Source organism: Delphinapterus leucas, chromosome 2 (genome assembly GCF_059928025.1).
Source record: "Delphinapterus leucas isolate spDelLeu-1000000601 "Yukka" chromosome 2, BTC_Dleu_Yukka2, whole genome shotgun sequence".
NCBI lineage: Eukaryota > Metazoa > Chordata > Mammalia > Artiodactyla > Monodontidae > Delphinapterus > Delphinapterus leucas.
Window position 1 is genome coordinate 170,368,823 of NC_143130.1, and position 144,179 is coordinate 170,513,001.

Here is a 144,179-nt window from a genome sequence, read left to right on the forward strand (position 1 = left end):
TGCCCAGCCTCCGGCTCCCCTCCCCTCCACGACCTCTTCATTATGGATGGAGAGACACTGCCGTGTGGCTAATATTCAGATCATCACTTCATAACAACACTTAGCCCTGTTAGTGATGACATATTCGTGAGTTTATTTGCTTAGTATCTGTCCTCCCCACTAAACGGTTAATTCCACGAGGTCAGGGACTGTCCTTCCAGCTCATGGTTAAAGGGCTGGAACCTGGGGGCCGCCTGCCCCGCTGTCAGGTGACTGCACAGCTGCGGGCTGCACGCGTTTGTGCGCCTGATCTCATTCACCCACCCACAGCAGCCTGAAGAGTATGACTGTCCGTCCCCATTTTACAGATGTGAAAACTGAGGCTCTGAGAAACCCGGGATCCATAGCTTGCCAGGGTGACTCCCAGCTCATTTCATTCAACAGTCTGGCCTCATGCAAGTGGGGCACCAGGAACAGTTAAGAATCTTGGAGCAGGGACTATCCTGGCAGTCCAGTGGTTAAGGCTCCACACTCTCACTGCAGGGCGCACAGGTTCGATCCCTGGTCGGGGAACAAAGACCCTGCATGCTGTGTGGCGCGGCCAAAAACATTCTTGGAGCAGAAATGATGGAAGATGCCAATAGTTTTTGCATAAATCACAGGATGTCGTATATTGCCCTGGGATAGGAGGGACATTGACTCTCTTCTGGGTTTTGTTTTGGTAAATTCACTTATACTTACATGACAGAATTGGACTGTCTTCCAGCATCTAAACCACTACAGGGAGGGTTTCCTAAGCCTTCCAAGAAACACGACCCCAGCGCGGCGTCCCCAGGCTAGAGGCTGGGAACGGATGGCGACCCCAGAGGAGAGTGTGGTGCCTTCGCCCACAAGGAGTATCACAGAAGAGAGGACGAGGGAAACGGCGGCAGCCTATTTTGCCCACGAGGTCCAGGAGTGAGGAGCGAGCTGGAGGGTGGCCCCCACGAGAGGAGGTGAGGGTGGAAAGTGGCCGGGAGCTGGGTGAGGGCCGACTCAGCTGGCCTGGGCACTGAGGCCGGGAGCCTGGGCGCCGTGGGGACCATGGGGACTGTGGCTGTACAACTGTCTTCAGTTGTCCCCCAGAGCTGGGTCCAGACCCCGGAGATGGACATGTCCATTGTTCATGGGTTGAGTTTGGCCAGAAAATTGGTGGGAAGGTGAGCAAACTGAGGAGGCCAACACCTAGGGACATGGGGCTGTCCTTGAGAGGGGAGCAAGGAGGCCAGAGGTCAGAGGTTCCAGAGGAAGACAGGAGGGGCATCTGGGACATGGTGGCCTGACAGCAGGAAGTGAGCTAAGGTTTCAAAGGTGGAGTCCTTCTGGGGACAAGGGGAAAGGTCACAGAATAGCGGGGAGGGGAATAGAAGAGCAGGTAGCTGGAGATGGTCCCCGGCGCTACCCAGGTTGATGGCCGGGCCTGGAACAAGAGGACAACAGGGAGGCTGCGACAAGGCCTCGGGGTATGAAACGAGTGACAGCGTAACGGTCACGAGCTGAGAGTGGGACAGCCAGACGGCAGGGGCTGCAGAGGTGCTAGGGGTGTTACAGGGGGGCCGCCACACGCTGCCTATCCTGACCCTCAAGTGTGGAAAGTGCGAGACGCCAGTTCTCGGGAGAGGCCTGCAGGGCGGGAGGAGGGCTGGACCTCAGCTAAGGCAAGAGGCAGGAGAGGAGAGAGTGGGAAGGTGGGGGAAGCACGCAGGAAAGGTGGGCAACGCGGATGGGGTTGGGGGACGGCCTGGGAATCCAGGGGGCTGTGCAAGCGACCTGGGAGAGCGGGAACAGCAGGTCCAGGGGGACGACGGACCCCATCGCTGCAAAGGGCACAGTCCTGGAAGCCGCGGGGGGATGCTGGGAAGTCGGGGCACTCGGGCCTCTCAGGGCCATCCACACCTGGACTAACCAGAGTTTGGGTGGATCTGTTCAGAATGTGGAGAAATGGGAAGAACAAATGTTTTTAGTTTGGTCACAGAGGGTGGTGAGGTATCTGGTTCCTCTGATGGAAGGTTCCAGAAATGGAGGATGTTTACGTGGGTTTAAGGTGAGGGATTTCAGGAGGAGAGTGCGAAAGGCAACAGCTGCCCACAGACCCTCACAGCAGGCCTGCCAGGGGTGTTGAGGGGCTTCTTCACCTGAGAATGGGGAGAAGACTCAGAGTGACTCGAGGATTATGTGGCAAAATAGTTAAAGTCCACAGTCAAAGCTCACTCCGTGAACTCTGTGAACTACTGTCACCCCATTTAAGGATGAGGACCCGTAGGCTCCTCGTGGTGCCCGGTGACGGTCCCCGCTAGGCAAGTCTCCCTCCGGAACACGAGCCCTTCCTCCCTCGGGGTTTCTGGTCTCGGCTTCCTCACTCTCTCCCAAGCTCGGCCACCATCCAGCAGTGGTCGCAAACATGCTTAGACACCAGACTTTGTGGATGCAGATCCCTCGAAATTTACAGACAAGTGACGCTGGCCCCAAATCCAAGGCTCTGCAAGATGTGAAGCTCACCCACTGGGAAGACATCAGAGGAGGACGTCTTAACTCTGATGCTGACGCAAAGGCTCATGGCCGGCATCTGAGGCTATTCAGAATGGTGAGCTCTGGGGGTTTGGAGACCAAATAAAAAGAAGCCCATGGGCAAAAGGTGTGCAGACAAGGGATATGTCAGTGGGTCCTTGAGGTGAAGTCAAGACGGAGGTGAGGCCCACGGCCCAGTGTCGTTATCACTGTCAAGTGTAAAGCTGCGTTTGGAGCTGGGACAATTAATGTAGGCCTAGTGCATGATGGTGAGCAGACCCACGATTCACTTCCATACTTTCTGTGAAGGGAGCATCCCTCAAACTCGGACAAATAAGCAAACGTGGAGGCAAAGGTCTGGGGGGGTCTGGGGAGCGTGAGGGTCCCCTTCCGGGGAGCTGTCATGTTACTGTCAGTCGGACAGATGACCAATACTAGAAATGACCAATGTCTCAGTTCATCTGCTTTGGTCCTGTTACAAGGGGGATGGGATGGCAGGTTCTGGCAACTAAGGACAGGGACCTTCACTGGGGTTCTCTAGAAGTTTTTTTAAAAAACATTTATTTATTTATTTTGGCTGCCCCAGGTATTAGCTGCAGTGTGTGGGATCTTAGTTGCTGCATCTGAGATCTTTACTTGACGCATGCAGGATCTAGTTCCCTGACCAGGGATCAAACCCGGGCCCCCTGCATTGGGAGCTCGGAGTCTTAGCCACTGGACCACCAGGGAAGCCCCTCCCTAGAGGATTCTAAAATGAACTCCTGCTACTGCTGAATGATTTCTTTTTTTTTTTTTAAAGACATAGATAATGATTTTTTAAAATAAATTTATTTATTTATCTTTTGCTGCATTGGCTCTTTGTTGCTGTGCGCGGGCTTTCTCTAGTTGCGGCGAGCGGGGGCTACTCTTCTTTGCGATGCACGGGCTTCTCATTGTGGTGGCTTCTCTTGTTTCAGAGCACAAGCTCTAGGCACATGGGCTCAGTAGTTGTGGCACGCAGGCTCAGTTGTTGTGGCACGCGGGCTCAGTAGTTGTGGCGCACGGGCTTAGCTGCTCTGCGGCATGTGGCATCTTCCCGGACCAGGGCTCGAACCCGTGTCCCCTGCATTGGCAGGCGGATTCTTAACCACTGGGCCACCAGGGAAGTCCCTGAATGACTTCTGATACTTGGAGAAAGTAGTTGTGATTAGGAACTAACAGTCTTTTTTATTTTTGGTCGTGCCGCAAATCTTGTGGGATCCTAGTTCCCCAACCAGGGATTGAACCTGGGCCCTCGGCAGCGAGAGCATGGAGTCCTAACCACTGGACCACCAGGGAAGTCCCGGAACTAAGAGTCTTTTAAGAGCAAATTATGCTGAGCTGGCCTCCTCCTCTTCCATGGGGGATAGACCCCAGCTGGGCTGCACATGGGAGTGTGACAGTCTCTCATGAGGGATACGTGGAGATGAAGAAGGGGGGCTGGCCATGACTCCCAACACCTCACCACTACCCCAGCCTCCGTGCTCTCCGTGCGCCTCTCCACCCTGAGCTCCTCACCCAGGCCATCGCCTCATCTCCCACGTAGACTCCCGCACCAACCCGACCCCACCTGGCTTCTCTCCCTATCCCGCCACCAAACCGCTCTTGCCAACCCCACTCACCTTCTCCATGGTGCCGACCCAAAGCATCTTTTGAGCCTGATTTTCCAAAATCTCCGAGCAGCAGCCACTGAGTTAACTTTTGGGGAGGGGTGGAATTGATCCTTCATCTCTTAACCTTTAACTTGAAAAAGTAATACATGCAGGTAATTTAAAAATTCAACCAGTACAAAAAGTATTCAGCTAAGTTCCCCCCACCCGATTACAATGCCCTTCTCTCTCCAGAGGCAGTCCTGCTTATAGGTCTTTGCAGACGTTTTTATGAATATACAAATTTATTATGTAGCTCCTTTTGCTTGTCTGCTCCACAAGTGGGAGCGTCCATATGCCCTGTTTTGTATTTTACTCCTTTCACTTTATAAATTCTGAAGATCATATTCCGTCCTTTTTGAACAGCCTCTGCCTGGCCTTCTGAGTACCACACTAGTTCTCTGTCTACCTGGTAGCCCGCCCTTGGTCAGCAGCTCCCTCAAGCTGACCTAGAAAGGTCGGAGTTCCTCCAAAGTTCATTCCTAGGCTCTATTTTCATCTTTAAACCTTCCCCACTAAGTCACCTTATCTACTCCCGAGGCTTTCAATGCCACCCACGTATGTGGACAATTCCCACCTGGCACCTCCAGCTTGGCCCCTTGCTTCTGAGTTCCCAGCTTACATGGAATCACCAAGTGAACACAAGCAACGTTAAACTCACGGTCTTTCCCCTAGATCTGACGCCTCCCGCTCTCTCCCCACGTCCAAGCAATGCCCAAGTCCTGTAGACATCACCTCCTGACCATATTCCTCTGTTCTCTGCAGCCTCCTGCCTGGTTTCCTGACGCATCCCTGCTCTGCCTCAATCCAGTGATGTGCGGCATGCAAATCTCATTACAGTTATGCCCCTGCTTAAAACCCTACAGCAGTTTCCCGCTGATCCTGTTAGGATCAACTTCAAAATCCTTGGCCTGCCCTGCAAGGGCTGGCAAGATGGGCTCAACCCTCTGTCCCAGCCCACACTGGTTTCCCCAGTGCTCAGGACCTCCTGCCTCAGGTTCTGCCTCGTCCCCGAAAACTCCCAGGAAACCCGCCCCTCCTAGCCCCGTGACTCCACCTTCCCCTGCACTTTGAAGGTCACTTCCCCATGGAAGCCTTCCCAATCCCAGGACCAGTAAGACCCCCAGCCTTACCTCTGTAATGGTACGATGTCTTTTCTTCCTTGAGACCCTAACGTTCTTATGGGTGGGGCTGTGACCGTCTTGTTCATTCCTGTCACCTCAGGGCCTAGCAGGGTCTGGCAGGTAGCAGTTGCTTACTTATTGGATAAATGTTTGAACAAGTAAATGCCACGCTTGTAACTACCTCCACTCTCTGCACACTGTGGCCCCTGCCTGGGCCACCAATGCTTTCTGGTGTTCAGTGCGACACCGTGGTTGAGAACTTGGGCTCTGTAGCCACAATGCCTGGGTTTGAACTCAGGCTCTGCCAACTTACTAGCTGTGTGACCTTGGACAAGTCACTTGATATCTCTGTGCTTTGGTTTTCTCATTTGTAAAATGCACTAATAATAGTAGGTGATTCACAGAGGATTAAAGAAAACAATACTTAACTCATTGATTACAGGGAAAAAAAATAAAGTGCTTTGCAGTGAATCCAGCGTGTTTCTCCTCCCATTCATTCCTGGGCCATGTCAAGCCAGCCTTCCCCTCAGCCACAGTAACCTCCTATTGCTATGTACTGTTCCAATTGTCTCTCTAGCTAGTTTTTGTTTTTTGTTTTTTTTGGTTTTTTTTGGCTGCGTCGGGTCTTAGTTGCCCTGGGAGGGCTTAGTTGCTCCGCGGCATGTGGTATCTTAGTTCCCCGACCGGGGATCAGACCCGCGTCCCCTGCATTAGGAAGGCGGATTCTTAACCGCTGGACCACCAGGGAAGTCTCTTCCTACTTTAAAGCTTCTGAGAATAGGTATCCTGTCTGCTTTATCTGCTGCTCCACATTCCCAAACTCTGGGAAGAGTGGACTCAAGAGATATCCCTTAATGCACTGAGGAGAGGTAAGGCCTCAAGTAGCTAGGGAAGCTGGCCTGAACTCACTCTTCCAGGGGAAAATTCACAAGAACAGAAGTGAAAGTTGACTTACCCAATTTCCTGTTTTAGATTTTGAGGAAGCTCACCTTCAGAAACCTTAGGTTTTATTTTATCTTGATATTCCAGTTAAACTAAACCTAAGATGGTTACGAAATATAAAAAGAGAACTGCCACAGTGAGGCACAGAGGGTGAAATGCTAGGATGGCACTTATCAGTGAAATGCTTAAAGTAAAAATTTTAAATAGTGATTTTAAAAAACGGAAATTGGAAAACTTTCTATTTTGCATGTTTTTTTTGGAAAACTAGACTCTAGCTCATGACTCCATTTCCCTTTCAAATGGAAAAATATTAACGCTCCTGAGTTTGAATCTAAGCCAGGTGTCTGACACTTGGAGGCCTGTGAATCTTGGGGTGCATTTGGGTCTCTCACCGACTGACCACAGCCCTTCCAGTGACTGATTCATTCCAGTTGCTGGGTCCCTGTGTTTGGAATGCTGAACTTCCTCTGGAGACCCCTGTGCAAGTTACTTTTTTGCTCAAATTGTAAAATGAAATCTCTCAGAAAAATCCCAGTGAAATCACAGAAAATTCTGAACTTGAATCAAATGAAACATGGTATTTCCAAGAAATCCATAATACTTTTAAAAAGCCTCTGAATAACTGAAAGCATAGAGACAGAGGAGAAGCCCACCTAGAAAGCCTTCCACTTCTACCTAGTGGTGGGGACAACATTGCTTCTAAAACTGAGGGCTGTGTGCTACCTGCTAAAACAGACTGTATCCAACTCAGCGGGTTCTATCCAAGCCATTTATTTGAAACGCCAACTATATGTAGGATAAAGTCAGTGTTACATGCTTGTCAGTAACAGTAGAAAAATAGAACCAGTGAAAACCTTTGTACAACTGTAATGATACTCAAAAGAGAAATGTATCATTTTACAATGCTTCACACAGACGAATTCAAGTTTGGAGGTACCTAAATAAAAATACTATATATTTCTTTAAAAAACACTATGTACATTTGAAGCGTAAACAAGTTTTACAAAGTACTGGTTATGCAGGTTGTAGAAAACACTTGCATAGGACATGAAATCAGTTTAAGAAAAATTTCTGAGCCTTTAGCATTGAAGGCACTTGACTTTATACCAGTAACAGCACAACCACAAGAAATGCAGTGTTGTAGAAGATACCACCTCTCTGACACACAGACGTGGTACACAAACAGCAAGTGGAGTTCAGGAATCTTTATCGTTCAGCCACCCCACCTAAGAGCAGGATTCCGTCCCACGTGCCCATGGAACCCAGATACACAGTCATGTGCAGGTACACGATGAAGCTTCCAGAGCTCATTTCAGCTCTTAGACAGAACCCACGTAAACACACAGACACAAGAAGTTATTTTCAAGACACACACTTGCAAGTAATCTTTCTATAGAAAGGGCCACAGCATTATAATATTCAGAATATGGAAGATTGACTCATGGTCTGAGGCTTCTCTAGAGGAAAAGAAAAATCAAAAAACTTGCCAATACAACAATTACATAACACCTATTGCAATCGACAGGACAAAAAGACAACATTTCATAAAACACTGTTCGTACAACAGTGTTAATGGAAAATAATACAATACACTTTAGTGTGTGACGGTAATTCTTTTAGTAAGGTTATCTGTAATGAGGTTTTAAAGTAAACTCCTTAGTAGACAAAGTAAACCACTGCAGAACGGGGAATAGCACCCATCACTGCTGCTTTAATAGTAACTTTCAACAGTAAGTTGAAGGTCAACCAAATAATTAAAAAAAAAAGGCAAACATTTCCCTTTGAGTTCAGTCCTAAGATAAAAACGTAAATGCCTTAGAATTGCAAAACCAGTATCTTACAAGTGTTTCAGGAAACACATTTTCCCCTAAAAGGCAGATTTCAACATGAAAATTCATATTCTGATGAGTAGTTACTGAGAAGTGTTCATCTTTCACCTCTAGAGACCAACACGCGGGGGTCATCTTTGCGTCCCGCTGCTGCCAGCACGTGGGGGTCATCTTTGCACCCCGCTGTCGATGCTGCATACGCTGTTTCCCCTCCATCATCACCTAAATCCAAAGGGACAAGTATGGTCCACTGCTACTAGAGCTTGAACAACAAATCCAAAGAAAACTCAATAAAGAACAGTTTTTTAAGGAAGCATAAACAAGAATTAAGCAAAGTTTCACAGAGTTCAACCAAAAAAAACCCCAGAAGACTCAAATAAAAAGAACTCATTTAAAATCTACCTGGTTACCAAAATGTCAGGAGAGATGAGGTCTAGGGACATGCCTAGAAAAAGCTACAGGGGCGTGTGAAAAAGAGTATGAATAGCCCATGGTAAATTCAAACAACGATTTTTTTCAGGAATAATTTTTGCCTTTCATGCTGCTATCTTCTTCCCTTAGGAGTCACAGGTGACTCTGAACTGAAATTACTAATCAAAATCACAAAACTAAAACAGAAATATAAGAAACAGACTAAAAGCATCTTGAAGAAACGCAGATCTTCTCCTTCCGCTCCAGGATCTAACTGGTATTCGCTAACCTCGACACGGCGGACACCAAAGGTGGCGATTGTCTAATGGCCTGATTGTCCATGGCCTCGAGAGGAGATCTGGTATGTTGAGATTTGGTTCTCATGAAATTTCTACACCGAGTAAAATGCTAGGTCCCGTGGCCTAAATTTTATATTATACATGTTTATTTCTGAGAGCAATCTTACTCAGGCTTCACATTTATCTTCGTACAGCACTGAAAGATTTTAATGCTTAGTAAGCATTAAAGAAAACTGAATAGATGGGTTCAAAAGCCAGAGGCACATAGCTATTCAACCTACCCTACTGACCATACTTCACAAGATACATTAAAAGTCCACTAACACCTACCCTAACACTAAACCCACATCTGTTTCCGTTCTGGAAGTCACAGCAGTCCACGATCCACAGCACGTTTCTCTCTATACATAGAGTTTAGCCAGGTATGCTACTAAATTATTAAAAGCAAACTTCATAAATTAAATAAAACTATGAACAGTGGCCACTTCTTTTATAATTATATTTTAGGGACGTGAAAGAATATTTAATAAATTTTCAGAAAAATGCCATGTGTGGCACCAATAGCTCTTGTCTAACATTTTTAAAAAAACACAGGTTGGAGATGAGAAAGATTTCCCCCACCAACTATGTCTACTCACTCTTCTTTGCAGTACCAGCACAGCACAGTCTGAATTCAGAATAGAAATTTAAAACTGTATCAAAATAATTCATGTCAACACATGTATATAAATACACATTAAGGAATATGATGGAATTAACACTTTGTGTTTCTGAGGAGAGACAGACTGAGATTGGCTTCAAAAGACACCGTCATCTATCATAAAGTCAAAAACCTACTAAAAATGAGAACAGAGTCCTAACGTTTTTCATCTTTAAAAAAAAGGAGCCTCAAAGGCGACGATGTGTAGCCGACCTCACAGCAGCCTGGCGTTGACTCTGGGAGATCTGGGGCTCGGTGTGCAGCTTGGCCGACATCGAGGGACGTACGGGCAGCAGCTAACTAGCCAGGCAGCAGAGCGAGTGGTAGCGGTTTGCCGGTGTAGACAGACAAACGGATGTGTTCCCATCTTTAAGACTACCTACTGTTAGGATTTTTTAAAATGTCAGATTATTCCTGAGTGTATATCCACAGGGTAAAAGTAGGAAAAGATTGTAAGAGAAACTACAGTTTCGGGAGAAATCAGAGTTCTTGACACCCAATAGAAACCTATTTACTTAAAAGTGCATGTCATTCATTTATATGGTAGCTTGTAAAGGCTCCCTAGCCCTGCATAGTTTTGGATTGAGTGTGAGTGATTCAGAGTTTTATATATATATACATACACAGAGAAGAGGCTCCCAAACATCCTTCGCGGGAGGGAGTGTTCAGAAAGTCTCTTTTCTTCTAAGTGCTACGGCTGCGTGTGTATGTGTAAAAATAGAAAGTGAATGCTCAAATAATGTCGAAGTGATTTAAAAACTCAAATACTAATGTATTTACATTGGAGAGTAAGAAAAAAACAGTCCTTAGCTCACACATTGCCCTTCTAAGGGAGAGGATCTTAAAAGATCCCATGTGCTCAGTGGTTCAGTAAAATCCCAAACCAGCGTCCCCAGTGGAGTTCAAGTAGGACATGTAGTATTTCACCGAAGGAAAAAAAAAAAGGTTTCTTTTTCTTTTTTGGTGACAAAGCATTATGCATTACACAACAACTTCTTTAAAGGACACCAAAATTCAGACACACTTTGAAAAACACTTAAAAGAAAATATATGCTTACAAACACCAAATGACATCCGTAAGGCTGAAGCCCTTTTGTTTTTTTTCCCACAGAGAGCAAGACAACTGAAGGCAGCAAGCAGTCACTCCCCCGACTCATCTGGAGAGTCGCAGCTCAGAACCGGCAATCCCGTAGGGCAGGCTTAAGTTACTTCGCTAATTCCACTTCTTTAGGATTCCAGGAAAGCCGATCGCTTTAGAACCTCATCTAGTGAAGCTCTAATCCACACTACCAGAATCTGCAGTGATTCTAACAGCACTTGCACTGTGAGTAAAGCAATAGCTTGAGTCTGGACACAAAAGGCTTTTCTCCTTCTTGTTCTTTACTGAACCAGGACTTCAGGATCCTGACTGGATTCCTGCTGGAGGAATGAAGACCAGCTCCCAAGACTCATTTAAAAAGTATGACGTTAGATTTATGAAGACTGAGAGGGAAGATTTCTGAACTAAAACAATTACTGAAAAGAGAGGAGCATTTTGATGTGCTGTTCTTTGGAATTTCCATAATTAAAAAATAAACACAGAACTATTTCATAAGAAAATACATCTTAGTGTGCAATCCAATGCACGTGGAAATTGCTAGATGAAAGGTAAAATGCAAAAAAGTATGAAAATACAGTCCTTTAAATGTGGCCATAAAGTTTAACATACTGATATAAAAACAATACAGATAAAAGTACAAGTGCAAAAAAATTCCATCATTTGTAAAGAGAAAAAAAAAAAGTGCCAGCTTGCTTGCTCTTAAAAATGCTTCCCCCACACAGTTGTTCCAACACAAAATAGACAGACGCAGCATTCAGAATAACCCTCTTAGCATGCCATGTCTAATAGACGTGTATATACAAAAACCAGAATAAAATAACGTGAAACTGAGTTATCAGCTGGCATCAATACTCTAAGTTGTTGGGTTACATCATAAAATGGGATGTTTCACATCTCAGGCACAGACGACTTGGAGGTTGCTCTCAAAGGGCAGACTTTTTGTAGAGGAAGTCTGGCTTGCTTGGTGACCTCCTTCCTCTGCTGATTGAATCTTCCCTTTCCAAATCTGTATTTCGCTGAGCTCCATGGCCCAAGGACTCGCTGTCTGCCAGTCTTCTACCAGATCTCTCTTCTGGAGCTTCAGAGCTACATGCAGAATGTGACGGTCTGTTAGGAGTCAGCCCAAAAGTCAAGTCAGTTTCCACTGCTGTCCGCCCCCTGACATGGGCTGGACCGTTGCCGGCATTTTCTGGGGCTGCCAAAGGAAAGTCCGACCGCTGGGGAGGCTGCTCAACAACATCGAGGTGTACCGGCTCATTCTTTTGTCTGTGCAGATGCCCATCAGGGGAAAGTGGATATTCTCTCCTAGCTTCTTCCTGCTTTTTAGGAGAGGTCTGGCCAGGTAGGTAGGCTGACTTTAAGCCGCTTGGTGATACCTTATTGTGGCTATACAAATCGGGACCAAAATATCCACCTTGCGAAGGGGAAGGGCTGCGTCTGCCAGGAGCCGGAGTAGATGGTCTACAAGCAGCGTTCGAGAAGTCATAGAAATCTGGATATTCCTGCTGATTTTCTCGAGTGTCTGGTTTTTGCTCTAGTGTGTGTTTCTTTCGAGACGTGTGTGTATGCCTCTGTGGAATACATGACAGGTGCTGGGGAGGCCCTGGTCCTACTTCAGAAACTGACTGGCTTAATTCTGTGTCTACAGCAAGTTCGGGAAGCCTCCTGTCCTTGAGTGACAGTGCGGACACTCCCATGGCGATATCTGGCATTAGATCATTTAGCACAGGTTGTGTATACTGCAAACAGAAACAAAACGGGGGGAGGGTTAAAAGAAAAAGGCCCAAGACTCCTTCTTTTTCAAATGATGTTCACTGATTTTTGTTTCCTCATTAGAAAAATGATACATGCTTTTTTTTTTTTTTTTTTTTTTTGGCTGTGCCATGCAGCTTGTGGGATCTTAGTTCCCCGACCAGGGATCGAACCCAGGCCCCCAGCAGTGGAAGCATGGAGTCCTAACCTGGATTCCATGGACCATCAGGGAATTCCCCTGCTTATTTTTAAAATGATAAAAATATAGAAAGCTATAAGGCAAAACCCCCACAAAAACCCTAAACTTCCCTACTTGAGATAACCATTGTTATTAGCATTTTGAAGCAGTTCTCTCACCTTTTATATTTTGCACACATATTTTCATAAAATTTAGTGCATATATAACACTGCCATTAATACTATTTAAATTACTGCATACTGTTCTCCACTGTATTGATGAGGCATGACTTCTTAACCATTCTTCCACTGTTGGACCTTAAGGCTGTTTCCAATTTTTCATTATTATAATCAAGGCTGTAATGAACATACAGATAAAACACCTTTGACGGGAGTTTTATTTAAAATATAAAGTAGGACTTCCCTGGTGGCGCAGCGGCTAAGAATCCGCCTGCCAATACAGGGGACACGGGTTCGATCCCTGTTCCAGGAAGATCCCACATGCTGCGGAGCAACTAAGCCCGCGCACCACAACTACTGAGCCTGCACTCTAGAACCCGCGAGCCACAACTACTGAAGCCCACGCGCCTAGAGCCCGTGCTCCGCAACAAGAGAAGCCACTGCGATGAGAAGGCTGTGCACCGCAACGAAAATTAGCCCCTGCTCCCCGCCACTAGAGAAAGCCCACGTGCAGCAACGAAGACCCAACGCAGCCAAGAATAAATAAATAAATTTATAATAAATAAATAAATAAATAAAATATACAGTAGTAGAACTTTTGTAACTGTAGAACTGAGGGCCAGGCCGATAAGATAGGAATTTGGTTTATTCAACACTATCAATCTTTGCTGTTTCTTCTTTTTGGAGGGGTTCGGGGGGACAGCAGGGAAAGCGGATAGAAGGGTATAAGGTGAGGAAGGACCATAATTTGACCCAAGGCGTACACTAGTCCACAGCTTCCAAAAGGCCATCTTTTAATGAAGATTCCCTTAACTAATATATGTATCTTTTGTTCTTCTCTATATTGAACACTATTAACAGTATGTGACTAAGCAGGCAGACTTAAAAATCACCAGTTTTTTTTTCCAAATGTATTATATAAAACAGAAATTCAACCTCTAATGCAGTGCAAGATCAAGCAAAGAATTCTTGCTTAATTTACTAGCTACCAGCGCTGGCGACTGTGATCGCCAGTCAAATGAGTGTTCTGGTGGAAGAGCTTGCTAGAGGCAGAGACATGCATGCGGGTTAATTTTCTGCCCATTTTATGAATGAGGAGTCTTCTGCCACATTGTTCCCGATGGTATACTCAGCTCCAAGCAGCTTCCCCTTCCTGCCCCAACAAAGCCTTTGGTAGAATAGTAGACTCTACAGAATAGAGGTCGGGGCCAGACTCTTGACACGTGCTTGAACAGCACACCATGAAACCGGTAACGTCACCTGCACTGTCCAGTAACCCCACCCTTCTGGATACCTGCACGCGAACATAAGGGAAGGCCCTGGCCTACTCCCACCGCAAACACCTCGTCTCTCTTCTCCGTCCTTTTTCATCCCCCTACACTCTCTTTTTCTCTCCCTTTTCCATACTCCCTTAAGTCTATGCTTTCAGCTTGTCAGTAACTCTTCTGGGCACCGCTGAGTCCCAGGGGCCAAGGAAATTGCTTCTGACATTCCAGCAGCTCGTAATTTTAGGTGGGTTACTGAGGTGCACACTCACCACTTGTCTCTCAGACACTACTGCTGCTGAGGCGGCGGCGGCTCCCGTCTGTCTCCCCAGCCCTGTGGGGCCGGGACAGTCAGGTCCTGCTGCTTGAACACCTGGCAAACAGACTGGAGGGGGCACTGCTTTAGGAGCTGCTCTGGAGTGAAACAGTGAATGATTACAGGGATAAGAGAACGAACGTGAAGGGTGTTGGCTGGGAGGTCTTTGTCTCCAGCCCGCTTTGAGGTGGTGATGGACTGGGGTAGCTGGGGGGTGGTACGGCGGTGGTGGAGGTGGCAAGGGTGGATGGAAGGCCACAAAAGAGTCCGGATCTGTAAACACGGTTTCTGCAGCGGGGTTACTGCTAACTCGACATCTCCCAGACTGCCTCATTGTCAAGAGTGGACTTTCATCTCCAAAACGTTCATCAGGAAAGAACTTGTGAGGATTCTAAGAAAGAATGGGGGGGTAAACAAGGTAGGATATTTGTTAGCAGATTTCCTGGACAGAAATTTACAGGCTGAGTTAAGCCAGTACCTAGAAAAACCACATTCAGCAACAGTAAAAGGCGCAACAGACTTTTCTAGGCCAGAAGCCCAAGGAAAAATTACCTCAAAAACAGTATAAAAGGGTAGAGCGCAGCAGCTATCAAGGAGAGCGGTGTAACTGAATACTCCAGAAAGCAGGTCAGTAATCTCTTGCAAGATTATGTGATAATCAAAAACAGGAAATAAAACCTAATGCAAATATGTCTTTGCTAAGAAAATAAAATTAACATTAAAAACAAAAGGAGGGGGCTTCCCTGGTGGCGCAGTGGTTGAGAGTCCGCCTGCCGATGCAGGGGACACGGGTTCATGCCCCGGTCCGGGAAGGTCCCACGTGCCGTGGAGCAGCTGGGCCCGTGAGCCATGGCCACTGAGCCTGCGTGTCCGGAGCCTGTGCTCCTCAACGGGAGAGGCCACAATAGTGAGAGGCCCGCGTACCGCCAAAAAAAAAAATAAATAAATAAATAAATAAAGACAAAAGGAGGAACTAACACACCATTGTAAAGCAATTATACTCCAACAAAGATGTTTAAAAAATTAAAAAAATAAAAAAATTTTTAAAAAGGAGGAAAAGGCATATAAGTGAGGATTCTAGAACTTTCTGACAAAACATCTGTACACTTTCAGTCTGAAATAAAAACTACAAAATACTATTCCTTACCTATTATATAGAAATAAGTTTGATTAATATTTTGATAAACACTACATGGAAAATCTTAAATTGTAAAACTCACACAATTTAAGAGATCAAATTAAGATACAATTTAGAATGGCAAAGAGAATAGAAATGAACAGAAAACAAGCCTGTTTTAGAGACGGAAACCCCAGTAAAAACTGAAAATCAAGAACCTAAAAATGGTGCAAAAAAAAAAGAACCTAAAAATGCCCTGCTCCTTGCCTAAGGCCACCATACCATGTTCCCCTTTGAAAACTCAGGCTAAAGTGGTTTGCAGTTAGTGGCAAGAAAACAATTCAATCACTTGACCAGATGAAATTAAATTTTATTTTAGGTTCTACTTTAGTTGCTGTGAAGACTACTTTACACATTTTATACAAAAATGCTACTGCTTTTTGTACCAAATAATTACTAGAAATGGGTTTCTTTGTGCTAGTTAAAAAAAAATAAAAAGCACTCATTCCTTGATTCTCATGCTTATAGGGTTTGAACCATCATGCAAAAAAAAAATTCTTATAATAAAGGGGAGGAGAGAGGGAAAAAGAGGGGCATATGGAAGGTCTGTTAAGTATGTAGTAGGCTAAAACCTGATACCTAGTGACCAAACCAGGGACAGAAAGCAGCGGAAGGTCAGAATTTTCTACTTTCTCTTCCGCTTCTGTTGGGCGTACACACCATGAACTTTTAGCAGTTAGCATTTATGCGCTTAATATATACAAGAGGCATAGTTGCTTTACATACAGCAGCTCTTATCTTCACAACAATTCACTTTACAGGTAAGGAAACGGACGCACAGAGTGGTGAAGTAACTTGCTCCAAGTCAACTAACTGGTAAGCAGCAGAGCCAGGATATAAACCCAGTTCTCACTCCAGAGACTGCGCCCTGTCCACTCTACCACACTGCCTCTCACTGGGGGCTTTCAGGTCATCCAAGACACCAGGGACAGTCAAAGAGCACGTACAAAGAAAAAGACATGCTACGAGGGCTCCTTGGGATATGTAAAATACTGCCTGAGTGACAGTCAAGGCTCCATATATTTTAATCTTTTTTCAAGTATAAAAAATTGAATATTTATTTAGAATTAGAAATCACAAATCGCAAATTTTAAAATATGACATATAACACAACATCACAGAATCCAAAAGAATACCATAATATTTTCATTATTAATAATAACTGACAATCTAACACAAGGCTCCCTATTTTAAATGGTTTAGTGCCGTTTCCCACCTGCAAGAGCTCTGCAGCAGCATCTGCAAGCCCGAACTCTCTCAATACTCGAATCTGAATTTCATAGCTCACTGTGGCGCCTTCCCCACAGTTAAGTGCGTAGGCTCTCTGCACCTGCTCAGTGTGTCGCAGCTCCTGCAGACGCCTGACCATGTCTTTCATAATGAGGAGACGAGGAACTGGAAGAAGAGAAATAGTTTGTAGGCACAATACCTGAGCTACACAAAAGACCACCTGTTGAATGCAAGAAAAAAGCATGTGTTTTGCATCAGAATCTTCTCATAAATTTTTGATAGTATTTTAATTTCCTGGAAAGATAGTAATTTATATACTTCTAATTATTTTTTAAGGTTTTAAAATTTCACTGTGTCCAAAAGGCTCTTGGTAATACCAAACAGCTCCTGAACTGCATTATTAGTTCACAGCCCAAATAAAATTTTATTTGCATATATTCTCTTCTGAATCTCAGGATATTTCAAAAGTCTTTTAAATATATTCATTCTTTTATTCAAATAATTTTTTGAGTCCTGACTATCCAAAATATGATCATTCATTTAAATATAATGCCTGAAACAAGGTTACTGCCTTACCTGGGATTTCATTTGCTACAACCGAAGGAGGGCTTGACTGGTTACTGCTGATCTGCTGGTGGCTGATCATGTGACAGCACTGTGGCACGGCATTATTGACCATGTAAAGTGTGTCTGGCACATTGGACATTCTAACCATTCTCAAACGCACAAGATCTGTTTGTTCCACCATCATCTCGTCTAGCACTGACTGAAAACAATTCAGTATTAACAGAATTAGTCAACCTTACACCTCTGCTAAATCACATTTAGAGAAAGATTACCGCCATCATCATATAAAAAGGGAATTAATTTATTGTTTCCAGTGTATGAAGCTTAAAATTAGTGGTGAAAGGAAAAAGTACCCTAATCTCTTTAATTTTTTTTTGTTTTTTGTTTTGTTTTGTTTTGTTTTGTTGCGGTACGCGGGCCTCTCACTGCTGTGGCCTCTCCCGTTGCGGAGCACAGGCTCTGGACGCGCAGGCTCATGGGTCCAGCCGTTCCGCAGCATGTGGGATCTTCCCGGACCGGGGCACAAACCCGCATCCCCTGCATTGGCAGGCGGACTCTCAACCACTGCACCACCAGGAAAGCCCTACCTCTTTAATTTTTAAAGGATCTTTTTGGAGCATCTTTGAAAAGAAAGAATCATTTTCTGAAAAATCTGCTTTTTTTTTTTTTTAAATTTACTTTTATTTATTTTTTTCTACATTGGGTCTTCGTTGCTATGCACGGGCTTTCTCTAGTTGCGGTGAGCGGGGGCTACTCTTTGTTGTGGTGCATGGGCTTCTCATTGCGGTGTCTTCTCTTGTTGTGGAGCACGGGCTCTAGGCATGCGGCCTCAGTAGTTGTGGCCCACGGGCTCTAGAGCACAGGCTCAGTAGTTGTGGTGCACGGGCTTAGTTGCTCCGAGGCACGTGGGATCTTCCCAGACCAGGGCTCGAACTTGTGTCCCCTACATTGGCAGGCAGATTCTTAACCACTGCGCCACCAGGGAAGCCTGAAAAATCTGCTTTTTTATTTATTTTTTTGAAAAATCTGCTTTTAATTGAAGTATTTGAAATTTGAAGAAGGGATATAAAATTAATCAGAAATAACTTATACATAAAGTTACTATAAAGAAAACAATGTATATATGTATATAAATATACATATATATGTATATATGTATGTATATACAACAATGTATATAAATATCAGAGCCAACAAGAAATGCTCAAAATATAAAATATTAAAGACTGATATTAAATTCAACAGACCTATACATAAACCTAATTGTTAAGTAAGTTTCAGATGAATCTATCTCAACAAACTGCAGAACGGTCAAAATGGCATCATGTAAAAACATTTTCCACATTTACTGGGGGCATTTTTCTGCTTATGCATGGGTACAGGAGGACTGTCTGATCAGCTTACTGCTACTCCATTTTGAGACAGAGCAGAAGGGAGGGTAGATCTAGATTATTACGGGCCTTTTATCACCAGACTCAACCTTCCAAGAGGCCTCAGCTGCTTGAGTGACTTTAATCATTGAACTTACTTCAGAAAGACCAGACCCAACCATTCTGCTTTTTTCCTCTGTTTTACAACTATTTAAAGTGTCAACTACTCGGGGTGCGGGGGAGGGATAAATTGGGAGATTGGGACTGGCATATACACACTACTATATATAAAATAGACAACTAATAAGAACCTACTGTATGGTACCAGGAACTCTATTCAATACTCTGCAGTGACATATGGGAAAAGAACCTAAACAAGAGTGGATAGGGACTTCTCTGGCAGTCCAGTGGTTAAGACTTTGTGCTTCCAATGCAGGGGGCTCGGGTTCAATTCCTGGTCGGGGAACTAAGATCCTGTGTGCCGTGCGGTGTAGCAAAAAAATAAAAATAAAAAATAAATAAAAAGAGTGGACATACGTATAACTGATTCACTTTGCTGTACAGGAGGAACTACCACAGCATTGTAAATCAACTATACTCCAATACAAATTAGTTAAAAATAAAATAAAATTGGTAAACTGGAAAAAAAAAAGTGTCAACTACTCAATAAGGGATAGATTATCATCCTATTCAATAAAATAAACCTCTCACAAATCCTTTCATAGACATATCTTAAACTAGGGACTCCAACAATAAAAATGAGAAAAATTTTAAGATAACTATGTTTCTATACCCAAACACATTGTTTTGCCTGTTAATTCATTTCATTAAGCTTACTGGTGATTTCTGACTTTCAAAGACTGTCAGTTCCTCAAAAGGTCACCCCAAAGATCTTACGGCTGAACATTTCTAATAAAAATTGCAGTATTTCATTTTCCATTACCATATTTACGTGGCGAGTTCTTTATGTTATAATATACATAATGCCAACTTTTTACTTAATAGGCCTAAAATTTTGTCTTAGTTTGTATACTTATTCCAAAACTAAACACAATTTCCAGCAGCCACTACAAAAATGTTACAAGAAGTCATGGCATTTCTTTAGTTTACAAAAGGAAGAAAATATGTATGCAATCTTCTCTCAAACATTTCTCCCACCCTGAAGATCACAAAATACTGACGACCATTTCATTAAAATGAAAATTTTTTTCCAAGCTAACAGTTTGCAAGAAAAACTGATGAGAAAAATGTAAAATGCAATTTAATATGACCTAAGTTATAAAAATAAAAACATGCTTGATAACTCAACATTTGGAAAACTACTCTGGTGAGTAGTCAAACTAGAATTTACTTTCACTTTCCCTATTATTGGACATTTAGACTATTTCCAAATATTTAAGTAATATCACAATAAATGTCTTTGTGTTTATAGTGTGTAACAAAGTAGTCTAACATCTTAAAATGGTTTTTATTACCTTTGCTTCTTCTACATAGGGAGAGAAGAGTCGAGGACGAACATATATTCCAGCATTTTTTTGCCGTAACCAGGCATTTGACTTTCCACCTTCTGTTGTAGGAAGCATATCTGACGGAGGAGTACTAATCAAGCCTCTTTTCATCTTGAAAAAAAAAATTTTTTTTACAGAAACAGAGATTTGTGTAGCACCGCAATATTACAAAGATAAAAATAATTATACCTATAAATCAACATGTTTGAACTTTAGCATTTAAATACAAATTTAGGAATATAAGTGAAATTTAAAAATACTTCAAATGTTCAATAATATTTAAAGGATTCAGCAAGCCATAAAAAGGTACTACAATTTTCCATTTTTCTCTACATAGAGGAATGATGTTTTAAAAACAAGAGCTGTACTAATTAAAAATATAATGAGTCAGACTAACTTTCAGAACTCTTAATGAGAACCAATTTGTTTTTTTCCTTACTCATCTGGGAACGGATTCCTCCCCACCTTACCCTCCTCAAGGCAAAAAAGCACATTCCTGGGCCTGTATCTACAGTACAAAGATGGACAGTCTGCACGGTGATTAGGGGCAGGGGCTCTAACGGAAGGAGAACTTGGCTCAAACCCTAACTCTCCATTTAACAGCCACGTGACCATGGACATCTCCTTTTACCTGGGCCTCACCTTAAGGGCCCCTAGGTAGCCCTGGAGATGGGACACTGCACGACTAAATAAATGTGCTGGCCCTGTTGTTCCCACATCTATGCTAGGAGACTATAAATCAAATCCTTATAGCCCATGAGGTGACTGTGAAGAGTAAATGAAGGTAAGGAAGATAAGCAGCGCCTGGCAGAGTGCTTAGCATACACTGAAAGAGCGTTATGGTTCACAGCCATTATTAGTGAACTTTTACTGGGGACTTGCTATGTGTTAGGCAGGGGATTAAGAGCAGAGATATATATTTTCTAAGTCTATTAAACAAAAGTTCTAAAATTTTTTTCTAAACCAAATTCAGGGATCAATTTGGTTTGAGTCCCAGGTTTTAAACAAAACCAAACACTGTTTCTTTAATATTATTCTTGTTAAATATAATAAACGTCTAATTGCTGCATTAAAATCATGTTGAGTTAAAATATAGCAATAGACATATTTTGAAAATAGGAAAAAAACCCCACAACTCTAATCTGTTACAACTGTAATAATGTTGATATATTTCCTTCCAGTCTTTTTCAAATGAATTTTTACCTAACTAAATTTTAGAATACATAAAAATACACATTTTTCGTATGCTAACACATATATATGGAATATAAAAAAGAAAAAAAACATGGTCATGAAGAACCTAGGGGCAGGACGGGAATAAAGACACAGACCTACTAGAGAATGGACTTGAGGACACGGGGAGGGCGAAGGGTAAGCAGGGACGAAGTGAGAGAGTGGCATGGACATATAGGCACTACCAAACGTAAACTAGATAGCTAGTGGGAAGCAGCTGCATAGCACAGGGAGATCAGCATGGTGCTTTGGGACCACCTAGAGGGGTGGGATAGGGAGGGTGGGAGGGAGATGCAAGAGGGAGGAGATATGGGGATACATGTATATGTGTAGCTGATTCACTTTGTTATAAAGCAGAAACTAACACACCACTGTAAAGCAATTATACTCCAATAAAGATGTTTAAAAAAAAAAGTTAAAAAAACCCCACATTTTTTTATCCTTCTTTCTAAAATGATATTCCATTATTATGTTGCTATATTAGTCTTTACAACCATTGGTCAGGGCAGGCAGCAAAAGATTCTGTCAAGGAGTCATGCTGTAATTTATTTTCCCTGTTATTAGATACATAGGCAATTTCCCAAAATTTAATGATGATGCTACCAATGTACCAGCTATATCTCCCCTATGGAACAGTAATATTATTTCAAAAATCAGTGACCTAATAGGTAAAAAAATGATAACTTACTGTTTTATTTTGCTTTCTTTGGTGTGTGTGTGATGACTAGTGAGACTGAACATTTTTCTGATCAGAGAGTCCATAAATATTCAATTATTTTCTTCTAGTTTTTCCATATTTCAACTTAATATTTAATTCTTCAATCTAACAGGGATTAATTTTGTGTGCAAGTGAAATGAGGGTTTAACTTTAAGCACACTTCTTCCCTCTCCCACTGATGGGTTAGTATAGCACTGCAGTGATTTGTGACAGCTCGCTTATTATATGTTTAATTCTTATATTAATTAGGATCTTTTTCTGGGCTATTTTGTCTTCTCTATTATGCTAGCGCCACAGATTAACAGAGTTTTAAAATATACTTTACATTATGGAAGAGTTATCCCTCCTTAATTATGTTCTTTTTAGAGAACTTAAAAGAATTCTTATCAGTTTTTTTCCAGATGACTTTTATAATGTTTCTGTGCAGTTGAATAATAAACTATTATGATGTTTACAACATCATATTAAAGTTATAAACCAATATGTGAAGAATATTTATTTTTCCCATCCATTAATTACAGCAATTCTTACAGTCTAAAAAATTCACTTAAAAATTATGAAAGTAACAATCAGTCAGCTCCATTAATTTTTACCTGAAATACAATTATCAGATTCATCCCTTTTACAATGAACTAATCTCCTCCTCTCCTGCTCTCTGATTTACTGCTATTCTTAAAGAGTCTCCAAAGGTAATTTCTACCCTTTCCTTTTTTAATAAGGACTACTTGATCTACACTGATAAATGGCTGGATCAACTCCACTGGAAACTATCCTCTTGCAAAAGTAAGACTGACATATCCACTCAACTCTCATCCACCAAACATTTATTTGTGCCATGTGCCAGACACTGGGGACACGATACAGTACAAAACAGACATCTGTCTCTGTCCTCATGGAATTTAGTTTCATGATACTCCATTAGTAGAAATTATTTACAATGATTTTAAAAAAAGACACTTTCTTTTCATGAAAGGGATAAATGAAAAAAGACACTTACTGCATCACTTAGGACTTCACTGTTTATAGGTAAAATATGTTCAATTCGCACAAAAGGTAAGAGAGAAGAAAGGATCTCTCTAAGCTCTTCGATGTCCAGGTCTCGTCTTTTTACACCTCTCTTGTTCACACTATGAGCAGTGCCACTCAGTAAGTTTGGCTCTATGACAGAGACAGAAAATGAGGAGTCTCCAACCAAATCCAGATTTTCAGAGAAAGGCTTGCTTTCTTCTCTGGTACACTTTCAGTAACACTCTTTACATTAAGTATATCTGCTTTAAAAAGCGTTATAAGTAAATTATTTTTATGTCTTAAGTTTTCATAATAGCGATACTCTCAGACAAAGAAAAAAGCATGGTGTCAACAGTACAATAACATTCTTTATGATTGTTCTGCATTAAAGAATACAGAATTCTTTTCCATATACTAACTCAAAGGAGAAAAAATGACAATCTATTAAAATCTAGTTTGACCAAGGGCTTTTTCTTAAGGTTTCTCACTTTGGTGACCAGTTTTTTAAAAAGTACAATAAGGGCAATGCAGACCAAATGTTATTTCTGATCACTGTAGGTTATCAGTATGCTCATTAGGTTACTATGTATGTTTAACAGCAATTTAACGATATTCTAAAATTATATCACCTGGTATCTTAAAGCAGCAAAACCTAATGTACACTCTATTTGACTTTAAGAATTTTATGAGCCTCCTAAATTTTCGTAATATGGGAATGTTAATGCATAAAAGTGAACCTTTTAACATCTGATGTGTAATACCACTGTCCAGAGCAGAGAATAAAATGTTTTCTTCATTTAGTATTAGTGAAAGGGGAAAATCTGAAATGTATATATATGCTTTTGATATTGAGGTGAAGGAAATTTCATATTTGGGGAATTTTTAATCATATCTTTAAACCAGGGGGCTGTATATTTTTCTTCCTTAAAAAAATAAGATCTTAAAAAAAAAATAAGATCTTTATCATTCACAAATATAAATGCTGGATTTTTTGCAAACACTACAGGCAAACTGGTATTTCCCTTAAATCACGTGCTAGATAAAGAGATATTGTTTTTTGAGGGGGTAAGGTATTTTTGGAGTCATTCAAAGTAAAATTATTGCACGTGTGTGAAACAGGGTTTTTTTTTTCTCTTGTCTTGCTATGCTTTGGCTTCAGTACTTGTAAAAGACACTGCTTTTCAAAAGAAATTTTTTCTCAAAGTAGTGGTGTCCTGGTTTCAAATGAAATATTACAAGAAATTCCCAAATATGTAACACGTAAGGGCAGAAACCTTATGTATGAAGGGGACTGAAACAAAGGGCACCCTGGTTGGTGCAGCGTCCTCCTCATCCCTGTGAAAGAGCCTTCTAAGCACAGGCTCCGGACGCGCAGGCTCCGGACGCGCAGGCTCAGTGGCCATGGCTCACGGGCCCAGCCGCTCCGCGGCATGTGGGATCTTCCTGGACTGGGGCACGAACCCGTATCCCCTGCATCGGCAGGCGGACTCTCAACCACTGCGCCACCAGGGAGGCCCAAAACCACTGTTTTTTTAAGGGAAATTTTATCAAGGATGTTCATTATGTGCTCAAAATAAATATGGCATTTCATCATTACCAGCCTTACATCAACGAACAAGCCTATGATGATTATGTAGCATTATATACAATCAACTCTTGTTACCTGGGGTGGTTTTGTTCTCTAAAGCCACTACAGTTAGTGAACACTGAACCACTGCTCCTTAGGGAAACACAGGGTTAGGTCCCTGTGAGCGTCTGGTCACATTAGTTTTGTTAACCAATCAAGACATAACCTTGTTTTATGTGTGTTTCTGTTTAAAGACACCTTATTAGTGCATATTGTTGATTCATTAACAATGAACTCACAGCCAACAGCACTGTAACTCATGCCTGAACTGTGCTTATCAACACGCATATTCTCTCCATAAGGCACACCACAGCACTCTTGGACTTAGGGACACTAAACAGTACTAAGCATTACACGAGGAGGCCATTTTAGACCGTGGGATCACCAGAAAAACCCATAAAGGTGTGAAAAACACGGCACTAAAAAGACTGTGAAAAGGACACTGCTTTGAGAGCTGAAATAAGATGGCAGAGTGTCACTCCGTTCTACCTTAAGCTGGAAACGTATGACTCGAATTTTGTGTCACACTGCACATCTCTGCAAGGGAACATGCTAGTGTCATGAGTACTGATTTGGGGATCACAAATAAATTTTAGCAAGTAGGTGAATGTGAAAATATAGAATCTGCAAATAAGGATAGACTGTATAATGGCATTTCAAAAATGTCCCCAATTAATAGTAGTGGTTTTTGTATTTAAAAAATTTCAAATCTGAAATTGCTAAAGGCTTTTAGCAAAAGATAAATTAGGAGAAATAAGATAGGAGGGCTGCTTTTGTTCCCTAGTGCTTAGGTTGTAGTATATTAAAGGGACACTATAAAAAGATCTGAAGGCAGGTTTAGCTTGATTTTTTTTTTTTGCGGTACGTGGGCCTCTCACTGTTGTGGCCTCTCCCGTTGCGGAGCACAGGCTCCGGACGCGCAGGCCCAGCGGCCATGACTCACGGGCCCAGCTGCTCCGCAGCATGTGGGATCTTCCCGGACCGGGGCACGAACCCGTGTCCCCTGCATCGGCAGGCGGACTCTCAACCACTGCGCCACCAGGGAAGCCCTAGCTTGATTTATTAAAATATATTTTAAAATGTGGGCAGAACAACTCTGTAAGTGTACTAAAAAACACTGACTTGAACACTTTAAAAAGGTGAACTTTATGGTATGTAAATTATATTTATGTAAAGCTGTTGAAAATGACAGGAAAGGGAAACCTGCATTTAATTTTTCTAATATTTTGATTTGAGTTCACTACCTAGAGGAACACAATATTCTATGAAAGAAGGAGCACAGGTGGGTGGGCTAACCCTAGCTATAAATGTAAGACTGCTATAGAATCATAAGCTTCCAAAGTTTAGTTAAAATCATAAGCTACATATGATGCTTCTATCTCTTCTGCAGTATCCCCAGCTGGAGGCCATTCAAAAGGATTATTTCTCCTTTACCTTCCACAAAAATTTAAAATAAACAACAAATATACTCTCTTTGGGTAGTCATATATATTTTTTTTCCTTGAGGTAAAATTCACATAACATAAAACTCACCATTTTAACTATCTTAAAGTGTACAACTTAGTGGGACTTTTAGTACATTTAGAATGTTGTGCACCTATCACCACTATCTAATTCTAGAACATTTTCATCAACGACATGCTTTTGTAACACTTTAATTAAATGAAAAATTTCACTCTAATACTTTCATAAATCAGTCAACATATATTATTAAACACATAGAAAGATAACATTAAGAGTATCGCTTTAAAGTTGCAAAATTAAATTTTCTGGTATATTTATTTCTAATAAAAGTATACCCTTTCCACTAAAGGATTCTACTGATTGTAAAAATTTGTTTTCACCAGGCAACAGTGGCAACTGTCAAAAGACTGATGTGCGGCACGCACTTCAGTAACTTCCAGGAAAAGCTTACAGTTGCAAGCTAGTTTTCTGAGCTTACCTCTGTCCGCTATTCTCTTCATTAACTGATGCTCACCCCATTTAATCAGATATTTAAGGATATCTTGTTCACTTGCCTATAATAAAAAACGGTTTACATTTATTTTAGTGCAATCAGATAGATGGTTAATCTCATTAATGACTCTTCCTAGGTCATAAAGTAAATACAACGTGCAACTTGTCACGCTTCACTCTTTACACTGGCTGTTTCCAATGTCTGAGCTAAACCTGTGGTGTATCAGCAGCAAATACACAAGACCGAATGACATGTGTTTTGTCCAGTAACCTCACTCTTGGCTCTAATTAAATTTTTATTCTTATTTCCATCGTTATTTTTTCTTTATCCTGTTTTCTTCCCCTGTTTTAAATTTACCTTACTATATGGCTTCGATACAGCTGGCTTAAATTCTTTTTGGGACAATATGGAGATAAACAGATGAAAGTAAAAGTGTAAGGATACAGTGTGACCGCTATCTCCTGCAGGTGCAGAATAAAACAAGTATGGCAACTTGTTTTGGCAGAAGACACTACAATCTCCACAAAGTATGCTACTGAATGGCGAAGGACCCTTCAAGCACTGTCTGTGAAACGGCAATGTGCCCCTCATTCTTTTGTACTTTTTTTTTTTTTTTTGGCTGTGTTGGGCCTTCGCTGCTGTGTGCGGGCTTTCTCTAGTTGCAGCGAGTGGGGGTTACTCTTCATTTCAGTGCGCGGGCTTCTCATTGCAGTGGTTTCTCTTGTTGCGGAGCACGGGCTCTAGGCGCGCAGGCTCCATAGTTGTGGCGCGTGGGCTCAGTAGTTGTGGCTCGTGGGCTCTAGAGCACAGGCTCAGTAGTTGTGGCTTGAGGGCTCTAGAGTGCAGGCTCAGGAGCTGTGGCGCACAGGCTCAGTTGTTCCGCAGCATGTGGGATGTTCCCAGACTGGGGCTTGAACCTGTGTCCCCTGCATTGGCAGGCAGATTCTTATGCACTGTGCCACGAGGGAAGCCCCTCTTTTGTACTTTATTTAAAATCTGAGGGCAAAATCTAGGCTGCTGTCCAAGGTTTTTACTTTCTAAGAAGAAATGCAAAGCTTCTAAAAACAATAATTGAGAGAACTGACAAATCCTAACTCCCATAATGTCTGCATCAGGACAGTGAAATAAGGTTAATGAACACAGATACTAAATAAATCAAAAGCAATTATGACATTTGTACTGTAATCAAAGCAATATATGAAGGAAAAACACAGATGCTAAATGGATTTTTTAAATCTTCATTTCTGACTGAGATGGAAGCATTTCATAATTTTTCTGGTACAAATACAAAGAAACAGGAAATGGCTCAATGAGTTTATGACTTCATAACATTAAAACTGTTGTACAGTTTCTAGCATAAAATTCATACAGCCAATGCAAAAGGAGAAAAAAAGAAAAAAAAAAGCTTGAACATATTCTACCTGAAAGTATTTTTTTACAATATTTTAAATCTATTGTTAGTTTAAATTACCTAATTATGAAGGACATATAAGTCAAGGGCACAAGAATTTGCTTAAAAGTACGTCTGACTAAAAATAAGTAGTTGAAAACATTATTATACTTCAGCAGGACACACACATTGAGTTTTTATAAGCATTTGAGTAGGTCAGAAATGGAATATTATTCTTACTTTGTGCTGCTTAAACTAACTATCTTCTGATACTTCACCAAATAAACGGAACCGTTACAGTGAATCTATTACTAACAGAAGCCGAGAGAATCACCATTGGGATATGCTTCTGACCTTGCCTTTTGCCTACTGTCACAGCCCCTTTGGCGTGGTTGGTTAGGACCTGGGCCGGTTCACAATGCTGAATCATGGCGGCAGACTGCACAAAGGGCCAGAGAGCTAGAAGGTTGTGGCTGCACAAATATGAAGAGGGTATTCCTGGGTGGGCTGATCTCCCTAGATGGGAGAGTAACAGAGTACAGATGGGTTTCTTGGTGCACCTATGAATGACAATGAATTTGAGAGGTGTATAAATGATTACCTGTAGGTAGTCAGACTGGATAGCAGTAAGCAGATGGTCTTTGCTGAGTTCATAAAAAACATCCGAAGTCATGACCTGGGAAAATTCCTCACAGAGGAAATGTAAAGCTTGTCGGTGTACCCATTTAGAGCCATATGGATGAGAGCTCCACTTGAGGATGGCAATTAAGGTATCTAATGAGATGCTTTCAGCAATGATATCCTCACAGCCTAAAAGAGAAGGCAAATACTTCTTGAGATTAATCATAAATATTACTTATTGAACATCAGTGTGTTAGACACCAACCTTAAAAGTATCAATGGTAAAAAAGAACAAGGAGATAAATAAAATCTCATAGTAATCACCAAGACTTGGTGGGATGGGGTAACAATTGGTAACTATAATAGATTATGACATCTATAGGAAATCTGCTGTTCCATAAAGACAGATCCATAGAAAAAGGCAAGGAGCCCTCATAATTGTTTAAGAAAATAAACATCTATGTGCAACTCAACAATTTGTATAAGACATTATAGTGGAGGGCACTGGACCAAAGGGGAAAGAAAGAAGAATAGGTAGAAATGGTACAGTTTTGGGAACTGGCAAGAGGAAGGCTTGGATGACACCTGACTGATAAGAGAATCCACCCTTGGGGGTAAGACAGGTGGGCTATCTTCTAGGAACTATGAGGACACCTGTTTTTTGTATTATTCTAATAAAAAACCAACACTTCGCATCGCCGATAGTTTGATCCCTCAGAATACAGATAAAATACTGCAGTTTTTTGTTCATCTGGTGAACTAAAAAGAAATATGTGGTTTAAGTGAAAAGGACCAGGATCCTGGAGAAAGTGACTATGGCACCTTAAAAGCTCAAAGAAGAGAAGAAGAAAATCTGAGGATAGTCATCTATTTTCCTTAGGAAAGATAATTTCAAAATACAAAGATAAAATGTAAGTAAAATTACAGTGACAAAGACTGTGTAAGGGAAAATGGCTAAAGTTGGACAGAAATTCTTCACAACTAAGTTTACTATAAAATAAAAAAAGAACCCCAATAATGGGGGGGTTATTTAAACACCACCACCACCAACAAAAATGTGGCTAAACAGGCTGCTCTCTAATGAGCTCAGAGGTTTAAAAGATAGAGTAGTAAAAGACAGAAAGGGCAGCAGTGAACTCTGGAGACTTCCAAAGCTCAAAGTTCTTGTGAACCTATGAAAAGTGAAAAGAGAAAGATAACAACTCCCATTTTCAGGTGATATAAGATCATTAGGAACCAATAGCGAGTCTGTAAAAAGTAATGCTTCCTCCCCTTTTCTGATATGGTACCAGATAAGCAGAATATCATAGAGAACTGTATAACCTGATTTCTGCAAAGCATTTAACAAAACACTTCATGATGTCTCTAGACTGTTAGCTACAGAAGACGGGGACCGCTGTCTTCACTGTATCTCTAGCACCTTCTACCACATGGTAGGCATTAAATAAAAATTTGCTGAATGTACAAATGAGATCTTTGAAGATAAGACAGAAAGATGTGGAGGGATGACAGAACAGTGGCTAACAGAACCATTTGCAAGTAGCACTGATTAACTCCCGGGATGGAGTGGAGAGTCTCTGTCTTTCCGATGTTAATCAAGAATTTGACTTTCTCTTTCTGACACATATATATGGAATCTAAGAAAAAAAAAAATGTCATGAAGAACCTAGGGGTAAGACGGGAATAAAGACACAGACCTACTAGAGAATGGACTTGAGGATATGGGGAGGGGGAAGGGTAAGCTGTGACAAAGTGAGAGAGTGGCATGGACATATATACACTACCAAACGTAAACTAGATAGCTAGTGGGAAGCAGCCGCATAGCACAGGGAGATCAGCTCGGTGCTTTGGGACCACCTAGAGGGGTGGGATAGGGAGGGTGGGAGGGAGGGAGACGCAAGAGGGAAGAGATATGGGAACATATGTATATGTATAACTGATTCACTTTGTTATAGAGCAGAAACTAACACACCATTGTAAAGCAATTATACTCCAATAAAGATGTAAAAAAAAAAAAAAGGAATTTGAATTAAGTTGTGGAAAGTATGCTTCAAAGTCTTGAGATGACCTAAAGCTGGGAAACGCAGTTAAAAATACACTGGATAAAATGATCATAATTAGCTAAAAAGATGGATCGAAATGAAGATGAAATCTAACTAAAAGAATCAGAAAGTTCTATATTTAGATTAAAGAAAAGCAACGGCACAATAAAAGATAGGGGCGAGCTAGCTTAACTATAACCGCTTATTTAAAGATAATATCTGGGTATGTTAACTGAACAAATGCAAAATGTGACATGGCTGCTATAAAACTAAAGCAATCTCAGGCTTTTAAGATACAAGCATAGAGTCATAATCCAAGGAATAATGTTGCACTGCTCTCCTGTGGGGTGCTGTGCTCTGTTCTGAGCCCTGTGTTTAGACGGGCAATGACAAAACTCCAGAATTCTCAGAGGAGGGTGTAAGTACAGTGGAGAGTTTGAGACCTGTTACTGAAGAAAAGCTCTGAACAAACAAGATTATTATTGATTTATGTAAGAGAAACCTGAGGAGAGACATAAGAGCTATCTTTCAATGTTTGATGGAACCTCATGAGGCAGAAAAGAAATGACCCATTCTCTGTGGTTGCAAGGGCAAGTCCTGGGAAACACTTGATGGTAAAAGAAGAGAGATTTTGACTCATTATTAAGAAATTTCTAACAATTAGAACTGCTCTCCTTACCTCCCCTCAACAAAAGGATCCCTCTAGAAAAAGGCAGGAGCAGAGGCTAGCTTGTCGCATTAGGAGTAGAGTACCAAGAACCCTTACACTGGGCATGGAACTAAGGTAGGAAGACATCCAAGCTTTTTCTGCCACAAAGATAAAATCGTTTTTAGAAATAACAGAGTAAGCATAAGAGTAATTAAATCTAAAGATTAAAGATAAATTTATTTAATCTAAACATTAAAATGAGATCCTTATAAACGAAATCTGCATGTAAACAACACCAAAGGCATGAATATGTGCTGATGAGAAGTGGGAAATATGGAAGAGTTCTGAACAGTTCTCAAGATTTTACTGTAAGCCTTGAATGCCAAGCTGAGGACAGGCCTCGCGCAGCAGCCAGTGGAGGACTCCTGTCAGTCTGCTGTTTCAAGGCGGGCATTGAAGTGGAGTCAAGTAGTATGAGTCAACATGACAGGAAAGGCAATCCGGTGGACATGTTTGGGGACAAAGCCAGGCAAATTAGAGAAAATGTGGTTTTTAAAAGAATGTGTCACAATCCTACTAAAACCAGGATATTGGCAGAGGGGAAGAAAGGGAATTAAAGATAACATCATATATTTAAACTTCTGAGGTTTACAAAGAAGCTAGACATGACAGGAAAAATGGACTTTGAAATTAAATTGACTTGAAATCCCAGCTTGACCATTTAGCAGAAAAGTCACTTTGGGCAAATCACTTACCCTCCCTGAGCCTGAAATGTTTTCATCTGTAAAACTGGGATTATATTCCTAACTCAGGGTTATGATATGAGATTTAAATGAGACCGTATCCTTGATGATATTCTTCCTTCATTCGAACATTCTGGAGTACCTACTTGCCAAGTGCTGTAATTACAAAGCTCTTTCTACTGCACAATTTCCTGGGTAATGTCACCTGTCCTCATGGCCTTAACTCCCATTGTATCCTTATGTCTTTCAAGGTCCAACCTAGAGCTCTCTCCTGACATCCAGAATGATTTCTTAAACTTCCCAGACTCATTCCTTAACTTCCCAGAGTTCACATGGATATTCTGCAGACATCTTTAATCCAAAAGTCACTTCGTTTCCTCTGGGAAATCTAGCCCTTCCTCCTCCCTCCTCTAGCACTTCCCTCCCCATATATATATACACCCACATATATATACACACACATATACACACACACACACAACTTTGTTATATATGTAACAAATTATTCAGTAGCCTGACTTCAAGATAAAATCCAAACTGCAGTTTTTTGGGTGATCTGGCCTCTGCCAACTTCTCCAGCCCCTACTCGGCTCATATCCTGTACTCTAGTCATACTGCATTACTTACAATTTCCTAGAATTCCACCGAACTCTCTCACCTCTAGGCCTTTACATATGTTGCTCCATTTTTCTGAAATGCTCTTAATTTTCCTTCGTAACTCCTCCACATCTTTTAGACTCAGCTTAGATATTGCCTCTTTCAAAAGCCTATCTTGAACCTGCTCCCCAAAGCCTAAGTCAAAAGTCAGGTGTTCCTCTTACCTAAAAGTTTCCATGGTGCCCTGTGTTTCTCTCTGTAATAGCATTAAACTCTCATACTAGTTTATCTTTCTGATATATTTGTCTGAATCCTCTATCAGACTGAGCGCTCCTTTGGGATAGTGACCCCATCTTTTTTTTTTTTTTTTTTTAATAAATTTATTTATTTATTTATTTTTGGCTGCGTTGGGTCTTCATTGCTGTGTGCGGGCTTTCTCTAGTTGCAGTGAGAGGGGGCTACTCTTCATTGAGGTGCGTGGGTTTCTCATTGTGGTGGCTTCTCTTGCTGCAGAGCACGGGCTCTAGGTGTGCAGCCTTCGGTAACTGTGGCACGCAGGCTCAGTAGTTGTGGCGCATGGGGCTTAGTTGCTCCGTGGCATGTGGGATCTTCCCGGACCAGGGCTCAAACCCGTGCCCCCTGCATTGGCAGGCGGATTCTTAACCACTGCACCACCAGGGAAGTTCCAGTAGTGGCCCCATCTTATCTCTGATTCTATCTATCTACCTGACACCTGGTAAATAATTAAAAACAAACATAAGAGAGGGCACGTGCTCTCTTTTTTCCCTATAGAGCTTACTGACTCCATTTCCTAACTACAGACTAAACAGTACATATATTCCTTTAAAGACAACTAAATGACACAGTCAGAATGACTACTTTATCTTTTTAAACTAGAACTTTAGAGCTTATTAGACTATTATCCACATGTGCTAGATTACTGTTTAGACATATTCACTACTACCAGCCTTCTGATCCCCCTACCCCACCACCTCCACGGGCAGAGTGTATTTCGCTGCCCCAAGGCTTTGGAATTGGCCATGAGATCTGCTTTGGCCAATTAAATGTTAGTGAATGTGATGTGACAAAAGGCTTCAAAAGTACTTTTGGGAACTAGACTTGCCCTCTCAGCTTCTGCCACTGCCATGGGAAGCACATACTGCGGCTAGTTTGTTGGTCCCAGGAGGAAAATGAGCAGCAGTGGGAACACAGCCACCGGCCCTACTCAACCATGGTGGCAATCAGAGTGACTCCAGTGCTGCAAATTTAAATTTGGGATTTCAACTGACCTGGAAATCTGTGAGAAATACATGTTTTTTATTAAATGCCACTGAGATTCTCTGGTGGTTGTTACACAGCAATGACTAATAAACCATACACCTTTTTGGATGAATCAAAGCTTTTAATGATTTCCTTGTAACAGAAAAACTCATCTGTAGCCTAGCCATGTAATGGCTCAAAGATGCCCATGTATTTTGCTCAGGTAGCAGATTTCCAACAATGCTGTTGTGAGGCTGGCAGACAGTATGAAGTCTGTCTTTTTGCAATTTACAATTCTTTTTTGCTTGTGTGATAACCCCATTTTACAGATCCATCTCCAACTTTTTATATCCTTTCTTCTATTCTCTTTCACCAGAATATCTTCTTTCTTATCTTTAACTTAAGGTGGCAAAAATGCCTCTCTCCAAAAATTTGAGCTATATAACATGAATGATCAAGGCAGAAATACAAAGTGAAACAAACTAATTTGACATTTAATAATACAAATGATTGTTACTGCTGCATGTTAAATAGGACCACTTTCTGTTTTTATTATGAACATTTTTGTTTTTCTCCTCTTCGTGCTCCTCTGATAACTAAAATGCACTTCAACGTTGACAGATTTCCTGAATAATACACTGTCAGCATATGTCTTTACTGCCACTCTCATAGTCTTCGTTATTCCTAGGTATACACCCTCATACATGTTTCACCAGTATCAGTGGGAAACCTTTTCATTGTCTCATATCCAACAGGAAATGTATAAGCTGCTTCCAAACTTAGAGTTTCATATTGGGTTTGAGGTGGTAAGCGGAAGAAAGAAATAGACAAGGGGGAAGAAAGAAAAGGAATTACGGAGATTACGGCTTGTCATGCAACATAAAACAACATAATAAGGTTAGAGGAAGGCTGGCCTTAGAGCATGCATAGTGACTCTTCAGTGGCACCAGAGTTAGAATGAAGACTTCAAGTGCAAATAGGCTTGAGAGAAAAGTTGTTTCAGTTCTTCCCTACTAACCCCGACATGACTGATGCCAAATCCTAAGGAAAGGAATTATGAAACAAGAGGGAAATGAGGGCAGCATGAAGTAGCAGGAAGAGCATATAAGGCTTTGAATTCAGGTAATTATAGCACTAACTCTTGGCTCTCACCTATCAGCCTGTACTAGATCAAAGCACACCACCCTCTGTTAGTCTCATTTCCTCACATCCAGGATGAAATAATTCCATCAGAGTTCTGAGGATTATGTTAAATAATATTGAGGAGCCAGTGTGTCCATGAACACTATCCTTTTTCTAGGCAAGAAATCTTAAATCAGCTGTGCCAACTCTCTTTCTCTCTCTCTTTCACACACACACACACAAAACAAACTAGTTAATGTTTCTTACTGATTCTTCCTTCAAAATGCTCTTTGATTAGCTTTATTTTCCATTCCCATTAACACCACCTTGGTTCAAATCCTCAGTACCTCACACATTAATTATAGAAAAGCTTCCCACTATCTCTGTCCCTTCAGTATTCTAATCTATAATGATCACGCAGCCGAAAGGTTTGCTTTCTAAAACACCACCATCAACATATGATCCCTGCACATCTATTTTAAAAAGGCAACCAGAATTCCAGATCCAAGGCAGAGAATAAGCATGAGACATGGGAGTTAGAAGACAAGTCAATCTATGCCTTAGTGTTTTTCATTGCTAGTCCTTGGACTCTGCAACATCTGGGAGCTGGCTGGATAAACGTTCCTCTCTGCTATCCTTCAGGAGGACCATTCTGAAGAAGATTCTACAAAACTCAAGGATCCTGGCTTGAAGCAGGCTTGAAGCCCAGTAGCCTCCAGTGGTAACCAATACAATGGCCCACTCTTACACTGCTTTCCTTCCTCCCCTGTTTCAATCCCTCTAATTCTCATTCTTGTTCATGGGATGCCTTACCAAATAAACTACCTGCAAGCAAGCCTTTGTTATAGGCTGTTTCAGCACAGGTTATGGGGGAATGAGAGGAGACACCCACACTATGATAGTAAGATAAGTGGCCCTAGGAAATAAGATTCTTGAGTGAGATTCTGGAACTAAATCACTCACTGGTAAGATGGCGAAGAGGACCCCATTCCTAATGACAAGTGGGGTGGTGATAACCCCTGCCTGTAGCAGCATGACAATGCTAAGATCCTTCACTAAGTGAAGTCTTAGTTCGGTAGTAGTGAACTTGAATGGAAACATTAGTAATTCGAAGGACCTGATGTGGCTGGATGAAAAGTCATGAAAAAAAGAAAATGACAGTCACCCCTCAAGTCTAAGAATTTTGTCAAAATCAGGAAACTTCTAGATCAGTGTTCAAAGAGACCCTTATTTCCTGCAGCTGCAGAAAAGACTGCCAAAACTCAGGCTCAAGATTTAATTTTAAGGATATCAGAACTACAAAGAAGACTTGAGCAAAGTCTTGGCAAACCTCTGACAAAATCTGGGTCTTGATAGGAACAGGTGGACACAGAAACCTGGAAGGGGGATATTTGGGTGGGTGAGCTAGGAATGCTAAACCCCAAGATTCACTTGAACTTTCCGCGCTGGGAGGAGCAGCGCCTCCCAACTCCTTGCTAGAGGACAGTAGCGTTCTCTTGCCAAAAGACCCTGGAGGTGCCTGAAAAGACAGGGTTTGTCTTCTTCAACATCTGCCCCTGCCTCCTCTCACTAGCTCCAAACCAATAATCAGGATCTGTTCAAGCATAATCACGTTCTGAGAGAGAAGGTACAGTTCCTGTTCTGGGAAGAAAGCACACCCACCCAAGGAATTACAAGACCTGGATATAAATACTGTGAGAGTGGATACTGAGAGTGCTGTGCCAGGGGGCTAGGTCTGGGGCAGTGCAAAAGGAGCAGGAAGGTGTTCGTCCAGAATCCGAGGGACTCAACTGCAGTACCTTTTGGTGCTTCCTGGCTCAGTGATAATGGGGGCTGGGCAACTGCAGATACTCCTGGGATGAAGGTCTGGGTCATCTCACCTGGCAGGCTATCTAGACCTGATGAAATGCTGGCAAAGCATGAAGAAAATCTAGGTTGGGTGATGGAAGAGGGAGACTGTGCTGACCTGTACTGTTTAAACTTGCTTAAGCTAAAACTCTTTTCCACGATCTCCATCCCTGTCTGTTTCTAAGCTAAAGTTGGCCAAAACAGAAATGTGTGATTTGAAAGGAAGCAGCAGCAGCAGCCATTACTCTCTAGAAGTCACTGTAGGGACTTCCCTGGTGGCGCAGTGGTTAAGAATCCGCCTGCCAATGCAGGGGACATGGGTTCAGTCCCTGGTCTGGGAAGATCCCACATGCCATGGAGCAACTAAGCCCGTGTGTGACAACTACTGAGCCCACGCGCCGCAACTACTGAAGCCCGTGTGCCTACAGTCCGTGCTCTGCAACGAGAAGCCACTGCAATGAGAAGCCCGTGCACCGCAACGAAGAGTAGCCCCTGCTTGCTGCAACTAGAGAAAGCCCGCGCGCAGCAACGAAGACCCAATGCAGCCAAAAAAAAAAAAAAAAAAAAAAACCAGAAAAAAACCACCAAAAATCCCGAAAACAAACAACAAAAAAAGTCACTGTAGCTAGATGTGGTGACAGGCAGACACAGAGGTGCCCGTGGATTCTAGCTTGTCCTTGCTCTCTGCAGCTCTGCATCCAGCTCGCCCTCCCAACTGCAGCCCTGGTGACAACACCAGCCCCAGGCAACCACCAGATGATTGGCCGCAGATCCACGGAGCCACTATCGGGCGTGCTTCCCCCTTTGCAGCTCCACCTTAGTGGCTCGATGTCCTTGGCTTCCCAGGTTGACTGGTTGTTAACTCCTTTGGGTCTAACTCCTCTCCCTTTCAGACCCTCACTTCCCCAGCTTCTCCCACAATTGTGTAAGGCCCAATTCCTATAATAATTCCCCTACCCCGAAAGTCAGAGTTGCTCAGCTTCCCTGACTGAACTCTGAGTGATATAGTTACAATGAGAATATCAATTATAGCCTCCAGCCAATTGTAGCAGCTGGGACTGTGGCTAATAGCACCATCTTTCCTGAACTGAGTCTTTTATAGAGGCGTGGCTGGTTATCACCTTGAAGGCTCTGTGATAAATTAGATTTAAATTACTGATTTCCCCTAATTAAGTTAAATCACATGGAATTGTTGATATTAAACCATTCTAACCTATGAAAATCAGAAGATTAAATAATGTATTTGTTTTCCATTGCTATGCAACAAATTATCACAAACTTAGTGGGTTAAAACAACAAACATATCATCCCATATTTTCTGTGGGTCAGGAGTCTGGGCACGGGTCACCTGGGTCCTTAGTCAGGGTTTCTTAAGGCTGCAGTCAAGGTGCCAACTGGGTTTACATTCTCATCTGAAGGCTCAACTGGGGAAGAATTTGCTTCCAAGCTCATTTGGGTTGCTGGCAGAAATCATTTCCCTGCAGCCGTATAACTAAAGGCCCAGCTTCTTGCTGGCTATTAGCTGCGGGGTTCACACTCAGCTCCAAGAGGCTGCTTGCAGTACTTGCCATGCAGTCCACTCAACAGGCCATCTCACCACATAGTAGCTTACTTCTTCACAGCTGGCAAGGTAAAAAGTCTCTAGTGTAAGTCTATTATGAAGGTGGAGTCTTACATAATATAATGAAACCATGGGAGTGATATCCCATCATCTTTACCATACTGTATTAGTTAGAAACAAGTCTTACGTCGCACTCACACTTAAGGGGAGGGGGTTGCATAATGGTATGAATACCTGAAGGTGAGGATCATTAGGGGTCACAGTAAGTTTATAAGCATCTTAGCAATATCCTTTCTGACGTACTAGACAATCCTAATCATTTTAGTCTGCCATAGTACTCATTTCTTTGATCTGCTTTAGCTGCCTTTTCTCAGAACATGTCTAACGTAACTACATTTCTGAAGAGCAGTAAGAACTGCAATCAATATTTTAGGTAAAGGTGTATCATAGTTTGGCCAAAAAAAAAAAAAAAGGACTGATAAGAAAGCCAAGAATACTCAGTGAGGGAAAGGATAGTCTCTTCAATAAACGGTAAAGGGAAAACTAGATACCTACATGCAAAAGAATGAAACTGGACCCCCGATCTAATACCACTCAAAAAATTAACTCAAAATGGATTAAGGACTTAAAGACTTTAAACTGTAAAACTCCTAGAAGAAAACACTGGGAAAAAGCTACTTGACATCAGTCTCGGCAAGTATTTTTGGATATGGCACCAAAAGCACAAGCAACAAAAACAAAAATCAACAACTGGGACTATAACAAACTAAAAAGTGTCTGCATAGCAAAAGAAACAATTGACAAAATGAAAAGGTAACATACGGCATGCGAGAAAATATTTGCAAGCCATAAATAACAAGGGGTTAATATCCAAAATATATAAGGAACTCATACAACAGCAAGCAATCTGAGTAAAAAACTGGGCAAAGGACTTAATAGGCACTTTTCCAAAGACATACAAATGGCCAACAAGTACATGAAAAGGTGCTGAACATCATTAACCACCAGGGAAATGCAAATCAAAACCACAATGAGACATCATTTCACACCTGTTAGAATGACTATTATCAAAAAGACAAGAGACAACAAATGCTGGCAAGGTTGGAGAGAAAGGGAACCCTTATGCACTGTTGGTGGGAATGTGCATTGGTACAGCCACAGAGAACAGTAGAGAGGTTCCGCACAAAATTATAAATAAAACTATCATATGATCCAGCAATCCCACTTCTGGGTATATATATGTGAAGACATGAAATCACTATCTTGAAGAGATATCTGCACTCCCATGTTCATCACATCAATATTCACAATAGCCAATCCAAGACATAGAAACAACCTAAGCGTCTATCAACAGATGAATGGATAGAGAAAATGTGAGATATCTATATCTATAATCTAGATCTAGTATTCAGCCATAAAATGAAAGAAATCCTGCCATTTGCAACAACGTGGATGGACCCTGAGAGGACTATGCTAAGTGAAATAAGTCAGAGAAAGAAAAATATGGTATCACTGATACATGGAATCTAAAAACATCAAACTCATTAAACAGAGAATAGAATGGTGGTTTCTAGAGGCTGAGAGGCAGGGAAAATAAGACGTTGGTCAAAGGGTACAAGCTTTCAGTTATAAGATGAATAAGGTCCAGAGATCTAATGTAAAGCATGGAGACTAGTTAACAATATTGTACTGTATACTTGAAAGTTGCTGTGAGAGCACAGCTTTAATGTTCTCATATAACAACAATAAAATGTTAATTATGTGAGGTAAAGGATATGCTAACTAATCTTATTGTGGTCAACATTTTGCAATGTATACATATATCAAATCATTGCATTGTATACCTTAAATTTACACAATGCTATATGTCAATTGTAGCTCAATAAAGCTGGGGGAAAAATAACTCTGGATTAAAATCTATTTTCATTATAAAAAAAAAGTAGACTGAGTTTTTCTGGGTTTTATTTCTTATACTCTTTTGGCTAATGTTCAGAACCTGGCTGTCCCTGTTGGGTAGAAGGGCATTAACATACAGGCAGAGACTTAAGTGTAACATATTTATCTATGTGGAAGTATGTCTTTCAAACTTCTGCCCCTTTTAACAGCCTTGTAAGATTTTCTTGTAATAGCTAAATGCCAGAAAGCATTACTAGTATTATAGATCCATTCCAAATATCTTTTAAAATTCCCTTTCAGTATATTTTAAAAGTTATGTTCTAATACAATCTCTGGATTGTCTATCTGGATGGATATACAAGAAACTGATAATACTGGTTGCCTCTGTGAAGGGGAACAGAGGGGCTGGGGGACAAAAAGTTGAGAGGGCAAGAGACTTTTCACTGAGTACCCTTTTGTACCTTTTGAATTCTGTTCCAGTTGAATGATTATCTATTCAAAAAATCAAATAATAAAAAAAATAACAAAAAACACCAGGCTATAGAAGGTGCCAGGAGTTCCTTCCCTCAATGCTCAATATAAAATCAATCAATGACCACAAAATCCAAGCAAATATTGGGAAGGAAAGGAGAAGGTTCGCTGCTTTGAGAACATTACTCCCTTCTGATGGGAAAGACACAATCACTGAGATTCATGTAACTTGTGTGTGAAAATGTACAAAGAGTGCTTGTATTCTTTACTCTTACAGCTCTGCCAAGCTGTGTGAAAGGGAAAAACAAAGATGGGAAAGAAGCTGAAAATGTCTAAAGAACAACTTTAGTAACTAAAGGAGGAGGCTAAAGCACACAGACAACTGACAAAAGACTGAAGATTTCTCTTTATACCATGAAAGGAAAAAAAAAAAAAAAGACTAAGAATCCCTAAGATACTTAGTTGAATATAGATTTATATTTCTTTAATGTCTGTTATAAATTAACGTTTCTAATATGACATTTTTAGTATTTGTGCTTAAGTGTTTTTTGGGGTGAGAACAGCATAATGAAAGGGAGAAGCATTCACGGGGATGTCCGTTCTCTGCACACCAACACTATATATAAGCCTCTGCTAAACTAAAATGCGAGGGGATCTAATTCTGGGACCTACAGGATGCCTGAACTCCTTGAAATTGAACACACGTTCTCACGTGCGGGCATCTTACTGGAAGAGAGATGCCAAGATACACCACTAGAGTCGGACTGATCCGAGACCCAATCCCAACTCCCTTTAGCTGTGTCATGTATGAAATTTTGCCTGTTTCCTCATCTGAAAAATGTTTCCTAATCCTAAAAATCTCCCTCATCAGGTTATTTTGAGGATTAAATAAGAAAATATACACACAGCATCTAGCACATTAACATACGATAAACATTAAATAAATGGCAGCTATTACTATAATTAAGTTCCCTTGAAGAGGGCACGCACCGTTCTGGTGCATTCTAATTCAAAAGCAAGTATGGGGATTTGCGGGGGTAGGAGAGGGTAGGAAGGGAGCATAATCTTAAGGCAGCAGAGCAAGTCAAAGATCATAAAGGGAACAGAAAGGGTCAGTGACAACCTAAATGTGCACTTTTCTCTCACAGATCATTTATTAAAACGCTACATAAAAATAATCCTAGTACTTATTACGTGAAAAACTCAGAAGTGTATGCCTCTTTATCTAAAAACAAAAAATACCCATTTATACCCATACCATGTTTATTATTCTTAAACCATTTTCCCACTAGTAACAAAACAGTAAGCTAGTATCCTTAATTCCATTATCATAATAAAGGAAAAGTCCAAAGCTCTTGGGGTAGAGCCATGTAATTATGACTTTCAGAAAACTTTTTGATATCTACTGGTTTTTATCTCTTCAATATAATCGTGTTCTCCCTTTGAAACAGTGTACCTCACAGATGATTTCTTCTTACAGAGATCATATTCCCTCTCCCCCTCAAATGGGAAAGAGTAGCTCTAGAGTTGGAAAAACCAGGATTCAAATTTAGGCCTTAACACTTTCTAGTTGTAAACCCAGGTGACAATATTGCCAAGCCTCAGTTTATCTGTAAGATGGAGATAATACCTACCACAGAGGATAATGTGAGCTAAGAGCTTACACAGTGCCTGGCAAAAAAAATAGGTGCTCAAAAAATTCTACCAAATAAATGAATAGAGTAAGGAACTTTTAAAAAAGAATTAGTACTTTTTGATGCATAATTAATAGATTTTACCTGCTTAAAGAACGTATGCATTTAAAATAAAAACACTATTTCTGGAACATTTCTTGTGGTCTCTGCATGCTGCAACCAAAGAGAGCCTTCAGAAATGGAAATTTAATCAGGCCACAGGCTCAGGATAAGGCCAAATGTCTCAGCATGGTATACCAAGTTCTTCATTACACAGCCCTGCCGGCTGCTACAGCCTCATTTCTCCATACCATACCTCTCTTATCTCTGCAACCCCTCCCCTTCCCACCAGCCAAAAGTGCCTTGCTCTCATTTATCTCTAGGCCTTGCTACCTGCAGTTCCTTCTGCCTGATATGTGCTTTATCTCCAACCTTTATTTACTTAACTCCTTTCATTCTCCAGGTCACTTCCCTGTAAAGTTCTTGTATAGTTCTTCTTGATACTGTCCCTCCTTCCCTGTCTCTCCTTCCCTAACTCCCTATATTGAGGTTTGAGGCTCCTCTTTTTCCTATGTGCTCCCTACCATTCAACGCTTTACTCTATTAGGGCACTGACACTGGAATTGCCTATTGGCACTCACCACTGGACTATCCTATTCATTTCTCTACTCTCAGGGTCTGGCATACAGTAAGAGGTCAATAAGTGTTTGCTAAATGAATAAAGTATAGGAGTCACAGTGCTAATTCTATACCAAGGATCCATTTGAATCAACAGGTTACATTCCTCCCTCCCCCCATAATGTCCCATTGTTACCTTTATTTGCTTGAAAACTCAGGCAGCTGCTGTTCTCTCAGGTTTATAGACCTATCATGATGAACAGATTTACGACACTGTATCTATCTACTATTTAACTTAGTACTTGCTACCTTCCATTTAACTAGGTTAGGAGGGGGAGTTCACACCACTGAAGACTTTAAATACTTAATATTTTTCTTTACACTTATAAGCAAAAAACTATCAATCTAGAATTTACAATGAGGCATAAAAATAACAAAGAAATTATTTAATCATACATTTCTGAACCTCTCATAATTAGATACAAGCTCAGACAGATATCAAGGTTTAGAAAACCAAGGTGATGCCCACGTATTTTCTAGAAATAGTTTAGTGAATCAGGTTCCAAAATTCACCACTGGTTTTTTTTTTCTTTTTTTGGCCGTGCCACACGGCATGTGGGATCTTAGTTCCCCGACCAGGGATTGAACCCTCACCCCCTGCAGTGGAAGCCCAGAGTCTTAACCACGGGACCACCAGGGAAGTTCCAGCATTGTTCTTTAATGTAAACTTCATTAGGAAGGAACACTGACAGTGAAAACTTAGTATTAAAACAAACCCACTTCAGGGGTCTATTATGGTTGAAGAGGAACATGGTTAAAAACAAAGCCATGTAACTGTGCAAATAGTGTTTTCAGTTTTCTGGCATGACTTTCAGATGTGTGGATATTTCACCTTCAAGTACTTTGACATGTAAAAACATTTACTCAAAGTCTTATGGACACATCAGTGCTAAGTATGAGGCATGTTTCAGTGGAGAGAACAAAACCAGAGCTCAAAGTCTTTTAATATATCAAAGCTACCCGCTTCGTGGAGACATATTTAGTGAGGCTAGCTCATGTTAATTTATAATAGGAATTGATACTCCTTTTCATCTACATATATGAAAAAACAGCTGGATGGAAGAACTTTCTAGTCAGTTTATATTCACTGAATGTTTTAGCAGGCTCATAAATTAACACTCCAAACTCAGATTCAGTCTTCAGGAGATATTTATAAAAAGGTACTATTTGTTAAGTGTTTTTCACTGAGTAGTGATTCTGAAGGCTCTTCAACACCTTTTGTATTATTTTTATTACCTGAATATCCAACCAGGGCATCCTTACATTTTTAGAAACGAACAAGAATACAGTTATTAAAATAAAGTAACTATTATGTAACGACATAATTTTCCCAAAGTTTATTAAGTATGTAAAAAGCGAGACACAGGATAACATGTATAGTACGTTACTATTATATTACAACAGAATAAGATATGCATGTGAAATACACACACACACTCATACACATGCAAAGGTTTGCAAGGAAACTCAAACTGTTCAAATCATGTCATCAATAAGGATTTGGGGAAAGGAGTGGTAATAGGTGAAAATACACTTTAGGCTATGTTTCTGTACGATTCCCTTTTTCAACAATGAGCATACACTGCTTTTGAAATAAATTCATTCAAATTTAAAGTTGTTACAAGGAATGGTTTACTTATGAATGTTACCAAACACACTGTCTATAAACTTTTTAAAAGTACGAAGTATAGGGAATTCCCTGGCCGTCCAGTGGTTAGGATTCTGCCCTTCTACTGCAGGGGGCACGGATCTGATCCCTTGTTGGGGAACTAAGATCTGGCATGCTGCTTGGGGCGGCCAAAAAACCAAAGTATATAGGAAGCTTAGCTACTGCATATAGAGTTGGTGGTCGGTAAATTCTTGTTTTGAAGTCCATCTTTTGATCAATAGAAGTGGCCTTGGGGAAGTAACAATGTAAGTTACTCATCTCATCTCTAAAACAGGCAGGATGATAGCAGCTACCATATGAGCTATTGTAAAGATTAAGAGAGGTCTTACACATAAAGGGCTTAGCTCAATGTTTTGCACACTGTAATAGCTAAAACATTTAATCTATCTTAACTCCTGGAATAGTTTCCTGCAGCCACTTTTAAAACCAGAAGTAGACAGAATACTTGTATCTGGGCAGAGTCCTTCTACTCTGGATATTTTAGGAGTTAAGTGCAATATTTGGTTTTAAGGCAGAAACGTCAACTATGTATCTCAACACTGAGTTTGAAAAGCCAGGATATTTGTATAATACAGAGGTTCTTCCTCCTGTCATTTCCCCTCCTAACTCACGAATAATGCCCTCTCCCAATCCCATTTTCCTTGTACTGGTATAACCTGCATCTTAGACTGCATTAGTTTCTGCACTCCTTGGCAATAGAAGGTATAAGAGGAAGGTCAAAATCTGACGATGGCAGAGTCAGAAAAATAAAAATAAGTTGGGGCTTTAGGAAAAGGCCACAATTTAGGCCGTTTTTCTTAGTGTTTCTAAGAGAAAAGGGAACTATAACTGAATCAAAGCAAAATGGGAGTATACACCAGATAGCCCACCACCATAGGGAAAGTTCTATGGACCATTTTTTGGAATGGCTCTGTTTTGCCATCTAGCATTGGATGTTTCTTGCAACTGCATCATTGCTTTTAAAAAAAGTCTGAATCTGGTAATTTTTTTAGACCTCGGAGACTTGGAACTGTACTGTCAAATTATGTGTAAGGAAAATAACTCAATTCTTATCTTTAGAAATTGTCTACTTAAGAGTTAATGTATTCCAGTTTTAAAACCATTTGTTGAAGCCCAACTGTGAGCCAGGCACTGTGCTTGGTGCCTGTACTTCTAAGAAGAGGAATAAACGAGCTCAAGCTGAGGAACCCAGACAGAATTTATATGGTTAGTATGTGGCAGAGGCAGGATTAGAACACAGATCTAACCTCATCTAATGTTGTTTATAAAATACCATTAAATTTGGGCACTGCTATTTATCTCTGAACCTCTCTGAGCAAATGGGAGATGACATGAATCAGCATATTTGAAGTGCCTGCTAGGTACACAGTGGCATTTGAAAACTGTAATTCTCTTCTCCCTGGCACTGCATCTTGTATAGCAACAGTGTTCAAAAAATGTTAACCTGGGTTTCCCTGGTGGCGCAGTGGTTGAGAGTCCGCCTGCCGGTGCAGGGGACACGGGTTCGTGCCCCGATCCGGGAAGATCCCACATGCCGCGGAGCGGCTGGGCCCGTGAGCCACGGCTGCTGAGCCTGCGCGTCCGGAGCCTGTGCTCCGCAACAGGAGAGGCCACAACAGTGAGAGGCCCGCGTACCGCCAAAAAAAAAAAAAAAAGTTAACCTGAAATCAAGTATCTCTGTTTCAGAATACACTGCAGATGCTATCTGCTACCTCCAGGTGGCCAGAATTCAACATACTCTTTAAATAATATAAATGCTCAGCTCTTTCTTATCTCAGAGAAGTAGTACTGTTGTTCAAAGTTTTGTGTTCATATCCATACTGACCTGAGTATAGCATTTCATCTTCTATCTGATTAATATCTATAAAGTTCAAATTAAATCCAATTGCTTAGACACTGACTATAATAAACACACAATTTGGGTTGGGGGAAATAAACCAAACCAATCTTCCTCTATTTCATTTCCCTTCACTGTGGCATCCTTGGAATTTCAGTATTACAGAAAAAAGGTTGTGCTTAGTGTTGAGAAAAGGCTTCTAATTAAACTCCACATAGTTTTAAATAAAGAGGAACAGACATTTGATAGACTTTACTTCAAATAAACTGTATATATTTTAAAATAACACTTGCTATGACTGCAAAGTGCCTGGTGTATATTACATTTACATTCAAAAAGTCATATAACAAGCCATAATATTTACACTCACTGTCTTCTAAGTATATAAAATAAGGGTGAATAAACACTCTACTTTCAATAGACAAGAAAATGGCAACCCCTTTACAATTTTATTTTCCTTTAATAAAACAGGATAGGGCTTCCCTGGTGGCGCAGTGGTTGAGAGTCCGCCTGCTGATGCAGGGGACACGGGTTCGTGCCCCGGTCCGGGAGGAACCCACATGCCGTGGAGCGGCTGGGCCCGTGAGCCACGGCCGCTGAGGCTGCACGTCCGGAGCCTGTGCTCCGCAACGGGAGAGGCCACAACAGTGAGAGGCCTGCATACCACAGGGAAAGTTCTACGGGCCATTTTTCGCGTACCGCAAAAATAAAACAAAAAAAAACCCAGGATAAATAAGAAGTAAAAAGATGTCTAATTTAGAATAAGAATTTCCAAGTTACTTTAACATTTTGAATTATATTTGCATTATTACTGTAAATATGTTTTTATTAGTGAGATTTTAGATACATAATTAGTTCTTTGATCTAAATTATAATTAGCACAAAAGGTAAGATTATACTTGGATTAAACTTTTTTGGCTTCAAAAGATTAATAGCCTTGACTGGCTTCCAAGAATATTCTAAATTCAATTGGTATTCTATTTCATATCAATGGACCAACAAAGTAAAGAGCTGATGAGACAATTTTACTTGAAATTTAACTTAAAACTGCATTTAACAGTACAGAGTTATACATCATTTGGACCACATCTAAATTTACTTTTATAAATAATACTTCATATTTATCTCGATTGAGGCTCCCTGCTTTCATTTTATTTGCAACTTCTAGGGTTAAACATTTATTATACCCCTCCCCCTTTTTAAAAGAAAACGTTACTCAGTTTTCATAGGTTCTAAACATAATTCAAAATATATAACTGAGAGTCTACCAGGGGCAAAGCCCTGTGCTAGGTTTTTTGGGTGATTCAAAGATGACTCAGATTTTGATCTTATCTTTAGAGAATATAGTTGATACTAGTTGGTAGAGGAAATGAAACAGTTATATAGGTTAATTTCAAAATAAGTCAGAAGATGTAAAAACCTAAAAGAATAATCAAAGTGTTTTAGAAGTTTGCAAGAAGTAGAAAATACTTTTAATTTGTAATGCCTAAGACCAAACAAGGGAAGTAGCATGTGAGTTTGGTCTTAAAGACAAGGGTGGGATTTGAACATTTAGTGAACAAAGTGAAAGATATTACAAAACCAAAGAAAAGTGTGAGTAGAGGGTCAGAGGTGAAGAGTTTATAGTTTATATGAAAAACGGTTTAAGTTCTAAAATAAAATGTGCAATTAAATATTTTAAATATTACATGTTACAATTTTGAGTAAGTTTTGTAAGCTAAATTTTATTGTGATTAGAGATGTGTAACTTGAGTCTCTTGAACTGCCATTCCTGAAACTGAGATTAATTCTTCATCTATGTCACGTATTTAACTGAAACCTATATTTACTACTCTGATCTGCTGATAATGGTCTTTAACTTAGTTCCATTGTTCTCTAGGAAGTATATCCAGACTCATCTGCTGAAGAGGAAATAACTACAGACAGAAGCAAAATGAACTGTCAGCTCAACCAAACCGAGACAGAAGGAAGAGTGTCAACATGGGGACAATGGAGGGGGTGGGAGGAGGGAGGAATGGATTAGAGTGGGGACAGTTAGTCTTTGCTATTTTGCATTCGTTTCAAGTCACACACTCTTGGAATCTGGCCAAGTTGCTAAGAGAAAAAATTAGGTCATTGCTTTCAGTTGTTTCTCTGTTAGATTTTTAATCCAATAAAATATAATCACATGTATTATGCCTAAAAATATGGACAGTGAATTTCAGAGGCTATTTTGGAACTAAAGTTATAAATTTCATATTCCAAAGACTGAAAAATACAGTTTTGATCAATATGAAAAAATAAATCTGTTTAAATTATATTACTGTAAAATGTCCTGGACTGGAATATGCATGTAGATGTTGGTGTTAATTCTGCACTATTTTGTTCTGAGGTCAATGGTATTTATGACATGGAAACAGAAGTTCTTACTGTAGGCCTGTGGGTTGTTAAAGTTCATGAGAAAACCTGTAGTTCTCCTAAAGAGTGGATTTTTACTAAAAAGAAATTATGAATCAATAGTATATTCTCACTGTTCTCACATTTTCAGAGCTGCTTACACAGCGTATGCTAAGGTCATTGTGCAAAGTCAGTGATCAAACACTTGGTCCTTCTTTTGAGGCTCTTCCAACCTAGTCTTCTATTTTGGAATTTTATACACTAGTCTTTTTAATATAGGTACTGTTATGAACTAGGCTTCTAGGCTGCAACCACAGAAAACAACTCTAGTTGGCTTAAGCAGAAGCGGAATTTATTTGAAAGGATACTGCCAGTACAGAGCTGCTGGGAAAGTTGGAGAGCAGACTCAGAAAACAAACAACAAAGGAAGGCTGCAAGTGAGGACTACACCACAGAAACAGTCCGGTGAGTACCTTGTGCAGCCCTGGGACCCTGGCCAAAACCACTCCCGGACGGTGAATGCCATCACTGGTACCACTGTCACTGACTTCTCTCCTTTTCCACTAGGTGTTGGTGTTGCTGCTCCTACCCTGCTTCCAGAAAGAATTCTCTACAGTCCCCGATTCTCTGTGCCATCAGCTCTAGACTGAAAAAGCCTAGGTCATGTGCTGAAGCCCTAAACACAGAGAAGGCTGAGAAAGCAAGTATCCAACCTTTTAGGTTTTTACACTGGGAGGTGGGCTCTGCCTTCTGTGAAGACCTACACAGTGAGGAATTTCCCAACGTTAGGAAGGAGTTCCTTACTCTGGGCAGCTGAAAAAGTCAAATAACTGATATTGGAATACTTGCCTATTCAGGAAAGAATGGCCCCGCTCAGTACAAAGCCCTCTGTTCTCTGGCGAAGTGCTCTGAAGCAGTCTGAGTGGTGACGTACCCAGGTATTTAAATCTCCAGCTGGCCCACAATTCCCCCACATATGTGTTTAGCCCCATCCGCAAGCGCTTCAGTCCCACCAGGCTTACAGCTGAGGCTCCTCTGAGTTGATGCTTCAATCACTAGTCTGCTGATTTGTTCCTGCCACTAGGCCACAGTGGCCTCCCACCATCATCCTCAAAAAGTGGTTCTCATACTGCTCCCGTGCCTCACCATGCCCAAATTCCTGGGCTTGGGGTTGGAAGAGCTGGTATGAGTCACAACTTCATCACTTACAAGCTTAGGAGAAGGCTAGTTATTAATCTCTGAGCCCTACTATACTCATAGGTTGTCAAGATAACCAAATGAGAGGAAAGTAAAAGCCCTGTGTAGACCAAAATTATAAGCATGATCTCATTAGTTAACAGTCCTGATAGGTACGATAAATCCCCCAGTTCTTCAGGATTGTGGCCAATCTAGATCTCTCTGGTTCTTCTGGGTACTGATGTCATATCTTTATTTTATTATAAAAAAATCAATTTTATAATCAAAGCAGTGTATGCTCATAATTTAGAAAGTCTTGTACTTAGCAGTAAAAAGCTTACTCTAAAAATAAAACCTCCTGCCCTATCTCTCTTCCACACCAGTCCTGCTTCCCAGAGGCAACTACTCTCAGTTTTTTAGTACTTTAGTATCTTCTGGTATTTATCTTTATTATAATTTTTATAAAATTTTATGAAAATAAAATTTTAGAAATTTTATTAAACCAACATTCAATGTTCAAATTATGATGACTATTTTTTTTTCTTGATGTGGACCATTTTTAAAGTCTTTATTGAATTTGTTACAATATTGCTTCTGTTTTATGTTTTGGTTTTTTGGCCACAAGGCATGTGGGATCTTAGCTCCCCCACCAGGGATTGAACCCAAACCCCCTGCAGTGGAAGCACTTAACCACTGGCCCACCAGGGAAGTCCCTATGATGACTATTTAAATACTACTTACTGCTGAGCCAGGCTGGATACTAGAATTACATTTTCCTCCATATGTAACTTTAAATTTTTCTGGCAAATATTAATTTCCTCTTTTCTCACTTGCTTCATTTTTTATAAATTAACAATAGCTAATTCTTCATAAATGTACCAAAAGATCTGTAACACCTTTTTCAATGTCACTTGTCACTTAATGTTCAAACATTCAGGTAATTGATTTCTTCCCAGATATTTACTTCTTGGAGCCTTTCCTCCTCCTCCTAGTCCAGTCTAGACTAGACGCCCACTACACCTAACATACAGCTCGTGCCTAGGATTTTCTTTTCTTCTTTCTGGTGTTAGGCCCCATTTACTGGATCCCACACTTCCTTGTTCTTGGTTTACTTCATCATTTAGTGGAACACATCCTTGGTAACTTCCTGAGTAGGGGTAGACGGGAGGTAAGTTTTTCGAGGCAGGACTGAAAAATGCATTTATTTAGCCTGACACTTGATTGACAGTGTGGCTAAGCATAGAATTTTGTGTTTAAAACAATTTTCCATCAGCTCTTTAAAGGCAATATGTAATTCAGTTGTTGCTACTGAAGAGTTCAATACCATTCTGATTCCTATTTCTTGTATGGAAACTAATTCTTTCCTCTCTAAATCATTTCAGAATCTTCTCTTTTTCCCTGGTGTTTTCTAGTGAAAGGGATGAAACTTTTAATATAGAAATCCCTTTCGCTTTGGCAATATTGATTGTATTACTCCTTAGATACTGTCTTCTCTTCCATTTTCTCTAGTATATATTTCTAAAGCCATTATTTAAGATGTTACACTTTCTGGATGAATACTCTAGTTTTCTTATTTGTCTCCACTGTTGTCCCTCTCTTTGTTATTTTACTTTCTAGATTTCTTAACTTTCCCTTTCAATCCTTCTATTACAGTTTTCATTTCCAGAAGCTCCTGTTTTTACTTTTATAGCATTCTATTTATGTCTCATTGTTCAATAAAATGCTCTTTTCTGTAAGGATATCTTGATTCTACTGACGTTTTTCTTCTGCTCCCTTCATTGTCTGTTTCTTCTACGTTCTTATTTCTGTCTCAATTTGGAAGCTTTCCTCAAATGTCCAGGGTTTTTGTATTTAAGACTGAGGCAGTAAATACCTTCTTGGAAGCTCTTACAGAAGGAGGCTTGCTGACTGTAGTCTTCTCTGTAGAACCACTGGAAGGTATACTGGCTTTCTCACTGTGTAATTTCATCATGAAACCCTGAAACAGGTCTATATGCTCTTGGGCTGTTCACCGCTTCTGGAGCCAAATTTACTGTCTTGGACAGTAAATGTCCAAGATGTCCGGGCTTGGACCAGAGCAGGTGAAGGTCAGGGAATGACTTCACCATTTAGTTTGTAGGCTTTCACATAATTCTAGGTTTCAACCTTGAGCCTTACCCCCACCCTTCTTTATCGTTATCTCCAGATGTGGAATCTCTCTAGTTCACTTTGTTTGAAAATAAACCTCAGGTCTCTTGTGTTTAGAAGGGAATTGAGGGGGCAGAGGTCAGGATTTGCCACCTGGTTGCAACTGATATTAATGCAAGGACAGATGGACCACTGAAACAAAATGAAAAAGTACTAACTCATGTATTCATGGGAGCTTAATAAAGGGTGGCACACAGTAAGTTGAGGCCTCATTACCTGTTAATTCACCTCCTTAACAGTGATTGCCTACTTATCTGAATAAAACACATTCTCAATGTAGGCCAGGAATCCTCCCTTTTATCTACTTGCCAAACCACTCCGGCTGTCTGCCTATATTGCCTCTTTTTATGATGTTATTTTATTTTTTTTTAATTTTTAAAATAATTTTTTTTATTTATTTAATTTTTGGCTGTGTTGGGTCTTCGTTGCCATGTGTGGGTTTTCTCCAGTTGTGGCGAGCGGGGGCTACTCTTCATTACAGTGCGCGGGCTTCTCATTGTGGTGGCACCTCTTGTTGCGGAGCATGGGCTCTAGGTGTGTGGGCTTCAGTAGTTGTGGCACGTGGGCTCAGTAGTTGTGGCTCACGGACTCTAGAGCATAGGCTCAGTAGTTGTGGCGCATGGGCTTGGCTGCTCCGCGGCACGTGGGATCTTCCCGGACCGGGGCTCGAACCCGTGACCCCTGCACTGGCAGGTGGATTCTTAACCACTGCGCCACCAGGGAAGCCCTATAATGTTCTTAAAACTATTAAATCACCTCTCCACCTTGAAGGGCATATGTTGTCTCAAGGTCTTGCCTCCTTCGATAGAATTTGTCTCCTTTTGAAACTGGGCTTTAACTTTTAAAGTTAAATCTAATTTGGAATAAAAGGTAACAGTCATTAATTCATAAACATTTACTGAGTGCCTACTATGCCCCAGGCACTGGGGACACAAAGATGAAAACAATATGGTCCTATCCTCAAGGTGCCAGTCTAGTCTCACAGCCTTTCTTAACTGGGAGTCCTCGTCTGAATCATAGAACACAGAAAATTAGTTCGGTGACTGTTTTCTTAATTCTCTCCAAAATGGTATGTAACTAGTATCATGCTGGATGCATGGAAGAGATGCTAATTCATTACACATAATAGATGCCTCAGAGGACTACAGGTTTAATCTGCCTGCAGAACTCTGGCTGAGAGCTGAGTGACAAACAGCCAGATACAATAGTTTGATAAGTGGTACGCACCAGCTCACTAGTGATAAAATTATAAGAAAATCTTAAAAACAGTAATTACTTAAAAAAAAATCTGTAAACTATTCTCAATATGCGGTTTAGTCAATATAATTATAAAATTATTTTTTAAAACTTAAAAAGTTAGTTTTAGAAAAGACTGTGGTAGTGAACAATGTATGTTGTGATGATTAGCATTTAGCAGCTAACATTTATTGAATGCTTACTATGTACTGGGCACTATTCAGATCACTTAACATATATTATTTCCTTTAATCCTCATAAATCTACCTTATAGCATTACAATTCTTATTTTACAAATGAGAAAACAGGGGCTTAGAGAGATGACTTATAAGGTCAAACGAGTTAAAACACGATAGTAAATGATTCAAATCCAGCCTGTCTGGTACCAGAGCCTGAGGTCTTAGGCTTTATGATATAAAATCCCTCTCCAAGTGACTAAATATTCTCCTTCCCATGGGAATAGGTAAAAATTACCTTGAAGTTATGGTCTGTTATAAACCCTAGTATGAACAGTATAATGGGTATGGAAGAAAGATAAGGCCTACATGGGGTGCGAAAAACAAAACACCAAATAACCCAAACTCTATATTTTGAATAATTAAAGGAAACAGAGAGTCATGTACACCCAAATTTTTTTTTTTTTCTTTTCTCAGTACGCGGGCCTCTCACTGTTGTGGCCTCTCCCATTGCGGAGCACAGGCTCTGGACACGCAGGCTCAGCGGCCATGGCTCACGTGCCCAGCCGCTCCGCGGCATGTGGGATCTTCCCAGACCGGGGCATGAACCCGTGTCCCCTGCATCGGCAGGCGGACTCTCAACCACTGCGCCACCAGGGAAGCCCATGTACACCCAAATTTAAGGGAATATTTGTTTGCTTGTTTTAAGTAACCAAAATTAAGGTTCTGCAAGGAGTGTTGTTTTATAGCTTTAAATGTGCTCCAAAAAATACAATTTCTAGCTAAATTATACATATAAAAAATTTAACTCACTTAACATAAAAGAACTCTAGATCAAGTATTATCCAAGATCCCAGAACTGGCTCACCGTTTTACTTTCCATTAAAAACTTAACAGCAACAAAACAAAAAAACATTAAGGGGTGCTTTCCCATTTTTAAAAACAGTAAAGTATACACAGTACATTTTGGTTTCTTATTATTTAAACTTGTCAAAAAAATAAAGCCATTTTGAGAAAATAGAGACTGTTATCTCTTTTTGGTAATGTTGCAACCTTTAAATTTTTCTGTAGAGGCATTTTCTGACAAATTTGGTTTTACAGAATGAAAGAATGGTAGGTCAAGCTGCTAGGTTATTTTTGTGACATATTTTCCTATATTCTGATGTCTAATAGTCTACTATTACTAATAATTTTTGTTTTAAACTAGTAAGAAAATATTTTGATGACATTTTGATTATGGTAATAAAACAAAATTAGTACTATTACTACACAGGTAATGGTAAAATAAGATTTTAAAAGATTCTTTACGTAATAGAAATCTTAACTTTTTCACTCATGTTTATAATGTCTTCTGATAATCTCTCTCATTCATTTTGTCACTGACATTGTTATTTAACTGGGGCTTTTATTTTTATTTCTCAAAGTCTTATTAATTTGTTGATTTAGCCATACATTTTTTTCAAGTTAGAAAAATGTGCTTAGCTTTCCTTATTTAATGTCTTTTACCCAAACCATTAACATTCTCTTCTAATTGGCAACTTCTAGTGTTCTTTTAGCAAACCCTCACCAGCTAAATTTCTCAAGTAGTTTCATGTCATATAGCTTGTTTTCTTTTAATATACAGCCATAGAAAGCTAAGAGTGCATTCTGTCAAGCCAGCAAATTCCCTTTGCTCTCCCATGGAAGATCTCTTTCCAGCTGTGAAATGTTAAGATTCTAACGTTTACCAACAGATATACAATTCTTTTAATGTAACTTTCATGTATTTATTTGCTTGTAACACACAAAATGTGCCATTCTAACTTAGTTTCAGTTTAAATTAAATGAAGGCACGAGTCTAAGCACTAACTCTGCCTTATGCCCTGTAAACTGTTGCTTGAGGTACAAGTTGAACTTGAAAAGATATAGAATATTTTAAAATTTAAGTCAGAAACCTTGCCCAATTCTTTGATTCAATTAATTCGTATCCAAATGGGACTATCTTCATTTCTGTAATGAACTTTCATTCTTATTCTAAATATTTAAGAATCAATAAGGCACTGGTGTAAATATGAGAATCTAAGTCACCCAAGGAGTCTTAGGTCAAGAATAACCTTGAAATCTGGGAAACAGGGCTAGCTCAAAGCTCAAGAGCAGACAGGGTGTAGGTGGATGGTAGCTGGGTAATTATATATTCCCACACCTATCATCTTACATTAGGGAAGAAAGAGCCTCAAGTCTCATCTATTGCTTAGTCATTAGTTTTGAATGCTTGGTTTTAATACCAAATGAAGAGCCACATTAAAACTAACCCTCATTCTGTCTCAGATGTCGTAACTACAGATTTGAAAAACTGACCCTGTTACATCCCAGACACTGAAATCATGGAACATATTGGTTGTGTTTTCAATTTGGAAGACAAATATGTCATTTTAGAAATCAAGATTAAAAATCAGAATTTCATACCTTGTGCAAGCATGTTAAATTCCAAGAACAGTGCTATGTGGTAAAGTTCCATGGCTTCTTCTGCCCTAGTCATGTTTGGCTTCCCTGCGACGAGAGCCTGAACTTCACTGAGACTCCCCACAGAGGGGCTACAGTGCAAAACGGAGAGGTCCACCACGTCAGTATACATACAGTGTAATATAACTTTCGCATATTTTTTTGGTATAATGGACTCATCTAATATAATTCTTGTGGGAGTCCTTAAAGTTCGGTCTGTGATTTCTTCACCCGTCCGTATCCTCCTTTGTAATAAATTTCGAAAAAATGGGGACCGTGCTGAAATAATAGCCTTATGAGCTTTGAGCTCTTCATCTAAACAGTTCTGATTTCCACCAAAAGCTTCAACCAGTTCAGAGTCTGAAGAAAAACTAAGGACGACATCATAATAACACATGTAATCAAAGAGTCCACGCATATCTACATCAAGGGAATTTGGTGTTCCAAATTCTTCACTAAGCTGAACGAGGATATCAACATTTTGAAACCTTGAGTCCTCCATTCCAAACTCTCCTGTATAAAGGTAGTGTAACAACGCAGAAAACATGGGCATATCTATACCAGCTGTACTGATGTCCATTATGATCTCTGCCCCATACTCGGGTGAGGAAGAAAGTAGTGTTTTAAAAAACGGACATCTTGCCGCCAAAATGGCACGATGAACAGGAAAACAGGTTTCTTGAAATATTAAGTCTACATCAGTACAATACTTGTACTCATAAAGATCGGCCATATCTTTCTGCAATGTCCGGGCTTCTGGTCTAGCCAAACTGGCTTGTAGAGAAAGCTCCTTTAAGGCTGAAGTTCCCTCATATTCCTCCACTAATGCATTGACATCTCGAACATCCCACCCAGAGAGGAGTTCTCGCATCTGCTTGGCGTGATCAGCAGACCTGTTAGATTTTCGACGCTTGATAAACTTCTTCTTGAGGGTGGCAAGGCCAGAGGTTCTCTTTTTTTTGTCTTGTGGTTTCTCATGGCCATGGTCAAGGCTATATAATTTTGATTCACAACCGTAGCCTTGCTGAGAATAGGATGATGTCCCTAAGAAGGAAATTAAACAAATGAAAACTTGTCTCTTTTTTCGTGACAGTCATTTTCAGCATTCAATTTAATACGCATTTTGTGCTAAAAATATTTACAGACAGACATTTCTGAACCATTCAAATAAAACTGATTTCTGTTTTCATAAAGGAAGACTAAAGAGTTCAGATAACTCATTTTTATATTAAAGAAAGAATAGGGACAAACAGAGCACATTATTAATTGTAAAAAATGCTGCATTTGTATGGGCAAAACAAATGGACCAAGACATAAGAAACATATTTTGCTATTTCCACACCAATGGAGATTCCTAGTTTTCCTAGGGTAACTGGCAATTATGGTTAAGACAACCAAAGAAAAGCTCAACTGTGCTATAGCAGCTTGCTTAGGATAAAAATCATGTAAGCCAGATTTACATTTGATGGGAAAAAATCTGGATGCTACAGAATTATTACCTGTAATAACTTTTTCCATAGCTTAATCCTTTTTTTAATACAAAAAGACCACCGAAAACCCGATTCTATTTATACTCACAAAAGAAAATGAAGTTAGAAAAACTGAAACAGTTACCTATAAAAGTCTGTTGGGCTTGAGAATTTCCCCCTACCCTCGGGGAACATGAATGAGGATAGTTAGATGCATTAGCACCCATTTTCTTCAGTCACTCAGGCATTCCATCTGCTGGTTCTTCAGAGTATAATCCCAGAGGCCTTTACGAACTTTCAACCCTGGATCCAGTAGCCTCTTTTCATCCATTTCTTGATATGAAACAAAAATAATTTAATTCATTTTTTCAAATGTATCTCAAATTGTACAGTTAAAAAAAAAGCAAGCTACTGAAAACTGCTTTTATTTGCAAATAATGACATGCTGTAAAATTCACACGTAAAAATTTCAGAAAACGTAAACAGCTGAACTATGAATCAGTACTATCTGTAATCTTGAGCCATAAAAGGTACCAATTATATACTTTCTAAGAAAGTAAAAAGTAACATATCAGACTTATTTAAATATAGTTACAGAAAGAATATTTCAAATCACAGGGAAAAGTATTTAGACTAAAAAGAAACTTTTCAAAACAATTTTTTTCCTTAGAGGCAACCACCAGTCAATATAATCTAACATTCTAAGCCATTTACAAACACTTAAGAGGTGTCTGATACCAGTAGTGCAAATGCATGTATGTTGATGCAGACATACAGAGAACAGATAGTTGAATGGTTTGTTGTTTTTCTACCTTAGATAAAATTGTTTAAATTGATCCTTAATCTGTGTAACTAGGCATTTTACTGAAAGAGGGGGAAGGAAAGGTGGACAGTTCAAACTAAATTATCTTTAGGCTACTTGTCCTACAGCAATTTTGAGAGAAGTTATAAGTACAGTGAGGAGACACAAGGAAAAACAAAAACTTTTATCATTCCTCTCCATAAAGCCCTGAAATAAAAACACTACTTTCTTTTACCTGATATTATGACTTAACAGGGACAGGGCAGTACCAGTTTAAGAGATAATTTTAACAATTATAGATTAAATTCTACATCACGGAACCTTAACTCTCAGAGCTGCAAGCAGAAAATATAAGCACAAAGAGAAGAAATTCTCTGAGTGTTAACAGGAATGCTTCAAAATATTTATACCATCCAGATATATAAAATTTATTTGACCAAAAGCAATAATGGCTTAAGAGAAAACACAACTTAAAATCTATTATTGGAACTGTTAGGAAACCAACCAGTAGGCAGTCAATCTGGCCTCATAATTAAGGATAAAACGTTTTAACAAATAAGAGTTAAACACACACACATACATATCACAAAAAACCTGCTGGAAAACAGAACTATGTCAAGATTCTTGGAATTTATTTTCATCTCTGTTACACAGTGTAACCTTAGGAATTCAAGCTTAAGAAAATCACTCTACATTTGTCCTTTCCTTCAACCTTTTCCTACTATAAATATGTGGAAATTTGTTTATCTAAGCATAGAATTATCTACCTATAGTGTTCAAGAGAAAACTGGGAAACTTTCTACTAATTACATGTTATGCAAAGTAGCAGTAACTTCAATCAAATCGTATGCTCACATGAGCAAATTTAATTTCCTATTTGAAATTTACCTACCTACCCTAGGAGAACACAGCACATTATAGACTTTTTACTTCAGTGCACGTTACTGATGCACGGCAGCAAGAGATGTGACAGTACGTTCTGTTTTTTTTTTTTAGATTTTTAAAAAATATTTATTTTATTTATTATTATTATTTTTGGCTGCGTTGGGTCTTCATTGCTGCACGCGGGCCTTCTCTAGTTGCAGTGAGCAGGGGCTACTCTTCACTGTGCTGCGCAGGCTTCTCATTGTGGTGTCTTCTCTTGTTGCAGAGCACGGGTTCTAGGTGCGTGGGCTTCAGTAGTTGTGGCACGAGGGCTCAGTAGTTGTGGCTCGGGGCTCTAGAGGGCAGGCTCAGTAGTTGTGGCACACAGGTTTAGTTGCTCCACAGCATGTGGGATCTTCCCGGACCAGGGCTTGAACCCGTGTCCCCTGCATTGGCAGGCGGATTCTTAACCACTGTGCCACCAGGGAAGCCCGACAGTACATTCTGTTAAGAACTACCCAGCAAGGAATCCAGAGGGTTTAATCAAGAAAATTACTTCTTCCAGAAAAGTCAGTTTTCTTAAAGGTTGATGCTCAGTGTACGTAAATTCACAGTTTTCTATTCTTAAATATTAAAAAGGTAGAAAAAGCAATTTTTTGGTAATTCACTTCGAATGTTGTCAACTTTTATAAAATGGTAACTAAATGTGCCTGTGTTAATTTCAGTTCAAACTTTAAAAAACAGTAAGTCTAAGTAATAAATCTTAGGTTTCAAATTGAGCTCCTTAAAAAGTTTCAAGGTTCTATCAAGGCATTTTTACTGGTTCTTTAAAAGAAAATAGGGTCTCTAGAAAACAATACAAATCAACTTATTTACAAACCAGAAACAGACGCACAGACACAGAAAACAAACTTATGGTTACCAAAGGGGAAAAGGGAAGGGGAGGGATAAGGGATTAACAGATACACAGCACTATATATAAAATAAACAACAAGGATTTACTATATATCACAGGGAACTATATTCAATATCTTGTAATAACCTATAATGGAAAAGAATCTGAAGATGTACACCTGAAACTAACACAATATTGTAAATCAACCATAGTTAAATATTAAAAAAAAAAAAAAGAAAGGAAAAGAAAATAGGATCCTGGAAAGCCAAGTCTGTGGCCTCATTTACAGGTCAAATCCTATTCTCAGTCACTAAAGATTTGTATTTAAAACATAAAAACAGCATAGGCAATCCTTTCTCAAAAAAAGTTTGAACTATATTAAGAAAAATCCAGAATAAAAACATGCAAAATAAAAGCCTTTACCAAAATGAGAAAAAAAAAGATTAAAAAGATGAGCTTTAAATCAGGAAGTAATGGTAGATGGTGGAAAGTGCTGATAAAGTGTTTCTAAAGTGTCACTCTACGAAGTGAGAGAGCGGCATGGACATATATACACTACCAAATGTAAAATAGATAGCCAGTGGGAAGCAGCCGCATAGCACAGGGAGATCAGCTCGGTGCTTTGGGACCACCTAGAGGGGTGGGATAGGGAGGGTGGGAGGGAGGAAGACGTAAGAGGGAAGAGATATGGGGACATATGTATATGTATAACTGATTCACTTTGTTATAAAGCAGAAACTAACACACCATTATAAAGCAATTATACTACAATAAAGAAAGATGTTAAAAAAATAAATAATAAAGTGTCACTCTAATGGTAGTCCTCGTCTCACTTCCTTCTTTAAGGAAGGAAGTTCCATTCTTCCAACTTCAATTCTTGAAGTTCCATGTTGCTTCATTTTTTGTTGTTGTTCTGTTTTGCTTTTTGATTTCTAATGACTGCAGAGTAAACCCACTAACATAGCACAAAGTATGCTGTCGAAACAAACCAAGGAAGAATGGAGGCTTGCTTCCAGATGAAGAAAAGTCAGAGCATCTATAGAAGTGGACAGAGTTAACTGCTCTCACTTTGTCACATAAATGCGTGCACACACATATACGAGAATTATCTTCATCTGAGAATTTTGTACAGTTTGCAGGGACACCAAACATTATTACACTGGTTTGTTTGAGATTTAAACCATGCCAAAAATGCCTTAAAAAAATCTCAGTTTTATGATGAGCACAATTAGATATTCTAAAGCAACCACAGAAGGGTTAGAAGACATCACCAGACCCACTGAAGACACAAGAACACCTAGCAAGCACTAGAGAAGTCACAGCTGAGATATAGATGCTTGGCCATTTGCCACTATAATTAGCACCACCAGGACAGCTGGGGTCTCACTCTGGTGATGTGGCTTGAAATAAAAATGTCTTTGGGACTTAGGGACAGAGTCTCTTCCTGGTAGCTCCTAGTCAATGGAAATCCCCTTCAAGATTAACTGATTTGGGTGACATTAATATCTTCTACTAGAGCTCTAATACTAAAATAAACACAGGCCTTGGAAAGACTTGGTGGGAGAATCTTTTCTGGATCAGATATAACCCTTAAGTCCACCCTGTGTCCCCAATTCCAAATCCTGGGGGCAACCCTGACTAAGTTACTAAAGCTGTATCTCTCAAAATTCTCAGAGAAAATTCTCTTTGGTTCTTAGGTAACCAAAACCTCATGCCAAGTGGAACACAGTATGATGTTATTTCTTAATCGAATCCACTGCCTTTAAATGCTGGAAGTGAGAGTCAGTCACAGTCTTACCTCTCCAGGGATGTTTTCATTCCAGGCAAGCTTTGTCTGTATCCTACACAGAACAAGATGAAATCTAATCTTTGTATGATATGACAGGAAAGGAAAGGGAAAGAGAGGGCCTATGGGACTGGGAGAGGCCCAGAGGATGCAAATAGCCCTAGAGAACTCATAAACCCTTTTCCTAGAATCACCTTTCTGGGGGAGCTCCTTCTGTTAATAGTTGACATGACCAATCTCAATCAGAGGATCCAACTGGCTTAAAATAAGCTTCAGTGATTGTAGTAGACCCAACTAAGGGAGAAAAATCATGCTGAATGCAACAGAGAGAATTAACAACCCTATGAAAAAAATTTCAAAACCAAAAATCAACCTCTCTCTCCTCCCAAAATCCCTAGGCTAGCATTTCCAAACAGTTTTCGCAATGTTTGGAAAATGCAGTATTAAACAAAGCTTTACTTTACTTCAGAACTTTTTGGCATCTTTAAAGTGGTAAGGTGCATTGTGAACCTCCAAGAGGAAGTATTCAGCATAATCTAAAGGAGGCCCTTTGCCCCACAGAGCATTGAAAGAATGGACTTGCAGAACACTTGCAGAGTTTAGAAAACTCTGACCTTTGCATAAAAATACTAGTTACACTTTAGGGAGCAGAGAGAACAATGAGTGTCAGGTATCTGGGACAGAGTTCTTCCTCTTGTCACTAATTTACCACTTACACAGGATAAGCTACATTTAACTTCTATGAGTCTCAGTTTTTGTAAACCTAAACTGAAATGTATGGGTTGCAACATCTATAAATTACGTCAAAACAGGGTTCCTAAAATCCGCTGAAGCTGTAATACTTATTGATTTGGAAAATGAGGATGGGGAGGGGGGTTACTTCTATATTAAATGTTAGTGTACAGAGAAAAAAAAAGGCAATTGGACTTTGGAATTTAAACATGCTTTCCACTTAGTCCGATTTTTACGGATAATTATAGAAGAACAGGAATGTGGGGCATATGTGAATATGAAAAACAATTATAATTAAAAAGAAATGCAAAACTATAGTAATATTTCACTTCTGTCAAATCTAAGGTGACCACATCATTCAAATCATATCATTCAAATCAGGATGCTTGAGAGTGAAAAGGGGTACAGCCGAGGCCTAATGAGGCAAAGTGAGATGAATGATTACTTCTATAGCCAAATCTCACATTTTCAGAGCAGCTAGAAATACAGCTTAAAAAGAAAAAAAACTAAGTTAAAAGAATATAACTTCGTATGCCCATTCTCATTACCCAAACGTGTTTTACTTAACATAACAACTAACATTTATTGAGGGTTTACTATATGCCAGACTCTGTTCTTAGAGCCTTTATATGTATTAAACCCATTTAATTCTCCAAATACTGCTCCCCACTTTTTTAAACTGATGAGTCTGAGAGGTTAGTAACTTGCCTCAAGTCACAGATATTGTAACCTTCAGTTCTATCCTTGGACACCTAATAAGAACAACAAAACAAAAAGAGACTGTGAACAGTAAATCAGAAGCAGTCAGCAAGAGACCTCTGCCTTTTGAAGGCATCTTCAAATAGATGAGATCAGAGTGAGAGTTTAGAAAGCCACCAACTAGGCTCATATGTCTCTCTAGGGCCACCTAACACAGAGGCAGATGACCTCCACCCAGTACCACAAACCCTATTCATTCCAGTGACACAGAACAAGAATGTTTATGATAGCAGCAACTCATTGAGGTGAAATTACGTTCCATTAAACATACTTATTAAGGCAGAGAAGTCAGACTCATGGAGCTAAAAGGGACTTCAATTTTATTTTGGTCAACCTCATTTTTGAAAGTGAATTAATTATAAACCCACAGAATGGGAGAAAATATTTGCAAATCATATATCTGATAAGGGATTGATATCCAGAATATAAATTTCCTACACCTCAACAACAACAAAAAAATCTGATTAGAAAATGGGAAAAGGACTTGAATAGACATTTTTCCAAAGAAGATATATGAATAGCCAAATAAGCACACGAAAAGACAACATCACTAATCGTTAGGGAAATGCAAATCAAAACCGCAATGAGATACCACCTCAAACCTATTAGGATGGCTATTATCAATGAAACAGAAAGTAACAAATGTTGGGCAAGGATGTGGAGAGCTGGAAACTTCATGCACTGTTGTGCACTGTGGAAATGGCTACTGTGGCAAACAGTACAGAAGTTCCTCAAAATATTAAAAATAGATTTACCATATGATCCAGCAATTTAACTTCTGGCTATATACCCAAAAGAACTAAAAGCAGGGTCTCAAAGACATATTTGTACACCCATGTTCATAGTAGCATTATTCACAGTAGCTAAAACGTGGCAGCAACCCAAGTGTCCATCAACTGATGAAAAGCAAAATGTGGTATGTACATACAATGGAATATTACTCAGGCTTAAAAAGGAAGGAAATTCTGATACATGCTACAACATGGATGAACTTTAAAGACATTATGCTGTGAAACGTCAGTTTCAAAAAGACAAATACTGTATGATTCCACTTACATGAGGCAATTAGAGTAGTTAAAATTATAGAGACAGAAAACAGAATGGTAGTGCCCATGGGCTGGAGGTGGGAGCAAGGGAATGGGGAGTTAGTGTTTAATGGGTAGAGAGTTTCAGTTTTGAAAGATGAAGAGTTCTGGAGATGGGTGGTGGTGACAGATGCACAACAGTATGTAATACCATTGAATTGTACACTTACAAATGGTTAATTAAGATGGTCAATTTTGTGTTATATTTTACCACAATTTAAAGTTTGAAAAAATTTACAAACATTGCCATCAAAAAACTATTGTCATCAGAAAATATACATTTGTGAAGCTTTATGGCTAAGGTTAAAAATTCACTTATCTAAGGAAATCTCTTCCAAGTAAAGTAAAATAGAATAGTTATTACTATGTTTCTCTTCAAGCATCACAGAGCTCATTTGAAAAAATATTTAGACAGGCAAAATCCTTCCATTTCAGGAATGTTTCATTTTATCACCCATTAATAATATATATATAAATATTTCAACATCAAATGAAATAAACAGCATTTTATAAAATTATAACATTTGCCAGAAATAATGTAGTACATTTTAATTTTTACATTTAGAAAAAATGTTATTTGCTCTTTCATATTTACATATTTCTGATTTTAAACTGTAGCATGAAAAATTTCAAAAATATACATAAGGGAATAGTATACGAGCCCTTAAGCCTCTATCACCCACCGTGATTCCAGAATTATCAAAGTTGTATGTATGTATGTATGTATGCATGTATCTATCTATCTATTTATTTTGGCTGTGCCGGATCTTCGTTGTGGCACGCGGGATCTATCTCCCCGACCAGGGATGGAACGCGGGGGGTGCGGAGTCTTACCCACTGGACCATCAGGGAAGTCCCCAAAGTTCGAAAATCATTAACAGAATATACAAATCAATTTCCCTAACATTTTTTCCATCTTTATTTTTCTCTTTTCTTTCCAATGAGATATCTTAAACCAATCCATTTCCTCATATGCGTACTGGGTACTGGTTGAGATAGATCTTCATTTAACTTCTGAGTTGTCTCCTTTAAAAGCTCACACCTTGGGACCTGCTATTCCCTTCATCAGTAACACTTTTCCACAAAGTCTTCACACGGTTCACTCTCTCACTTTATTCAGGCCTTTGCTCAAATGCCATCTCCTCAAAGACGCCTTCCCTAATCATCCTCTAAAAACAACATCCTGTCCCATCCCATCATTCTCTATCCCCTTTCTTCACTTTATTTTTCTTTGTAGCACTTTTCAGCACTTGAAATTATTGAATATGTACTTGTTTGCTTGTTAACTGTCTCATGCTACAATGTAAGCTCCACTTACACTGAGCCAGAACTTTATTTATTTGACACTAAATCCTCAGCACATAGAACAGTGCCTGGCATATACGAAGTATTGAGCTGAAAACAGCTGAATGAAATCAATTTTTAAAAAATAACCGTTTAATAAGGAAATACTTGTTTGTAAACATTCTTTGAGCTCTTCAGTCCAAAAATTGTTTCTTAGGATCCATATTCCACATATACAGCCTAAGCCTCTTACAAGAGTGTGATTTAATTAAAACTGCACTAGTTCTTGGGAGTAAAAAAACATTTCTTAGGGAAAAAAAAAGTACAGATCACAGTGTGCATACAGCCTCAAATATGACTCTTTTGAGATATTTCAAAATATATAAACAGTACTGTTTAAAAAAAAAGCACCATGATCCATCCAAAAATTAAATTTAAAAATAAAAATTAAATGTAGAATTACCATATGATCCAGCAATTCCACCTCTGGCTATATAACACACCCCCCAACTAAGAAAACAGGGACTCAAACAGGGTGGTACAGCCAAAAGGTGGAAGCAAACTAAATGTCCATCGACAGACAAACGGATGAACAAAGTGTGGTATATATGTACAGTGGGATATCATTCAGCCTTAAAAATGAAGGAAATTCTAATACATGCTACAACATGGATAAACCTTGAGGATATTATGTTAAGTGAAATGAGCCAGGCACAGAAGGACTAATGTTATATGACGCTACTTATATGAGGCATCTACAGTAGTTAAAATCACAGGGACAGAAAGAATAATGGAGGTTGCCAGGGACTGGGCAGTTAGTGTTTGATGGTACAGAGTTTCCATTGGAGAAAATGAAAAGTTCTGGAGGTGGATGGTGGTGATGGTTGCACAACAATGTGAATGTACACTTAAAACTGGTTAAAATGTTAAATTTAATGTTATACGTATCTTTAATCATAATTTTTAAAAAGTAAATGGAAAAAAAGGCCCCACTAAAAAAGCAATGACATGTGCTCCCCTTTTTTACATTCTTTTAATGACTGTAGCAGGAGTATCTTCTAACAGGGATATATAGTTCACAAAATGCTTTTCTACACATTAAGTCATTTTATCCTCATATTAAGTCTTCAATGTAGATAGGACAGGCTTCATTCTCTAATCTCTGAATTAGGTAATTAAGGTAAAAAGATGAAGTGACTTATCCAAAGTAAAATATTAATATACAGTAAAATGGCAAAGACAAAACTAGACACCAGTCATTCTGATCCCTAATTCAGTGTTTTTCCCCCTAAAGAAGGAAGTACCTTAAAAGTCCTCAGTTCTGGGCTTCCCTGGTGGCGCAGTGGTTGAGAGTCCGCCTGCCGATGCAGGGGACATGGGTTCGTGTCCTGGTCCGGGCGGATCCCGCACGTCGCGGAACGGCTGGGCCCGTGGGCCATGGCCGCTGAGCCTGAGCGTCCGGAGCCTGTGCTCCGCAGCGGGAGAGGCCACGGCAGTGAGAGGCCCGCGTACCGCAAAAAAACAAAAAACCAAAAAAAACAAGGGGCTTCCCTGGTGGCACAGTGGTTGAGAGTCCCCCTGCCGATGCAGGGGACATGGGTTCGCGCCCCGATCCGGGAAGATCCCACATACCGCGGAGTGGCTGGGCCCGTGAGCCATGGCCAATGAGCCTGCGCGTCCGGAGCCTGTGCTCCGCAACGGGAGAGACCACGACAGTGAGAGGCCCGCGCACCACAAAACAAACAAACAAAAAGTTCTCAGTTCTATACCAACCTTTCTGATGGGAACAGCCATGTCTTCCTTATGCGTCTATATGTCTAACTACACTGTTGTTTTTGTCACAAGTCTTTTTTTTAAATAAATAACTTTATTTTATTTATTTACTTTTGGCTGCGTTGGGTCCTCATTGTTGGTGAACAATAAAAAGTTTCTGGATTGTGGATTATACTCCATAAATATCAAATCCCTCAGCATTCAAACACCAAAGGCAAATATGACTATGCTTCTCTATTTTCACTCCTTCCTATCTATCACTTATTTTTTCCTCCTGTGCAGGAGATACTTTTGCAGCTTCTGTAATAAAGGAGAGAAAAATATAACAAAAGTAGAGAGAATAGTAAGACAAAGCTCAACAATTACCAAGTTTCAGTAGTTACCAATTTGTGGCAGTCCTGTATCACTACATCCCAACCCACTCTCTACCCAATCTCTCTGGATTATTTTGAAGCAAATCCCAGATAGCATATTATTTCATCTGTAAATACTTCCTTATGAATCTCTAAAAAAAAGGATAGAAAAGAGCAACTACAGTACCATTATCACATCTAAAATTATGAACAATTCCTTAATATGAACTTCCCAGGCAGTGCTGTCATTTCCACCAGTTTTATTCTTTCTTAGTTTGTTTGAATCAGGATCCAGATAAGGCCCATGCATTGTGACTGGACGACTATGTCTCTTAAATCTCCTTTAAAAGGTCCCTCCCCAACCCTTTCCCCCTTGCAATTTTTTTTCCTTGTTGTTGTTGAAGAAATCAGGTTATATGGTAGTTTCCCATAGTCTGAATTTTGGCAAATGCATCACCATGATGTAGCTTAATATGTTTCTCTCAGCCCTGTATTTACAGAAATTTATAGATCTAACAACTTAATCAGATTTAGTGTCATTTTTGTACTTTTAAAGTTTATTTTGTCAAGACTGCTTCACATGTGGCGATGTGTACTTCCAACAATAGGTACCAAACGTCTACTTCTCATTCTCTAATATTAACAATTAACAGTAATCACCAACTAGAGTCATTAATTCATTAGGGGCTGCAACATGGTGATATTCTATCACTCCTTCTTTATTCATTAGCTGGAATACTTCTGTAAGAGGAACTCATCAACTATTCAGTTGTTTGCACAGAAAGGTAAGAATAAATGATTCTTTACCTTTATTTACTAATTTTCAGAACAATTAGCATCCTAGCATTCTCTAAAGATGATCAGCAAGTTAAAAAATTATGTGTTCATGGATTTAAACATATTTGATGGCTTTCAATTATTTGTATTTATCCCAGCTGAGGCTCAAACTGTCCCATATTTGGACAGTGGAAGCTTATTCAAATTGGTCCCTGAGATCATACGACACAACACTACTTGTCTCTGAGAGCGTCTTTGCTTTCTAGGGTTATACCTTATTCTAGGCATATCTTGTATTTTTCTTACCTTAGACCTGTCATCAGCCATCTCTTTAAAGGAGACTTAATTCCTTTCAGTGAAAAATGGTATTTGGAAACCACAGTCTGGGTGCTAGGGGGTGCTGGCCGCCTTTTTAGTACAAGAGTTAGGGAATTTTCTACACACGTATATTTAGATACACATACATCCTGAGTGTACACTGATGCTTCCAATTCAAATTCAGGTTTAGAGGGTTTTTACTTAATCTCATTAACTTTACACGTGTTTCTCCTTCCTCACATGTCAAAACCCTGTTCTCAGCACTGCCTACATAATTGTTCATTTATTTTATCCCACAATACACACAATAGCCAAGAATTAAAATGTCAACACTATCATCAACACTACGATAAATGAACATCTTTTTTTTCTGGCAATTCTTTTTTACCCTTAGGATATACCCAACTCAGGATATCCTATAAATTACTGTGTATGTGAGTCACTTGGAATAGTTTGCTCTGGGTGATTACATCACTAACTGGAAGTACACTTTTATTTCACTTTTGATTTTTAGGCACAGCATTTTTAATTAACTTTTGCTACATAATTCTGTAAAATGTTTAGATGAGTCTAAAGTCAAAACCACAAAATAAGATATATTCAAAGACTAGTTGCTCCCCGTCTACTCCAACCTAGTCTCTCCCTACCCCACAAGTAACTTTACTAATATTTTTATACAATACCCAAATTCCCTATTTTCTGGCTACTATCCACTGGCTCCCTACTATGAGCAATACTGAAATCAGCTAGTATCTTCTTCCTCCTCTCTCTCTCCTCCAGTATCTAATTTTAAGTAATATGTTTTAATTTACAGTTGATATCTATAATCCGTAAGCTTATTCTACTTTTCATATATTCCTCCTGCATATCTGGTAATTAAACTCTACAGAATTAAACGATAAAGTGTTACATACTACACTGTTTCTCAATCTTAGTTCTACCAATAAAATTTTTTTTTTTTTTTTTTGCGGTATGCAGGCCTCTCACTGTTGTGGCCTCTCCCGTTGCGGAGCACAGGCTCCACACACGCAGGCTCAGTGGCCATGGCTCACGGGCCCAGCCGCTCCGCGGCATGTGGGAACTTCCCAGACCAGGGCACGAACCCGTGTCTCCTGCATCAGCAGGCGGACTCTAAACCACTGCGCCACCAGGGAAGCCCTACCAATAAAAATTTTATTTTAATGTTCATCACCAATTTAAAACACCAGTTTAAGAGTCCACAATTCCTTACCAGCGAGAAACTTTGGGGGCTAGATACATTCTAAAATTCAGACTCTTTTCCTTCTCTCTCTCTCTCTCTCTCTCATGCTCTCTCTCTTTTAAAAGAAAGTCATATGGTATATGAAACATTTGCTGTATACTATGTAAACACACCCAGTGAGATTAGTCATATTACCCCATATTTTGCAATAAAATATATTAAACATTTAAACTAAGCTGTGTTAGTTCAGGTTAGGTTTTGTTGCCAAATGAATTCAGGTCACATCATTGTTTGCCATCAAATGAGTCTCCCTAAAGAAATGGTTATCAGAACTCTTAGAATTTCAAATTATAAATAAGATATTGTACACCTGTAGTTAGTAGCTCAAGATCATGTATAAAAATAGTATTTTCCTTACCTACCCACCACCAATAAAAGGCAAGTCAGAAAACATTTTGTTCATATTAAATAAAGATGTATTTTAAATTGCATTTTTCTATAAAACTAAGTTGTGTTACTGCAAATAGAGATTACTTGTTAGAGTTCTGCTTAGGAGAATCTTATTAAAGCCCACGTGGGCTTCTTCTAATAGAACCTATTATAATTCAAAACAGCTGTCAGTCTCCTGCTGCTACTTTTTTTTTCCGATTAAAAACATATTCTTAAAAGTACATCCCATTCCACGAGTTTATGCAATATTCTTTTAAGGGTAACCATTAAAAATTTTTAAGCTAGAAAATGAGGGGAAAAATGCAGATAAATGAGGTGAGCCTGGTTCTTAGAACTCTGGCTACAGTGCAGATTCATATTGATACTATATATTCTTGGTATTAATATTTCTAGTTATAAAATACTTCCTAAATGCCTGCTTCATAAATGCACATTCAGCATGGTCAGAAATATGTTATCTCTTAGCTTTTTAAAAGATTTTTAAAAGATAATCTTCAAGGAGTCATGAACAGCCTAGAATAATCACTAGGGAAAACTAGTGATGATCATTCTAAATAGGATAAGAAAACCAAAACCAGTGAAAGAATCATTAAAATTAGATACTAAATTCTTTGAAATAATTTTAAATGTAGAAATTTTCTCATTTATGAAAATTAAACGTACATTTAATGTTAAACTTGAAAACTATTATGCATTCAGATGTGTATTAAATGTAAAATTAATACCAATATTTAAGTAGGTTATCCTAGAAATGGCTTTTAGTGTAAATAGGCATTAAAAACAAAAAGTTAAAAGTAAACCACTTTACAGATGTTTCACTGCTAGACATCAAGCAGGTGAATTAGTTTAAATTTAAGAACAATATTTTAGGGGGTTGTTTCCAAATCTGATGATTAGCTACAGGACTCCGAATTATTAACCTAATTATTTTTCTCCATACCCACACATTTCCTTTGCATAAAGAAGAGATCATTAGTTTTGTTGAATTTTAAATCCCTAAATAATTATTCAACGTTTATGTTTAATTATTAAATTTCTGATGAAAAGTCATTGTGCTCCTAAGAACATTTTCAGATGGGGCATCTAATTTGAATAGAAAACTAATCATACTATTTGGTGACAGTACAAAAGCACCACCATCAAGCAGTGTACATCCCCTCCCCCCTCTTAGTTTTACTGTTTTACAAGATTAAAATGAGTTTATTTTCTTTACTGAAAATATGGAAAAAAATAATTTTTAGCATCTCTGTAATTTTCAGTTGTATTTCTTTCTCTCCCCGGAAGTGTTTTTGCCTTCTATTACTAGAGTCTGAAAAGTTGAGAGTTACACTGTTGACTCAAAAGAATTTTAAAGATTGTAGAACAGATCATAATATACAAAGAACAAGATACATGTTAAACTTTCTCTATCCTACCCACCCCAGAACCTTAATGTTTCCCCATTCACTTATGAGAATTATACTTTTGTTGTTTAAATTGAAAACAAAAAAACAAAAAACCTACACAGGAGAGTATGACAAAAGGCAATTCCCTAAAATCTGCCTCCCTTCCCACATCAACAACAAGTAACAATTTGATTTCTGCTTTTCTAGCATTTTTTTTTTTTTTTTTTTTTTTTTTGCAGTACTCGGGCCTCTCACTGTTGTGGCCTCTCCCGCTGCGGCGCACAGGCTCCGGATGCACAGGCTCAGCGGCCATGGCTCACGGGCCCAGCTGCTCTGCGGCATGTGGGATCTTCCCGGACCGGGGCACGAACCCGCGTCCCCTGCATCTGCAGGCGGACTCTCAACCACTGTGCCACCAGGGAAGCCCTTCTAGCATTTTTGACATAAATAGTTTTAAGTAGGGATATTTAACAATGAGTTCTGTAAAAAAATTTTTTCATTTCATAATATACCAGGGATATAGAAACACGTGTACATATAAATTTTACTTTGTCTTTTAAAGACCCCTAAATAGAACTGTACTGTATAAATATGCCATAATTTATTTCACCAAAACACTGAAAATCATTTCCAATTTTTCAATATTATAAAACAGTCCTGCAATCCTTTTACCTCTATCTTTAACCGCTGTAAACTATACCATTAGAATAAATATCAAGAAATAATATTACTGGGACTTCCCTGGCGGTCCAGTGGTTAAGACTCTGTGCTTCCAACCCAGGGGGCACGAGTTTGATCCCTGTTCGGGGAACTAAGATCCCACATGCCGCTAGGTGCGGCCAAAAAAAAAAAAAAGAAATAGTATTATTGGATAAATGGGTATATATATTTCTAATTTGGAGATATACTGGTCAGAAAAGTTGCAATTTACATTCCTATCAGCTTTGCATGAGAACATGAAAACTCTGGTCATTATTAATCTTTGCCAATCTGATGGAGGAAAAAATGATCTCATTATTTTAATCTTCATTTTAAAAAATTATAAGTGAAAGTGAATCTCAATATATTTATCAGCCTCTGTGTTTCTTTATAATCTTTGCCCATTCTTCTATGTGGCTGTTCTTTTTATTAATTTGTGACACTTTTTATATTAATGTTAAAATATCAAGGGAGAATATTCATATTAGCCTTTTAAAACTATGATGGCTTTTGTCATAAATGTTTAAATTTTTTAAATAGTCACTTGTTTCAGTCTTTTCTTTAGTAACGTCTGAGTTTCATGCTCCTTCCTGTAAACATTTTTACATCAGAAAACAGATTTATATATACCTATGTAAGTAGTTAGAACAAAATAGAAAAAAGTTCTCAATTTTTGTTGTCATCTCCAAATTAGAGTATGTAGGTAAACACACTCTTCAACCACAGCAGAAAGCTGTCATTAGACAGTTAAAGAGTTTACAGCACAGTTATTGTTAAGTAATTCAGTATGCTAATTTAAACAAATTTATTAATTCCTAAATATGAAGATAATTTAATTATCTGGTGTTGCCTGGAAACAAGATGGATATATTTTCCAGATTAACAGGAGGATGCTTTCCGGAAGAAGAAACTCAATTACTCCAATCTATTCAAATGTCGTTTGCTGAAGACATCCTGGGCATCCAGTGTCAGAACTGCAGGTGTCTTTCCCTCATCCTTCTCCTCTATATCAAACTGGTTCACCAATCCACCTGCAAATCACTTAGACTAAGTCACTATTTATTACTTCTCTTGAATTGTCACAAAAATCAATCTTGGTCTCTGCTTCCAGTCTAATTCATCTAGCACACCAACACTAAATTAATCTTCCTAACAGAGGTTCAATCAAGAATATGCAATAAATACGAACTCCTAGCTACAAATCCTACCTGTGTAAAGTATTTTACACTTTAAAGTATATCAGTATTTCCCAAAGTGTATTCTACACAACATCAGTCTTGCAAAATACAATGAAATGAGCCTTAAAAAAAAATCTTGGTTAGTTTGGGAAACACTGTTTACTATAGCCCAGTTTTGTAGAATTATTTATATTATTCATTAAGAATCTGAATACCAATTATGTGCTCTATGCCAAGTGTTGAAGGTTATAGTTGTGAACAAAATAGTCTTGGTTTTCATGTTGCTTACAATCAAGTGAGAGAAATGGACATTTAAACAGATAATTACAAAAATAAAATCATACACTCAGATAAATACCATGAAAGGCATGGGGTGCTATGAGAAAGAATAAGTTGATTTATTGACATTAATAAGCCCACAAGACATAAAGAACACATACAGCATACAGAAGAAAGATCTTAAACACATACATAAATATAAATAATACATAAACATAAATAATGCTTGAGGGACTTCCCTGGTGGTGCAGTGGATAAGACTCTGCGCTCCCAGTGCAGCAGGCCCGGGTTCGATCCCTGGTCAGGGAACTAGATCCCACATGCATGCCACAACTAAGGAGCCCGTGAGCCGCAACTAGGGAGCCTGCCTACCGCAACCAACACCCAGTGCAACCAAATAATAAATAAATAAATAAAGCTTGATATTATTTATTGACAGAGGTAGTAGTGATGTGATGCTGGGGAGTTACAGCAGAGTCAATAGTTTAGCAAATTCTAGGAAGAGCAAGAAGGCCAAGGTGGCTGACGCAGGGGAAGTAGGGAAGGGAGATAATGTAAGATGAGGCAAGACAGGTAGACAGAGGCCAGGTCACACACATCACTGCAAAAGGCTGAGAGTCCTGCAGCTAAGTAACCTGTATAACTTTGCTTAATTCAGTATTCCTGAACTTTAATCTAAGAAAAACCAGTAACAGGCCATGTCCAATGTTCCACAGAACATACTTTCAATCATATGATAGTAGTGGATGTATAAAGTGAAGGTTTGCACTGGGTTAGTGTTGATACATTTTAAGAGAAAATGACACAATTTGAAAGCTGAGTTTTTATTTATTTAAACTTTGAATTGAAAAATATCAAGCAGAAAAAAGTTAGCCACAGCAGGCCTGAAACTGCTATCCTTAGAAAGGCCTGCTTGAAAGGCTGGCCCTGGTTGGTCTTTGGGAACTTGGACTTTCCGTGTTTTTGCCATTCCTTAACTGATAAGGACAGCTCACTGTACTTAAACTGTCTGTGCAAACAGTATGGTTTATGCTGCATATTTGCTTTCCTTCTGGGAGCCTGGAATTTTGATACATGTTAGGTAGTAGATGCCTGTGTGACCAGCCATCAGTAAAAACCCTAGGTGCTGAGTCTCTAATGAGCTTCCCTAGTAGACAATATTTCACTTGTGCTGTCACAAGTCAGTGCTGGAGGAACTAAGTGTGACCTGTGTGACTCCACCGGAAGAGACCTCTTGGAAACTTGCCCCTGTTTTTCTTTGGACTTAGCCTCATATGTCTTTTTTCTTTGCTGATTGTGTTTTGTATCCTGTGCTGTAATAAATGATCTCCATGAGTATGACTATGTGCTCTGTCAGGTGAGTCCTCCTAGTGAACCTGGGGATGTTCTTCGGGGTTTCAGTGCAAGAACAAGATAGAATACTGTGAAATGTCTCCCTCCACCTCTGTCTCCCAGTCTCCCAAAATGAAACTATATTGTTTTGGAATAAATATCTAGTTGGTATTCAGGTACAGGGCTTCTTCTTCTTCTTTTTTTTTTTGAATCTTAGAAGCAATTACCATAAAAAGCAGAATAGCGGTGACCTTTAAGGTGGTTGTGATTGAGAAGAGGCATGAGTGGGGCTTTGAGCATGCTTCCACTGTTCTATTTAGTGACTATGGTGGTGTCAGCGTTAAAATAATTTGTTAAAAAAATAAGTTAAACTTAAATTTGTTTACTATGCCTCTTTGCATGTGTATTATTTCACAACAAAAATATGTTTTGTTGTAGCTGGTATGGCTTTGAAACTTGTCAGCTGAAGCCTCAAAACTAAATCCATTTCCTAAAGAAAAGGATATAAAAGAATGAACGGAAGGCTAAGTACTGAGGCACAGGAAATGCTTATAATTTGGTAGCTGAAAGAGAACAAAGTAAAGGAAAGCATGGAAAACACTAATCAGGCTGGGTAGTGACCCAAATAGGTTGCGTGTAAGAAGTGGCATCTGAATGAGGTTTATTTCAAATTGAGAAGTCACCCCTTTCCTCTGTGCTACCAGAAAGTTTTGGATACACTTCAATTTCAGTACTTACCACTCTGTAGGGGCAATTAATTGTTAAGATTTCTACATCCTCAAAGAGACTAAGTTCCTACGGTACTGGGGCAGTTTCCTTTTCCAGCTACTGTATTCGAAGTATCTTGAAGAGTGCCTGGCTCATAACGGGTCCTTAATAAATAAGGGGCTTAGAAATGGAGAATGAAACCAGAAAAGGCCCATATCAAAGAAACCATGAAAGGAGAGAATGTAAAGAATTCCATGAGCAGTTTTAAATTTTCTTCGGTTTTCTTCTTTTTCTCCTACTTTTAAGAACCTTTCAGGTCATTACTGTTTTTACTCAATCCTTTCCACTCTACTGCTACCTCCTCATCATTGCTGCAACAGCTATCTAAACACCAACTATGTGCAGGGCACTTAGCCAGGTAATGTCAGGGGTACAAAGATGAGCTTAGTGCCTAGTGCAGGACATATTCCAATACATAAACAACACAAAGCTGCAAGTGGAAGACAGAGAGAAAGAACAGGAACATGGCATGGACGCTAGAGGACTAGAAAAGGCTTTAGTGATTACAAAAGGCTTTCATGGAAAGATGACATCTGCTTTGGTTCTTGAAGGATATTAGAATTTAAATAGGGAGAAACATAGGTAAGGGCATTTCAACAGAGAGAACAGCTTAAGAATTAATAGGTATATGAGGGACAACACACAAAGAAATGAGGCAAGAAAGGCAGGAGTTGACGAGATAAGAAAAAGTAAGAAAGAAGCAAAAATTATGCCATTGTCCAGTGAGTAGAGCTGATAAAGGAGACCAAAATGGAGCAGCCACAGATGTAAAGGAAAACCAGAAAAATGTGGTTTCATAGAACTGAAGAGAGGAAACTGAACCGGAAGTAAAACTGGAGTGAGATGTTTTATAACTCTTTTCAAAAAAGACTGCAAAAGGTGCCAAGAAGTGAGGCAGTAATAGAAAGGATGTGAAAGTCTGGAAAGGTGTGTGTATGAAAGAGAGGGAGATATTGTAACAAATGAGTAGGGATGATGCAGTAAAGCATCAGTTTTCAACTGGGTGACTCTGCTCCCTTGGAGACATTTGGCAATGCCTGGAGACATTTTTGGTTGCCGTAACTAGGAGTGAAGAAGGGTACTACCGGAACCTCGTGAGTAGAGGCTGCGGATGCTGCTAAACATTTTGCAAGTACAGGACAGCGCCCCACAACAAAGAATTATCTGACCCAACATGTCAGTAGTGTCAAAGTTGAGAAACCCTGTACCAGAGCATAGGGGATACAGAAGAGAGAATGATTAACCAAAGAAGCAAAGTCTTTGGTAAAGTGAGAACATTCATGCAGGAGGAAGACTTTTCTGGTTCTCTAACCTACTGACCCTGATTAGAGCATGAACCTGGAAGCAGCTTCAGGCATTACTTATTTGAAAAGTGTACTGAAATACAACATTCCAATTTCTCCCATCAACATGAACGACAATGTGCATGCCTTAAATCATTATTTACCCTGTGACTATTCTATATAGATAAACCATTTATCTTTTGGGATACCATCAAGGTTTAAAATGTGGGTACTTCTGTTTTTTTCTAAGTTCCATATATGTACGGCAATCACGTCCATTAAAAGGTTAATAGATATAAATGATCAGAGTGCATATACTAGTGTAATTTTATTTTGTAAAATCTCCTAGGTACCATTTAGAAATGAGTTACAAATAATCTGTATTTTAACAGTTCATAGGGATACCATGTGAAAAGGAAGCCTACAAAAGCACCAGTTTAAGATGCCAAGTAACATTGCTAGAAAAGGATAAAATGAGTTAACAGTGATTATAAAAATGGGGCTGTAACTATCTTTGGTTACAAAGTGCAATATATTTCAAAGCCACAATGAACTTGATCATATAAATTTCACTTTGTATCATAAGCATGAAAAGACTATTTACTGACATGTATTATGTGAAAGGTACTAAGAGGAGCTTAATCACAAATTCTGCTCTCAAATAAGAGACAGTCACTCATTTAAACATTTTCTGAGCACCTACTATGTGCTGATAATAGGCACATGAGGATATAACAATGAACTAGATAAACATAATTTTTGCTTTTAAATTACTTAGGGACAAGCAGATAAATAGGCCGTTACAATGTAGAGGAAGCACAGATTAGTGAAGATGAACTCTAGAGCCAAACTGTCTAGGTTTGGATCCAGATCTGCCATTTTATAAGCTTTGTGATCTTGGTCAAATTGTTTATCTTTTCTGTATCTGATAATAATATTTAAAAGTATTTACCTTATGGGGCTGTTGAGAAAGTGACATCTGAGATAAGATCTAAGACTGACAATAAGTGTGAACTTTTTTCTTGGTGAAGGTAATGGTGGGGAGGGGTTGGGATGACAAAATAATGCTCTAAAAGGCAGAGGAATCTGACTATGTGAAGGCCCAAGGAAAGAACAAAACCTGGCTCACTAAGGAAATTAAAGCAATTCTACATAAAGAGTGTAACGGGGAGGTATTTGGCAGTAATAAGGTATGAGCCCAGAGAAGCAGCAGAGCCTAGATAACAAAAAGCCATATGATCCATGAAAGGGGGTTTGGACTTTATTCTAGAGAGTTTTTGTTACTTAAACACACACACATACACATACAAACCGACAGACTTTTTCTCATTCAAGAATTAATAAGTCCGTGCTGGGAAAACTGAATGAAATTAGAACACTTCTTAACACCATACGCAAAGATAAACTCAAAATGGATTAAAGACCTAATGCAAGGCCAGACACTATAAAACTCTTAGAGGAAAACATAGGCAGAACACTCTATGACATAAATCACAGCAAGATCCATTTTGAATCACCTCCTACAGAAATGGAAATAAAAACAAAAATAAACAAATGGCACGTAATGAAACTTAAAAGCTTTTGCACAGCAAAGGAAACCATAAACAAGACAAAAAGACAACCCTCAGAATGGGAGAAAATATTTGCAAACGAAGCAACTGACAAAGGATTAATCTCCAAAATATACAAGTGGCTCATGCAGCTCAATATTAAAAGGAACGCCTGAGGGACTTCCCAAGGCGGTCCAGAGGTTAAGACTCCGAGCTCCCAATGCAGGGGGTCCAGGTTTGATCCCTGGTCAGGGAACTAGATCCCGCATGCCGCAACTAAAGATCCTGTGTGCCGCAACTAAAAATCCCACGTGCCACAAGGAAGACCCGGTGCAGCCAAATAAATAAATATTTTTAAAAAAATAAAAAATAAAATAATCTCTGCTTAAAAAAAAAAAAAAGGAATCCCTGAGCGTCTATCCTCAGAACACTATATTGTGTTTTCACATAGATTATCTTAATTAATCAAAGAACCCTAAAGAGAGTGATACTGTTCATTTTACAGATGTGGAAACTAAGGTACCAAGGGAACAAACAACTAGACGTCAAAACAAGAAGGCTGTTCTTCATAGACAAATTTGTCTTTTCATACTCAGTCCAACAGATGATTTTACAATTTCTAATGTGTACTGTATTCCTCCTTACCTTGTTTTAAAAATAACTACAAATTACTATGTCAAAGTTTTATTTGACTGAAGCCAACAAATGGTGAGGTACACCAAGTTGGGAATTTTAACTCTCCTTCCCTATCCTTCCTCCCTTGTCAGACTTTACCGTTGAAGCATGTGACAGAACTATGACTTCACAATTAAGGCTATAATGAGATTTCTCTGTCATAAGCTATTACTAACATTCACTACAAACTCATCTAGTTCTGCCTCAAAGCTTTTTTCCTAACCAGAAAATTCTCATGTCTAGTCTCAAGCAAGCAAGAAATATTTTGACAAAGTCTGAAGGCAAGCATAATTAAGTCTTATGAAGCATGTTATGGAATTTTTCTCTAAAGAACAACTCACAAGTAAATTCCAGATAAAACAAATTAAATAAGTATAATTTCAGAATATAGGGAAAAAAAGACACTATACTTGAAATTCTTCTGGCATTCAGTCTCCCCCTAAAGAAGGAAGGAAACTGCACACTAACAACACAATTCATTACTGCTCCTTCCATGATTCCTGTTTTAAGTAGGTAAGAGTGTTCATAAAATTTAAGGAATTGTAGCTAGAAGAGACTGTCAAACTTTTTATCTAAGTGGATATTTTTAGAAAACAATTAAGGGCAAGCAAAGAACACTTTGCATGCCTGGCCTAATTGATTTTTCCATCTCACTTTAGTTTTAAACTCAATAACATACCTCATATTTATTAAAACATTGTTTACAAAGCACTTACTGATGTTATTATTTCATCCTAACAACTCACTGGGTATCTATAGTTTACCAGACACTGTGCTACATCCTATAGGCTTTGGCTCAAAGTACAAAGAGTTACGTGGAGGAGTTAGACACACGAGCAACTGATGATAAATATAGTAAATAAGGACTGGAAGAAAGGTCCAAAGTACTAAGGGAGTGAGTGTATGATTACTAGTAAAACTAACTTTTGAACTGGGTCTCGAAGAATAAAGACGACTGTAAGAATCAGATTTCTGATGGCAAATAACCCCGAAGAATTGGCTTAAACAATAGGAATATATTCACGAAGAGAAATCGCGCAGTAGGGAAAGCCCCAGGCCCAGCACAATACGTGTCTAAAATAATGTTGCCATGCACCTACGTTCGTTCTACCTCTCTGTTCTGCCATCCTCAGGGCATGTTTCATCATCCCCTGTGGTCACAAGACAGCTGCCAGTGGCGACTGGGGCCACATGTTCTCTTGCTCACAAACAATAGGGGAAAAAATCCTCTCCCCCAGAAATAGAATGTCTCTTTCCTTTCAATCTAACTGGGACAAATAATAATTTACAGGGAAAGGCCTTGAGCTGATTGGCTTGGAGTAATCAAAATCTACCGCTGAAATGGGTGATGAGTCATCTTCTCAGAGTCTCCTGGATGGCAAAGAACAGGAGAACTCCAAGCACTGGGATAAACACATGAAAAACAGAAGTAGTAGGAACAAGAAACAGCTTAGTATGACTAGCGTAATGGGAAATCTAACGTTAGACACAGTCTACAAACTGTTGTGAGTTTGGACTTTACCCAATAGACAATGGGAAGTCAACACAAGTTTTTTAGGTAGGGAAGTAACATCCTCCAATTGCATTTTTTAAAAAGTGTGGTAGCAATATAGAGAACAGCCAGAGAAGGAGAGGAAAAGTGGGAGAACAAATGGCAGAGACTCCACTGGTAGGCTGTTCAATCAATAGTCCAGACTAGTAAGTAAGTGGTAACAGGGAGGGAAAGAATGGAATAAAAAAAATACAAGGTGGCAAAGCTGCTACATAAAACACTGTGTGTGTGTGTTTTCCCTCTTACAGATGAGGAAAAATTAAGCCTCAGACAGGTAAAATGGATTGCTTAAGATTGCAAAACTATAAATAGTAATCAGAATCTGAATGGAGGTCTGATTCCCAGTTCAGTGTTCTAACACATCACAACTATGTCTAAAAACTCCAACAATGCTCAAAAAAGATTTTTTTTGAATCTTGTGATTTAAAGGATGTTCTGTGTATTGTATTAAAGTGATTTCTGTTTATTCCAACTTTAACATAATGTTCATTATATGGATTTAATGTCAATTTATAAAACTTAGTACATTATATGTTTTTGAAGTTTCTACATTATTTGAGATAGTAAGGATGCTGTGAAAGACTCAACTTGCAATGTCAAATTTAGACTGCCTGGTCTTCCCTGGTGGCGCAGTGGTTGGGAGTCCGCCTGCCGATGCAGGGGACACGGGTTCGTGCCCCGGTCTGGGAGGATCCCACGTGCCACGGAGCGGCTGGGCCCGTGAGCCATGGCTGCTGAGCCTGCACGTCCGGAGCCTGTGCTCCGCAATGGGAGAGGCCACAACAGTGAGAGGCCCGCGTACCACAAAAAAAAAAAAAAAAATTTAGACTGCCAAAATTTTAAAAATTAAAAGAACTGAAGCTTGCATTAAAAATTTTTGAACTTGTTTTGTAAATAAACTAGGTACTGAATGTTTGAATTTCAATATAAATCTGAAGTTAGTAGCTACATGAAAAGTTTCCTTTAAACTATGCTTCCCTTTGAAATTTTGGATTCTGATAACCAACTTCCATTATCATCAACTTAAAAAGAAAAATGTCTCATCTTAAAAAAGATAATTGTTTTACAAAAGTCACTTGCCTGTTTCTTTTTAGAGTGGAGAAGTCTGATTTTGTTTTATTACCACTGTACCAAGACTGGGTTAAGAGGGAAGGTGGTTTAAAACAGAATAAACACTTTCTATAAAAATTATAAACAATATATTTTTTAGCTTATTGGGTTAAATCTTAGTCTTCTGCTTTTAAATTCAATTAATAACTTTAGTGAGCACCTATGTGCCTGGCACTATGCAGCTGCTGGGAATACAGCTGGAAGCAAAATAGTACTATAGTTACTCAGGCATGTTTTGTATGATTATTTGATTAGTGTCAGTCTTCCCCACTGAATAACTACAGCAGTATTTTTTTCAGCCAGAACATAACTGCAAATGTACAAAGATGATGCTTAAAAAAAACAACCTGACAATAACATTCCACCAATGACACAAGAATTTTCTTTCACCAAGTAGAAACTCTGCACCCATAACTGAATTTTTTTCTTAAAACATACCTGCTAAAACACTCAACAAACCAGGAATATAAGGAAACTAGCTCAACATAATAAAGGTTATGTATGGAAAATCCACAACTAACATCATACTTAATGGTCAAAGACTGAAAGCTTTCCCTCTAAGATGAGGAACAAGACAAAGATGTGCATTTTCACCATTTCTATTCAATACGGTACTGGAAGTCCTAGCCAGAGCAATTAGGCAAGAAAAAGAAAGAAAAGTCATTCAAACTGGAAAAGAAGACATAAAATTATCTTTGCTAGAAAACAACCTTACCTTATACGTAGAAAACTCTAAAGATTACACACACACACACACACACACACACCATTAAAATAAATGAGTTCAGTAAAGTTGCAGGATACAAAATCAACACACAAAAATGAGTTGTGTTTATACACTAACAATGAACAATCCGCAAAGGAAATTAAGAAATCAATCACGTTTACAATAGTACCAAAAAGAATAAAATATTCAGGAGTAAACTTAACCAAGGAGATGAAAGATTTTTACACTGAAAACTACAAAATGTTGTGAGAAGAAATTAAACACAAATAAATGGAAAGACATCTGGTGTTTACGGACTGGAAGACCGGAAGAGATGTCAACACTACTCCAAACGATCTACAGATTCAATGCAATCCCTATCAAAAAAATCCCAATGACATATTTTGCAGAAATAGAAAAATCTATCTAAAATTCAAATGGAATCTCAAGGGACCCCAAACAGCCAAAACAATTTGGAAAAAGAACAATGTTGGAGGCCTCACACTTCTGATTTCAAAACTACTATAAAGCTAGAGTAATCAAAACAGTACGGTGACAGCACAAAGACAGACTTACAGACCAACAGATTTCAGAAATAAACCCTCGAATGTATGGTCAAGTGATTTTCAACAAAGATGGGCAGACCATTCAATGGAAAAAAGACAGTCTTTTCAACAAATGCCATTGGAAAAACTGGATATCCACATGCAAAGACCTAAACATAAGAGTTTTTTTGAGGGGAAAACTCTTAGAAGATTTTTAAAGGGGAAAAGCTTCATGACACTGGATTTGGCAATAATTTCTCAGATGTAACACCAAAAGTATAAGCAACAAGAGAAAAACTAGATCAGTTGGACTTCATTAAAATTAAAAACTTACCAAAAAAAACCTTTTGTGCATCAAAGTACACTCAACAGAGTGAAAAGGCAATGCATGGAATGACAAAAATATTTGCAAATCATCTATCTGATAAGGGATTGGTATCCAGAATACATAAAGAGCGCCTACAACTCAACAACAACAAAGAAAACCAACTAAATTAAAAAACAGGCAAAAAACTTAAATAGATTATTTCTCCAAAGAAGATATACAAAAGGCTGATAAGCTTTAGAGATGCTAATATCACTAATCTTTAGAGAAATGCAAGTGAAAACCACAATGAGATATCACTTCACGCCCATTAGGATGGCTGTTATCAAAATAATAAAAACAACAAGTGTTGGTGAGGATGTGGAGAAACTGGAACCCTGATGCATGCTCATGGGAATGTAAAATTTTCTGGATATATACCCAAATGAAATGAAAGCAGGGACTCAAACAGATATGAGCACACCTATGTTCATGGCAACATTATTCCAAAAGCCAAAAAGTGGAAGCATATGAAGTATCAACTGACAGATAAATGGATGAACAAAATGCAGTATATACATACAATGGACTATTATTCAGCCTTAAAAATGAAGGAAATTCTGACAAATGCTACAACATGGATGAACATTATGCTAAGTGAAATAAGCCAGTCACAAGAGGACAAACATTGTATGATTCTACTTACATGAAATACCTAGAGTAATCAAATTCGTAGAGACAGAAAGCAGCAGAGTGGTTGTCAGGGGCTAGGAGTAAAGGGAGGTGGGGCCTTAGTGTTTACAGGGTAGAGTTTCAGCTGCAGCAGATGAATGGAGTTCTAGAGATGGATGGTGATAAATGGCTGCACAACAACGTGAAGTACACTTAATGCCACAGAACTGTACACTTAAAACTGGTTAAAATGGCAAATTTTATGTTATGTATATTTTACCACAATAAAAACGGCAACAAAAAAAAGATACCTGCTATGCATCTTTCCTAGTGACTCTATCTTAGTGTAGGATCTCATCTCTTCATACCCAGGTAACTGCAATAGCTGCTACTGTCCCTGGTTCATTCCACTCTCTCCTCATTCTAACTCAACCAACAGATCACTGACAGGTGCGTCTTGGCAGTTTTAACATATTAATGTGTGGCCTCCAAACTTTCAAAGTCTCCCCATGTCTTGCACAAGAGGATAAAAATCCAAATCTCAATCCAGTACTCAAACCCTTCTACAAACATATCCTTTCAACTGTCTAATGTCTTCCCAAGGAAATTCAGTTGTCAGCTCATCCTAGTTTCCCTCTCTATTCCCCTCCCCCAAAGCTAATCTCCACATTACACTCTTGCTTTTCCCTCACAAAGTAACTGCTCCAATCTCTCTGTAAATCTAAACCCTCACAGAAGCTAGCTCAAGTCCCAAGTGTTCCAGGAAGTTATTTAGACTCCTGAGGCCTCACTCATCTCCCTCTAACCAGAACATGTACAGCATACTTTGTATTGATAGATTGTTTTCTAGGCTCAGAGGGGTACATCTTATCTTTTCTGAGGGCAAAGTCTACATATTTCACTTGTTTCTTTCTCCAGTAGCACCTAGTATTGCAAAATACAAAGCAGATCTTCAATAATCACCTGTGTAACTGAACACAAGGTACAACTCTGGTGTGTGAGTTTCAATGACTAGAATATGAAATCAGAAGCATTTGACATGACTACTTCTGAAGGTTAGCCTGTGACACACAACACAGAAAGCTGCTGTGACTCAAGTGGCTATGTGGAAACCAGGTGGTACAACCTGGCAAACACGACACAGGTGTTTTAAATCCTAAAATTAGAGCCTGATACAAAGAACCTGTTTAAATGCTGGTAATGAGGAACAAAACAATATAGTAGTTAGGTTTTGTGGGACAGAATACTGGTTTTACTGAATGCATGCATAAATAAGCAATGCTATAACTGGACAGAAATATAGTCAGTCACAGACCTATGAAAACTCTAAATGAAATGTCAGTTGGTTTTTTATTAAACTCAGGTCAGGGAAAAGAATCTTCATGAGTTACTTGTGGTAACTGACGGTAACTGTCAAGAATCAGTTACCTCTCTGATTTCTCCTTTCAACTACACTGTACAAAGACCCAGGGATGAGGATGGTGGTGAAGAATGCAATCAATGAAGAATACGAGGCTCAGGAGTGTAGTGAAAAGAGCTCTCTAAATAAGGCGGAGAGAGGCCTAGATCCTAGTTTTGGTCCAATCCCTCGCCAGCTGCAGAACCCACAGCGAGTCACTCATCTCCCTGGGCCTAGTTTCCCAGTTCTAAAACAAGTCACATCATATCGTTAAAGGTTTTTCTGACTTCAAAATTCCAGGACAAGTTTAATCACAGCTGCCATTAACATGTATGATTCTTGCAATTTCAAATCTTTCTTTCACATTTCCGGGAGAAAGTAATTGATTTCAGCAATCTAAAAGAAATGGATGCTATTCAGAGACAAAAGATTCTGCTACTTGAAAAAACGAAGTAATTCTGTAAAAATGCCTATTTCCTCATTACAGTAAGATGTTTTAGCAGAGGAAACAGTTCTCTGGTAAAACCAAGACTGCTTCTGCGAATTAGGCCTAATCCAGAGTACTTATTATCTGTGCTGGTATGTGAAGAGGTGCTATTGTAGTTCAGAGCAGAAACAACACTCAGGGCTTCCTCCCCCCAAACGGTGAGAAAGTTCTCATCTTCGGGGTAAGGCTAATAAACAGCTGTGCAAATGATGAGACACTGAAAAATGCACGCTTTTAGCCTTTCAAGCACTCCAAGCACAGGATTCTTTACCAAAGACTCCGTATTGTCTCTCTCCCAACCTGTCAAAGCGCAATTCCAGTTTGATCCCGAAACAGTAACTTACCCGGACAATCTAACTTCTCCCCCGGGGAGCAGCCGTACACAGGCCTGCATTCCTCGACCCCTGATTCCGGACGGCAGCTCTCACGCCCACCCCGGGGCGGTCGCAGCCCCGCAGCCGGGTAAACACGCGCCCGAGTCTCGGGAGCGGTTTCCCGGCGTCCTGGGAGCGACGAGTCCCGCCCCTCGTAGCCCCGAGACTGGAGCCGGCCGAGCCGCCGCCGCGGCCACCTCGGGCCGCTCTCCCCGCCCCAAGCGCCACACCTCGCGCCTCTGCCCCCGGGACGGCTGCGCACTGCCCAGCCCGCCCCGCTGAGCGCACCGGGACCGGTCAGCCTGCCACCGCCGCCTCAGCCCCAGACGGACCAGTGACCCTTCCCCGGCTCCGCGCCCCCCGCGGCGGCCGGGCCCCAGCCCTGCGCCCCCACGGCCCCCGCACAGCCCCTTCCTCGTCGGGACGCCCAGCACCGCGCCGGTAACAGCCTCGGCTCACAGCCTCAGAGACATCGAGGGACACTCACCCCGGAGGCTCCTCCCGCCGCTGCTGCTGCTGCCGCCGCTGGGACCGCGGCCGTCGCCCCCGCCGCCGCCGCCTGCACCGCCGTCCGCACCGGCGCCAGCGCCCCCGGCCATCCTCCTCCTGCCGTCGCCGCCGCCACCTCCCGTCTCAGCTCCTGTCAGTGGCTCAGGCTCCGGGGCTTCTCCAGGTTTCTCTCGCCGCCATTTTGACGCCTGGAGCGAGCAGGAGGGACTTGGCTCGGCGCAGGCCTGGGGCGCCTGCGCGGCGCTGCGGAGCCGGCCCGAGCCCCCGCCAGTCCCCGCCGCCGCCGCCGCCGCGCCCGGGGTCACGTGGGCCGGCGGCGGCGCGCGCGCCCTGGCTGGCCGGGGAGGCGCGTTCACGGGACCTGGCATCGGTTGGAGCCGAGTGCGCGCGCATTATTCCCGCCCTCCGCTCGGAGTCTGAAGCTCGTTGCAGCATCTTGCTTATTCCGGGGAATTGTGGCAAATCGTTAAATCTGTCAGAGTGGAATTATAATAACTACGCTACCGCAGACCGGTTCTAACAATTCATGTTTCCATCCGGCGGCCGGCATCATGATCTATCGCTCACGACACATCTTTCGTAAAGCGAAGACTGCGCTTCCACGGAGAAGTCCTTTTTGACAGTCTTGGCGTTTTCTTGGCAGTTTATCTTGAGCCCTGTCTCTATGCTACTTTTACAGACACCACCTTGCTAGTTGTATAGTGGATTTGTTTTTTTTTTTTCATCAGGCACCGAAAAGTTTTCCTCAGCAAGATACCCCCATAAACGTGGGATAAGGATTGATGAAAACACAGTCGCCGCGTGGGAGAGCCAAATCGCTCTCCCTAGATGCCCCTTGTCTGGGAGTTTGCAGTAAGTTCAGCGATGCACTAACAAAAACACTTATGTTTATGGAGCACCTTACAGTTCGCAAAACACTGGTAAATGCGTGGCTTTCTTTGAACACCAAAACCGCCCTTTGAGGTAGTCAGGACGGGTATTATTATCGCCCTTTTACAGCTAAGGAAATAGGCTCAAAAATACTAAGTCGTTTGCCCCGGGGCGCACATGCAGCATTAGTAAGTAGGCAAGACAAGACTAGAACCCAGACATTCTGACCCTGGTCATCAGACACATTATCTCTCACAGTTCTATGACAGGCCCTAGCAATACATCCTGTATTTGTCCTCTGGGAATTTATTTAAAACTCCCTTTAAAGTATTTTCATTTTCAGTCTCTCCCCACCCTTTGAGAAACAAGTTTTCCAAGTCATGCCACCAAGTCTTTTTGTTGCTCTCAAACCATCTCTAAGCTTAAAAGAATAAGAGCAATTTCCAATTTTGTGATGTGTTTTTAACCATCTCTTTGTCCTTTATTATTTTATACGTTTTGCATTTGGTTGGAATATTTAAGTTGTTTTTTTTTAACATCCTTCAATGGAAGTATTTTATCTCTTTAAATATGATTGTTACTTTTCTCTGGACTTCCTTCAGATTTGATGTATCTTTCTTGTGCTCACTCATCACCTCCTTACTTCCTTGGAAAGACTATTTCTTTCCAATTTGTGTTATTTCATTTTTACCCCTTTCACCCCACGCATCTCTCCCCAACCCCAATACTCGAAGGTTTGGAGATTGTAGCAGAGATTGTAGTATTCCCTTGTCCAAAAAAAAGGACCCTTCTAGCTGGTAAGGGTCTCTTCAGCTGAGCACATGTGTGGACAGGAGACAAGAAGTGCATGGAAAAGTGAAAAAATGCAAGGGAAATAGGCCCATCTAGTTGGAACAAAGGTTTGGCTCTGTGTGCCCACCTCCAATTCCCCTATACTGTTATACTTCCCCCTAAATGCACAATTGAATCTTATCTAAATTCAAGGCACGTACCATTATTTCTATTATTTGGCCTTTGTCTTCAGCTAAATACTGCATTAACTGAAAGAGCTGTTATATGCAAAGTAAAAATTCCGTTATTCAAACCACCTCTTGATAATTTATTAAACATGAAATAAGATCGGTCTCCACTATTTACACTTTCTCATTTATTCCTAACTTTCACTGCTTGATTTTGATTCTGTTTCCTAGAGACAATATAACAAACAAAATTAAAACAATACTAACAATATCATTCTAAAATCCGAGGGTAACCCCATTTTTCTGAAAGCTTTTGATGTGTAAATCTATCAAAGACTTTTTGAAAAGCCAAATAAGGTCTGCTGGTTTCACCTTGTCCTTTTGTCTATCTGAACACTAGGAGAACTCTAGTATGCTAGTTCGGTTAAGATTTACCTTTACAGAAATCATGCGTAAGTGTTCCATGATTTTTTTCCACCCTTTAAGTCATATACCTTGTGTTTTCTTATCATACCACTTAGGTGTACTTACTAGATACTGAATTAACTTGGTTTACACATCATATGTCAGAGTTTAGATTTGTCTATTTCAGTTCAGTCCTACACATGCTCAGGGTAAAAAATAAATGATTCTTTGCCCTCGAGGAGCTTAGACTCCAATAGGAAGACAGACTAAAAAATAATTTTTTTTAAAAAGTGCTAAGACAGTATTCAGGAGCAGTGAAGAGTATGGGTTCTAGAGTCAGACAGATCTGGGTGGGCATGTGACACAAGCCAGCCAGTGAGAATCTATTCTGGCAATTTCTGGCAGGCTCTCCTAGGAGATGTTTCTTCTTAATCTAAATCTCTGGAATTATGACCTTAAAGGACAATGTAAATTGTCTTCCTTAGCTATAAGGAGAAAGACATGAGCAATAGGAGAGAATGGGGACCACAAGCAGAAAGAAACAGAAATTGAGAAAAATGGAAGCCCTGACATCATTTGAACTCCTGGGCATAGCTGTGCCCTAAACCAGTCCAACCTTGGTCTTTTAGTTTTTATGAGCCATTAAGTTGCCTAACTCCCCTTTTTTCATCTTAAACTAGTTGGAGGTGGATAAAAGCAGTACATTTCTGTCACTTGCAATCAAGTGTTCTGTTCTTCCACTCCCTGCTCCCTCCATCAGTGAATGTCACCCCATTTTCTGTTACTCCAATCTGATCCTTCATTTTTCTACCATACGTAACGATCCACCAAAGCCTCTCCCTAGGCTCATCTTTCTGGAAGCTGAGTTTTTGAAATCATGAAGAAAAGGAAAATTCTATTTCCTCCATATCAGCATTCTAAGAGAAGTATTACCATACTTGCTTTATTTGTCTAAAGCTCTGCAGCTAGTAAAGGATAGTGCTGAGGTCTGACCTTTGATCTATTGGCTCCAACTGACAATCTCTCTTCACTCCAGCATAACAGAAATCCATTGAAGAATATCTGGGTGTGCCTCAGGAGAGGAAGAAGAATGTTGGATTTAAAAACGAAAAAGAGATGTAAGAAAACTAAAACTTTTCATCGCTTATAATTTTTTTTTGAAGAAAGACTCTATTAAAAAAATAATGTACAAATTTAAAAAGAGTGAACTTGGAACACCAAGATTATCTTTTGAACTGCAGAAGGGCAATTGTTTCTCAGGATTCTTTGTAATAATGGATGGCAGCTTTTGTTGGATCTTATATTAGCATTGTGCTTTCAATTCAAAAGTGTGTTACTGATGTTACCAGTTGCATAACTCAGTGTTTTTCCCACCTTGCAGCTCTCTGCTCTTACCGCTTTCTTATCTTGAGTTTCTCTTTGAGGTCATGCAATTGTAAAGATAGACACAAACAGACCCAGAGAGAGGCACTGCATTCCTCGAAGACCTTCGGTCCTGGAACAGCAATTAAAAGTTTTTTCTAGAGAGGAGAGAATTGAAGATGTTTGAGCCTGAGGTACACTTCAGTCTCAGTACATTATATAATTTTCTAGAACCCTAACACCAGTTCATTTAGAGCATGAACATTTATAAAAATCTCATTAAAAAGAAGTGGGTTGGGCTTCCCTGGTGGCGCAGTGGTTGAGAGTCTGCCTGCCAATGCAGGGGACATGGGTTCGTGCCCCGGTCCGGGAAGATCCCACATGCCGCGGAGCGGCTAGGCCCTTGAGCCATGGCCCCTGAGCCTGCGCGTCCGGAGCCTGTGCTCCGCAACGGGAGAGGCCACAACAGTGAAAGGCGCGCGTACTGCAAAAAAAAAAAAAAAAAAAAAGAAGTGGGCGAGTGTGCCTTTCTTTTTCATTGTATACACAGAGCTCAAAAACCTGATCTCTAGGCTATAGCTCTAATCAAGCCCTTTTATATAACTATAGCAGGAAGGTTCCACATTGTAGGTCACTGAGCATATATTGAATCCGGGGCTCACTAAGCCCTTTATTGAACATTGGAGAGGTTTAAGTCAACAGTGCTAGTCTCTTGTGACTTGAAGATATCAAAGGAGGAAATTTGTTTGTTCCTGTAATTTGAGGAGCTAAAAGTGCCACCTCCTGAGGTAGGGGTGGGCCGGCAGGGAGCTTAATTGCGTTGTGGCTGAATTTGGAGTCAGATTTACTGACACTGTCAAAAGTAATGTAAGGTTTTTTTCACAGAGAAAGACCTAAGATGCTTGATTCTCACGTCAGCTGCACCCCAGCCTAACCTGTTCATCATTCGGATTAGTCCAGCCAGGCTTGTCTCTTACAGAGCTCTTTCTTAGCCTACTTCAGCATTTTTGTTGACTTTTTTATTAAAAAGTGGGGGAAAACCTGAGGAAGAAAAAGACTTGACTAACAGAGCATTTGTTAAGACTCTTTGGGTTGCAAGTGATAGAAATCCAGCTCCGATTAGTTTAAGCCCAAAGCAGGATTTATCATAGAGAAAATAAAGAGTGACCCAGAACTCAAGGACAGGAAAGTATCAGAGTTTCAGGAACAGTGAGAACCAGGGATTTGAACTTGGTCAGGATGTGCCTTCTGTTGCTTACCTCTGCTGCTTTCAACAGCTTGGCTTCGTTATTAACTCACCGTGGAAGGGCTTTCTCCGTGGGTCGAAAAACAACATGGCTCCCAAGTTAGACCATTCATTGAATAAAAGAGTCTGAGTTTCAGGCTGCTGATCCCAAGCATAACATCCCTGGAGAGGGGCGCTTTGGCCCAATATTTGAGTCAGGAGCCAAACTTCAAACCAATCAACAGTGGCCAGGAAGTGGGGATAGGCTGTATTAAATCAGTTCTTACAAGACTCATGTAACACACAGGTGCTCAAACCATGGGGATTTAGGAGTCCCCTAGACCCTTTTAGGGGGCCCACAATGTCACCGTTATTTTCATTAAAAACACACAATTAAATAAAAATTCTTTTCATAATAACACTAAGATATTTGACTTTTTCACTCATTCTCTGCAGAGCGTATGGTGGAATTTTCCAGAGGTTACATGACATGGGACATCACAACAGATTGAACACAAAAACAGATGTGGAATCCAGGTAGTTTATTTTTATTTTTATTTTTTTTCAGGTAGTTTAGTCTTCTATTAAGCCTGACAGTAAAGAGATTTAAAAATGTAAAACAGGGCTTCCCTGGTGGCGCAGTGGTTGGGAGTCCACCTGCCGGTGCAGGGGACACGGGTTCGTGCCCCGGTCCGGGAGGATCCCACATGCTGCGGAGCGGCTGGGCCCGTGCATCCGGAGCCTGTGCTCCACAACGGGAGAGGCCACGACAGTGAGAGGCCCACGTAACGCAAAAAAAAAAAAAGTAAAACAATGCCACTCATCTCACTATTTAAAAACTATATATTTATATTTCATAAAAATGTTGTTTATGTTAGTATGTGATGGGCTTGTTATTGCTATTTTTAAGTGAATTAATAAATACTTTAAATATTTAAGTATTTCTAATATAGTAAATATTAATAGTTATAACCTACATAAACAAAAGCTCTTTAGAGGCATCAATAATCTCTAAGGAGTTCCTGAGATTAAAAAAGCTCCCGATGAGGTTGGGAGGGAGGGAGACGCAAAGGGGAAGAGATATGGGGACATATGTATATGTATAACTGATTCACTTTGTTATAAAGCAGAAACTAACACACCATTGTAAAGCAATTATACTCCAAGAAAGATGTTAAAAAAAAAAAAGAAAAAGCTCCTGAACCACTAATATAACTATGGGCAACTTGCTTGATTTTTCTGTGCTTCAGTTTCTTCATCTGTAAATGGGGATAATAATAGGGCCTACCTTATAGGGTATGGGAGGATTAAGAGAGTTAATACTTTGTGAAGTGCTTAGAGCAGTTCCAGGCACATAATAGGTGCTTTAGAAGGGTTAAATACTACTACAACTACTACTACTACTACTACTACTACTACTACTGCTACTAAAAAAGAGGTTCACAGACTATGCCAGAGGTCAACAACATTGGAATCAAAAAATAACCAGTCAGAGAAAACTGTATGAAAATGTCTAGGGTTTTATGTTAAGGCAGGTACTACAGAAAAAATAAGTACAAGGGTAGAAATTATCTCATTACTTGGGCTTTATATATCGTGATTTAGGTCATTCCGTAGTTTGAGTTTCTCTAACAGTATGATAGCTGATTCTGTGTCTCAGGGTTAGCAACTTTCCTACATGGTTCTCCTTTTTGGTTTTGTTTTCAAAAAAATTTTATTTTTTATTGATGTATAGTTGATGTACAATATTATATAAGTTACAGGTGTACAATACAGTGATTCACAATTTTTAAAAGTTATACCCCATTTATAGTTATTAAAAATATTGGCTATATTCCCCATGCTGTACATATGTCCTTGTAGCTTATTTTATACCTACTAGCTTGTACTTCTTACTTCCCTACCCCTATATTGTACATGGCACTTTAGATCTACTTTGACTATTTGTTGTGCCCTAACCCACAATTTGCCCTCCCCTGTTGGCAATACATGGGAAAGCATGATATCATTGTGTGACCCTCTGTGTACCAAAGGCACATTTAATCCTTGAAGTATTCCTGAACTATAGGTATTATTAATTCAGTTTCACAAGTGAGGAAACTAAGGCTGAGAGAAGATGTAAGTGGCCCAATGTGACACAGTTAAAAAATAACAAAGCCAGGAATTGAACCTAGATTTGTAGGATGTTGAAGTCCAACATCTTTCCAGTATTCCCTCCGGTCTCCCATCTAGAGAGAAAGAAAGAAAGTCTCTAATAATAAACAAAGTCTCTCATTTCACAATTAGAAATGAAAGACTTAACTACACCTCTCCTCTTTTCTAATACATGCGTTTAATGCCAAAAATTTCCCTCTGAGTACTGCTTGAGCTACATCCCACAAAATTTGATGTATTTTGATTTTTATTCAGTTGACAATATTTTCTAATTTCCCTTGTGATTTCTTCTTTGACCCATGGGTTACTTAGAAGTGTGTTGTTCAGTTTCCAAATATTCGAGGATATTTTTCAGATACCTTTCTGGTTTTGATTTCTAATTTAATCTCATTGTCGTCAAATGATATACTGTGTATGAGTTCAATCCTTTCAACTTATTGTGACTTGTTTTATAGTGCAGAATATATTCTATCTTGGTAAATATTGCATGTATAGTTGGAAAGAATGTGTGTTTGGGTATTGATAAATAGAGTGTTCTATAAACATCAGTTACTTCAATATGATGGTGTTGTTCAAGTTTTCCATATCCTTACTGATTTTCTGTCTATTTGTTTTGTTGAAAACAAACATTATTGAAAGAGGAGTTTTAAATTCTCCAACTATAATTTTAGATTTGTCTATTTTTTCTTTTGCGTCTATCAGTTGCTTCTTCAACTATTTTGAAACTTTGTTATTAAGTGCATAAGCATTTAGGAATTTAATGTCCTCTAATTAATTGATCCTTTAATCATTATGAAATGTCTCTCTTCATCTGTGCAAAAATTCTTTGCGAGGATATTTACTTTGAGAGTATAGCAAATCCAGCTTTCTGTAGTTAATATTTGCATGTATATCTTTTTCCATCTTTTTACTTTTAGTCTATCTATATCTTCATTTTTAAGTGGGTTTTCTTTAGGCAGTATATAGTTGGATCTTAAAAAAAAATTAATATGATAAACTTTGCCTCTTATTACTCATATTTATTTACATTTAATGTAAATGGTCTAAACATACAATCATCAACCATGTGGTCCAGGCTCAGATATGTCAATTGAGGTATATAATTTGTCACCCCAAAACAGATTCAAAATTTCAAGTTTTTTATTTCAATTTTTCAGATGTCCTAAATGGGATATATGGACTACAGCACTCCTTCTAAAAATTCCCTTTCATTTTTCCTTCTACTTTGCTCACACAGTGCAATTCTTTGCAAAACTTTTTTTTCAACTCTTCAGAAAATCGCACCCAATGGTGTCTTGAGTTTCCTGTCCTTTGCCCCTTCTGTTTCCTCCTGATTCTGCATTACAGGAGTTCAAAGGGATAGTTCTGACATCTCGTCTTGAAGGATGAGGGAGAGAAAGAAACTGACTAGGCAAAACTCAAGTCTTCTTTGGCCCATAGCAGGAGAGAAACGTCTGGGAACAATTATTCATTAATATCTCTCGTCCAGCTGTGCTCTCCCATATCACAGCTACAAACAGGTGACCAATATTGAAATGTGCCATTGTGCATTCATTCCCTCTCTTCACAATCTAGGGCCTCCCTTGCCTATGTTGTCAATTTCTACTGTGTCGGAGAGGCTACTCTCTCCAGACAGTATCTTTAGTTGGGAAGGAAAAGAGAGCAAAGAGATATGAGCATTCATTATTCATTCATTCAACATATATTTATTGAGTACCTACCATGTATGAGGTGCCTCTTGGGGTGCTTCGGGGTGAGCAAGTCAGACAAGACTCCTGCTCTTGCAGTGCTCACCTCCTAGTGAAGGAGACACAGTTACCACATTCAGATGGTCCTGATGGGACATGAAGAAAATAATTCAGAGAAGGGGAAAGAGAGCCATGGGGAATAGGGTGAGGGCTATATTTTTGCAGGATAGTATAAGGATGGAATGACGTAAGTGAGTATGCTGTGGGAATGTCCAGGGGAGATTTCTCAGGCAGGGACCCGTAAGTGAGACAGAATGAAGCCATGTAGATTCAAGAGACTGGTGTGACTCAGCATGATGTACAAAGAGGAGAGTGAAGACAAGGAGATGAGGTTAGGTAGGTAGCTAGGCACATTCATGCAGGGTCTGATTGCTCAGGGTAAGGTTCTTGAGCAGAGCTGTCCAAGAGAACATTGGGTTGATATGAAACCTATGTGTAATTTCAAACTATCTGTCACTATGTTAAAAGAACTAAAAACAAATGGGTATAATTAATTTTTATACTGTATTGTTTTTAACCAGATATACCAAAATTGTATCATTTCAGTATGCAATCAATATAAAAACTTGGCGTTTGGCTTTCAAAAAACTTTGCTCAGAAAAACAGGTTGTGGGCCGTAGATTGCTGTCCCCTAAACTAAGGAAGTAGATATTCTTTTATTTTTTTTTAATTAGCCAAAACAATCTTGAGAAAGGAGAATAGAGCTGGAGGTATCATGCTCCCTGACTTCAGACTATACTACAAAGCTACAGTGATCAAAATAGTATGGTACTGGTGCAAAAACAGACACATATACTAATGGAACAGAATAGAGGGTCCAGAAATAAACCCACATACTTATGGTCAATTAATCTATGACACAGGAGGCAAAAATATATAATGGGGAAAAGTCTGTTGAATAAATTGTGCTGGGAAAACTGGACAGTCACATGTTAAAGAATGAAATTAAAACATTTTCTCACAACATACCCAAAAATAAACTCAAAATGGATTGAATACCTAAATGTAAGTCTGGAAACCATGAAACTCCTAGAAGAAAACATAGGCAGAACACTCTTTGACATAAATCATAGCAACATTTTTTGGATCTGTCTCCTAAGGCAAAGAAAACAAAAGAAAAACTAGGCTTCCCTGGTGGCGCAATGGTTAAGAATCCACCTGCCAATGCAGGAGACACAGGTTCGAGCCCTGGTCCGGGAAGAGCCCACATGCCACGGAGCAACTAAGCCCGTGCGCCACAACTACTGAGCCTGCATACTACAACTACTGAAGCCCATGCGCCTAGAGCCCTTGCTCTGCAACAAAGAGAAGGCACCGCAATGAGAAGCCCGCGCACCACAACAAAGAGTAGCCCCCGTGCGCATACTAGAGAAAGCCCCCGTGCAGCAACGAAGACCCAATGCATCCAAAAAGAAAAAAAAAAAAAAAAAAGAAAAACTAAACAAATGGGACCCAATCAAACTTAAAAGCTTTTGCACAGCAAAGGAAACCATCAACAAAACAAAAAGACAACCTACTGTATGGGAGAAAATATTTGCAAATGATATGACTGATAAGGGATTAATATCCGAAATATATAAACAGCTTATACAACTCAACATCAAAAAAACAAACAATGAGATATTACCTCACCCCTGTCAGAAAGGCTATCATCAAAAACACCACAAATAACAAATGTTGGCAAGGATGTGGAGAAAAGGGAACCCTCATACACTGTTGGCGGGAATGTACATTGGTGCAGCTACTGTGGAAAACTGTCTAGAGGTTTCTCAAAAAGCTAAAAATAGAACTACCATGTGACCCAGCGATTCCACGGTTGGGTATATGTCCAACAAAAATGAAAATAATTCAAAAATATACATGCACCCCAATGTTCATAGCAGCAGTATTTACAATTGCCAAGATATGGAAGCAGCCTAAGTGTCTATCAACAGATAAATGGATAAAGAAGATGTGATGTATATATATATATATATATATATATATATATATAAAATATATATATATATATAAAATGGAATACTACTGAGCCATAAAAAAGAATGAAATTTTGCCATTTGCAACAACATGGATGGACTTGGAGGGTATTATGCTAAGTGAAATAGGTCAGATAGAGAAAGACAAATTCTGTATGATGTCACTTACATGTGGAATCTAAAAAATAAAGTAGTGAATATAAAAAAAAGAAACAGACTCACAGATATAGAGAACAAACTAGTGGTTACCACTGGGGAGAGGGAAAGAGCAATGGGCAAAAGAAGGGTAGGGGATTAAGAGATACAAACTACTATGTATAAAATAAGTTACAAGGATATATAGTGCAGCACAGGGAATGTGGCCAATATTTTATAATAACTTTATTTATTTTTAATATCTTTAAATGGAGTATAATCTATAAAATTTTGAATCACTATGTTGTATGCCTGAAACTAATATAATATTATAAATCAAGTATACTCAGTAAAAAGATAAGTAAAAATTTAAAAATTAAATTAGATATAATTGACATATAACATTATTTTAGTTTCAGGCGTATAATATAATGATTTGCTATTTGTATATAAATGAGACAAGAGGGAAGGGGGCAGGGCACAACCATTAAAAGAATGACACAGCCATTGAGGACACAACAATAACTGGTTAGAACCTACTAGGTCCAAGATGGCAGATGATTCAATTTCCAGTAGACCTTGAGCCTCATTATATGCTCATTGTAATACATTATCATGCTAAATGACACACCCACAAGTGCCATGACAGTGCTGAGGCAGACCATAAAAGACCAAAAAGTGGGCAGTGGCCCAACTCCTGGAAATCCCCGCCCCTTCCCCCAAATAGTTGGAACAATCCTCCCACTCATTAGCCTATGAAATTACCCAGCCCATAAAAACTAACCACCCCATATTTCAGGGCTGCTCTCACCTTCTGAGACAGCCCACACTCTGTCTATGGAGGGTGCATCTCTCAGGGCTGCCCTTACCTTCTGAGACAGAACATATTCTGTCTATGGAATGTGTATCTCTGCTTTCCCTTTACTATGGTTTGCTCTTGAATGCTTTCCTGCGGGAAGCCAAGGACCCTCACCTGGTGGCCCATCCCAAAAACTCACCTGAGACCTGGGACATGACCATCCTCTCATGCCCCATGTTCCTGCAACCCCTTTACAAAGGATATTAATAAATCTACTTCTTACCTATCACTTTGCCTCTCGCTGAATTCCTTCTGCACTGAAACATAAAGAACCTGAGCTTCATTAAGTCCTGAGATGAGTTGTGTGGTTTCAGGTGGAAGATTGTGGGTTCAAGTCCCAACTGAGGTGTGTGGTTTCATATTGAGAAATGATCCCTACAATAAGTCTAGTTAACATCTGTTACCATACACAGTTACAAAATCTTTTTTCTTGTGATGATAATTTTTAAGAACTAAAACTTTTTAATGAGATGTTTTGCATTCTTTTTTTTACTAGATGCAATGGACTGCATATTTATGTTCCTTCCAGATTCCTATGTTGAAATCCTAACTCCCAATGTGATGGTATTAGGAGGTATAGCCTCTGGGAGATGATTAGGTCAAGAGTAGAGCCCTGGTGAATGGTATCCTGTCTCATAAAAGAGACCACAGAGAGCCACCCCATGTAAAGACACAAGGAGAAGACAGACAAAGAAAATAGAGGGAAAGACATAAATAATACATAGAAGTAGATCTCCCAGAGCTAAAGAAAGATCCAAGTCTTCAAATTAAAAAGTCTCATGAATGAAGGAAAGAAAGAACCATATCTAGCCCTAACTTGGAGAAATTTCACAAGTCCAAAGATAAAAATATTCCAAGAAGAAACAAGAGGTTACATCAAAGGAATGAGAATTATATTGGCTCACATCAGTTACACTAGCTGCTAGAAAACAAGGGAATAATGGCTTTAAAATTCCTGGAGAAAAATGATTTTGAGCCCAGAGTTCTATACTCAGCCAAATTAGCATTTAAGTTTGGAGCAAAATATTTTTTTGACTTCCAGGGACTGAGGAGATTTATCAACCACAGACTGTTCCTGAAAGAAGTGCTTAAGGATGTACTACAGCAAAATGAAATAGGAATCCAAAAACAGAGAAAGAATTCAGGAAGTAGAAACAAGCCAATTAAAAGAAATACTAGAATGCTGGTTGTGTAATAAGCCTAAAAGTAAAATAGTGTGAAGAAACTAGATCATCTTAGAGAGTAGATATAGGATTATTATAGTATTAAATTTGAAAATCACAATATATTCCATTTCTCCCTCAAGAGCTACAAGTCTAGTGACATATAATTATATCACCTTCTTTACTGGATCCAAACACTCTATTTGATCCTGTCATGAATATTTTTATATCATCAGCACACAGCAGATACTTGTTCTTGGTTTTCAATGTTGGGAATTAAGTTATAGACCATGTATGGAAAATGTAATTAACATTAGAGAACAGAGTAGAAATGTTATAAATTCCACAAACAGAAGTAATGGCATGTTGAGAGGTATAGGTAGGGAGGAATGAAAGATAAGGGGAAGTAAGTACAGAGGTGTTCAGCACCTCACCTTCAGAAAATCGAGATACTGTGTGCCGTAGCGCTGGGGGGCTGGGCAAGGTAGGTAAGGGAGAGGGCACTGTGGGAGGGGTAGGAAGCAGGGCCTAGGGGCACCGGGACAGGGGTATTGCACGTGCGACGTGAGAAGAGGTGCACGAGGATGGGGAGTGGGGAGGACTGAGGACGTGTGAGAGGGCGGGCCACAGCAGGGTGCGGAGCGGAAGGGGCGTGGCACGGGCGTGGCTTAGCGGGGAGAAGGGGAGCAGGCCCCCCACCCTTTGGCCCGGGCGCCTGCGCAGACCAGTTGCCCGCCCAGTTCTGGAGCTCGCGCGCTCAAACCTTGCCTCGCGTCATTTCACTTCATCTCAAGTCACTTCGCCTCGCTGAGCCTCGCGTCTTCGCCTCGCGTCTTCGCCTCGCGTCTTCGCCTCGCGTCTTCGCCTCAGCCGAGAGTCATGCCGCGCCTGCCGGTTATCTGCCTACTTCCCCGCCGCCGTGTGACCCTGCTGGTCCTGCAGCGTGGCCAGCGCCTGGTCCACTTGACGCTTCCGCGCCAGCGCCCCGCGTCGACCATCGTGAGTTGGGGCCCACCCGCTGGGGCGGCGCAGGCGGGACGCGACGGACGGGAGCGTGTGGCCGAGGCGGGGAGGACACGGCCGCCGCTCGGGTGGGAGGCTTCGGTGGCCGGGCCGCAGTTGGAGGGCTCAGAGGCCCGGTGGGGGGCCGGGGCGGCGTCGCGGTGAGGGTGCCGGGTTTGGGCCTGAGGCGGCGGGAAGCAGGGACCTGGAGAAGCGCGGGCCTCAGAGGGCCGAGCCTTAGTCGTCGGTACCTTTTATGGGCGGGAAGTCCGAGGGGCAGAGCTGTCGTTGCCCACCTCAGAATATCTGCCACCTTCGATCACCCTCTAAATTGCCAAGACGTAGCATTTCCCCTAAAACGCTGGAAATCGTGGGCAACGTCTAGCTTCCAGAGTTCAAAGGTCAGAACTGGGGCGCCATGAGAAGGAAAATGAGTTTTCCTCAAAAATTTCTATTGGGTCGCCTAGGAAGGGAGCTCCCGCTTTTTAGGTTTCACCAGGCCCCCGTTTTGATGACAACAGCCAAACTCCTCAAAATCGTTCTTTCTTTTGTTCGGCAGCGAGTGACTGTTGCCGGAAGCCGCCGTCGCTAACAGCGTTTTTCATCTTCTCTTCCAGGCGGTGGCTATTGCCCTCGCGGTGTTTTTCACCGCCTTCTTAACCCCCAGTGGGTATGTGCTTAGCAGCCTGAACCAGTACCGAAGACAGTAGTGGGAGAAGATGTAGAGCAGCTGTTTATGTCCGGCAAACTTTCAGAAAACGCTGTGGCTTCTTTAAATGCGCAAAAGTTCGTAGTTGGGTTGATGGCGCAACCATTGTGGGTATTCACCTTCATAACCACATGCTTATGGTGAATATTTTGCACTTTTTTGGTATTGTGTATCATAGAGTTATACAGTCACTTAAAAATGTTAAATAAAATTGAGACACTTGTTCATGCTTGGTATTAATGTGTGGTCACAGGATATTTTCAAAACGTCGTGAAAGCCGACAAAATCTACTGAAGGAAAATACACTTGACCCGTGCAAGGTGGGGAGGTGCGGGCCTCCGGAGGGGAGGGGGCGGTGCGGGCGGAATTAGGAGTGCTGACCCTCCCTGCGGTCGAAATTCCCTCCGTAGCTTTACAGTCTGCCCTCCAGTATCTGAGGTTCTGCCTCCGAGGGTTCAGCCAACCTCGGATCTTGTAGTATATATTTGTTGAAAAACATCGCTGTGTAAGTGGACCTGTGTTGTTCAGGGGTCAGTTATACACTAATGAGAACTGCAACGTAAGACCAGACTTACTGAACTTTTTTCTTCTCTGACTCCGGTGATTGTGCACTTAAGCTTCTAATGGCTGCGTCCATGTGCTCCAGCTAATGACAAAGGAATGGTCTACCTTTGTGCTGGCTGGGGAAGAATATTGCACTGGAGAGGTCTTTGCCGTAAAACTGGAGCGCTTAATTTTCTGAACCATTTACTTGACACACGTATTTATTGAGTATTCTCATGGAATAATGCTATATGTTGGGAAATGGTAGTTCATTTTGTTGAACAAATTCTGTTGCCCTGTCTTATTAATTTTACATGCATAAAGGTGTCACTTTCAAAGTACAGTGGATTCTTGTTATTTGGGGTAGTTTTATTATGTAGTCACTGTGAATGCAGAATTAGTACACGCTGAACCACTGCTCCTAGGGGAAGTACAGGCTTAGGTTCCTGTGGGCCTCTGGTCACAATATGTTTCTCAACCTATCAATATATAACCTGATTTTACGTGTGTTTCTATTTAAGGACACCGTATTTATTATATATTATTGATTCATAAGTATTGTACTCATGGCTGACTGCACTATAACTCATGTCGGATTGAAGCTTATCTAATATGTATATTTTTCCTCTAAGGCACATCACGGTCTCGTGCTTAGACACTCTAGACAGCACTTCAGCACTATGCTTGGGGACCATTTTATTTTTTAATTTTAATTTATTTTATTTTAAAAAATTTATTCAAGTACAGTTGATTTACAGTGTTGTATTAATTTCTGCTGTACAGCAAAGTGATTCATTTACACATATATGCATTCTTTTTCATATTCCTTTCCATTGTGATTTATCACAGGATATGGAATATAGTTCCCTGTGCTATACAGTAGGACCTTGTTTATCCATGCTGTATATATTGGTTTGCTTGGGGGCCATTTTAAACAGTGAAATCTCCAACAAAAAGTACAAAAATGTAAAAAATGTGACACTAAGAAGACCATGGAAAGGACACTTGTTTACAGTATGAGAACTGAAATAAGAAGTTAGAACATAGCCTTGTTTGACCTTAGCGTTGGGCGATTCAAATTTTTCACCACCCCTGCATGTCTGTGAATGACGTGAAAGTGTGAGTATTGATTTGGGGATTGCTAATCAATTTTAGCAAGTAGGAGAATTTGCAAATATGGACTCTACAAATAATGAGGATCAAGGGGAATTTCTTGGAGGAGGTCTTGGTTCTATTTGTGAGGTGTTTTGGAAGATTTTATTTTGAAATCTTAAGAATTTACAGGATGTTCTTTGGGGAAGAATTAGCGTGTAGAAACTTTCATGTCTTCAGGTTAAATTTTTGTGGAATAGTTTTAAAATGTGAGTTTGGGGAATAAATGAAGTAGTTCAACTCTCGGTTTAAAAGTGAGATCTGACAATAAACTAATGATTTTCCTGGTGAAACAGCTGATTATAAAATATTTTGACGGTGATATCATTGGTAGAACTTTGACTATTTCCCAGATGAGTACTTTATTGGCTAACATCCAGTAGGTATAAAGTTCCGGCATCTGATCATCACCATATGCATATACTGCCTATCTATCTCTTCTCCATAGCCAGATTTAAAATTCCTTGAGGAAGTGTGAGGTGTGATAATTTTTTAATCCTTAGGTGTAGGGTAGTAGATAAATCAAAATATTTACTCTTTGATCAGAAGACTGAAATTCCTCCTTCATGTGAACAGGCATTTAGTGAGCATCTATTATGTGGTCCGTAGATGGGAAAGCAGATAGTTCCTATCTTATTGTTTTTCTGACATTTAGCTCAAAGGCTGGCAAATATTCTGAGCTCTTCTTTTTTTTTTTAATATAACCTGTTGAGTGGTTAAACTGCTGATGAGACAAATAGGGTTCATCTCTCTTGCCAATTTCAGTCCTTTCTAGTAGTAGTGGCTGTGTGTAATGCTGTGTTAAGGAAGATTATAGAAGAAATGGAATAATTTTAATTAACAGTATAAGTAAAATGTAGCATTTATATCGACTAAGCTTGTCCTTTTTCTTTGATAATTTTTGGCAAAGAAATTTATAGAAATTATAAATTCAGGTCTTTAGACAAGACTTATAAATCATTTATAACATTTAATTTATAAGCATGATGAACACAGTATTTAATTTGTAAGCATGATAAATATTTGTGGCAAATATTTCTGTCAAAGATTTTAAGAAAGATTGATGATTATGAAATACTTTTATTCAGAAAGATCAGGGGTAGGCCATTTTTCAACACAGAAAAAACATTTTCTGCGAAGTTCTATTTATTTTTAAAGTTCTGTTGCTATGGCAAGTTGCTGAATTTGGATAAATCACTTTACTTATGGAAGGCTGTTTCCTTTTCTGTAAAATCAGCAGGTTGACCTAGACCAGTGATTTTTAACTTTTTTGCTTTATTCAAAGCAGTATGTCATTGAAAGATTTTGTGGCCTACCGTGTAAGCAGGGCATTAACATTTTTTTTTTTAAATAGTAACCTGAGGTTAGTCAGAATTAAACTTTCTAAATCAAGTACTGGTTAAAATTGATCGTATAATTTATGCACGTATGTGTACACATATACATTCAATATGATACTTAGGGTAGGCCTATCATGGGGAAAATCACTTCTTTAATATATTCATTTTGTCAGCCTACACTTCTCTCAGCTTTATTACCCCATTGTTCCTACCACACCTTTACTTGGCATCATTTGGACTTCGCCATTCTCTTCTGTGAGGAACCTGTTGTTTTTCCTTTTTCCTTATCCACCCTTCCCACCTTACCCACTCTCATTTAAGTGTTCTATTGCCAATACCTCTAACTTCTTTGCCCTTTTATCTTTTTGTTCATGAGCCCTCCAGAATACAAATCCTATATCAGTCTTAGTCCCCCCATTTTGGCTCAGGCAAGAGCTGCAAAGGAAATGAAAGAATCACACTGTTACTGCTATTAGAAATTCATTGTCTCCAAACTCATAAGCCTGTAGTGCTTCTTGAAATTCCTTTCTCTTTTCCTTTACTTTTCATGATAGTGGCCATTTTAAATCTCATGTTCTATTGATTTATTATATCAGCCCTCTACTTAATCTTAACAGAGTACCTCATCTCCTACTTCACAGAGGAAGTTGAAACTATTCCTTAATTATTGCCCCCTTATCTACAAATGTAACTGAATCCAACCCATCTTTCCTCTAATTGCAGTGGAATGGAGAATTACCATTCTAGGGCTGACCCTCTTTCCTGTGCTCTGGGTCCTACATCTTTCCTACCCTATGGGATACAAAGCTCTAGCAGTTGTCTAACTTAGATTTCTCTTTACCGACTCCATCTCGTGATAATTTAAATATGCTCAGCTTTCATTCCTTAAAAAAGGGAAAGAAGCCCTTCCATCTCCTTTAACATAAGCGTCCAAGTTTTTGGTAGCTTTCTCAACTTCTCCACTGATTGAGTTTTCAATTAACTGAATGCTTATTTCTACTCATCATTCCATTGATATGCTATCCAAGGTCATCAGTAGCTTTGTCACTAAATCTAGTAGATAGCTCTTAGTCCTTACCTTTTTGCAGTATTTCGCATTATTTACTCTGGTTTTGAAATAATCTCCTCAGTGGTATCACACTTAACGGTATCACAAACTTCTCATTTATCTCTCATCAATTTGATTGTTCTTTCTTAGTCTTAGCCTCCTTCCCCTTCTGCTTAAAATTTCTTCTCTCTGTATATTCTCAGCCTTTGGATGGCTTCAGTTACTTATTGATTACTCCCAAATCAGTCTTTCTGTCCTAGATCTTTCTCCTGAAATCCAGGTAGTTATTTCTGTGTGCCTAGCATTTCCTCTTTGATAATGCATAGACACTTCAGATGAAAAATACCCAAACCTGAAATCTTTCTCCTCTCAAATCTGCTATTCATCCTGTGTGCATTCATGCATTCATTCAGTGTTTGAGCACCTCCTGTATACCACTGTACACTGTGCTGGATATATACAGGAGAATCAAATAGATAAAGTCGCTGCCCTAACTTAGTCTAGAGCGGGAGGTAGACAGACATGTCAACTTAAATACATAATCACAAATAGGATATGAAGAATAACTAGGGGACCTAACTTAAGTTGGGGGAAGGGCAGTCATTGAAGGTGTGTTTGCTGGAATGATATTTAAGCTGAGACCTAAAGAGGTGAACAGTGGGGAAGGAAATTAAAATTTTAGAAGGAAGTCATGTCTGAGACCCTGAGGAGACCAAGATCTTGATATTTTATAGAACTGAGGAAAGCTACATAGCTTTAAGTGTTGTGGGTGAGAAGGAAAGTGTTGTGAGAAGATGATGAGGGAGTAGGTGGGAGCCAAATCATAGATGGCATTATTGACCATGTTTGAATTAGAATAATTTTTTTATTATATGTACAGGAAAGCTACTAAAGGGTTTTTGAACAGGAAAGTGATAGGATCTGGTTTTAGGAAGATAGCACAAGTAATTTAGGCTTATGAAAGTAAATGTAATGAGAAGTGAATCATGTTTGCCTTGAATCTGAAAAGTAAGATACTACGGTCTCTTTCAGCTGCCTATACCGGAAATAAGTGTAGGAACCCTCCTTGGCAGTCTTTTTCTTTACTATAGTTCTAATCTTACAAAGTCTTACTAATTGTACATTTTTAACTTTTCTTACATTTGACCTTCTTTTCATCCAACTCCAGCTTCACCTTTTAACAACTCCTGTCTATTTTTAAAAATAAATTTATTTTTGGCTGCATTGGGTCTTCGTTGCTGTGTGTGGACTTTCTCTAGTTGTGGTGAGCGGGGGCTACTGTTTGTTGCGGTGCGCGGGCTTCTCATTGTGGTGGCTTCTCTTGTTGTGGAGCACAGGCTCTAGGCACGTGGGCTTCAGTAGTTGTGGCTCGCGGGCTCGGTAGTTGTGGCTTGAGGGCTCTAGAGCACAGGCTCAGTAGTTGTGGCGCACAGGCTTAGTTGCTCCGTGACATGTGGGATCTTCCCGGACCAGGGCTCGAACCCATGACCCCTGCATTGGCAGGCAGATTCTTAACCACTGCGCCACCAGGGAAGTCCCTAATCAGTTTTTAAAATTATGGTTAAAGTAAGTGAAAAGTTATCTCCATATAAAAAGAATGGAGAATTCAAGATAATCTAAATCCAGTTTAAAAAAAAACCTTTTAATTGAAGTACAACATACATAAAAGTGTGTAAGTTGTAAGTATATGGCTCAGTTAATTGCACAGAGTTAATACAGCTATGTAATCAGTACCCAGACCAAGAAAGAGAATATTACCAAGATCCAGGTAGCCCCTAAAGATAACCCCCATCCTGACTTCTAACAGCATAGATTAGTTTTGCCTGTTTGAACTTTATGTAAATGGAATAGTAGAGGATGTATTGTCACCTTTGGCTGAATGATGTTATGTATGTGAGATTTATCCATATTGTATCTTAGGTTTTTACTAGATTTATTGTATGTGGGGTAAGGTTAGATAAAGAAGGTGGATGCAGCACACATCACACATGTTCCACCTCCAAATATATCTGGAGAAAAACTCAATAAAGCCTAAATAAATAAATAAAGCCTAAATAAATAAATAAATAACAGAATAAATTATAAGAGGCCTACACCTAGATATATTATGGTGAAATCTGAGATGACAAAGGATAAAGAGAAATTTCTAAAAAGCTTTCAGACAAAAAAATGTCAACAAAGAAATAATCAGATCTCTTGTTGTAATGCAATCTTTGTAGGCAATGAAACAGCACTTTGAAAGATAGGGGGGAAAAAGATTTTCTTTAACTGATCAGAATACTATACCTAGCCAAAGAAGCATTTCAATGGAAGAGAAAAATAAAAATTTTTAGATGTGCAAGGCCTCAAATTTACCATTTGGGGTATTTCAGGTGGGTTGTGGAGAATGATCCTTGTCCTTGCCCATGCAAATATATGTTTTTTTAAGTTTCTCATTTAATTAAGGATATAACATGTTATTACAAATGAAGTGACGGCACAGAGCAGATCAGATACAGCATATCTTAGTGCATCTTTTCATGGCCCTCAGAATCTTAATGGGATATGTAGCTGCTGGAGATGATGTCCAGGCAGAAAAAGGTACTTTTGGAGCTGAGAAAACCAAAGTCTACCTATGCTTTTGCCCATTTATACTTGGGGCTGAAGTCACCATTCAGGTATAACTTAATGTACGTGCTTCCATTAGTGGGAACAAATACTCATCTCTCTTGATTCTTAACCAAAAGACAGCATTACCAAGGGTGCATTTTCCTCTGAGAAGAGAGAGCATTTTTTGCTTTTGTTTGTGAGTGATCAATGGTTTATTCAGGAGGGGAAAGCCCCAGCCTAATGTTTTCCTCCCTTCCTCCGCACCTGCTAGATGACCCCCCCCCCCCCCCGCCTACCATAGCCCCCACAGACCTTTGGCGGGGTGGGGGCTGGTGAGAGGAGGTATGACTCGCATCTTACTGCTCCTGGTTTGGGCTTCTCTCCAGCTGGTGTCCAGTGTTTCCAAGCCTCTTGTTTCATAGAAATCTATTTATTTTTTCCATAGCCCTCACCACTGACTCTACCTGGGTGACTTTTATACTGATTTTGATTTGAAGACTATCTTAAATCCATTTCTCTACCTTTCTCCTATTAAATAGTTATTAGAATCTTCATTCCTGCAAAATGAATCCAGGGAAGAGGAAGAGATGGGGTGATAAAATAGTACTGAAAAAGACCAGTCAAACAAAATAGTTAAGTCTGAGTAATTTTTTATCTGTAAAGTAAAACAGCTTAATAATCTGCAACTGGACCCTCACATGATTGCCTCAGATGCTAAGGTATGTGTTGGGGTAAGGGTGGATGGTGACCAGCAGGGAAGGCTCTAGATACTGAAACTGATGGAGAATTGTATATTGGCCATGGTGGTAATATTTAAATGAAAGTTATATTCTTTCAAAATTTAAGGGTAATTATAAGAAGAATAGAAATAGGCTATATATTTTCCAAATTTCTAGAGGATAAAATGGAAAAGAAAATGAATGTGAATAAAGGTAGGAAAGAGAAAATAACAAGAATGAAGAATTGGAAAAATGGCATAAGAGGGCAGGAATAAGTTTAAAAATATTAGTAATTACAGTAAATGTGTTGACTCCCTGTGTTAGTCCCTTGTCTGGGCAAGCTCAGCTGTCCTGGACAGTGGGAAGGGTAGGCAGACCAATCTAAGTAACAGGCTGCACAACTTGCCCTAGTCAGCTCTTACTCAGGGCAGCAGAATAGTGACCATTTGTCTTTTTCTAGTCCATGATTTCTTCTACGGATCGTAATAATTAAAGAAATTAATTTGAACACAGTAGCTACATGATTTATTACAGTGCCCTGATTGGAGTCAATATGAAAAGCAATAGGGACACAGCATTCCTGTGACACAGGTTTAGATTTACGTATTTATGCAAAATCCAGACTCCTTCCTTTGTTTCTATTTAATATTTTCTCAGAGTGATTCTACCGTACCACCCACCCTGGAACCACTTTAGGCCCATTCTTCTAATTTTGTTCATTTTGCAGTCATAAAATGAGTTAAGTATTACCTTTTCATTATATCTGCATTTTTCTTTGCTTATTTTAAATTTATATCTGCATTCTGCTCAAGGATATCAGTGTTTCTTATACACTGAGACATTTATAATTTATTTTACTCACCAAGTCAAAATTTTAATGAATCAAATTCCTCTATTAGAGTATTCATTTAAAAAAAATCCACCTATATTACTAGAGACATACACCCCCAAAACAAAATAAATGAGGGGTCTTTTGCAAAAGATGATGGGAAAAAATCTCTTCTCCTTTGAAACTCGTTGAAAATGACAAACATGAGAATGTAGAGAAAAAGTGCCATTTTTAATGAATTATAAAATCCATAACCGTAAGACACAAACTATAAAATAGCATACCTTACCAAATATTGTAAACAAGGGATCCTGAAACAAAGACTGAAACAAGGGAGCTGCCTCTTTATTCTCTAAGGAGAATTGAGATCTCATTGAAATTTTTCACAGGTATATACATTGATTCTTTGTTTAGAGGGGTTGGAATGAGTCACAGGAGAAGTGACAAATATCTCTTTAGAAAACTGCCAATTACAGGGGTGTTAGTTTACTTGGTATTTCTATGATTTTGCGTCCTAGTAAAGAGGTTGCTGGAAGGGAAGTGAAGTGGAAGAAGGAGTGATTAGTAAATCACAACACAAAATACCTTAACCCAAAGGATGTTGCTGTGATCCTCTGCAAAAAACTGGTGGCAGCAAAGAAAATAGATTGCATGGAAGGGTGTTACAGACATCAAATCTGTGTGAAATTCTCCAGCTTGATTCCCATTACTCCTGCTTATACTTTTCTTCAACATGTACCTAGTCCACTTCAAAAACTAGACTGTGCATGAAAACTTTTTAAAAAATTAAAATATATTGGAGGATGTATAGTAAAGAATTTAACCTTACCCCCAAAGAGGTCTGACCTTTGTCCTCAGCTTGGAGAGGTCTCTAAGCCTTTGGAAAATCGTGCCTAATAGGAATGTCTTATTTGCATGGGGCCCTTGGATCACACTAGGTAGTTAATGTGATTAGGGTGGCGGCTGGCCACAGCAGATAATAATGCGATTTATGGTGAGGGCTTTGGATCATGCAGTATCAGCTTATCTCTGGAAGAGGCCAGGGACTGGAGACTGCTATGAACATGGAGATTTGCATGAACTTTCCTAGTTGGCAATATTGTGTGTGCATTGTTACACATCAATACCAGGAGAGTAATGCTGTCCTGACTCCATGGAGGAAAGGTCAACTGGAAGATCTGTATTTGGAGCCCTCCTGGCCTCTGTCCTGTGCACTTCTTCCCTTGGATGATTTTAATCTGTAGCCTTTAGGTGTAATAAACCATAACTGGGAGTACAGTAGCTTTTGCTGAGTTCTGTGAATCTTCCTCATGAATCATTGGAACTAAGGGTGGTTTTGGGAACCTCCGAACTTGCAAAGATGTCAGAAGTGAGGACATTCTTATGTGGGCTGTGCTCATTGACTTCAAAGTTGACTAAACTCTTTGCAGGAGGTGTTCAGAAAAGAACCCCAACAAAAGGCAGGTTAAGAAAATGCCTCAGGGACTTCCCTGGTGGTCCAGTGGTAAAGAATCCACCTTACAATGCAGGGGACGTGGGTTCGATCTCTGGTCAGGGAACTAAGATCCCACATGCCATGGGGTAACTAAGCCTGTGTGCCCCAACTACTGAGCTCGCGCACCTCAACTAGAGAGACTGCATTCCGCAAACTACAGAGCCCACGCACTCTGGAACCCTCGCGGCACAACTACAGAGCCCACGTGCCTTGGAGCCTGTGCGCCACAACTAGAGAAGAGAAAGCCCACATGCCACAGCTAGAGAGAAGCCTGTGCACCGCAAAAAAGAGTCCACATGCAGCAACGAAAGATCCCGCTTGCTGCAACTAAGACCTGATGTAGCCAAAAATAAATAAAAATAAATAAGAAATAAATCTTTTAAAAAAAGAAAATGCCTCAAAGGAGGTATGGGAAAACAGGAAGAGTTTGGATAATTGTTCTACATACTCCTGTTCCGTGTTTCTTCGTGGGGAAAAGAGATTTAGCAAAAGTCTCAAAGAAAGTCAACAGAAGGAGGTGAAAAATGGGTTGGAAGAGTACAATGAAGAAATGAAAGAATGTAAAATAATGATGAAAACCATGTGAGAAGCAACAAAAAGAATAGACACTGCTGAAAATACATTCAGGCATATAGTAGCTGGGATAGTTGAGAAGTTTCTGAACTTCAAGGATAAAAGTGAAAAACAAGGCAAGTATAAATAAATTATATATAGTATTGTATAATTATGTTATTGTAAATTATTCAAAATTTTGAGTGGGAATTTAAATATTGTTTTAGTCATAGTCTCTCCACTCCAGTTCTCTGTTTACAGAAATAGTCCTTTTGTTTGATGAATTTATAGTGGAGAAAATACTTTTCTTCATATTATTTATTTTTAAAATAACATGTTAACATTGACTTTTTTGGGAGGTGTGTACAGTTCTTAGTTTTAACACATGTATAAATTTGTGTAACCACCTCCACAATCAGAATACAGAACTGTTCTTTCACCTCAAAAAACTTCCTGTGCTGACCCTTTGTAGGTACGTTCTCCCCCCACTCCTAACCCTTGTCAACCACTGATCTATTCTCTGTCCCTATAGTTTTATCTTTTTTAGAATTTCATATAAATAGACTACCAGTAAGCAACTGAGACTGGCTTCTTTCACTTGGTATAATGCCTTTGAGATTCATCCATTTTGTTGTATGTATTGAATAGCAATACTTCACTTTAATTGCTGAGTAGAATTCCATTTTATGGATGTACCACAGTTTGTTTATACATTAATCTACTGAAGGACAGTTTTTGTCAGTTATGAAAAGAGTTGCTGTAAACATTGGTGTGCAGGTTTTTGTGTGAACATATTTTAATTTTTCTAGGCCCAAGGGCTAAATCCAGCCCACTGCCTGTTTTGTAAATAGAGTTTTATTGAAACACAGCCATGCTCATTCATTTACAAATTGTCTGTGGTGACTTTCATGCTATAATGACAAAATTGAGTAGTTGCAATAGAGGCTGTTTGTCTCACAAAGCCTATATAATATTTTCTACCTGGGCTTTACAGAAATAGTTTGCCAACCTCTGCTCTAGGAGTGAGAGTTTGCTGGTGTTTGTTTAACTTTATGAGAAACTTTTCAACAGTTTTTCCAGAGTGGCTGTACCATTTGTATCCCCACCAGTAATGTGTGAATGTTCCAGTTGCTCTGTATCCTTGTCATTACTTGTTATTTAAAATTTTTTTTTTTGCCTATTTGAAGGCAAAAAAGCTTTTTGAAGGTAGGAACTTTTAATTTTCTCATTCATTAGAAAAATAAGTCTGAAATGTGTGTTAAATGCTTAGTGTGGCAGATTAAGGACAGCCACAAATTCTTTGACACTCCCTTTGAGAGGTGCAGTCTAAGCCTCTTCCTTTCGAGTCAGTGACTGGCAGATTCTGTGACTACTCTGATGACTAGAATATGGCACAAGTGATGGTATGCTAGTTTCTTGGCACGGTCCTTAATATACTGACAGTTTCCACTTCCTATTTTTGGAACATTCTAGGATGCCTCAGTTGCCATGTAAAAAGTCCAACTGCTTGGAGGCTACGCTGGTGGAGAGGCTATATGTAGGCACATGGTTCAAAACCAAAGCTGTGCCCAGCCTTCTAGTCATTCCTGCCAAGGTGCCAGGCATGTTTGGATGCCATCTTGGACCCTCCAGTCCATTCCGTCTGCTAGCTGAGCGACCCAGTGACCTCAGTTAATGACATGTGGAACAGAAAAATCACCCTGCTGATATTCTGCCCATATTCCTGATGAACAAAATTGTGAGTTATAATAATTAGCTGTTTAAGTCATTAAGTTTTAGGGTAGTTTGTTTTGCAGTAATGATAACCAGAACACTTAATAGTATTGGGAGAAGAGAGTACTGAGGCAGCTAGAGAGATTTTGGGGGAAGAACAATAATCTTACAGAGATTTAAGTTTTTTTCATGTGCTGTGTAATGATGTAAAATCTTTTCCTCATCTTTCCTCACAATCTTCTGGGAAATTGTCATCATTCACTAACACATTCTGGAGTAAACTAGAGTTGGTGGTTTTCTGAAGGAAAAGAAAAATTCTCACAATTCCAATCTATCTGTCTATCTATCTAATCTTATATGTACATATATAGCTATATGTGTGTGTTATATATACATATATATGCATACATATCTTTAAGTAAACTTTTAGAGTTATTTTAGATTTACAGAAAAATTGCAGAGGTGATGCCGAGAGTTTCCGTATATTCTTATCCAGTTTTCCCTCATGTTAACACATTATATAACGATGGGACACTTGTCAAAACTAACAGATGAAAATTGGTACATTATTATTAACTGAACTCTAAACTTTTTTGGATTTCAGCAGGGTTTTTTTCTTTTAAATAAAGGCCTTTTTCTGGTCTAGGATCCAATCCAGGGTACCACATTGCATTTAGATAGATTTGTGTTTGTTTAGAATAAACCCCTGGCCCAGCAGCCTTGGATGATGGAGACAATTTGAACTCAAGATCTCTCTCTCTCTCCCTCTCTCTCCCTCTCCTACTCTTGTTCCCTCTCATTTTCTCTACCTTTCTCTCATGCACTCACGTACACACACAAGTGAGCATACAAATGATGAGAGCTTTCCATTTCTGTTTGTGGGATCTGTAGAGGACTGAGCAGAGACTCCATTGACATTCGCTGCAGCTGAGGCAGTGGAATTTGCAAGATGCAAGAAAGGAGTGGGGTGAGCGTAGTTGTTTCACAAAGGAGATGGTAGGTATACCGAAGGATGAGGACTTAAAAAAGCACAGATGCAAGGGGAAGAGGGAAAGTGTTGGAGAGAAGACAGGAGTTGGAGAATAGGTGTGATTACCTGGGACACATTCTGAAGGCTCAACCAATGAGGTCTTGCTTATATTGTGTGATATAAATAGGAAAATTAACTATAATAATTTACTTCTATGCTTAGCATTCACCATCATCTACTTTGCTTCTGAAATGTAGTTTCCGTTTCCTTCTGTGAGAGGATGGGGAGAGGTGGGAGTTGGGGTTGTTGAGGGAAATAGTTGTGAGTGGGTAGGGAAGTAGGGTAGAAAATGTCTAACATAATTGATTTTAATTCATTGTAGAAAGAGCAGAAATCAGGGTTCTGATCTCTGAGTCCCAAATTGTCTTTTTTTCTTTTAAGTAAGTTCTGACCAGTTTCATGCATTTGCTTTGTTATGGATTCTCTTTCTGACTTCCCCAATTCTGTGTTCTTCTGCCACACATAAGAAGAATCTGAATTTTAGAAAGTTTATGAGGAGTTTTAGAATGTTGAGGAGGAGAAAGCAGGAAGATCTTGGGGGCTATGTATGTGTGATGATTGGGGACGGTTGGTGGGGAGGAAGCTCTGCGTTTAGACAGAGTCCATTTTTTGGTATTTGTTTTAAAACCAAAAAGCCAATTTATTAATTTACAGTGAGAAATATGGCTGTCAGAGGGACTGAATATTAGCGTCCTTTGGTCACAACACTTATAGGCAAGTTATAAAAAGAAGTGGGTTTTTTTTGGGGGGGGTAACCATGAAAATAAAAACAAGGGACATAATTATGTAATTGGACTGCTTGCTGCCGTCAAGCTGAGATAATCTGATATAGCTGCTTCCATAAAAGGATTCACTAAGACCAAGCAGTTTGAGTCCCTGTGCGAGGGTACTGCTAGTGATGTACTCCTTTTTCTATGCTTCCATGTCAACTAACCATTTCTCTAGATCATTATGTGTGGATATGACTTTTTTTTTCTTTTCTTTTTTTGTTAAAAACCACATAATACAAAATTTACCATCTTAGCCATTTTAGGTGTACAGTTCAGTAGTGTTGACTTATTCTTTTAAAAAACTACTATTGCACAGCATGGATATACCACGATAGATTCGTTCTCCTTTTGATAGACACGCACATCCTCCCTCCCTCCCTCCCTCCCTCCCTCTCTTTGTTCTTTTTTATATAAAGTTATTTATTTATTTATTTATTTATTTTTGGCGGCATTGGGTCTTAGTTGCTGCGCGCAGGCTTTCTCTAGTTGCCATGAGCGGGGGCTACTCTTAGTTGCGGTGCGTGGGCTTCTCATTGCGGTGGCTTCTCTTGTTGTGGAGCGCGGGCTCTAGGCATGCAGGCTTCGGTAGTTGTGGCTCGTGGGCTCTAGAGCGCAGCCTCAGTAGTTGTGGCACACGGGCTTAGTTGCTCCGTGGCATGTGGAATCTTCCCAGACCAGGACTTGAACCCGTGTCCCCTGCATTGGCAGGCGGATTCTTAAACACTGTGCCACCAGGGAAGCCCCCTTCCTCTGTTTTGTTACTTCAGGCAAAGTTGAAAGAAACATCTTTGTATATGCGTTTTAGATACTGGTGCTTTTATTTCTAAAGGATACATTTCTCCAACACAGTATTTCTGGTGGAGAGTATGTATTTTGAATCTTAGTACATATTACCTGATTAGCTTCCAAAAGAGGTTGCAGCAATTCATATTCCAATCAGCAATGCATGAGAGTGCACATTACTCTGTACCTTCATCAATAATGGATAGCACTGCTTAAAAAAATTTTTTCCCCCAGTTTGATGGATGAACACTTTTAGGTTGAGACTACCTCCTAAGTAAAGCAGTCTTTTTTCCTTTTCCAGTGCTTTATCCTTAGTACCTGGATGGCGGCACTTCTTTTGAAAAATATTGAACTCTTAATCTTTTTTCTTATAAGGAATCTGATCTTCCTTTTTCATCCATAACTTTGTAGTGGACTGTTGGAGGTAATATATCTTTACATCTTCGATTCAGAGAAGACTTGATCAATTGTTTTGTGTTTCAATGTGTCCAGATTGGCTTTTTCTAATAAAATTCACTGGCTAATATTCGTGGTGTATAAGGACTAATGGATAATCTCTTTAGGAATGGATTGGAATGGATCAGCTCAAACTTTTTATCCTTGTATCACTGAGTTTATGTTTCTTATTAAAGAGAGAGTCTGAAAAGCATTTTGAGTTATATTACTATTTCTTGGTCAGGGAAGGGTGGGCACCTCAATTAACAGTCCCAGTAAGACTACATGAAAAGGGGGATAGGATGGCTCCCCACATTAAAATCAGGGTGCTGTAACCAAAAAAAAAATTGAGAAAAGATACTGAGGGAGCTGAAACAAGTTGCTTAAATCTGAGATGATGGAAATAAAATTAAAGATAAATTTCCACCTCTAACCACGAGAGAGTAACTATTATCTGCGCAAGAAGAGACAATAAATTGACAGCACAAAATAGAGTCTAGAAATACAGCTGTCAATACATAGAAACTTGATTAGACAATGGTGCTACTGCATAGCAGTGGATTAAGGATAGTTTTTTCCAATAAATTGTCTGAACAAGTGGATATCCTAACACAATGTAAATGCTATGTAAATAGTTACCAGTGCACGGCAAATTCAAATTTTGCTTTCTGGAATGTAAAAAAAACCCATTATGATCAGTGGTTTGTTGAATCCTCAGATGCGGAACCTGTAGATACAGAGGGCTGACCATAATGAATCTTCAGTCCATTCTTTTTTATGGAGACCGTAATGGCAGTGATCCCATATTCAAAAAGCTAAGGAAGTGAGTTATTCCCCTGTAGCCACAGGAAGTCTCTAATAACTTCATTTTCTACTTCATTTCCATCACACATTCCAGTGGTTCCTTAATAAGCATTTTCCTTGGATCAAGATGAGTGTTTTGTTTGAAACATTGACTGTTTGGATGAATGATCACCCAAATCTCTTGGGATATACTGAGAACTTTGTGTTTGTACCACATATTACTCACATTCTTGAAGAAATGAAGCACTGCATTATGGCTACCATTTCATCATTGGTGATAGGCTACCAAGGGTTTGGGATAAATTAGACCTCAGGACTTATATGTGTTGTGGGGATAATTTTGAAGATTAGTAAAATTAGAAAAAATGTTGTGATAATTCCTTTAAAAATTGGGTTTGACTATATGTTCCTATATATAGTAAACATATATTCTAAGTATATATATACTAAATATACTATATACTGAATATATATACTAAACAAAATTTTGATAGTTTTATGTTCTTTTAAAATCATCCTGTATAAGAAGTGCAAAGGTAATTACTCCAAAAGGCAGGTAATTAATGTAACCTTTGGGGGTAGGGGAGAGAGTTCTAAGTGAGAAGGGCAAGTTAGAGGCTTTGTAATGTTGACAATGTCCTGTTTCTTGACCTAGATGGTGATTATACTGGTGTTTGCTTATAGAACAGTTCATTAAGCTGTACATTTATGTTTTACATAATTTCCTGTTTGTCATTTTTTCACACTATAAATGGCCTTAAAGAACCTGGGAGAAAATAATTGTAGTTTATGTGTTTTATATGTTTTCTTCTTAGATAGAAGTTAGAATGGTCCTCTAGACCTTTGGCAAATTTGATTTATTAGAATCAGTTTCATCAAGGATAAAGAGGTAGAATGGTTGGTATTCTTGAAATATGAGCATTCTTTGAAGAAAGATGGATAATAAATAGCATAGCAGCTTGTGGTTAGATATCCACATATGGGATAGCAGAGAAAGTCTTTGATCTTCCAGAGAATGAGGAGCAGAATCTATTGCATAGAGTAGGATTCAGTAAATGTTTCTTGAATTAACCAGGACTCAGTCATTAAATAGGGCTCTTTTCAGAAACACTTCCTCCATTAATATTTTATTGAGAATAAAGGTTACAGTTCTTCATAATTCACATAGGAAATAGGATTCTCTTCTTTATCAAAGTGAGCCAAATGACATAGACTTATTTCCAAAATTTTTAGCTGACAAGAGTAATTTAGAGATAAAGACATTAAAGCATTACTTAAGGATGCTTGCTATTTTTCTAGGTGAAATTACATTTCAGGAGCAGTCACATGAAGTATGTTTGTATAAACTCTTCTAGGTAGACTGGATAGAATCTTTTATTTTTGCATTTTCCTTAGAAAATTCTTTTTATAGAAACAATTAAATTGAACCAATTTTTAAAAGTCACATTATTATTAGAAATTCAAGAATTCTTTTTTTCTGGTTGTGTGATTAGCTATTTTTCACCTAGAAAATATTTATATTTTGGCTGGCCATTCCCTCATTCTTCTGTTTTCTTTAAAATCTCAGTCCTATATGTGTAGCTGATTCAGTTTATTATAAAGCAGAAACTAACACAACATTGTAAAGCAATTATACTCCAATGAAGATGTTAAAAAAAAAAAGAAACTTATGAAAAAAAAAAAGGCTCAGTCCTTGGTCCTCTGCTATTCTCTATGCATGTTATTTCATTTAGGGAGCTACTGTTGTCCCTTTACTTCAACTATCACTTTTATGATGATAATTTCCAGGCTTTATCTCCTATTCAAACTCCAGTCCAATTTTGGTAGATTCCTTTAAGATGTTTGAATGATCCACCATTACTTCAAGCTAAATGTCTTCTAAAAGAATTCTTAGAACCAATGACTGACTTCTCTTAAACTCACAGTTTCTACCAGTAGTTAGTTCTACCATGCTTTAAAGGGGAAATTAAGGCTCTTTGGCTGTGAAGTCTATTATCCCATTGATTGGCTGTGAAGTCTACTATCCATTTATCATCAGGTTTGTTTTATCTTATCTTGCTAAGTGGTTATCTCCACTGAAGTTTCACACACATTGGAATAATAATACTAATGATACTTCACATTATTAAGTACTTACTAGGTGCCAGGTACTCTTCTAAGAGCTTTATTTGTATTAACTCATTTTATCCTCATAGCATTTACAGCTGTTGCTTTATGCAGCTGTATTTTTAAATCATAGAGGGGAAAAAAGAGTTAAAACCAAAAAAATAAATTTTCACTGTCTTTTATATTCATCTATGTAATTACCTTTTCAGTGCTCTTTACTTCTTATGGATGTGAGTACTTTCATTTCATTCTCAAGGCCTCTCTTTAATACTACTTTTAGGGATGATCGGCTAGTAATAAATTCCCTAGGTTTTTGTTTCTCTATGAATGTCTTAATTTTGCTTTCATTTTTGAAGATAGCTCTTCTGGGTGTAGAATTCTTGTTTGATAGTTTATTTTTCTTTCAGCACTTTGACTATATCATCCCACTGTTTTTGGTATACATGGTTTCTGATAGGAAATCAGCTGTTAATCTTGCTGAGTTTCACGTATAAGTGATGAGTTGCTTCTTTCTTACTACTTTCAAGATTCTCTTTATCTTTGGCTTTTGACAGTTTGACTGTGATGTGTCTAGGTGTGGATCTTTTTGAATTTATTCCACTAGGAGTTTGTTGAGCTTCTTGGATATGTAGATTAATATTTTACACCCTATTTGGGAAGTTTTCAGCCATTATTTCTTTAGGTATTTCTGTACCTTTCTCTCCTTTTGGGACTTCCATTATGCATATGTTGATATGCTTGATGATATCTCACATGACTCTGAGGCTCTGTTCACTTAAAAAAATTTTTTTTTGTTACCTCAGACTGGATGCTCTCAGTTAACCTGTATTCAAGCTCACCAATGTTTTTCTTCTGTCTGCTTGAATCTTCTGTTTAAGATTGTCTACTGAATTTCTTATTTCAGTTATTATCATTTTCAACTCCAGAATTTCTCTTTGGTACTTTAAAATTTTTTCAATCTTTTTATTGCTATTTTCTAATTAGTGAGACATTGCTCTCATACTTTCCTTTATCCTTTAGGTATGGTTTCCTTTAGTTCTTTGAACATAATTAAAATAGCTGATTTGTCTTTCTCCAGTAAGAAAGGCTTTCTTACTTTCTTTTTTCTGGCTTTCTCATGGCCAGTGTCTATTGGTTGCTTTTTTCCCTGTGTGTGTTGTATTTTCTTGTATCATAGCTTTTTGTTGAAAACTGGACACAATATAATATAATGTGGTAACTCTGGAAATCAGCTTTTTCTCCTTCCCTAGGGTTAATTGTTGTTGTTTTTTATAGTTTGTTTGTTTAGTGAGTTTTCTGAATTAATTTTTTAAAGTCTATATTCTTTGTTGTGTGTGGCCACTGAAGTCTGTTCTTGGTTAGCTTAGTGGTCAGCTAATTATTGGACAGAGATTTTCCTAACCGCCTAGAACCAATAAGTCTCCCAGTCTTTGCTGAAGATGTGTGTGTGTGTGTGTGTGTGTGTGTGTGTGTGTGTGTGTGTGTTGGGGGTATGCCTTCAACTGTCAGCTGAGCAGTAGACAACTCTGTCTTAGTCTTCACTTCCTATACAATGTCTTAAGGTTAGCCAGAGGTGAGAGCTTAGGGCCTTCTTGGGTTTTTCCTGAGAATGTGCACACCTCAGGCATGTGCATAGTCCTATATGTGTGGATGGTCTTCTAGATTCCTGGGAATATGTTGGAGCTTTTCAAAGCCCCTGTAATATCTCATTCTCCATCTTTTCCTTTTAAACTTTTTGGTTAGTCTACTGTTTGTCCCAACTGTTTCCCACCCCCTCACGCATCTGTGATGCCTGCAGTTGTTTTTGACAGATGCCTCAGGAAAAGCCTTTTCAAATTTGCACTTGGGCAAGCTCCCAGTCAGGTCAAATACAGACAAACTTGTAAGTAGGATCTTGTAGGAAACCATCTGACCAAATAATGACAGTCCTCTGAGAACAGGGCTTTAAAGAAGCCCCAACCTGGTTCTGCCACATCCAGTGGCTGCCAGCTGCTAGTTTTCACTGCAAATCTAGTCTGTTAGCTTTCAAGTCTGCTTCAGAGCAGGAGAGTGGGGGATGGGACTAGGGCAAATTAAAATGCTACAAAGGTCTCTGATATTATTGAGGTTCAGTTTTTTTGTTTTTGCTTTTGTTTTTTTAGTTAATGCTGCAAGCCTTTAGTTAATTTCCAGAGTTTGGAAAAAGTTGATTCTGGCAATGTTTGCCAGTTTTCGCTTTGCTTTTGTGGAGAAGAATTTTCAGAAGTCCTTACTTTCCCTTTTCATTGATATCTCACTAACTGTTAGGAGCTTAGCTGCTTTGTTTTACATAATGTGGGTATATAGAAGCAAAAGATATTATTTTTTGTGCCACAAAAGTGTTGTGATTTGACCCTATCTACAGGATCAGAGTAAGCCAGTCAGGTGGGATGTTGTGCTGGGCACAAGACTGAATGTAACCAGGAGGGCCATAAGTCATAAGTGAAGGCAATTTGAGGTAAGGCATCCAGGATAGAGGAGCAGCAACATTATGGGGAAGAGTCAAAGTTGGAACCTGGGTGATAATATTGCACATAAATTTGTAAGGGCACATAAACTTGGAAATGTGGGTAGAAATAGAAGAACGTATAGAGTAATTAACAGAGCCTAATCACATAAGCAGGCCCAGGTGATTAGTTTAAGACTGAGACCATGAGTAGCAGACTGGACCAGAGCTCTATGTACCTAATATCCATTGCTGAGCACTTTGTATGTATATTTCATTTAATCCTCATATCTGACCTTTTGATGTAGTCATCACTAACCCCATCTTATACAGATAAGAAATTTAGTATTTTAGCTGGGCCTTTTTGCTTCTTTGGAACCAAATTCACCACAAGTAGTGGAGGGTTTATTGTGAGGGTCACCCAGATATTAATTAGGGTCTTTCTTTTCATTAAAGATGTGATTAATTTGGCCAAATCTCATTTATACAACCTTTCTTTGATATCACTAGTTCCTTTGGCATATTTTATCATGTTTCTCATAGTCTCTACTCCTGCATCTCTGACATTGTCTTGGTTCCACCTCATATCATTGTGGGCACAAAGCCCAGACACTTCTTTCCACAAAATACCCATTAGCACCAAGAATTTTATCATTTAGATAACTTTATTGAAGATTTAAGGGAGGACAGAAAGGAGTCTGGTCAAACACTGGATAAACTTCTATCATTTTTCTGTCTCTTTCTTTTTATTCTCTTTTCCCTCGATTTATCAGGAGTAACAGGAAAATTCTTCTTATCTTTGGCAGAATAGTTCTCTCCATACCCAAATTTATAGGACCTTCTTTCCCCAGGCCCTTGTCAGGGTATTTACCAGAGCAATAGAATTGACCTTCTAAGAGAAATTCTGGCTCCAGTTTTTGAAATAAAATATAATAACATATTATGTCATAATATATGTTAATAATAATATAGTATAATAATAATAACAGTATAGTATAAGTTAATAATATTTACACACATATTTGAAGATGTACAAATATATTTTACTATATTAAGTAGAGGAAATGTGTGTGTGTGTGTTTGTGTGTGTGTGTGTGTGTGTGTGTGTGTGTGTGTGTGTGTGTGTGTAGGAAGCAGGAATCTTAGTAAAGCAGTTATCCTTAACAGTTACCTGGGAAAAGCTGAATTAGTAGTCCTCAGGAAGAATGGGAACCATAACAGGCTGAGATAGAGCCTGGAGTGAGAAGGTCATTCATAGTCCTTGGGAGTTTTAGGGACCTTAGAAGCAGTCTGTGAGTCTTTGTGTGCTTATCTATCATTGACCTAACTCAGGTAACCCTACTTGCCTATTTATGTATCTTTGCTCTTCTCTTCTTATGATTAACTGGCTGATTCTTTTGCTTTCTTATTTACATTTCTGTGAGGGGAGATCTTTTGAGGAGGAACTTTTTAAAAAAAATTATTTATTTTTGGCTGCGTTGGGTCTTTGTTGCTGTGCGCGGGCTTTCTCTAGTTGTGGCGAGTGGGGGCTACTCTTCGTTGTGGTGCACGGGCTTCTCATTGCAGTGGCTTCTCTTGTTGGGGAGCATGGGTTCTAGGCACGCAGGCTTCAGTAGTTGTGGCGCGTGGTCTCAGTAGTTGTGGCTCGCGGGCTCTAGAACGCAGGCTCACTAGTTGTGGCACACGGGCTTAGTTGCTCTGTGGCATGTGGGATCTTCCCAGACCAGGGCTCGAACCTGTTGTCCCCTGCATCAGCAGGCGGATTCTTACCCATTGTGCCATCAGGGAAGTCGCAGGGGAGGAACTTCTTATACTCTTTCAGCAGGTGCTGTTTTGGGTCAGTTTACCTGAGAAGAAACTGTGGGGGTATCAGGCACAGTATTTGACAGGTTTAATACTTAGAGAAATTTAGTATGCCCAAGGTCAAGCAGTGGCAGAGCCAGGATTTGAATGACAATTTATCTCAAAGATTATATTCTTTTTACTGTTCTTTTGGGCAAGACTTTGTTTTAGGCTTGATGAGGCTATGTAAATAACCCCTGTTCACAAGGAGCTGACAGTAAGTAGATAAATGTGGTATAAGTTAGCAGTCATAAGTCATAAGTGCCATATGAATGGTACAGGCAGGGTGTTCCCCTGTATTGGCAGGCAGATTCTTAACCACTGTGCCACCAGGGAAGCCCCGGAGATTTTTAAAGATGGGAATGTAAAGAAATGAATTCCAGGTAAAGGGAATGACGTAAGTAAAGGCTTAATGATGAGGAAGTTGCAAGGATAAATTTGACTATAGGTTAAGGTACTGGAATCGATGGTACAGCCTACTTTAGGATGATTAATCTGGGAACAGCATGAAGGATAGATTAGAGTGGAGTGAGATTAGCACTAGGGGAACTACTAAGGAAGGAGTTTCGATAATTCAGATGTCAGATCAAGAAGAAATATATTAGTGTTATGGCAAAAAGTGTGGAAAGAAAGAATCGAATTCAAGGACAACTCTGAAAGAAATGGCGAGAGTTGAAGCCTATATTAGTCTGCTAATACTATAGAATACCATAGACTGGGTGGCTTAAACAATAAGAATTTATTTCTTACAGTTCTGGAGGCTGGGAAGTCCGAGATCAGTGTGCTGGCAGATTCATTTCCCTGGTGAGGGCTCTCTTCCTGGGCCACCTTCTCACTGTTTCCTTACATGGGGGAGAGAGTGAGTGTGCGAGCAAGAGCAAGAGTGAGAGTGCGAGAGAGCATGAGCTCTGGCCTCTCTTCCTGTTCTTATAAGGGCACTAATAATGCCATTATGGGCGCCTCCGCCTCATGGCCTCATCTAATCCCGATTACCTCCCAAAGGCCCCACTTCCCAATACCATCCTGTTGGGGGTTAGGGTTTCAACATATGCATTGGAGAGGGAGGGAGACACAACCCAGCCTGTAGCAAAGCCTGTGATTAGATTATATGGATGAGGTATAGTGGAGAGTAAGACAACATTGAGATTTCAAGTCTGGGTAACAGTGAGAATAATGGCTTCAGGAAGAGGTGTCGGTGGGGATAGGAAAATAATGCATGGTTTATGTATACTGAGTTTAAGGTACTAATGGGACATCCAGAAATAAACATGTATCAGTTAAATTATGAGCTTGAATCTTGGTAGACTGGTTGGGCCAAAAAAATTAAAGATTTGAGAATCTTCAACATGTAAGTTATAGTTGAAGCATGGTAATAGATAGTATACCCAAAGAAGAAAGATTTAGAGAAAACATAAGAATTCTGAGGCCGAAGCTTCGAGAAACAACTCATATTTTAGGGGAGTAGAATCAGAAGATGAAGGAAGGGTCAAATGGAGTAGACAGATACTACTCATCCAAGAGGGTTGTATGTACATGCATTGGGCCTAAACTCATAGTAATGATAGATAGCACATGGCTGAGTTCAAAACAAGATAAATATCAATTTGTATTAGAAACTGAACAGAAATGCAAATTTATGAGTAGGGTTGATGCCACAAGTCTGCTGGACTCCAGGCTGAAAGAAAGCAATGGTATTTTGGATTTACCTCCTGCAGGATAATGGAGGTTAAAGTGTTCCATGTAAGACAGGAACTAGAACCACACTTACTGCTTGAAGCCTTATGCTTTCCTTAGCCTCACTCCATCTCGAGAAAAGAGTCTGAAAAAAACTGTTGGCTCTTACTTGGGATACATACAGTTTAGAGCACACTGTAAGACTAGAGATTCAGAAAGATACTGATAATAGCCTTGAGACTTGGGACTGAATCAAACTGCCCAAAGACTTCTGACCAGATTTGTGATACCTCTATTTAACAATCTTATCTGCTAGTATAATAGGATCTGGTTCAGGACTTGCTGTCCAGGGAGTTAGGTAGAAACAAACAAATCACAAATTGCTAGATGGAGAGGGTTGAATACAGGGGAAAAGAAGACAGAGAAAAATAAAGATAAGAACAAAAGCCTCTTATACAGGATGCATCCAAACAAAGATTCCACAAATAAACCCACAAGAAACATGGGCAAGACAATAAACTATGATAATATGGATTCAATATAGATAAAATTAATTTTTATGGAAAGAGCTGGCAAAAACCTTAAAATAGGATGTTTGGGATTGAAGGAATAAAATCCATAAAGAGGAAAAAATTATGAAAAAAAATCAAGCATACACTAAATGAGAACAGTAGAAAATGAATAATACAACTAGATATATGAAAATGAAATATTTACATCTTTGAAATAGAAAATTCAATGTTGGGACACAAACAAGATTGAACACAAAGAGAATCAGTGAATTAAAAGACAATTCTGGGGCTTCCCTGGTGGCGCAGTGGTTGAGAGTCCACCTGCCGATGCAGGGGATGCGGGTTTGTGTCCCGGTCTGAGAGGATCCCACATGCTGCGGGGCGGCTGGGCCTGTGAGCCATGGCCACTGAGCCTGTGCGTCCGGAGCCTGTGCTCCGCAACGAGAGGCCACAACAGTGAGAGGCCCGCGTACCGCAAAAAAAAAAAAAAAAAAAAAAAGACAATTCTGAGGAATTAACTCAGAGGTAAAAAGATAAGGAATATGAATAAGCAGTTAAGAGATATGAATTGAATGAGAGGTTATGAAATAGAAATAGAAGTTCCACAACAAGAAAAGGGAAGAGATGGTAGAGAAGAAATATTTAAGAGAAAATGCAGACAGTTTTCCAGAATTAAAAATGTCATGACTTCTCAGATAGAAAGTGCACTCTCAATACCAAACAGAATAAAATAAATCTACATGTAGATACATCTTAGTGGATGTGCAGAGCATTGATTATCAAAATAATGTCTGAAATGAGAGGAAAAAATGTATTATTTAATAAAGGCAATTAGAGTGACAATAGACTTCTCATCAATAAAGAATTCCAGAAAACAGTGAAATGATACCTTCAAAATTCTGAGTGGAAAATGATTCTGGGCTAGAATCTTATACCCAGCTAGCTACCACATGATAGAGTGGGGCAAAAGAGAAACATTTCAGCATATGAGAATTCTCTAGCTCCATAGCTTTTCTAAAAGAAAGAATAAAGGCTGTACTTCAGTAAGAAAGAAAAGTGAACCAAGAAGGAAGGTATGGTATACAAGATGTAATTGTGAACACAGAAATGGACAAAATATGTTGTTAAATTTACTTAGCTATTGATCAAATGAATGATGTTTTATTTTTAAAGGCAAACTGAAACTCTAGACAACAATAACAAAATAGGGAATCATGTCCAATTGCAAGGAGGATAGAAATACTGAATAGCTTGAATTTGTTAGAAAAATTCATAATTAAACATTTTATTTTAAAATCTGAAAAAGTAATCAGTTAAAGACTGGAAACACAATCTATATCTTTCAAATGAGCAGAGGGAAAAAGAGGATTACAGAAATTTTTTTATTAAAGCAGTATGGGAAGCTCAAGATGACGGAGTAGAAGGACGTGAGCTTACCCCCTAATTGCAAGAACACCAAAATTACAACTAGCTGCTGAACAGCCTTCAACAAAAAAATGCTGGAACCTACCAAAAAGGGAATCTACATCCAAAGACAAAGAGGAAGCCACAGTGAGATGGTAGGGGTGCAATTGCGATAGAATCAAATCCCATACCTGCCCGGTGGGCAACCCACACACTGGAGAACAACTGTACCACAGAGGTTATCCCACAGGAGTGAAAGTTCTGAGCCCCATGTCAGGCTTCACAGCCTGGGGGTCTGGCAATGGGAGGAGGATTCCCTAGAGAATCTGGCTTTGAAAGCTAGTGGGGTTTGATCACAGGACTCCACTCTTATAGGGTGCACACAGACTCATGAGCACCAGGACCCAGGGGAAAAAAGCATGATCTCATGAGACTGGGCCAGACCTACCTGCCAGTACTGGAGGGTCTCCTGCGGAGGTTGGGGGTGGCTGTAGCTAACTGCGGGCATGAGGACACTGGCAGCAGCAGTTCTGGGTAGTACACATTGGCATGAGCCCTCTGGGAGGCCACCATTAGCTCCACCAAACAGCCTGTAGGGTTTTGGTTTTGTTTTTTCACGTCTATGGATTTGGCTTTTTAAGAATTCACATGTGAGACAATGTTATATCTTTCAGTGTTTTCAATTTCTTGAGATGTTTAACTTGTGAGAGGATGTTCCATGAGAAAAATGCCCAAGGGGCTGCATGATGCATGAGGAGGAAGTCAACCAACAGCAGCTTCACATTATGAGAATCAGGTTGCTGTTCTGTGAGGAGACAGCAGGATGGACGCTCTGTCTCAGGAGGACGCCCAGGCTGAGCCATGCAGGGTGAGATGGTGCGTGGGGGTTCTGCTGTGTATGAGCAAAAGCCGAGGTGCTGCTCTCAGTTAGTATGTCAAGGGGCTGTGCTGGCCTTTTCCCTGAGGTCCTTCTCTCTTGTGACCTTAGCCACAGTTCTGAGTGTAGCTTTCCTTCCGCAGGAACCTGCTCCATGTTGTTCATTTGTGCTCTTTCCAGCCATTAAAAGCCAAACCTTGGTGTCACCAAGGGCAGCACATTCCCATGAGGTAGCTGAAGCTCTGCTGATAGTTGTGTTTTCACCCTGGGTCGCCTCAGGCCAAACAAACAACAGGGTGGGAACACAGCCCCACCCATCGGCAGACAGGTGGATTAAAGTTGTACTGAGCATGGCTCTGCCCACCAGAGGGACATGTCCCAGCTCCACCCACCACCAGTCCCTCCCATCAGGAAGCTTGCACAAGCCTCTTAGATAGCCTCATCCACCAGAGGGTAGACCGCAGAAGCAAGGAGAACTACAATCCTTCAGCCTGCAGAATGGAAAACACAATCACAGAACTTTAGACAAAATGAAATGGCAGAGGAATATGTCCCAGATGAAGGAACAAGATAAAACCCCAGAAAAACAACTAAGTGGAGTGGAGATAGGCAACCTTCTGGAAAAAGAATCCAGAATAATGATAGTGAAGATGATTCAGGATCTCAGAAAACGAATGGAGGAAAGGATCGCGAAGATGCAAGAAATGTTTAACAAAGACCTAGAAGAACTAAGGCACAAACAGAGATGAAGCGTACAATAACTGAAATGAAAAATACACTAGAAGGAATCAATAGCAGAATAACTGAGGCAGAAGAACGGATAAGTGACCTGGAAGACAGAATGGTAGAATTCACTGCTGCGGAACAGAATAAAGAAACAAGAATGAAAAGAAATGAGGACAGTCTAAGAGACCTCTGGGACAACATTAAATGCACCAACATTCGCATTACAGGGGTCCCAGAAGGAGAAGAGAGAGAGAAAGGACTTGACAAAATATTTGAAGAGATAATTGCTGTAAAATTCCCTAACATGGGAAAGGAAACAGTCACCCAAGTCCAGGAAGTGCAGAGAGTCTCAGGCAGGATAAACCCAAGGAGGAACACATCAAGACACATAGTAATCAAATTGACAAAAATTAAAGACAAAGAAAAAATATTAAAAGCAACAAGGGAAAAATGACAACATACAAGGGAACTGCCCTAAGGTTATCAGCTGATTTCTCAGCAGAAATTCTTCAGGTCAGAAGGGAGTGGCACTATGTATTTAAAGTGATGAAAGGGAAGAACCTACAACCAAGGATACTCTACCCAGCAGGACTCTCATTCAGATGTGTTGGAGAAATCAAAAGCTTTACAGACAAGCAGAAGCTTAGAGAATTCAGCACAACCAGACCAGCTTTGCAACAGTTGCTAAAGAAACCAGTGACTCAGAACGACCTTGTACATATATAGACTGCTGTATCAAAACCTCATGGGAATAGCAGACCCCAAAACTACAATAGATACACACACACAAAAGAAAAAGCAACACAACACTAAAGATGGTCATCAAACCACAAGAGAAGGGACTTCCCTGGTGGTCCAGTGGTAAAGAATCTGCCTTACAATGCAGGGGATGCGGGTTCGACCCCTGGTCAGGAAACTAAGGTCCCACATGATGTGGGGTAACTAAAGCCTGCGTGCCACAACCACTGAGCTCGCGCACCTCAATTAGAGCCCTCGTGCTGCAAGCTATAGAGCCCACATGCTCTGGAGCCCACGCACCCTGGAGCCTGCACACCACAGCTAGAGAGAGAAAATAAAACCCCACACGCCACAACTGGAGAGAAGCCCATGGGCTGCAACAAAGAGCCCACGTGCTGCAACTAAGACCTGATGCAGCCTAAAATAAATAAATAACAAATAAATCTTAAAAAGAAAAAAAAACCCACAAGAGAAGAGAACAAGAGAGGAAGGGAAGAAAAAAGACCTACAAAAACAAACCCCAAACAATTAAGAAAATGGCAGTAGGAACTTACATATTGATAATTACCTGAAATGTAAATGGATTAAATGCTCCAACCAAAAGACATAGACTGGCTAAATGGATACAAAAACAAGACCCATATATATGTTGTCTACAAGAGACCCACTTCAGACCTAGGGACACATACAGACTGAAAGTGAGGAGATGGAAAAAGGTATTCCATGCCAACGGAAATCAAAAGAAAGATGGAGTAGCAATACTCATATCAGACAAAATACACTTTAAAGACTGTTATAAGAGACAAGGACACTACATAATGGTCAAGGGATCAATCCAGAAAGAAGATATAACAATTGTAAATATATATGCCCCCAACATAGGAGCAACTCAATATATAAGGCAAATACTAACAGCCATAAAAGGAGAAATCTACAGTAACACAATAATAATGGGGTATTTTAACACCCCACTGTCACCAATGGACAGATCATCTAGACAGAAAATCAATAAGGAAATACAGGTCTTAAATGACACATTAGACCAGATGAATTTAATTGATATTTATAGAGCATTCCATCCAAAAGTACCAGAATACACACTCTTCTTATGTGCACATGGAACATTCTCCAGGATTGACCACATGCTGGGCCACAAAGTGAGCCTCAGTAAATTTAAGAAAATTGAAACCATATCAAGCATCTTTTCCAACCAAATGCTATGAGATTAGAAATCAACTACAAGAAAAAAAACTAAAAAAACACAAACACGTGGAGGCTAAACAACATGCTACCAATGGATCGCTGAAGAAGTCAAAAAGGAAATCAAAATATACCTAGAGACAAATGAAAATGAAAGCACAATGATCTAAAACCTATGGGATGCAGCAAAAGCAGTTCTAAGAGGGAAGTTTATACTGATACAGTCTTACCTCAGGAAACAAGAAAAATCTCAAACAACCTATCCTTATACCTAAAGCAACTAGAGAAAGAAGAACAAACAAAACCTAAAGTTAGTAGAAGGAAAGAAATGATAAAATCAGAGCAGAAATAAATGAAATAGAGATGAAGAAAACAATAGCAAAGATCAATGAAACTAAAAGCTGGTTCTTTGAAAAGATAAACAAAATTGATAAACCTTTAGCCAGACTCATCAAGAAATAAAGGGAGAGGACTCAATAAAATTAGAAATGAAAAAGGAGAAGTTACAACAGACAACACAGAGATACAAAGGATCATAAGATACTACTACAAGCAACTGTATGCCAATAAAATGGACAACCTGGAAGAAATGGACAAGTTCTTAGAAAGGTACAATCTCCCAAGACTGAACCAGGAAGAAATAGAAAATATGAACAAACCAATCACAAGTACTGAAATTGAAACTGTGATTAAAAAACTCCCAACAGGGACTTCCCTGGTGGTCCAGTGGTTAAGACTCTGTGCTCCCAATGCCAGGGGCCTGGGTTCGATCCCTGGTCAGGGAACTAGATCCCGCATGCCACAACTAAGAACCCACATGCTGCAACCAAAAGATCCCACATGCCGCAACTAAAAGGATCCCGCATGTTGCAACGAGTGTCCCACATGCAGCAACAAAGATCCTGCGTGCCACAACTAAGACTCAGAACAGCCAAATAAATAGATAGATAAATATTTTTAAAAAAAGAAAAAAAACCTCCCAAGAAACAGAAGTCCAGGACCAGATGGGTTCACAGGAGAATTCTATCAAACATTTAAAGAAGAGGTAACACTATCCTTCTGAAACTGTTCCAAAAGTTGCAGAGGAGGGAAAACTCCCAAACTCATTCTATGAGGTCACCATCACCCTGATACCACAATGAGACAAAAAAAGAAAATTATAGGCTAATATCACTGATGACCACAGACGCAAAAATCCTCAACAAAATACTAGCAATCGGAATCCAACAATACATTAAAAGGATCATATGCCATGATCAAGTGGAATTTATTCCAGGGATGCAAGGATTTTTCAGTATCTGCAAACCAATCAGTGTGATATACCACATCAACAAACTGAAGAATAAAAACCATATGATCATCCCAATAGATGCAGAAAAAGCTTTTGACAAAATTCAACACCCATTTATGGTAAAAACTCTCCAGAAGGTGGACATAGAGGGAACCTACTTCAACATAGTAAAGGCAATATATGACAAACCTACAGCTAACATCATACTCAATGGTGAAAAGCTGGAAGCATTTCATATAAGATCAGGAACAAGACAAGGATGTCTACTCTCGCCACTTTTATTCAACATAGTTTTGGAAGTCCTAGCTATGGCAGTCAGAGGGGAAAAGAATAAAAGGAATCCAAATTGGAAAAAAAGAAGTTAAACTGTCACTGTTTGCAGATGACATGATACTATATATAGAAAACCCTAAAGACACTACCAGAAAACTACTAGAGCTCATCAATTAATTTGGTATAGTTGCAGGTTGCAAAATTAATACACAGAAATCTGTTGCCTTTCTACACACCAACAATGAAAGATCAGAAAGAGAAACTCAGGAAACAATCCGATTTACCATCACATCAAGAAGAATAAAACGTCTAGGAATAAACCTACCTAAGGAGACAAAGTATCTGAACCCTGAAAACTATAAGACACTGATGAAAGAAATCGAAGACAACACAAATACATGGAAAGATATATCATGTTCTTGGATTGGAGGAATCAATATTGTCAAAATGACTATACTGCCCAAGGCAATCTACAGATTCAATGCAATCCCTATCAAATTACCAATGACATTTTTCACAGAACTAGAACAAAAAATCTTAAAATTTATATGGAGATACAAAAGACCCCGAATAGCCAAAGCAATCTTGAGAAAGAAAAATGGATCTGGAGGAATAAGGCTCCCTGACTTCAGACTATACTACAAAGCTACAGTCACCAAAACAGTATGGCGCAAAAATAGAAATATAGATCAATAGAACAGGATAGAAAACCCAGAAAAAAACCCATGCACCTATGGTCAATTAATCTATGACAAGGGAGGCAAGACTATACAATGGAGGAAAGACAGTATCTTCAATAAGTGGTGCTGGGAAAACTGGACAGCTACATGTAAAAAATGAACTTAGAACATTCTTTAGCACCATACGCAAAAATAAACTCAAAATGGAGTAAAGACCTACCTGTGAGACTGGACACTATAAAACTCTTAGAGGAAAACATAGGGAGAACGCTCTCTGACATAAATTGCAGCAATATCCTTTTTGATCCATCTCCCAGAGTAATAGAAATAAAAACAAAAATAAACAAATGGGACCTAATTAAACTCAAAAGCTTTTGTGCAGCGAGGGAAACCATAAACAAAATGAAAAGACAACCCAGAGAATGGGAGAAAATATTTGCAAATGATGTGATGGACAAGGGATTAGTCTCCAAAATTTACAGCTCATGCAGCTTAATCTCATCAAAACAAACCCAGTCAAAAAATGGGCAGAAGACCTAAACAGACATTTCTCCAAAGAAGACATACAGATGGCCAAGAGACACATGAAAAGATGTTTAACGTCGCTAATTATTAGAGAAATGCAAATCAAAACTACGAGATATCACCTCACACCAGTCAGAATGGCTATCATCAAAAAATCTACAAACAATAAATGCTGGAGAGGGTGTGGAGGAAAGGGAACCTTCCTGACACTGTTGGTGGGAAGATAAATTGGTACAGCCACTATGGAGGTTCCTTCAAAAACTAAAAATTGAGATACCATATGATCTTGCAATCCCACTCCTGGGCATATATCCAGAGAAAAACATGGTCCAAAAGGATACAGGTACCCCAATGTTCATTGCAGCACTGTCTACAGTAGCCAAGACATGGAAGCAACCTAAATGTCCATCAACAGAGTAACGGATAGAGAAGATGTGGTACCTATGCACAATGGAATATTACTCAGCCATTAACAAGAATAAAATAATGCCATGTGCAGCAACATAGATGGACCTAGAGATTGTCATACTGAATGAAGTAAGTCAGACAGAGAAAGAGAAATATCATATGATATTGCTTATATGCAGGACCTAAAAAAACTTATTTACTAGGAAGAAACATACTCACAGACTTAGAGAAAAAACTTACAGTTGCCGGGGGGAGGGGTGGGGAGCAGGGATAGTTAGGGAGTTTGGGGTTGACATGTACACATTGCTATATTTAAAATGGATAACCAACAAGGACCTACTATATAGCACAGGGAACTCTGCTCAATATTATATAACAACTTAAATGGGAAAAGAATGTGGAAAAGAATAGATGCATGTATATATATAACTGAATCACTTTGCTGTACACCTGAAACTAACACAATATTGTTAATCAACTGTACTCCAATATAAAATGAAATGTTGAAAAAATAGATGCATTACCTCAGAGAATGTTTTAAATTTTAAATTAAAAAAAAAACCCTTAAAGTGAAAAAAAAAAGTAATATGGGAGTAAAGGAGAAAACTGTTAGCAGACAGCCTCAGGCATATATAAAAAGTTGTTTTATGACAAGGTTGACATGGTATTAGAAATTGTTGGAGGAGAATTTAATAAGTGGTTTAGGATGATACTTATCCATACAGGAAAAAGTAAACCCTACCTCACACTATACACAAAAATTAATTTTATTTACACTTAAATGTAAAAAGTAAAACCTTGAAACTTTTAGAAATATAAGATAACCTTTACAATGTTGGGGATGGGAAAGAATTTCTTAAAATATAAAAAGCACAAATTATGAAGAAAAGCATTGATAAATTTGGCTACGTTTACGTTTTAAAACTTCTGTTCAGTAAAAATTCTGTAAAGAAAGTAAAAATCAAACTAGAGCTTGGATGAACATATGAGTTTTCATTTGGTGTCATTTTCCTTCAGCCTGAACATTTTGTTTAGCATTTCTTACAGTGAAAGTCTGCTGGTGACAAATTCTCTTCATTTTTTGAAAAAAAAATATTTTTAATTAATTTATTTTATTTATTTGTTTTTGGCTGCATTGGGTCTTCGTTGCTGTGTGTGGGCTTTCTCTAGTTGTGGTGAGTGGGGGCTACTCTTCGTTGCAGTGCGCAGGCTTCTCATTGCAGTGGCTTCTCTTGTTGCGGAGCATGGGCTCTAGGCTTGCAGGCTCAGTAGTTGTGGCTCATGGGCTCTAGAGTGCAGGCTCAGTAGTTGTGGCACATGGGCTTAGTTGCTCTGCAGCAAGTGGGATCTTCCCGGACCAGGGCTTGAACCGATGACCCCTGCATTGGCAGGCAGATTCTTAACCACTGCATCAAAATTTATTTTGTTTTCATTCTGATGGATATTTTTGCTGGCTATAGATATACTGACAGTGTTCATTTATTCATTATCTTCTGATCTCCATTATTAGTCAGTGGCTAAGAATTGATATTCCCTTGTATGTAATTTGTCATTTTCCTCTAGTTTCTTCTAAGATTTCTTTTTTATCTTTGTTTTTTGGCAGTTGGAATTTGATGTATCTGGACATGATTTTCTTTGTATTTCTCCTGTTTAGAGGTTTGCATGGCTTCTTAAATCTGTAAATTTTATTGTAGCAAATTTGGAAAATTTTCAGCCATTATTTCTTAAAATATTTTTTCTGCCTGTTCTTTCTATCCTTTCCTTCTGTGACTAACATCATATATATGTTAGACCTTTTGCTATTTGACCCTCAGTCCTAAGGCTTTGTTTATTTTGTTCCAGTTCCCCCCTGCCCCCATCATTCTTCATATTGGATAATTTCCATGGATTTATATTCACTTTACTACTTCATCTATTAAGTCCATCTAGTGAATGTTTAATTTAAAATGCTGTATTTTTATGTTCTAAAATTTCCAGTTGGTTTTTTAAAAAATGTATTTTCTATTTCTCTGCTGACATGCCTATCTTTTCACTCATTATGAGCATATTTTCTTTTACCTCAGTGAGCAGAATTAAGCTTTAAATTCCTTGTTTGCTAATTCCAACATCTGGGTCATCTTGAGTTTTTTTCTGTTGATTGTCTTTTTTCTTAAGAATAGGTCACATTTCTTTATGTGTCAGGGAAGTTTGAATTGTATTTTGGACATTGTGAATGTTACATTGTAAAGATTGAACTTTGTTATTTTCCTCTGAAAGGTGTTGATTTTTTTGTTTTAGCAGATAACTAATTTAATTCAATTTAAACTACAAACTAACTCTTAGGTGTTAGCTTAAATCTGAGTTTATTTCTTTTATCCCTAGCTAGATTGTTGTTTGCACACCCCCTGCATGTGTATTGTTCAGGGATCAGCTAGAGATTTGGGCAGAAAGACATAATTTACATTTCCTCCTTTCAGGCTCTCTTTTTCTAGGAGTTACCCTTTCCCTTTCCAGTAGATATGGTTGTTCTAAACTATGTGCTTTGGTAATTCAGACTAAAAAGGCTGTGAGTATGCTGTTGGAGTCTTAGCCACCCTGTACAGCACCAACTAAAGCCATCCCTCAGGCTAAAAGCCATAAAGAGAGGAAACATATTCCTGTGCCATTCCCTTCCTCCAAGTGTTGAGTTTGTAATTATTATTTTGGGGAGGGTAGAACCAGCAGTAGTTTATTTGGGCACATTGGAAGTGGAAACTGGAGAGAATATACATTGATAACAATCATTTTGTTAAGGAATTTGGCAGTATCTAGTAAAAGCTGAAGTTGAGAATATCTTAGAGAATTTTTTGCACAAGTACATATGTATAAGAATGATCATTGCAGTTTTTTTTGTAATAGGTAAAAATTTCAAATAACCTAAATGTTCATCAACAAGACAGTAGGTGAATAGACAGTGAGATATTTATAAAATGAAATACTATACAGTAGTAAAGATGAATAAACTAGCAATATATATATATATACATCAATACGATTAAGTCAAAATGCAATGTTGAGTTAAAAGATGTAAGTTTCAGAAATATATGTATAGTATAATTATATAAAGTTAAAAATATGTGAAACAATACATATTGTTTTGGATATAGATACATATAGTGTATGTAGCTACCCTATCTAAAATGTACTCTATCCAAAATTACAACCTCTTTCAACATTTCCTGTCTCTTTTCCCTGCCTTAGTATTTTTTCTTTTATGTAATTACCAGTACTTAATGCACTATATGTTTTACATATTTAAATTTTTTTGGATTGTCTTCCCCACTAGAAGACACGAAAGCAGAGATTTGTGTCTTCTTTGTTCACGACAGTACCCCCAGTGCCTAGAACACTATTTGGCATATAATAGGTACTCAATAAGTATTTGCTGAATGAATAACCACCAATTAGGTAAGTTTGCTGGGGGCTTCTAACGAATCTAAAATGTTTTGTTTCTTAAAAGTAAAGTATCTAGTGTAAATATGACAAAGTATTAAGATCTGATGGCACTGGGTAGAGGCAAAATTAGTGTTTATGACATCATTATTTTTTATATTTCTATGTTGGAAATACTTCCTTAAACAATACAAACACCAAAAAGTTTGGAGAAGATTTTTCAGAACATTATAACATTGAACTTAAGGGAAGAGGGAGTTTCAAAAATGGATAGGGAGATATTTAAAATGTGGAATTAGTCACCAAGGGATAATTGTAATTGACTATTAGGAAATTATTAGTGACTATTGCAAGAAATTGTTTCAGCAAGGAGATGGTAATAGGTGAGATGCTGAAGAAATGGAGACAGCTGGTGGAGAAATGGAGATCACTTATTCAGTGTGATGCCAAGTAGAGCTTTTCCAGAGTGGAAAATTTATTCATGTTTGTGAGCAGAATGAAACAATCCATTGAAAAGACAGAGACTTAAAATGCTGGAAAGAAAGGGCAATTAATGGATGCATTTATAATTAGAGGCATAGATTAAGAAGAAAAGAGCACTTCACTTGGCAGTGTAGAGAGGCATTACTTCTGAAATAGAAGAAAAGAAAGAAAGGTTGATGAAGATCAATGGAGACAAAGACAAGGAACGTGAGGGAGTTCCTATTTGTTTCTTTGAAGTAGTAAGTCAGGCCATCTGTTGGAATGGAGAAACTGGATAATGGACATGGTTCAGGTTAGTGAATTAGCCCAATGGACATGTTAGGAGGTTGAAGTTGTAAGAGTCTAGGTTGATAATTAGGTTATCAATAATATGGATGATTTCAGGCTTTGAATGGTTTGACATAGTCAGCATAAACCTTAATGGAATGAGTGCATTTGAGTGGCTTGGACAGTAATGCTAACAAAAGCAAACACTCATATGTTCCAGGGATGATTCTAGATTCTCGTATGTCATTTAACACGTGCCAGGGATTGTTCTAGATTCTTTTTAAAAAGCATCTATTGAAGTGTAGTTATTTACAGTGTTGTGTTTAATTTCTGCTGTGCGGCACAGTGACTCAGCTACACACACGTCTATTCTTTTTCAGATTCTTTCCATTATAGTTTATCACAGGATGCTGAATATAGTTCCCTGAGTTGTACAGTAGGACCTTGTTGTCCATCCATCCTATACAGAATCTGCATCTGCTAATCCCAAACCCCCAATCCTTCCCTCTCCCCCCCCGCCCCCCCGCTTAGCAACCACAAGTCTGCTCTCTATATCCGTGAGTCTGTTTTTGTTTTGCAGATATGTTCATTTGTGTCATATTTCAGGTTCCACACATAAGTGGTATCATCTGGCATTTGTCTTTCTCTTTCTGACTTACTTCACTTAGTATGCTAGTCTCTAGGTCCATCCACGTTGCCGCAAATGGCATTATTTTGTTCTTTTTAATGGCTGAGTAATAGTCCATTGCACATATATATACCACATCTTCTTTATCCATTCCTCTGTCGATGGACATTTAGGTTGTTTCCATGTCTTGACTATTGTAAATAGTGCTGCTATGAACATAGGGGTGCATGTATCTTTTTGAATTATAGTTTTGTCTGTTCTAGATTCTTTATGTGCATCCAGTTAATTCTGACAACAACCTATGTTATGTGCATTTTGCAGGTGAGGAAATTGAGACATAGGGAAGTAACGTGTTCAAGGTCACACCCAGGCAGAGCTGGAATTCAAACCCAGGCTGTCTAACTCCTGAGTCCATTCCTTAATAATATTATACTCTCTCAATGAGGCAGTAGAAGGTTTAATTGATGACAAACAGCAGGGTTAGTAAAACAGGCCAAGAGGGAGTAATATACTTTGTTACTTTGTTTCTGGGTTATCCAAGATACCAATTTAAAAAAATTCAATTAGGGCTTCCCTGGTGATGCAGTGGTTGAGAGTCACCTGCTGATGCAGGGGACACGGGTTCATGCCCCGGTCCGGGAAGATCCCACATGCCATGCAGCGGCTGGGCCCGTGAGCCATGGCCGCTGAGCCTGCGCGTCCGGAGCCTGTGCTCCGCAACGGGAGAGGCCACAACAGTGAGAGGCCCGTGTACCACACACAAAAAAAATTCAATTATTATTTTCTTTATCAAAGCCTCAAGCCTCCCAGAAATTTCTGAATAAATCATTGAGCTTTCTTTTGTTCACATAGAACGTTTGTCATCTTCTCAGAAATTTATATTATATTCACATTTTCTTTCAGAATGATTCCAATTTTTTACTTGCAATTAACTCTTCAGCATCATTCTTTACATCATCATTTATCTTTGAAGCTAGGAACTTCTCTTTGGGATGTGTTTTTAGGAATGAACAATAGTATAGGATGATCGGCTTGATTAGCCAGACCAACCTGGCAATCACTGAGGTGACACAGTCCAGTTGTGTGTACATCCTAAAGAGCCAAGTCTTATGAACATTTTCACCAATATCATGAAACTTGGCCACTGTGTGTATCATAATGGGTAGCTTCTTTGTTGTCCATAGACTATTTTGGGTTACTCAGAAACAACTTTCCTTGACATTTGTTCATTTTTTTTTTACAGGCATCCAAAAGTTTTCACCTTTATTTAGATAACTAAATATAACAGCTGTCTCAGTGCTTTGTATTTTGAAGTACTTGCATTCACAGTTCAAAATTTCCCTTTTTCTTAAGTTGCTATTAAAAATGTCGGCTTGATTGGAAATTTAATTTTATTCAAGGCTAAATAAAACAGTTTTAGAATCATCATTTTAATTGCTCCCCAAAACCCAATGATCTTAGCTTCAAATTAAAATTCCCCCAAGGGATGATCGCTGGGCACAGTTTTACATGAGGCCAGCTTACAGGGGGAGTAACATTTAGGCAGAGGCAATAGCGAGGACTGAGATCTTGAGATGAGAGTGATCCTGCAGTTTCCAAGGAGCAGGCTCAGGGTCACTGGGGCCAAGGGAGTGGGATAAGATGGGGTCAGAGAGGATGACAGGAGTTGGGAAGGAAAGACCATTCAGGGTTTGTTCTCCATTATAAGGACTTTGGCTTTTTACTCTGAATGGGATGGAAAGCACCTGCAGGGTTCTGTGCCAAGAAGAAGGATGTTCTGTCTTAGATTTGAGTAGGACTACTCAGGAAACTGTTTTGAAAATCATGGAGAGGGGACTAGTGAGGATTCTATACAATGTGAGACATTAAGGTGGCTTGGGTCAGACCAGGAGTTAGTCCGGGCCACACGTGGTTTGAAGCGCCCGTTAGACACACAATAGCACATGCTGAGTAGACAGTAGGAGACCAAGTCTGGAATGCAGGGAAAAGTCTGGGCCGGAGGTAAGCTTAGGGAGCTGTCACCATGAAGATGGTATTCAAAGCCCCAAAAGTGTTTACTGAATGCCTAAAGTTTGTCAACTAACGGTTGTCGAGGGAAGAGCTTTTCGTTGAAAAGGAAATTTGAATGCTACAAAGTTAGAGGTTTTCAAGAAATAGAGGGAGTGTTCTCAGCCCAGGCAGAGAAAGTAGAACCCATGGAACATGACCCAACCAGGACCCTGGCCTGAGAATAGAGATTGCAGACAGACATGGCCACGGGCTGAATGTTTCTGTCCCCCGCAAAACCGTATGTTGAAACCCTAGTCCCCGAGGTGATGGTATTAGGACGTGGGCCTTCAGGAGGTGGATTGGGACTAGTGCCCTTATAAAAGAGGCCCCACAGAGCTCACTCGCCCCTTCTGCCATGTGAGGTCATGTCAAAAATACACCAGTTATGAACCAGTAAGTGGGTCCTCACCAGACACGGCATCTGCTAGTGCCATGATCTTTATTTTTTTTCTTAATTGTCAAAGATTTCTTTTGAATATTTTGTCCATATCATATATAATTTAACATTCTTTTACCTAAACTAAGGATTTTTGTTGTTGAGGTGGAAAAACAGTGATTTAGTCACCACAGTTATCAGTATTAAAAATAATTGGTCACCTCTTTCAGTTCTGTTCCCAAAGCTTTTTGCTAAATTAACCTGCTTTGATCATTGCTCCTCAGCTTTCACCGGCTATTTAAATTATTTGAATTAAGAATGGTCATAATGGTTGACACTTGCACAGTACTTGAATTTTAAAAGGAATTTCACATTCATTATATCATTTGATCCACCCACTAACTCTTTAGGTGACAGGGCAGGTTTTATTGTTCCCATTTTACAGAAATTGAGGCTTAGGGAGATTAGGATTGTCCTAGAATGAATAAGTAAGTGGTAGAACTGAGTCTTGAATCTGATTCTTCCTGACTCCAAGTCCAGGCTCAGAATGTCTTTCCACTACTTGATTCTTTAAGTATTTTCCTATTAATATGCTTGAGGTGTGTTTCCATCGCCTTCTTTTACTACTGGCTTCATTTGGTTTCCCAGCAGAGGGGCTTCCTAACGTGCCTCTCTCCCTCCTGGGTGATTGCATGGGAGCCCACCTAGGTTCCTCCTGTTTCCAATCTTGCATTTTCCTTTTCTGTGGCTCTTCCAGCTTCACCATCCGTGGAAATCTCCTCCTTCCCTAGACTCGACTTCTAAAGTCTTCTCACAGCCCCCTGGCCTTGGGACCTCCCATCCTGATCATCAGCAGGAGAGCCCATTGGAGAGGGGAGACAGGGCACGGACCGCAGCACGCCGGGAAGCCATGCTGAGGGTTACTTCTGCATTTCCTTCCTCGCGGTCCTCAGGAGCATCCTCGCCGCCCTCCGGCCCCGGCTCTCTCCAGCCCGCCCCTGATCCGCCTCCCCCTCCTGCCGCACGGAGGCTGAGACCAGGCGTGGGACGCACCTGTGTCCCTCTCCGGTCACACCGCTGAGACACCGGGGCTGCTCCCGGAGCAGGATTTACAGGCCCGGAGAACACCAATGGGAGATCCAAATGGTCGGGGACTCCGGCACTTTAAGAGGCTTTTCTCTGGGAAACACCCGTCCCCTCCGTGCGCCTTATGAATGGAAATCCTCCTCCCCCGGTCGAGCCCATTCTCCCATTTCACCAGGAGCCGCAGCTTGCTCCCTCCTTTCGGTCTCCCCGCCCACATCAACGCGGGCAGCTCCAGGAGGGGACGGACAGGAAGCCTTTGGCCGCCTATTAAATCCCACCCATTTCTCCGGGGGCGATTTCCTAACCTTCCGGGACCGAATTCTGCAATTTGATGTGCGTTTTGTCCGAATGGTAGCGACACGGGCCTAAGGGAGGGGGAAAGCGAGGGGGTGGGGGTGGGGGGTATGCGCTCTTTTCCTCGCAACATCGCTGGCGGAGCGAGGGAGCTCACACGACACAGATTTTGGGGCAAAGCCTTTGCATCTGGACAGCACCATGTCCACCAAAGCGGAGCAGTGTAAGTAGCAGCCGGCCCGGCGTTCCGGCCCGGCCTCCGGCTGGGAGCTATTGCAGTTGCAGCGTTTGCGGCTGCTGGGAGACCTTGGCCTCGTGCTGGTGCGGGGGTGGGGGCTGAAGTTGGGGGGGGGCGTTGGGGGGGTGGGGCGTGGGGGGGGAAGAGAAGGTGGGGGGAGGGCGGACGTTAATGAAAGCGCGGCGCTGTCCCCGGTGCTGAAAAATTATGCGGGCTTCCTCGGCTGGTGGCGGGGTTTGGCAAGACCGAAAGACCCTACGAAACGAAATTAAAATGGGGTCATTTTCGGGAAGAAGAGGCCTCGTATCTTTCAGATAAATATTTCGGTATCTCTTGTTGGAGTGGGGGAAGGGGGGCAGCAGCACATCAGGGGCGGAGAACTGTCAGTGCCACCCGAGCCTGCCGGGCCTTCTGAGCATGCCCAGTTCTCGGTGCTGGAGCCATAGGGGAGTTCGAGTCTGCAGTTTCCACTCTGGGTTGGAGAGGCTAGAAGGCAGAGAAGGGGGAGGGAGGATTCTGGAGTCTGAATTC

The 144,179-nt window shown here is 39.5% G+C and overlaps 2 protein-coding genes across 9 annotated transcripts; one reads left to right on the forward strand and one right to left on the reverse strand.

Annotated features, from left to right (window-relative positions):
- Window positions 1-7,009: 7,009 nt before the first annotated feature.
- BTBD7 (BTB domain containing 7) lies at window positions 7,010-87,996 on the reverse strand. Of its 8 annotated transcripts, XM_089908149.1 has the most exons (13): window positions 87,705-87,996; window positions 67,821-68,120; window positions 67,352-67,732; window positions 57,986-58,173; window positions 56,336-57,415; window positions 28,674-28,882; window positions 26,668-26,743; window positions 23,088-23,248; window positions 20,107-20,250; window positions 17,271-17,460; window positions 16,681-16,859; window positions 14,244-14,678; window positions 7,010-12,336 (listed from the first exon to the last, which is right to left on the reverse strand). In XM_089908149.1, the coding sequence occupies exons 4-13, from the start codon at window positions 58,065-58,067 to the stop codon at window positions 11,521-11,523; spliced, it is 3,372 nt and encodes a 1,123-aa protein (XP_089764275.1). In that variant the 5' UTR covers window positions 58,068-58,173; window positions 67,352-67,732; window positions 67,821-68,120; window positions 87,705-87,996; the 3' UTR covers window positions 7,010-11,520. The 8 variants fall into 8 exon arrangements, with proteins under 8 accessions (XP_089764275.1, XP_089764276.1, XP_089764273.1 ...); XM_089908150.1 differs by lacking the exon at window positions 67,352-67,732 and having other exon boundaries at window positions 67,932-68,120; XM_089908147.1 differs by lacking the exon at window positions 67,352-67,732.
- A 488-nt stretch (window positions 87,997-88,484) lies between these two features.
- COX8C (cytochrome c oxidase subunit 8C) lies at window positions 88,485-112,265 on the forward strand. Its single transcript, XM_089908156.1, has 5 exons — window positions 88,485-88,579; window positions 90,998-91,079; window positions 93,005-93,085; window positions 101,378-101,582; window positions 102,203-112,265. The coding sequence occupies exons 3-5, from the start codon at window positions 93,039-93,041 to the stop codon at window positions 102,293-102,295; spliced, it is 345 nt and encodes a 114-aa protein (XP_089764282.1). The 5' UTR covers window positions 88,485-88,579; window positions 90,998-91,079; window positions 93,005-93,038; the 3' UTR covers window positions 102,296-112,265.
- Window positions 112,266-144,179: the final 31,914 nt, after the last annotated feature.

What these genes read in the sequence shown, in the direction of transcription:
- BTBD7 (XM_089908151.1), bottom strand. Translation starts at nt 58,067, where the DNA reads ATGGGTGCTAATGCATCTAACTATCCTCATTCATGTTCCCCGAGGGTA. An exon ending in GTGAAGTCCTAAGTGATGCA is followed by an intron (nt 20,251 to 23,087) that starts GTAAGTGTCTTT and finishes TTTTTTTTCAAG; the next exon opens with ATGAAAAGAGGCTTGATTAG. An exon ending in TAGTGTCTGAGAGACAAGTG is followed by an intron (nt 12,337 to 14,243) that starts GTGAGTGTGCAC and finishes TTCTGTTTGCAG; the next exon opens with TATACACAACCTGTGCTAAA.
- COX8C (XM_089908156.1), top strand. Translation starts at nt 93,039, where the DNA reads ATGGGACATCACAACAGATTGAACACAAAAACAGATGTGGAATCCAG. An exon ending in AAAACAGATGTGGAATCCAG is followed by an intron (nt 93,086 to 101,377) that starts GTAGTTTATTTT and finishes CTTCATCTCAAG; the next exon opens with TCACTTCGCCTCGCTGAGCC. An exon ending in AGCGCCCCGCGTCGACCATC is followed by an intron (nt 101,583 to 102,202) that starts GTGAGTTGGGGC and finishes CTTCTCTTCCAG; the next exon opens with GCGGTGGCTATTGCCCTCGC.